General features: G+C 42.0%; 1 protein-coding gene across 10 annotated transcripts; it reads left to right on the top strand.

Moving 5' to 3' along the window:
- Positions 1-64,795: 64,795 nt before the first annotated feature.
- On the top strand, positions 64,796-143,476 carry LOC125739625 (thymocyte selection-associated high mobility group box protein TOX-like). Of its 10 annotated transcripts, XM_049009921.1 has the most exons (11): positions 64,796-64,874; positions 65,282-65,324; positions 112,883-112,942; positions 115,087-115,170; positions 123,852-124,097; positions 130,182-130,436; positions 131,507-131,737; positions 135,769-135,849; positions 136,676-137,059; positions 141,593-141,744; positions 142,327-143,476. In XM_049009921.1, the coding sequence occupies exons 1-11, from the start codon at positions 64,834-64,836 to the stop codon at positions 142,361-142,363; spliced, it is 1,614 nt and encodes a 537-aa protein (XP_048865878.1). In that variant the 5' UTR covers positions 64,796-64,833; the 3' UTR covers positions 142,364-143,476. The 10 variants fall into 10 exon arrangements, with proteins under 10 accessions (XP_048865878.1, XP_048865882.1, XP_048865881.1 ...); XM_049009920.1 differs by lacking the exons at positions 64,796-64,874; positions 65,282-65,324 and adding an exon at positions 76,641-77,109; XM_049009922.1 differs by lacking the exons at positions 64,796-64,874; positions 65,282-65,324 and adding an exon at positions 88,935-89,189.
- The last annotated feature ends 471 nt before the right edge of the window (positions 143,477-143,947 follow it).

Below are 143,947 nucleotides of genomic sequence, written 5' to 3'. Positions count from 1 at the left end.
CCCTGGATGTAAGTGTCCCAAATGCAGTAAGTGTCCCTGGCAGTAAGTGTCCCAAATGCGGTAAGTGTCCCTGGCTGTAAGTGTCCCAAATGCGGTAAGTGTCCCTGGATGTAAGTGTCCCAAATGCGGTAAGTGTCCTTGGCTGTAAGTGTCCCAAATGCGGTAAGTGTCCCTGGATGTAAGTGTCCCAAATGCAGTAAGTGTCCCTGGATGTAAGTGTCCCAAATGCGGTAAGTGTCCCTGGCTGTAAGTGTCCCATATGCGGTAAGTGTCCCTGGCTGTAAGTGTCCCAAATGCGGTAAGTATCCCTGGCTGTAAGTGTCCCAAATGCGGTAAGTGTCCCTGGCTGTAAGTGTCCCATATGCAGTAAGTGTCCCTGGCTGTAAATGTCCCAAATGCGGTGTGTCCCTGGCTGTAAGTGTCCCAAATGCGGTAAGTGTCCCTGGCTGTAAGTGTCCCAAATGCAGTAAGTGTCCCTGGCTGTAAGTGTCCCAAATGCGGTAAGTGTCTCTGGCTGTAAGTGTCCCAAATGCAGTAAGTGTTCCTGGCTGTAAGTGTCCCTGGCTGTAAGTGTCCCAAATGCGGTAAGTGTCCCTGGCTGTAAGTGTCCCAAATGCGATAAGTGTCCCTGGCTGTTCGGATACAGGGCAGGTCCAGGTGGAGCTGAACCCGTCTCTGGACAGTGACCCTGGTCTTTCATGGGGGCTTGATGTATCTCCAGTGTGCCTGGCTTGAACACGGTCATGGAAGTCAGGAACCTGACAGGAGAACAGGCAGGTTTGTGGTTTCCAAGTGGCTCACTCAAACAGTCACCCCAGGCAAGTAGTCAGTCAGTCGTAACTAGCTATCTGGATAGCAGAACACACTACTTCGGCATCTCCTAAATAGGGAATGCGTTTATTCAATATTTAGTGTAGTGACCGCTTTGCAGCCAACAGGGGGCGCTATGCAGATGCATGGTTTGAGTGGTAAACACTGCTCCTAAGGGACAGGGAGCAGGTGTAAATCAGCATGGCTTTCCCTCCTATCTCATCTAAAATACTTGCTGAGACTGCCATCAAAGAACTGCTAAAAGCCTAATTTATTAGCTGTCCGTGTCTCCCACATTCACGGCGGCCACCGTTCACCGTGGAGACACGGACACAGGAGTTCGTAAAAATTACCCATCCTTGGGATGACGTGCACACGCTCATGGAACTGTTTGTTTAGAAATAATTGAGCGTAAACCTCAGCTGTGAAGTCAGGGTGCCCCCAGTGGCAAGACAGGAAATGAGATATTAAAGGAAAACACACTCCACACAGTTCATTAAAGGCTAGACAATGAAACACCCAGAAAACAACTCGAATTTCCCATATTTTACACAACATATTGGTAGCTTAGTCCTGATGACAAACAGAAATAACTAATTCACATCGATGCAAAACCGTCCGTATATAATCTCTCAAGACAATTGAAAGAACTATATGTAATCATTTACTTTTAGTTTGATCAAATATCATTTGTGTTTCACTTACGCATATAAGCACGTTTTTTTCTTCTTCTTTTAATTCATTGCTGCAGATGAGGAATTAAATTCATAATGTGTGTAAAGGGGGTGTGGCTGTGCCAGGCCGGAATGCAGTCAGGTGACTTCACCAGGGCTGTGTTACTGGCTGCCGTATAAGACTGAGATGCCCTGTAAATGCACCTGATGCCTGATCAGGGCATAGTTTGTGTGTCTCTTCTCATGCACCCCTTTCATTTTTGATCCTCCTCCCATACCTAAGTAAAGTGTCCTGTCTACTTATAACATGATTCTGTCTGCCGTAATTTGTTTGCCCCTATAATAAAGCTCGATGGCTGAGCTAAGACACCAAGGGGGGACGTCTGGCTCGGTGGGTTATTCCTCTGTACTTGTGGTCAGATGGTTGTTGGTTTGAATCCCACCACTGGGGCTTTCTGAAATAGTCCCTAACAGCACATGTGAAAACAAAAGTATGCCAAGGGAAGCATTCCACTGGGAATCTGACCAATCGTTACATTATGCCATGTTGCAGAGGTAGAGGGCTTTGCACAATACAGACAGGTTACACACATGCACACCTACAGTACAGCCTGAAGTGTGTGTGCACCAATCACAGCAACTGCAGTGACAAGGTGTCAGCAGCTCAGGAAGAAGAGACTCTGTAAATTAGAGGACCGCAGTGACTCACATGCTGCCATCTTGGGCCTGTTGGTCGCTTCTCCCGAGCTCCCATTTGATCTCTCTTCTTTACAAGAGCATAATTGCCCAAGGAGCTTGATGAATATGTAAGAGAGGACTGGACAGCCTGGTATTACCCAGGAACAAAGACCACCAGCTTCCACAAGTTTTCTTTGGGGCCGTAATGCACTCCTTTTACATAATGGTGTGCTCCCCGTGATTGATATGTAAAACTGAGCCACTCGTTGCTATAGCGCAATAACATTAGCCACTGTTGTTTTTGCAGAAACTTGACCTGATAAGTATAAGAATGCACTGCTTGCAAGTCGTGAAACGGGACGCGCACCAACATAGGCTTTTGCGGCGGAAATCGGCTCGCTGTTCGATTTCAAGAAACGCTTTACGATCGTCTGGTTGAGCCCCCATGCTGTAAATGATGTGATTCGTGCTGAAAAGTCCCCAGAGCGATCGCCATTCCTGCTAGGCAGTAGACCATTATGGGGACAGATTGGAGTCGATACCCGATTGTGTGAAAGCAGGGACCCGGAAAATGTCCGGTTATTGAGATCCCGTCCGACGAGGACAATGTCCTATTCATTAGCTCCTGATAATGCAACCTTAGAATTCCGAAGCAAATTCCAAAGTCGAAATTCACTCAGCAGATCTCCTCCTGGCATCTTGTAGGTGTTTCGCGGCTTGGCGGACCACATCCGAGCCCTGCTTCCAGCTACCAGGTCATTGTTAACTAATCTTTCTTATTTATATCACGCACGTTTAAAGCTTCAGGCAAGGTGCGTGCCTTTAAGAACAAATGACTATCGCCACCCGCAGGCCACTAAAACATTAACAGGTGTCTGCTATGTGAAGTGGCAACTTTAGAACTACAGTCTTGTTTTCACTGAGATCAAATTTCCTGGTGTTTGAAAAGCCAGAGCAACAGTCTTTTAAAGGGGCCTGTGGTTTCCCGTTTGTAAAACAAGAAACAGGGGCATGTTTTCAGAGCCTAATACACTCGAGGGGCTGTTCGTTCCCAAAATAACATTCTGCATTGTAAAGTCGGAAAGGAAAACCTTCTAGTTTGTTTTGGGTACAAGACAACCTTCGAGGCTGGGATAACAAGACAGCCCACAGTAAGTCAATGTGGCTGCTTCATTAGCCAGCCAGTAACAAACACCCAAACGGGCCCAGATTTTCATACCTCTTGGAACCATAATGACTCCAGGCTATCATGGGTCTCTGGAATGCTGCTCAAGACAAGCACAGCAAAATTCCAGCTTGGAGTAGAAGGTATCTCAGGGTTTAAGGCCAGCAGGACAGTAGGCGATATGTGGCTCAGCAGGTTAGGATGCTGTGCTTGTGACTGGAAGGTTGTCAGGTCGAATCCCAGGCCTAATAGAGTGATTTCATTGTTGACTGTCTGACCCTGCTTTCTCAAAAAGAAAATGTCCCTTTGGACAAAGATGTCTGCACGATAAACCTAATGTTGAGACATGCTCAAGGTTCACCTATTGAAGCTCCTTGGGAAACCATCATGCTTCTAAAGACACATGGCAAACAAATGAGCTTATACATGTTTAATGCGTTACTGTAGGGCGGAAGTGATGCAGTTCCATCAAGGATCTTCAACCACTGCGCCATCTGCTGGCCAAAAGCTGTATAACCGTGTGCTTTGGGTAAATGTGTGAGAAAACAGAGGAGTCCATTTTGGAAGAGCTCGTCTGCCACCACAAGCCCAGGATGCACAAAAGGGTGACATAAGGGCACATCGAGGATTTGAACCTGGGACCTCACCTACCAAAAGAGAGAGAATCATTTAGAGAGGAGCTGAGGCATTGCAGTATCTGCCTGCACTGGAGATGCCCATAACAATAACAGCAACAACATTATAATAATGTTATATAACTGTAATTTCTTCAAAAATCCACATTTCACAAATGTTTTTTTTTATTAGCCTGTTTCATCCCTCCAAGTTCACGCTAAAAGTAACGGATACTGTGGACCATCAACAGCACCTCAATGATACAGCGACTCTGACTCTGCAAATAAATTCAGCACCTTTCCCAGGAGTGATTCTCAGATTTTTTAAGGTGGGGGCATAAGAGTGGCCATAATTCATTCAGAAGGGGGCAAAAACTATGTTTTGAATTATGAGTGTCAGGGGAGGGGGCACCCCGGGAGCCAGTGCCCTTGTAGCTCCACCCCTGACATAGCCTCATGAGTCTTTGTCAAATAGGATGTCAGGCAAATCTAGCTGGAAAGTTTAATGTACCATGTTAGTCAGATTTATTCCTCTCGGTAAACACGATGTAAGTCCCGTACAGTCAAATGTGTTTCTGTCGCATTTTAGGAGGAATGGGATCTAAGTTTGGGGGTGATGGAGTGGATGGGAAATCAGTTCTTTGCCAGATGTGCTCACATAGAACAATTGCATCCTATAAGTACATTAGACACAGAAAACAAAATATCTTGGGGGGGGGGAGGAGCCTGGAGCAGGCCTGGGGAGAACGATGACACAATTTACACTGTATTTATGTCTAAACATGCCCTCAGGACATCATACAATAGGCTGTTCCTTTAAGAAGGCAGGGTCATTTGGTGACTGGAGCAATCTGGCAGTTGGAGACCTTGTTCGAGAGCTCAATAAAGACGTTACTCTACTGAGATTTGAACCAGTGACCTTCTGATCAGAAGCACAAGACCCAAACCACTGCACCACAAACCACTCCCCCAAATTTGGAGTTGGAAATAATCGAAAGGATTCCAGAAGGTATAGGTATATAACGACGGCAGTCATCCAGAATTTGAATATGGGACCTCACCTACCAAAAGAGAGAGAATTATGCCCCAAGCCATACAGTCGCAATGCATGTCACAATCTAGACCCAGCTTCGTATCTTTAAACCAGTTTACATGTTGCTACTCGAATTTGCTGTAATACAGGCCATGGTGTTCTGTCCAGGGTGTCCCTCTGCCGTGTGCCCTACGGTTCCTGTGCCCCTGTGACCTTGTACCGGATGAGAGGTTAAAAGATGGCTGTATGGATGGCTAAACGGATGAGATTACCGCACATACGTAATGTGCTTCTACACTCCCCAGGGGGGATTTCACCATAATGTAGCACACGGTGACTCATGGGGAACTCCGGAACGTCCGTTTGAAAAGTCTGCGGAGATGTTCCATAGCCTGTCTCTTACAAATACCACAGCTGCACATGTCCAGAAGATATCCAGCAACACATGTGGTGGGTGTTGCTACTGTGATCTGCCAAGCAATCTTCAGAGCACATAATTCCTACTGTTCCTAGACATGTTGCTTGGTGATGGAAGAAAAAAATCATTCTCCAGAACTTTTCAGTACAAACGAACAGGATTGCTTTTTTTTTTTTTTTTTAAAAAAATATATTGCGGGGCTGCACTTTGTTGTTTTTAAAATTTAAATTAAAATGGATTTCTGGATACTTTAACTAGACTTCACTTTTTTCCCCTTAGAAAGATCAGTTGTCAGTGTGTGCTTGATCAGATCAAAGATACTCAACCAGAGAAGATCAAAGGCGCAGAAAAAATTAAGTTATTCAGAAACACTCTCAATGCAATCATTTTGTGCTACTTTGATAGCATCCGCTAATTATGACCGTCTTTATAGATCTGCCATATATGCATTTTATTATATAAAAATTAATCTTTTTATCCTACCAACCCGTGATATTTTATTTTTTGCATTTTTGACAAGACAGAATCTGCCGGGCTGTTACTGATAAAGTCAACCGGCAGCTCTCGGACTGATAATTCTTTAACATCGCGCTTTGCATCTTCCGAGAGACAATCAGAAAATGATATCGCCGGTACACTTTCGGCTATCTGCAAAACACATTCCACTCAGAAGCGTACCTCACATAAGCAGGAGCATATCTCTGCATTTGCAGAAAAGTAAATCACTTTATATGGCATCTCCTCTGCGCTTAGGTTTGACCTCTCGGCTTTTAAAGACATCCATGTAATGGACGAGTTTAAGCAGTGAGGTGACTGACACAAATATATTAAATAAGTAAATGTCATTGGAGTAGTTATTAAGCAGCCGGAAGCATCACTCTCCACGTTACATTTATTTGGCAGACGCACTTAACCAAAGCGATGCACGACTGTGAAAGCAGGGGTAGACAGTGTCTGGGGCAATAAGGGGTTAAGGGTCTTGATCAGGGGCTCAACAGCAAATTTACTCTGCAAATCCAGGATTTGGACCAGCAAAGGGACCTGAGAAATGACTCCTACACCACCCTCTGCTTAACAGAGGATACATGCTTCTTAATGTATCTGCACGGTTTTGCTATGATTCAGTAAACAGGTTGAGCTGAGCAACAGCTTTGCCAAAGGAATCTCATTTGTCCACATTTTGGTGTCTTTCGATAGTAATTCGCTCATAAGATTCCATTTAGTTGAGGAATTTCCCAAGGTTTGTCTCTTGGCAAGTCAATTACCATCTGAAGGCTGCTGAAGTGCAGTCCTTCTGGTAAAAATCATCTTCTCCTTGACTTGTAAAAGCAAATTAATTAGCATGCCTCTGTGCCACTCTGATGACAGAATGTCAAGTGGAGCCTTGACAATGTAGCTTATCTGCTGGGAGAATGCTACTCTATAGCTATTACTGCCTGATAACGCAAGAGGAAGGATAGCAAACGCCCAAAAACACGTGATTTCAAATCGAAGGACACTATAGAAATAGCCATTGCACTGCCATTTTACATTTATTTAGCAAACACTTGCATCCAAAGCAAAGCACATTTTTAAGAAAGTGGGGTCAGACGGTCCCCGGGGAAGTTGAGAAGGGTCTTGCTCCGGGGCCCAACAGTGACATCACTGTGCCAACCTTGCGATTTCACCCAACGACATTCCGATCACAGGCGTAGCATCTTAACCTGCTGAGCCACGCACCATCCAAACAGTGTTAAACTCGCACTCCTCTAAGTCAGATTCAAACTTGGCAGCTATGGATGCCCAACCCTATTCACCTTCAGCTTCCCACTCGGCCAAAAGAGCTATCGAAGGAGCTCAGGCTGGACCCTCTGTGGCATTGTTCCTGCGGCTGTGAGATCTGCTCACTCGCATTTCCTTTCGGTTCCTCAGACCAGACCAAAGGGGTTCGTGCATTTGAGTCTGTGGTCCCAAGATCATGGGTCAAGGTCTTTCAGTGTCTCTAAGATCTGCTCCATCAACTGACATTTAAAAAAGCAACTCAAAACATTTTAGTTTAAGCAGGCTTTTGGATAAAATGACAGTGGTTTTATGTTGCTTGGATTTCTGTGTTTTATAGTCATATATGCATGTTATTCAGCGCCTTCTGACCTTTATCTGTGAAAAGTGCTGTATAAATAAATGTACTTTCTGTTAATTGTTTGAATTGAGGGCAGAGTTTTAAGAAGAGTCACAGGACTCACTTTGCATCAAAATGAGCAGGATTAATGCTGCACAGCTGGGCCCTATTTGGAAACTATATTGACTGTTTTATAATTCATCTGCACAGAAAGGCACAATGGTGCCTGGGGATTTCAGTTTAGGTCTGATTTTCCAGCCTTTTCTGTTTGTAAAATATTAGAGTTATTTTTTTTAAGCTGTACAATAATTTGTATAATCTTCCCCCCCTCTACTCCCCCACCCCCTGTGTTCTCACAACACACCATGATTGAAATTAGACATTAAGCTTCACGACTGAATGCAGTTTCCTCGCAACATACCTCTCCTTTATACAAAGTTATACGTATATGGTGGCAGTGTGGGGCGAATTACTCGAACCGAAAGTAGAACTCCTGCCGTTCATTCCGTGTGAGAATGATAAGCACATTTCAGGAAGGCCGAGCTGGTCTTTATTTCTACTGAAGCTGCGAATGTCTTTGTACTGAAACAAGAGCACGTGGTTTGCTATTCACTGTACCTGAGCTCATTGTCCAATACTGGGCCTCAAACGTGAAGCTGCTCCATAACATCGGCCTTACTATCCATTTCCAGTTCCTCATTTAGCAGACACTCTTACACAAAGGCATGTTCAACCGAGAGAGCAGGGTCAGTCAGGCCCTGAGGCGATTGGGGTTAAGGGTCTCACTCAAGGGCCCCATGGTGACATCACTCTGCTGACCGTGAGATATGAACTAATAAACTTCCTATCATGGGCACAGAGCCCTAATCCACTGAGGCACACATCACTTCTAGCATCATCCTGCATGTGTAGCTCCAATTTGAATTTTTTTTTATCACTTTAAATAAATATTTTATGGAAAGCTGCAGCAAATAATACAATACTTTGAACCTTTATAACCACCTGCCTGTGGATTCTGATTTCTATTTTCATTTTGGGAATGTATTTACATTGGGAGGCATATATTTTTGGTTGTGGGTATGAAAGTTTAGCCTGAACTGGGCAAACAATAGCCATATATTCATGCCTATACATCATTTCATGGTGCATTTTACAGAATTTTATACATTATCCATCTATCTTATGTCTTGCTATTAGGAGTCCACCTATCCACTAGAGGGCAACGTTTTTTTTTTAGCAACAGTACTTTCTATAGTTTTTGCATGTCATTTATGGAAGGGCCCAATCTAAACAGAGGAATCATCTTTCTTATAGGCTTGGACTGAAATGTCGGTAGTTTTTTGAATCCTGAATATGACTTTGCTGACCACATGAGCTGCGCCCATGTGACTCTGCTCTTCACTCCCCGCTCTGTTCATGGGTCCTGACTCTCAGCCTTTCAGACAGGCACACTTTGGGCACCTATAGCTAAGTCCTGCCAGAATCAGGATGCATGAGTGTAAGCCAAACCAAGCTACCCAGTACCTAGAAACTGGAGGTACAGCTTTTAAAGCACTGTCCCACACATAACAAGAAGCGTTATTTCCATCTATATGTGTTTGTGTGTGTATGCGCGTGCACTTATATAAATAATATGTTATACAGGCCTCATTTTAAAATGATGGGTGTCCACCAAAAGCAGGCAGCTACCTCATCGGGCTGCTTTCCTTTCCATATATAAATCAACATTCTGAACATGAGCGATTCCATCCGAATGCATGATAGATGACCTTGAGAGCAGTAGTTAAATAAACATTTCTCGGAAAATAATATTCAGCGCCGCTTCAGGGTCATTTACATGGAAACAGTAATTACACACAAGTTTCGTCTTTCAAATCGAATCGTGTTGCCCATTGTTCGGGGAAAGTGCTGGGCCTGTGCCGCTATAATCACACGAAGAATACCTGGAGAAATAAAGGATAAATAAATGTTATTAAACTCTGCCATGTTATCCTCATCTCAGATTATTAACAAACTGTAAGAATCACCATGCATTTCTGGCCATTTTTTCCCCACAAAACAATCTCTCTCGAGGTTATTAGAACTTAATTTGAAATATGTTTCTGTGATAATTTTTCCTTATACTGCAGCAAATAATTTGTTCAAAATAATGTGCTTTAATAGAAAAACAAACAATTTTCTTCCTAATAGAATGGAACAGATGTAACACTCAGCGCTGGATCTGAAATTATCTCTGGACTAGGTATAAAAGACCATTAGAGGGAAATTGTTTTATTTTATGCCAAAAAGTAATGTCATGGTTTTTGGCTACAAAGTGCTACAGCTATTATGTTATTTGCTCTGACATCCACAAGGCTTGTCTGATCAGGAAAGTCACTACACTTTATCTTCTCTTTTAAAATTCATACATGCAGGACACACATGGAAATGTCTGGAACTGAAAACCGAAACAGTCATCATGGCATCTCGCACTTTTCCAGTAATTTCCACCTACTCATCTATGCATCATAATTTATACGATGATTGTGTGATCAAAATACAAGAGATGCCATGAATTGCTCAGAGAAAAGACATCGAATTAATTTACATGAATGCACAGCTGGTGTGGTGGCTCTATAACTTGGGATCTGTGCCAGCAATTGAAAGGTTGCTGGTTTGAATGCCAGGAGTGATCTTACTCTGTTGAGCCCTTGAACAAGGCCCTTGACCTGTAATTGCTTCATCCTGGGTATGATGTTAATGTACATCCAGCCCTATAAGGAGGTCCTCCAACTTACAGGAAAAACTTGGGGGTTGCTGGCAGTATTGGCACTCCAGCCACAAGAAAAAGCTCACACTATTGCATTCGGACTAATGTGGTTCTGAGGTATCAGCTGCACTCAGGATCGCATCCCTGAGGTGGTTCTTCATGTGGTGGATGCAGCAACCACTAACCACTTCTGCAGAGAGAGGGGAGAGGATAGCAGGGAGATTAAATAACCTTGAAAAGAAATGCAGGATCTTCATAAAGCAGCCAGAACTATGTAAGTCACAGGGGGACAACCGTATCAAAAGGCAAGTCTTATGGAATGACTATTTGAAAATTGTGGTTTGAAATGATCCCCACTATCATTTTTTGGTTTGTAGCAATTCACGATTGTGCCTCTCGGTCTGTAGGGCGCTCCTGTCAGTAACTCGTGTTAGCCGCCCTTCCTGAGCTTGTTTCAGAATCAGCTGGAATGAGGTGCATCTTTTTGGAAGGTATAAGAACCACGTGCTATGATTTTGGCAGGCTGTGCCTGTGCCTTCTGGGATTTAAGGTCTCTGAGAGTCAAAACTTTGGCTTGTGTGTTGATCAGGAACATTTTTCTTATTTATAATTAAAAAAATATATATCCTTGTTGTAATTAATTTTGATTCAAAAACAAATGGTTGAAATAAGTATGGATTGGCTTTCATGTGACCTGACTCACAGTGGATGGGTGGGTAGAAGTGTACCCTTATACATCTGGGGTTGTGGGTTTGAATCCCAGCCCAACCTTGTGTGTGAAGTTTGCGCTCTTTCTTTCTGGTGAGTGTATTTCCTCATGCAGCCCAAATACATGCACTTGGGTAAATGCCCTAAATGCTCCATCCCAATCCCTCTCTGTGCTTTGTACTGCCTGGGATAGGCTCTGGAACTTTGCTGGATAAGTGGCTGGGACACAGGATATTAGGTGACCTCTGACCCGAATCACAAAAACTCCTACTTCCAGAAAATAAGAACACTCACAGAAGATGATTTGATATCTCTCTCAATGCTGGCAAATACCATTTCAAATCATGTGTTGAAACATCCTTAATATTGGGTTTCACATTTATCAAATGACAATTATTACAAAACTTTGCAATTATGCATAATACTGTGCAATTATATACAATTTGCATGCATTCAAATTGTGGAAGTGAAGCTTTATGCTTTCGTCCCTGTTTTGTTTCACTTTGTGCATGTTTAAATGTACCCCCCCCCCCCCCCCCCCCAAAGAAAATGCCCATGTATATATTACGTTCTATATCTTCTACACTGAACCAAAAACATAGAAGAACCCTCATCCGATTATCTGCAGGCTTGTCACCAGTGTAACTATTTAGGGTGTCCGAGATAATGTTTCCCAAATGCTAATTCACATCGTCAGTTACCTTATGCGAAGGATGCGATGGCTAGTAAAGACCTTCATTGAGAAAGACGCAATGTCCTGATTTCCTTTCCAGCGGAATTCATTAATTAGACCTTGGGAAAGCACTGTATTTGTTTTCTTTATGCAATTTTCAAATGCAGTAAAAAGCATTCCAGACCATGAGACACTCATGTCTTTGGAACTGAAAGGACATAATTTGGGGAATGACTCAGACTCGCTAAAGCCAGATCTGTTCCAAATGTCTCTGTTTTGTATTTGTTGCGGAACAACCAGAAACATCAGCTTTTTCCAATTACTTTCTTTGCAGAAATATGTCTGACTCATGTTATACCGAAATACATTAATTCAGTTGTCAGTAAACATCACTCATGATTTACAACTCTCAAGTTTAATCTGGCCTCTTGACAGGTGTATTTATCCAAAAAGGCTAGCATATCATATTTTAAGTCCCCGTTATAGAGACATATAATTTAAGGAAATAACTCCAGTTAAGTGCTTTGGTCAATATCACAACAGGCCTAGGGCTACAGAACTAGGTCAGAATTCACCACTTGCAAACTATTGCTATAAATGCTGATCAGGTGACTCAGGTCACATGGTTTCCACTATTCAAGCAAATGCATCAGCTGCAATTTAAGCATATTTGCTTATAAATGGAGAAAAAAAATGTGTTGTATTTTTCTCTTTTATGACAGTGAAAATGCTAACGCATTGTAGACAGGAAAAAAAACAATAAAGGTTAAATAGCTGATTAAACAATCAAATAATAATTATCATTAAGTATTATTACGGTCAGAAACTGAGAGCTGTTAGAATGTTGCTGATTATAAACGGACAACAGGTTTAAATGTGAGTGGCTCAGGGGCCGCTATATTGCATTTGCGTTTTACTTTATTTAACAGACAGTTCTATCTTTAGTGATGCACATGTGAGGCAAGTTGCACATTACAGATGTTTGGCTGTCAAGGAATCCACTGCATAAATCAGTGTGCAGTGTCCAGTGAATGCCCAGTAACAAGTGTGAACAGTACTGGAACAAGAGCTGCACAACATTTTCCAAAAAAAAGCAAGAACCTAATAAGACAAAGTGTAGCACTGAGATCATACAGGGAAGGTGTAGTGGTGTGGTCTACTAGAGATGTTCCTGGAATCGGTGGATCTTGGGATGTTTTTTGATGGTGGGGAGAGAGTCTGATGATTGGATGTGAGGCAGCAGCTCATTTCATAGTCGGGGAACCTAACATAAGAAACACTTCTCAATGATGAAGGGAGCTCCAAGCAACGTTGGCTTGCTGACCAAAGAGGGCGGGAAGGAGGCTCTTGATTGGTGCCAGTCCATTTACTGTATGGCTCTGAGAGCCAGAACCATAGATTTGATCTTGATGTAAGTGTTAATAGGGAGTCAATGAAGAGAGTCAAGCAGAGATGTAATGTTAGAGTATATTAGGTAACCCTCCTGAACCACTCTAGGCTAGATGATTGTAGGGCAATAACTTTCTGCACATCACTGTTGTACTGAGTTGTTATTTTTGCATTTCTGGCCTTCTTGTCCTGTCCTGTCAGCTTTAACAAGCCGGTCATTCTCTTCTGACCTTTATCATTGGTACCGGTATTTTTCACAAGTCTGAAATACAATACTAAAAAGGTCTGACAACCCTGTGAATAATTAACTTTAATTTTCTGAACTGATTTTGATGCTTTTTACTTAAAATACCTACAGTCATCACCTGATTAGGTCCATTCTGAGAAACGAAGCAGGATGAGGTCAGGTTTTTACTTGGATATGAGACCCCCCCTGGCAATACCAGGTGCCAGACGTGCTTGGGGGCTGATGTGTGGTTTAGTGGGTTTGGATACTGTGTCTATGATTAGACAGTCATCTCTCCAAATCCCAGTGGATACAGTTCCTGCATATAGGGCAGCCGTGTGTCATTGGTCCTGTTCATTTTCATGCAAGGAGAATCCTGTGACTCTAGATAGCTCAAAACTCTATCCTGAATTTAAATAACTTAATAATTAATGAATTACCCTGGGAACGCCTCGGGATTTCCCCGGTGGAGCTGGCTGATGAGAGGGAAGTCTGGGGATCCCTGCTTAGACTGCTGCCGCCGCAACCCAGCCTCAGAGAAGTGACAGAAAATGGATGGATGGATAGAGTGATGATGGACGAATGGATGCATGGATGAATGGATAGAGGGATGATGGATGGAGGGATGGATGAATGGATGGGTGGATGGACTGGACCATTCCAGCCTCCTTCGATAGCCCAGTTTGTAGAAGAATGTTGACACATATGGGCATCCTTAGGTCACTGGTTTCAGTCCAGCATGATAGAGTGTGTCTTTTGCATTGTTCAGGGCGGTGTGTGGCAGGTAAGGATGCTGCTCATGTGATCAGAAGGTCGCCGGTTTGAATCCCGCGGTCAGCAGAGATATTTCACTGTGTGGCCATCGAGCAAGACACTTAATTCCAACTGATCCAACTGACCATACTTACTCAAGAAGGAACATTGGACAGAAGTGTTCATTAAAAAAATTCTGCGTAAAGGGGAGTTCCTCGTGTGCACTGCCAAATCTTTTACCAAATTGAGATGTAAGTATTTGAAACGACAGTTTGAGTATTACAGGTATGTCATTGCTAACTTCTAAAATCTGCATGAATGAATGAGTTCCATCATTTCACTCAATAAAGTCGGTTTCCCGCAGAGAACAAACAGAAGTAGTGTATAAGGCCTTGGTTTATCCCAAAGTAAATAGAGTTTGTTTTGGAGACGTACAGTAATCATCAGTTGCTGCTGCTACCAATGAATCATTCCCTTGACTCTCCCTCTGACCTTTTATCTAAGCAAATCGTACATCTTTGTAAATGTAAAATCCGTAAATGTGTTCGATTTGCACAATTAGTCTCCACCGAACAAGAGTGGGGAAGAAGCCGGCGTGAGGCTTGCTGGTGCCGCCTGGCCCGGCATTCCTGTCACCCGAGCCGGCATCATGCCGAGTCCTCGGTAGGCGCTGACAGGGAGCCGACAGTGACTCTGAAAAAGCCGGCGACAGAGATTCCTTAAAGAAAGAGAACGGGAAGGGGCAGGATTTTGGGATATGTTCATGTGCATCCTGTGGTTCCCCGATTGTGGAATGAGCTGAGGAACCACATCCATTCATCAGCCGCCCTCTCCACCTTCAAGGATGATTCAAGACCCATCTGTTCCAGAAACACCTCGACTAGCCCACACCACTGCATGTTCCCTGAATGCTCTTAAGGCTGCACCTTCTGCTGATTTGAACGACAGTCTTAGTAGGTTCTTGTTTTGTTAAAGCTTGTTCTGTAGTTCTTGCTCCAGTACCTGGACATTCACTGGAAGCTGCACTTATGCCCAGTTGACCCCTTGACAGCTGAATATTTCTAATGTGCTATTTGCCTCACATATACGTTGCTTTGGGGAAAAGAATCTGCTAAACAAAGTTCTGTAAATGTGATGTAAATGAATGCATTTTTGTTGTGGGAACAATCATTTCGATTCTGGGGAAGCCTGGATTTTCCATGGAACCTCAGGGAATTCTTGGATGGCTGGGTCTGGATTATGTATAGCAGTTCTTTTAAAAAGATTTTCTTTGCATTACTATTATGGGCTGGTGCATGGTCCCAAGCCGAGTTATTTTTAGCTCAGCTGCGGACAGTTAGGGTGGTGTTCTGAGTTTTACTGCTGTTTCATTTAGGTCTCAACTGGCTTGGAGCCCAGGCCTAAAGGGGTCCAATGGGGGCACCGTGACCCACACTGCCAGCTCACCATAAAATGCCACCTAGCTGGAGTCGCAGGATTGTGGAGGCCGAGTTACGGCGATTCCAACCTGTGTGGCATGTCCACTCGCCTCCACTCATTGTGTTGTTTCAGCAGCTCAACTTGAAAAGTCACCCACCCCCCCCCCATTACTATTTTTTATGATGTTTTTATACAGTTTCATGCTCTCCGGTCGCCCAGAGGAGGATGGGGTCTCCTTCCGAGTCTTGGTTCCTCTCAGGGTGTCTTCCTGCTAGAGGGAGTTTTTCCTTGCCACTGTCGCCTCAGACTTGCTTGGTGGAGGTTTGTGCTGGTTGTATGTAAAATGCCTTGTGACAATGTTTGTTAAAAGCGCTATATAAATAAAATAAATTTAATGAAATTGAAAATTTTATTTTATCCAAAGCAACTTACAGTAGAGTGAAGGGTCACAGTTTGTCTGTCCTGCCTGAAATTACAGCCATGACCTTTCAGTTGTTAGCAAAATGCTGTGTTACAGGATGCTTCAAAAGCTAAAATAAATAGCTAGCTAGCTGGTTAGCTGAACATGCAACACGAACATGTACTAAATAATGAACCCATTTATTTAATATGGAGTGTATTGACTGTTTGTGGCCAACAGGGGGCCTCACTCCAAACATGTGGTTGGGCAGTGGTGAACACCACAGTCGCTTGTGCCAGCAGGCCAGCAGAGCAGAGTGGTTCTTCCGGAGTCAGGTCCAGTACTATGAAAACATCAGGACTGAGTTCATATCTGATGGCGGGGGCTTCTTCAAACTGTCCCACCTGGCTCACCTTTGATGATGCCCTCTGAGGCTTCAAGCTGACATAAGCTCTGACCTCTACAGGTCTGTCCAGGTCACGGATAGCCAATGTGACCTCACCACACCCTGTCCTAAAAGCAAGACTGCACCATTCCAGATCTGCATTAACAAAATTTGATTTCTGCAATATTTTTGCAGATGTTGTTGACTATTGTACAAATGATGCCAAAAGACTAAGAACTGCATTAGGCATTTTGGTTGAAATAGAAAATTTTATAGCTCCAGATTTCCCCGCGATTTCTTCAGATTAATGGCTTCATTCATGTGACCAGAGTAATATAAACTGAGCCCTTGACAGAGGGAGTCCATCTGCTCTGATTCTTATTATGGCCCAAATTAATTGAATTTCTCTAATTACAAAAGCTTTAAGTTGATTTAGTCTTCATTCAAGCTTGCTGAAAGTTATTACTGTTCAGATAAAGTTACCAGTTTTAAGTTTGCAAAAACCACTACGGTTTAATGATGGTTATTGGCGAGTGATTTTTGTAAGGTTGTCAGACAACTGGAAGAGGAGGTAAGGAGCATGTGCTGATTACGGCGCGTTGCTGCACCCACCATACGAAAAACCACCTCAGGGATGAGAACCTGAATGCAGCCCTGCAGGGGGTGATCCCTCAGCACCGCACTGCAGCGAGCGATTCCTCAGCACCGCACTGCAGCGGGCGATCCCTCAGCACCGCACTGCAGCGGGCGATCGCTCAGCACCATACTGCAGCGGGCGATTGCTCAGCACCACACTGCAGCGGGTGACACTTCAGCACCGCATTGCAGCGGGCGATTCCTCAGCACCACACTGCAGAGGGTGATCCCTCAGCACCGCACTGCAGCGGGCGATCCCTCAGCACCACACTGCAGCGGGTGATTCCTCCGCACCACACTGCAGCGGGCGACCCCGCAGCACCACACTGCAGCGGGTGATTCCTCCGCACCACACTGCAGCGGGCGACCCCTCAGTACCACACTGCAGCGGGTGATTCCTCCGCACCACACTGCAGCGGGCGACCCCGCAGCACCACACTGCAGCGGGTGATTCCTCCGCACCACACTGCAGCGGGCGACCCCTCAGTACCACACCAGTCTGAATGATTCCTGGGGCAGATCCATAGCCTCAGAGCCACCAGTCCGCCCCGACTGCACCATTCCAGATCTGCATTAACAAAATTTGCTTTCTGCAATACTTTTTGCAGATGTTGACTATTGTATAAATGATGTCAAAAGTCAACTGGAACAACTGATATGACAGTTTTCTTGTACATAAGCAACCAAGAAAATTTTTCCACTCATTTGACGTTTAGGATTCAATATGGCAGGAAAAGCTAACAAAGCTAGCAGTCACCTGGCTAATCTTTCGCATGTTACGCCCATTTCATTGCAATAGACACAATGCATTCAATGCAAGTAAACAGATGTAATACATTCCATGTGTAAACATTCATCCATTTTGTATTATTACGCATAAACACATCTGAAGTTCTATATTACATCTTAGCTTTGAATGATATTCAGTGTGATCATGTCGGTGCATGAGGAAGTGTGGAGGCAGCCTATGTCTGTTTACATCTTCACTGTCATCGCTGAAATATTTCACGGCTGGTGAAAAAGAAATCCGGTATTTTTGTCTGTCTGACTAGCCGAGGAAGCTTGCAGCATAAATTTGGCCGTATGGACAGTTTGCTTTAGAACATTAAATGCACCATGTTGGGGCCATTTTCACTACAAAATCAATTTTTAGCCTGCTTTTGTAACTGTAGTGTGATTTACAGGCCCACTGATGTGCATTTTAAGGGAAGCATAACTACTTTTATTATGCAGGAAATGATATACGATTTGGTTTCATGGTGAGGTTTTGTGCTTGAATTCAGCCCAACAATGGAGATCAAATGAGTAACTTTCACCTTCTCATTTAATACGTCACCCAGACAGCAAACCTGTTATCAAAGGTAGAATATTAAACTGTACATTGTGCCAGAATGATTGATTTACATAATAATTTCAAAGAAGTGGAATTTCGACTGAAGCTAGTCTGCGTTTAATAGTAAATGGGAAGTCAGTCATTAGGCTTCAGAATTTCAGCTATACAAATATTTTATGATTTCGCCATCCAAATTCTTCAGCACACAGTGAGAAAGACTAAAGAAAAGAAAACGAGTTAATTTATTTTTTCTAAATGCTTTATAACTGTGCTGTTTAAAATAATAATAAAAATGTGCTGACTTCATGTTTTTTTAAAAGGTTCTTTGTTTTCCTAATATAGACATTTGTTGGAACAAATTAGGTAAAATGGCCAACTACAAGGTACAACTACAGTTCCCCTCCTGGGATTTGAAGGCCACAAAAAGTAGACCGTGAACATGAAACAGAGTGGCTCCCTGGTCAGATTCCTCTTGAAATAGAGATGAATGACAACATTTGTATAGTTATGATTTCAAGATTTTTTTTTTAACGTTTTGAGAAAACCGCATTATGGAATAATGACATTAATGGTGGAAACTTCTAGTACCCTAACATCTCACAAATGTCTTCCATGAAGAAATTCACAAGGCGTGCCCATTGAGCAGCTCATTTCCCCAATGTTTACTCATGGAAAACCAAGGATTATGACTGAAACCCGATGACTGTAATCAGGAGCCCTTGGCTTTGTCTTTTCTTCTTTCGTCCGTCTAGAGTAGAAGAGGAGCGTTAAGCAACGGATGTCTGCGGCAACCTGATGGCGATTGAGGGTGATGGTGACATCGCAATGGAATTAGAACTATGGACATGATTATATTTATTAACTGATCACCAGTTTTCCATAGACAGATAAGGAGCTGTGATACAGAATGAATGTCAATTACCTTCATCGCTAATGCGTCTGGTTCAGATATTTATTTTGATTTGGCAGATGCTTCTCTCAAAACCGACGTACAAGTGAGGCATGTAGCACATTACAAATACACGGATGTCCAGGTGTCAACTACACATAAGTGCAGCTAGACTGGGCTTCCAGTGAATGCCCAGGTACAAGCGTACGCAGTGCTCTAGCTACAGTGTCTTCCAAACAAAGCAAGAACCTAATAAGACAACTACTCAAGTCAACAGAGAAATGATACAGACATACGATATGCATACACAATGCTATATGGATACTGATTTTGATTCTCAGATGCAGCTGGATGGAAGTCTAGTACATTTATGTGATGACGACAGATGAACAAATTATAAGAATAACATCCAAATAGAAACAAACAATTACGATGCCTACAGGATCCAGGAACGTGGAAGGTTGACATCCTCAATGCCACAAGTTCTCAGATTCTTTAAACAGAGACAGTAAAGTTACTTTCCAGTTGACAGACCTTCAGAAAATATCTGCGGTAAGCAGAGAAACAGACTCTTCTGTTCACTGCAAAGGCATTTCCTGATGCAGGGTTATTACCAACAGTATCAGTTCCCTTTACAGTGTATTTTAATGACATCATGCGCTGTAACATGTTGCTTTTTAATTCAAGCATGATAACATCATTTGACCATTATTTATGCTCAGGTTCATATTAAATAAAGACCAATGGTTTGAGGTTGCCTTTGTTTTCCAGCAGGAATGGGATCATGACTGGAAGCTATTATTTCATTCAGTCTGCTGGGAAATGAGTATTTAATAAAAAATATTGTTTTAGTAAGATTGTACATTTTTGAGGTTTTTGGAAAAGTTGTATTATTACCAGAGCAATGCAACATTCAATATCAGTGAATATGATGAAAATAAATCTAGGTAAAGACAGTTAGTTAGGCACTAAATAAATTCAGTTACTGAGCAAACGTACCCTACTGTGTTACCAACAGATCTGCTAAAACCAGACTTGCTGACCTGTACCTTTACCTGCCTATTAGAAAAGCTACAGTTTACCAAGAAACAATATCTATACAGTATAAATGTGCCCTTGAGAGGTAAAGTGGGCTATCCCACATTTTTGACCCCTACCCCATTTTTATTGAATATTTTCAATTGGATAAGTTGTTATTATCTAAGTCATACTTGCATACAAGTCTGTGCTACCTGTGACATATATATATATGTATATATATATACATCACCAGCATGGTGGTGCAGTGGTTAGCACTGTTGCCTCGCACCTCTGAGACCCGGGTTCGAGTCTCTGCCTGGGTCACATGTGTGTGGAGTTTGCATATTCTCCCCATGTCGTCGTGGGGTTTCCTCCGGGTACTCCGGTTTCCCCCCCACAGTCCAAAAAACATGCTGAGGCTGATTGGAGTTGCTAAATTGCCCGTAGGTGTGCATGTGTGAGTGAATGGTGTGTGAGTGTGCCCTGTGATGGGCTGGCCCCCCATCCTGGGTTGTTCCCTGCCTCGTGCCCATTGCTTCCGGGATAGGCTCCGGACCCCCCGCAACCCAATAGGATAAGCGGTTTGGAAAATGGATGGATATATATATATATATATATATATATATATATATATATATATATATATATATATATATGAATTGTAGGGTATAGGCACACTGATTTTTTTGAAAAAATTCAGCTTTGGAGCTCATTTTCCCAAAACTTTTTGTGGGACAGCCCACTTTACCTCTCAAGGGCACAAAAGTAGCTTTGAAGTTCTATAATATATCTCACATTTCTCATCTACACATGTATGCACACGTGTAAATCCTTTTCATGACAGATGGCATTGCCAGCTGGTTAATAAGCTGATACAAATGATTAAATCACAAAAATCAGTATAATCTATTTATGGTTATATGCTGAAAACATACGAGGCATGGGAAGTTCCTGTCAGTTAACAGTTTAATAGTTCGGATGATTCGTTTTCACTATTCTGAGTTAAATTAAAGACTCGGATCATTTGGGGTTTTTCCTCGGAAAAAAGACTAGAAGTTAAGATGTGGGTTTTTTATTTCCATGGTAACATCGAGATTAACCAGCGTTTCTGAAGTGCGGACTGACACTTCATGCCTCTGTCAGCTGTCACACTGAATGTATCCTGCTTTCTCCATGTGACTAGAGTGTAAATATGAGATTCTATTGCCGATTAAGGTGTTACCCTTCCCATTCTAGCTGTTCAGAGAAGGTGCGCCATTTTGGAAAATATACACTGCCAGTCTGAAGATGTTACGTTGCACAGAAACGGCAGCTGCTTTCATACTGGATAAATCTGGTTGTCACTGAAGAGTCTCTGCAGTCACCTTGATGTCCATGCTTTTTTGCAAATGGCATTTCAAATGGATATACCCATTTTACCTTGCACCCCCCCCCCCCACCAGTCACAATGACTCTACCCCTGTTTCCTCATATTCACATTTTTTTGTACCTATTTATTTCACCCCTTTTCTCATCCCATGCAGGCACACTGTCTGGTGTTACAATTACGTGTAGAATGTCAGGTATACATCATTGTATAGCGTCTTGCTTGTTACATGTTATATCAGGATGCACTCACATACCGTACCAAGGACAAATGTTTAACATATTTGGCCAATAAAGATCTTCCTTATTCTGATTACCACACAATGCCTCATTGTTTTAAAGAACTGACTGAAGTTGTTGTGTTGTACATACTGTAGTCATTTCAATATTCCTTGCACTGAGATGCATTCTGGAACTTCTTGTACATTCCAGATATGCACATGCACAATGTATATGTATCATCTGTGACCATTATCTTGCCATAACTGTGTATGTATCTGCTGTATGTAATGTAATTGAGCTACTGGCAGCTGGAGACAAATTCTCTTTGTGTATGTGACTGCACTCAGCTAATAGGCTGGGTTAATGTTACCAGCATTTATCAAAAGGCACTGCACAGATCACTTTGGTTCTGACTAGTTAGTAAACAGATGAATTTCCTTCCTTCCTTCCTTCCTTCCTTCCTGCCTGCCTGCCTGTACTGTCACCCATTCAGTTATGTGGCTCACATTTCCGTGTAAGTTTTGATTGTGTGAACATTACTAATTAGCTGGGCCAACATTTCGACGAGCCGAAACACAGAACGTGTTCTGTCTGGCAAACAGAAATCATAATAGCTGCTCCCCTGAAACATGAAGAAGCACACGCACACACACACGCGCACAAACACCCACACAAGCTCACACAAACACGCACACACCTACACACACAACAGCCCTATGCTCTACCCAGCCCTAATCTTAACTATAAGTAACCAAACAAAATACAAGACTTTTGACATTTTTGAGTTTTTGCAGTCACAAATTTTTATAAAATTGGGTTTCCCCATGTGGGGACTGAAAAAATGGTCCCCACAATGTCTTATATACACACACACACACACACCCTAGAACACTCTGACACCCTTTGATTTTTGCACGTTTTCTAATTCAAGCTCAAAGACAGTAAGCTGGAATGACAGATGAGAGGGTTTCTAAATCCCCAGAATTAGAAACAGACAGCAAGAAGGATAACGGATCGTTTTTTTTTTTTTTTGGTTCACGGGAACGGACACCTCGCGGTTCCCCGTGCGGCACCGGGACAGGAAATGTGGAAATGACACGTCCGTCAGGATGGAGCGGCATTTGAGGGGCCCAACCACAGCTGGGCCAACCGCATCTGCTTAATGGAAGGAGCTGCCATTCGGAGTAGCTAGCTGGCCGTCATTCTCGCGTCTCCACCTCGCTCGTAACCTCAGTCATCGTACCACTCTCCCGGCGCAGGAAACCGCGCATGCCATAGGAGGAGAGGAAGAAATGCGGCCATCAGTATCGTTCAGCATCACTCGTCCGCCAGCTACAGAGGGCTCCAGCGGTGTCAGTCGCTTCTTGAAATAGGCCTGAGGACATGGTGAAGGGGTTCTTCTCGTAGACAGGTGACATGGAAGTCGGCATCTGAGCCTTCCCACACTGGCACATTCGGAGGCTTTTCCAGCGGGAATTCACGGGAGTCGCCCTGCCCTCCGAACATCCCGGAAAAATCTCACTGTGTTTGCTTGTTTGCACTATACCTACACGGCTTTGCACATTTACTTTGTCTTTCACTATTTTTATCTGTAATTTATAGACCTTGCTTCTGTATGCACCAGAATTCACCCCTGGGATCAATGAAGTATATCTCATCTTAAAACACACTAATAAATAAGTAAATTTAGTGGTTCAACCTGCCTTCAAAACATCACAAAATAATAAAATTTAGTTTGAACTATGCTTACTTGTTTGCATTGTGTCTTTGCTTTTCACTATATATTTGTACTATTTCTGTTCCTTGCAGCTGTATGCTCCAGAATGTCCCTCTGGAACCAATGAAATATGCCTTATCTTAAAGCAAACGGAAGAGTAAATACGATGCTTCACAAGAGTCACTTTGACCGCGGAACATTCTAGAAAAATTTGAACTCACTATGTTTGCATCTTTGCACTTTGTCTTAATTTTGCACTATATATTCGTACTATTTATGCACCTTGCTGCTGTGTGCATCAAAATAAACATATAAATAACAAAATACAATGCTATAGATAAAGGAACTGTTCTCAAATTTTATAGGATGATGATTGATTGGATAAATTATTTCCTCAAGTTGGGACGTTCAGATTAATCACCGGAGTGCTTTCTGTCAAGCATTTATTACGGCTTGTATCTTATTATTTTTGCAGTTTTATGCAAAGCAGAGAGAAAGCAGAGCCAGCCAGTCCCTGGAGCCATTGGGGGGGCTAAAGGCCTCGATTAAGGGTCCAACAGAAACATCAATCGATTTGAACCGGAATCTTCCTGATCACAAACAGAACATCCTAATCCATCAAGAACCACGTTTGGTTCTTCAACTGTGTCCCTTACAGTGCAGCTAAATTTGCTTCTTACCTTCAGACTCATTCAGAACTTCGATATGCAAAATAAGCAATGTGCATTTCACCCTCGGAGAATACCTTCGGCAGATTTCCGACAAATTCCGGATTGTTTCCTCTGGGAAATGTGTTAACGGAACACCAGGTGACCTATTTGTTCTTCTCGCACCAGTATGAAGATCTTTTGTAATGGAAAGATGTATAGCTGCAATTTCCAATGAGTGGTTTTATGAAAAGGCACAGAGGGCTGACTGTACCTCAGGTGAATGCGGCCCCTGTTTGCATCTCAACAGGGCCTCAAAGATGCCTTTGAATGATGGGGGGCTCTGTCTCTTTGGCGATTCTCCTAGAATTACAAAAAAAGCAGACGTGGATGAAGTCATCTGTTCATCCAAATGTAATTGCAGGACACAGTGAAGAAAAACCAGGCAGCTCTTAGACATTTTTGATCCAGTCCCAGCCGAGTTTAATTACAGACCCGAGAAGAGCCCAAATAGGCTTCTGGCAGCTGGGATCCTCATTTTGGCTCCCACAGGATTTTAAATCTATTTTGCCTATTACAACCTTTACCCCTCCAGAGTCTAAATTCATGACATATGCAGAGATGTGCAAAAAAAACATCATTTTAAACCAAACATCAATTTCAGAGATGGGAAAGTGAATGAAATAGATAATGTGTTCTGATATGCCTCTTTTCTTAGATGAAATTGAGATTTTTTATTTTTTTTTTGAGTTGAAATAAAAACACTTCCTTGTTTTTACAGATGTGGGTATCAGGAAACCAGCTGTTGTCACGTGACCTTAATGCAAACATGACTTCTATCAGCTCATTATTTAACAAGTGTGAGTGGAATTCTCCATTTCCATCTGTCAGCCATTTCATCTTCTGTTGCTTGCCTGCAAACGCTGTCAGGCCTCACCTATTTGCAACTTAAGGGGACCTTGGAGAGTCTGATTGGTTGTCAGGATGCCACTGGTTTGGGTGCTAGAAGCCTGGGCCCGCGGCTGGGATGGATTCCAGCGGCGCCCTTGCAATTCACGGCATCTCACTTGCATGCCTTCTCACTCCCATAATGCATCACTAGCTTCTATCTGGAGCAACACAGCATGGGGTCAGTTTTATGACAAGCAGGTTGGGCTAGGATGACAGCGACAAGAGCAAAGGCTGATGTTTCTGTGGTCTGCTGTGACTGTGGTCATTTATGACCCGGTACAAAAGAAACTAACAAGCAACGACTAACTAACAAACTAACAAGTTCAGCCTGGAGGTGGTGGGTTCCAATCTCAAGAGCCATAGACTTTGATCTGGATCTGTAACTTGATCTGTTTTCGGAAACTGTGGTAAAAATGCAGCATCGAGGAAAAAAGATTGGGATTCTGACTAATTCAGTGAAATCGCTCCCCACTGTATCTAAAGAGAAGCGTGAGGGTGACTCTGCAGAATGACATCTACATGCTACATAAACACCTTAGTCTTGTTCCTCTTCCTTTACTACAGGCCTACATTGTGATGTTTGCACTCAAGCCATGCTAAAACATTAATATTTACTCCAAATGTAAAAGCATATATATATACACATTTACCCCAGATGTATTAGTAGATGGGCAATTGCCCCAGATGCAAGAAGCAGATTTATATTTTCCCCAGTGTAAAATCAGTTTTATAATTGCCCTAGATGTAAAAGCAGATTTTTATATACCACTTATATAGCAGACGGGTAGCTGCCCCATATGTAAAGCAGGTGTATATTCACCCCAATGTAAAATCAGATGCATAACTACCCCAGATGTAAAAGCAGATGGCTAATTGCCCCTGATGTAAAATGTATGTACATAATTTCCTGTGACACCAAAGCAGATGTTTGCCCCAGATATCATCTGGAGACTTGATACCAGGATTTTAGTGTGTGTGCATAATTACCCCAAATGTATAGACGGATGTTTAATTCCCCCAAATGTAAAGACGGATGTTTAATTACGCCAAATGTAAAGACAGATGTTTAATTACCCCAAATGTAAAAACTCCTGAAACTGGCCCAGATGGGTTTTAATTGCCATGAAAATGCTCCCAGTATTAAAAGTATGTCTTTTAATTGCATTGATGTAGGAATGTAGGCATACTTTTCTTCAGATAAATAATGTATATAATTGTTGTTTTATTAAAATTTAGGAAATCAGTGTGATTATGACCAAATATTGGCCACAATATAATTAAAGCCAGTTTTTTTTATGTTGTGAGGACCATTTTTCAGGTCCCCACAAAGATCTGTGAATGCAATCCAAAAATGTCTCGTATTTTGTTTGATAACTTACGGTTAAGGTCAGGACTGGGTAGGGGTTAAGGTCGTCATGTTGGGATTAGGATTTTCCCTTTAAAAGTGAATGGAGAGTCCCCACAAAGATATAATTATAATCCCTTGTATGTCTCTCTCTCTCTCTCTCTCTGTATATATATATATATATATATATATATATATATATATATATATATATATATATATATATATTTAAAGAACATTTAAGAATGCTGGCAGATGTGCATAAGGTAAAGGGCGTTGAAGGAAACCACAGACAATTGACTGCAGGAGTATATATATTAGAAAGAACCCTCTCTTGTTACTTGAAACAACATGCTCTATTTTATTTAAAACAGGAAAAAATGTTGGACAAGCTACAGCAAGAAGTAAAACACCATCCTGTACATTTTAACCACCGCAATGGCTGTATACTTTGTGGTCAGACCCAACAAGTCACCCCAGCTCAGTTGCTCAGTATTTCCACTCAATATGAAGAAATATCGCAACCCCCCCCCAGCCCCCCCCCAGCCCCCCCCCCCACCCTAGTACCCTCTGAATGTCACTTTCCCTTTGCTGCACAACCTGAGATTCCAATTAAAAGAAGAAAACTGAATGTTTATTACCAGCTTTTCCTCTTTAAAATCTGCCCCCCTCACTTCCCTCTCAGTTGTCAATTCGCATTACAGTCAGATCCCGTTTCCGTGGCGATTTGAGACAAATGTGTTCCCTGGCAACGGTTGTCCTGTCTCCGCGTCCTGTCCCCGCAGAAGGGAATGCTTGAACAGACTGTCAATTAGTCCAGCTGCACGCCGATCCACATGAGCACCGTGACATCCCGCCTCATTGGAAATCTCACCTTCTTTTCCCCGGCGAAGAATACTGAAGTTTGAGAAGAGACTAACAAGCAGAACGCTAACAGAAAGGCATAGAAAACGCTCAAATGACAGCGCGTCCGTTAGCTGACATATTGAGTTGAATTTTAGCACCAGGCGTATTTACATTTGTTTCTTTTTTTTTTTTTTTGGAAAGCAAACGCGTTTCATCAGCACCTCCCTGTCAATTCTGATTAAGTCTAAGTAGCTCCTGTCCAGCAGAATCAGGAGCGACTTCCACGCCTGAGCTTATTCGTTTGTTTTGATCACTGTGCTGCTATAGCTATGACTAAAACACGTTAGCGCTAATGTATACGCAAGCCCTGAGCGACACGCTTGCCCATGTTCGCGAGGTTCCAGGCTGGATAAAGGAACTTGCTACTGTCTGTCATGTATCTAACCTCCTTGAAGGCATCTCCTCCTGCTTCAGAGATGGTGTTTTATGAACATGAATCTTTTATTCTACAAGAAAAATTCTCTGCTTCCAGGCGATGATTATGAATGAGGTTGTGGTTGACTGACAGAAAAAAAGTATGTTTCGATTTCAATAGGGGAAAGTTAGCCTCGTAATCCAACAATGAGTCTTACACCATTCTCCATATAAGCCACTCCAGTTCCATAGGCACGTAAACATATTTTTCTAATCCTTAACATGTGGCTGGACACCAAAGGACTCTCGACTCAGAGATTCTCGTCATTATAATTCCCGCTACAGATCTGGGCCCGTGGTTCTGTCACTCTTCGGTAGTCCGACGGCAGCACTTCGCCGAACGTGGGAACAAGAACGGGGTTTGATAAAAGGACAGAGAAGACAGAATTTGATGTTAGGCAAATTTCATATTTAAGGGACGATGGGCGTTGCTAACGGCAGTGTGAAAGGAGGAAGCGCGGTAGTATAACTTAGGCTATCACCTTCGTCATGTTCGGGTGTATGATGCATGTGTCTTGCACTGAGATGGAATTTCAGTCTCCTTGGTCATAGTGCAAAGAAACAGCAATAAACAGAATAGAATATAAATATAAAAGACATAAAAACATGACACATTTAGGCATGGACATAAGAGAGAAAAATACAGTTATAAAATACATTTAATAAATGCAGTTATACCAACTGGCAATGGAGTTGAATAAACAGGAATGGGTGATCAGTAGCTTTGTGTACTCATAATACTACTCATTAGCATTGTGTGTACTTACTGAGACAGGAGAGCTTTACAAATGCTCATCCTTATTCTTATGATTGCGCTCAACTATTCTTTAAACCGTTTTCCATGACTCTTCATAAGAGTCGAGCTATTCCCTCTCATTGGATGAAATATTTTCTTTCCTATGCTACTGCTGTTAATATCTGAGGGGTCCCACCACCAGCCAATCAAGCGTATTGCGACCATGGTCTTCTGGTGGAATAAGTCCATCTGCGTTTGCTAGGCACTCCCTCTGCCGCACGGCTTCGGTTACCTTCGATCCGGAGATCCAGCTGGAAATTCGAGAGTCAGATGGACGAACGCGTGCTAACTCCTGGTATCCTATTTTAACCACTCTGTTTGCTGAACTTGTCTTACAGTTTGTGTTTATAACTAAAATGAAAGGCAATAAAAAACAAGGGAAACTAGGAAACGTTTAAATCAACATCAAGCTGCATGCAGCTGGAATAGAACCTCGTAAAATGATCTTGAACTCCACTCAACTCATCTCTGTCCATACTTCACGTTGCCCCAGAATTCAACTGGTTAAGCTTGGTTGTATGAATCAAGGTCATGCAGTGGAAAGAGACCCAATTAAGGGTCAAAGGGACAGCTATGATGTATGACATCGTTACTCTTAGCATGAAAACATTTCATAATGTAATGGTATATTATTTCTAAGGTCATGTAAGTTCGGAAATTGCACGCATGATGACATTCAGCTGTATATCTGGTTGGATACAGACAAATTATGTTTTTTTCCAATTGTTGCATGTTGGTTAATTATGTTGTGTCTGCAAGGACGAACAACCATCCATCCATCCATTCATCCTCATTCCAATCACTTAAACATTGCAGGATTAGGGTTTTGAAAGAGGGGGTGTGGGGGTCCTTGATCACCTCCACACACCAAGGGGCAGTAATGGGATTCAACCCCACAGCCTTCAGTGCTACCCACTGAGCCACCATGCAATCCCACACACTGCTGGCTTTTTAACAGTATTGTGATCCCCCGCTATATCGGGGTTCAGCTATGGCGCCCCCGCTATATCTTGGATTATTCCTCGACACGTCACAGTTCTCTGCGTATCGCACACCTTGCTTGTGGTCCGATTATCTCCATTTTGTTTTAAGCCCTACGACGGCTCCCAGGCGTCCTGCATCTTCTAAGCCCTCTGATAGTAGTGAGCCTAAGTGCCAGAGGAAGACCTTCACCATTCAGGAGAAGGTAAACCTCCTGGATATGCTTCAGGAAGGAAAGTGTTACGCGGACGTCACTCGCCATTATGGCTTGAATGAATCGACGGTACGATACATCAAGAAGGATGAAAAGAATATAAGAGCCATATATGTTTTTATTTTTACATATGGCGGGATATCACTGTAGTGATTCAGCTCCTAGACTCTGTGTCCGTAACCACTGTACCACCTGCATCCCAGGAGGCTAAAAGCAGCCACATTTAAAACGAGGGAATTCTGGGTAAATGAAGCATGCCCTCCCATACCATAATGACTGTGTTGTGATCCACGAGTCATTTGGTAGAACAGCAAGGCTCTAATGGCAGAAGCTGTTCATGCTCATTTTGTGACTGAAAGCAGTGACTTTCTTTAGTCCTCTAAGTCTGGATCCTTTAAGGGCCAATTCTCCTCTAACGCCCATCCAGCATTCACTCATGCACTTTGACCACATCACGTGGCCCCATGTCGTTTATTTGCCTTGGCTCCCGTCGACAGTGAGCATCTTAGATAAAGGCGAGATGTAATAAAACAGTGAAGGCTACAGAAACCACTCAATATTTTAAAAGGGGAGAAAATTAAAAGGCCTACACACTGAAAAGCTATTTCATGGTTATACACACCATACCCATCAGAAGAAAAACAAATAGAGGCATTAAACATTTCCAGAATAAACCTTCCAGAAGTAATGAACCAGCCATTCGTGAACATCTCAAATCCAATTTTGTGGTCAACAGCTGAAGGAAAACTGGAAGATTGCCACATAAGATTGTTAAGATGACAAGCTTCACGAAAGCTGTTATTTCTAAACAGATTCATTCATGTGTTATTGATTACGCCGCTGATCATTTTTCCCTTTTTAAAACATTTATGTTAACATTGTGGCAACGCAGTGACTTAATGCTTTGCCGTTTGTTTCTTTTGGTGTGTTTTTTTTCCATCTCTTATGTTTTTATACTGAAAACTGTGTTTTTATGGTAAAAGATGAAATGGCTATTTATCTCAACATGAAAATATGCTTTAAGCTAAGAAAAAGAAGCAATATTGAGGACTATGTCAATGTTATTCACTATTTTGGGAGTGACTGACTTTGGCATGTAGAAATAAACACAAAACCAGTTAACCAAATCTGTTTCTAATTAGATTAGAGGAGAAAATGGGACATCATTACGCCAGCTCGAATACATTAAAAATACATACAGCTTGTTTGTGTTATTCATGAAAAGAAACATTTTTCAAAGTCAAAATAATCCATGGAAAATCTAGAGTGACCAGGGCAGTAAACAGTCCCGGCTGGCACCGGAGTCTAGACAAGCAGTCTAGTTTTCAGGTTATTTCTATGGTCATCTTCTGCTGATCATAGCTCAGATTTCTAGAGTGGCCAATCACGTGATTTTCTATGTTACTTCCAAAAAATACAGATCAACAGTGACCAGCGCAACTCCCTGGAGTCCATACTAGCCTAGGTTTTTAATTATTGAGGTGAACATTAATTATCATCTTTACCACTAGGGGGCACAATAGCAGCTCTCCTTGGGAGTGAACTAGTAATCTTTCATCCACGCTACAAAATTAGTAATTTTACAGTTTCTATAATGCATATAGGATTTTAAATTGGTGTCTGCATATTGTCAAGTTAAAGTCAAGTGAAGATATCTTTATTGTGCAAATGGGCAATTAATTGAATAGATAGGAAAGTGCAGTAATAGATTTTGGTGCAGTAATATAGAAAATTGTGTCCAAACTTAACTTTTTATAATTATGATGCTTCAGTGTTTAATCTGGTAACAAAGATGTGAGCATCTAAATCTAAAGGTAGATCATTTCTATTATATTTTCAATTCTATTCACATAGTGCATTTCACAAAGAATTTTATCACCAAGCTGAGGTTCCCAAAAGGTAAACCTGAGGTAACAGTTACAAGGACAAACTCCCCGAGAGAGAGAGGAAGAAACCTTGGGGGAGCCAGACTCAAGAGGAAGCCCCTCCTCCTCTGGGCAACCCCGAGGGCTACAAGTTTACATAATTAAATGATTGTTAATTTAGTGATTGTTAAAAGACTTTTTACACAGCTCATAAACCCGATGGGCACCAGGGAGTATTAAATCACAAATAATTCAGTGGAAAATCCAATTTTCTTCCTGAGAAATAGGGCACAACATTTTAACATCCAAGTACTAGCTAGATTCATGTGTCATGCAGCTGTGGAAAATGGATTGTAACTACTTTATATATATTGTAGTCATGGTATACATAGCATTTTATATGAATTGTGTTTATGTCCAACGAGCTCAGAGCCCACTATTGTTGAGCTATTAATAACGTAAGAGAAAATTTCCATCGAGCTACTATTTCATACCCTAAATGTATGATGTCCACAGAGAATCATGGTTTTTCCAGCTGAACATGCAACACTGTGGCTACACTTAAAACTAGGTGATCAGTGGTCATCGTTGACACCACAGCACACAACAAGGAAATGTGTCCTCGGCATTTAACCCATATGGGACATCGTGACATAGCAGGGGGCAGCTAATTCAGCACCTGGGGAGCAGGACCTCAGTGGAGTCTTGCTGGGTGGGGGTTCAAACCAATCTTTGAATTACAAGTGCGCTTCCCTAACCATTAAGACAGCACTGCCCACATCAGATATCAGATATGTAAAAGCTATCAGTGTTTGTGAATGCCGCGCTAATACAAATGTATCCCATGTATGGGGGCCTGTGATCGGAAGGTTGTCAGTTCAAATTCCAGGGTCAGCAGAATGATTTCATTGTCGGTCCCTTGTGCAAAGCCCGTGTCTCTGCTTTCTCAATTGCACGTCGCATTTAGATAAAAGTGCGCAGGATAAATAAAATGTAAATGTGTCGTGAGGATAATGCGAAGAGGAGTGGACATCTGAATGCGGTGGTGGGGGTTTGCATGGGTAGGAACGGGCGCAGAAAATATTCAGAACCAGCCCCCCACCGGCACCATCTTTTTGGCTGATATAACTGCAGACACTCCAGTGCAGCAAACACTTACATTTGGGTTGTTTTTGCCCCTGTGAGAGAAATAAAGAGCCCAACAGGGTTTTCTACCCAAGTAAATTGATTTATGTAAACTGGTTCCATTCCAAATCACATTGGCCCGGCGAAGCAGGGCTTTATGACGGCGTTACGTAACTGCAATCACTCCAAATCTGTCGTAATTCATCACTGTTTGCTCTTCTGTTCAGATGGAGCTCAGGAAACCAGCATTTAGAAAAATAATGACTCACTGACAATTTGGCCAGCAAAGTGAAGCGCAGTCCCCATAATATTTATTCAATAACTGTTATTGTTCTTACATGTAGAAAATCTGTAATGATTTTGGAAAGATAACATTCTTTCATGCTATAGAACATAATAATGCCATGTATGCAATAATGTTACAGCATGTGAAATAGTTTCTGTTACAGTATATGCAATATAATGAGCAAGACACTACATATTCTGAAAGATAAACAAAAAATTAACTTTTTTATGAAGTATGTTCAGTAAATGACTGTTGAACTATTCATTCAGCAACTCATTTTAAAGGTGTTTCCTGCTTTAGACGTATCTCTCAAATTTCCACATTTCCACAACTGAATCAAACCCAAAAAGAAACCCGTGACCACCTTTGTAAATATCATTTCTGTTTGCCAGGTTTTAGCTGCTAACCGCGTGCCTTCATTAAAATAAGATTCATTTAATTTATGCAAATGACATATTACATCCATCTTCTAACTGCATATTTTGTATGGATACTGGAACCTGGAACATATCCCAGAATGCACAGGGCTGGGGTACACCATGGGTGGGATGGAGGGAGCACACTACAGACAACATAGGGGTGCCAAGTAGCCGAACTGTATGTATGTAGACTGCAGGAGGAATACGACACAAGACGGAGAAACATGCAAACTCCACACATGCAGAGCCAAAGTAGAAGGTCAACACTATAACCCAACGCTCCAATATAAGTGACCTATAAACAGTTTCCTTAGGCATAATAGAAGCTTTCTGATTCCACACTCAGTGTGGTGGAATCTGCAGGTGGTGACTCAGCAAAATGCGGAATGCATTTTGTGATTCCACAGAATCAGTTTTGTCCATGAAATGACTGTATATCATTTACGAAATGCATTTCATCCACAAAATGACTTTCTACTCTTCATGAAATGCAAAGTGCTGATATCAATTCTGTGTACAAAATGAAACATTCCTTTTGATTTCTGCGCACGAAAGGGGGTGAAGTCCTTTTGCTTTTGTGGATGGAATGCAGCAAAGTATTTCTTGATTTCATCATCAAATAATGCTTTTTTGTGGCACAGAATGTATTTCGTACACGAAAATGAACGCTTGACACTTGGCGCCCCGTAAGTGCTGGTAATGCTGTCTAATGCGTCTATGAGGCGTCCTCTGTGTCTGGTGACCAGACCTGCCAGCTCCTTGCAAATCGAAACATTTACATACCGATCGCTGGTCTGCACATGTATCAAATTGCATCCAAATCAGACCATTAGTTCTGCGTGCTTAACTTTTTTTGTTACCGAGTGTATATTATACGTCATATCATGTGCATTATCATTCTTGTTATTCTTCCTATTAGTAATTAAGAAAACATATTCAGTGATTCCTAAAAAATATATGTCATGTTAACTTATGTTAGATTTACAGTATGTGATTTTTCAGATTTCTTACGTACAGGTTCAGCTCCAGATGTAAATGAGAACGATAGAATTCAAAGCGCCGCTTATTGTCACCTTCAGATATATGGTGCATGGAGTCATACACTGAACTAAAGTATCTTTCCTGTTAGCCGCAGTGCAAGTGAGAAGTAATGCATGAATTATAAATACTGAGACATGTAAACATAATATAAACATGGCATTTTAGTGCATTAAGACAAACAAACAGACACAACCATCTGATTGGTGGGGAGAGATTATGCTAATTTGGTATGAAAGACTGGCATGGAGCAGAATGTGTAATAAATAAATAGATTTAAATTTAGGGTTCAGAGTCCAGAATTATTAGTCCATTTAATGAACCCAGTATTAGGTTGGGAGGGCCCAGATTGTTCTGCACCCGAATAGTCTGAGGAAAAAAAGCTGTTTTTAAGCCTCAGTGTCCCGGCTTTGAGATTGCAGAGCCTCCCAGCAGACAGCAATGTGAGGTAATGTAGCGTACTGGGTTAAATATCTCCGAAATAAATACAAAACAATCTGAAAAACAAGATACATTTAGCATGCAGATGTAGCAGGTTTGTATCTGCTATACAAAACATGGTTTAAATAGCCTCATTAAAATATCATTTGTATGTCACTGTAGAAACCTTATTGCATAGAATGGCAAAACACTTCAATAGGAATGAAACAAACACTTAAAAATGATAGCTAAACATGACTGATGATGAGAATATGGAAAGAAACATCTGTCAACTAAGTTAATCATGTCAGGTTAGGTCAGGTTTGTGAGCTTGCGCTGATGCAGCGCATTGCTGCACCCACAATGCAGCGAAACTCCTTGGGATCCCGGCTGGCGACCCCCCCAGGCAGATACACAGTCCAGTCCCACCCTCTGGAAATGGCCACCCATCTGCCGCAGCCAGGTGTTACATGGGCATTTCCTTGGCCTGTTCCAGCCGCTTGGGTCCTCAGCAATGAGGATCCCGCAAGTCGGATCACCCTCAGGGAAACACGCCACATGGTCATAGTGCCGTAACTGCTGCTCCCTCACAATGCAGGTAATGTGCCTCATTCAGGACTCCTCTAGCAACCGCTCATTCGACACAAAATCAAACCAGTGGGACCCAAGGACTCTCTGAAGAGACACAGTACCGAAGGAGTCCAGTCTTCGTCTCAGCTGGATAGTGTCCATGTCTCACAGCCATGCAGCAAGACAGGGAGCACCAAGACTCTAACGACTTGGACGTCGAATATCGGGGACGCCACCCACCCCTTTCCAGCGACCTCATGACCCCCCATGTTCTTCCAATCCATCTACTGACTTCATAGGAAGAGTCGCCAGAGACATGAATATCGCTGCTGAGGTACGTAAATCTCTCGACAAGGTTGACATTCTCCCTGCAGACAGACGCACTACTGATGTCTGTGCCCAAGAAGTCATTAAATGCCTGGATCTCAGACTTGATCCCAGACACTCAGACTCCTCACTCAGTCTCTCGAGAGACCTCATCAGAGTCTCCATTGACTCCGCTAAGATCACAGGATTGTCGGCAAAGTCAAGATCAGTAAATCTTTCTTCTCCAACACACGCCCCACAGCTGCTGGACCCCATAACCCTGCCCAACACCCAGTCCATACAAGCATTGAACAGAGTAGGAGCAAGAAAACACCCCTGGCCAACTGCAGAATCAACTGGAAAGAACGCAGAGGTTCTCTTTCCACTCTGCACAGCACTCTCAGTATCAGTGTACAGGCTGGCCATGATGTCCAGCAATCTCAGGGGGATCCCGCAAAGTCTCAGGATGTCTCATAGGGCAACACGATAAACTGAGGTGAACACAATTATTTGTTGATGAAAATCAACAAAGGCTGCAATGAACCTTTGCCAATGTTCGTGTTTGCGCTCATTGAGAACCCTCAGTGCAAGGATACGGTCAATGGTAGACTTCTTAGGTGTAAAACCAGACAGCTCCAGTTGCTGACAGACAAGCAAGTGATCACGGATCCTGTTAAAGATGACCCTAGTAGTGTTATCCCTCTGTAGTTGCCACAATCCAGGCAATCACCCTTCCCACTCCAGATAAGGACCACAAATCCTGTTTTCCAGTCAGTTGGGATGATGCCTGACTCCCAAATGGAAGCAAAGATTGCCTGCAATACCAGGAGGACAGCCTCACCACCAGTCTGGAGAAGTCCACCCCGGATACCACAGATCCCTGCGGCCTTCCCTGCTCCCAGCTGATTCACCACCCATGCAATCTCGATGAGATTGGGTGGTTCACAGCTGATCGGAGGATCAGCTTCAAGAACCGTGGACCCAGAGATGTCCAACATCCTAGCTGGTGGGTCAGCTTTAAACAACTGCCCAAAGTAGCCGGCCCAGTGGGTCACAACTGCAGTGTCACCCGCCCTGACTGCAAGCCTCCGAGGAACAGATTCAGATGTGCGTAATGCTTAGATTCCTCTGTAAGCAGGACGTGGGTCACTAGGCTACAGATGGTGTGTCAGCTGCTAACAGATTTGTCTAACAAATGCCTCCTTATCAGTTCCCAGTACAGACTGGAGTTGCCACCAAGTCATGTGCTGTGACTCCTCTCAATAATATCCAGGATGCCCTGCGAGATGAAACACCTCCTTCTGGGAACACTGGCAACACCAACACAGCCCTCAGCAACCTTCAGGGTCTTACCAGGGAAGGTCTCCCACATCACATTAGAGTCAGCAGTCGCACCCAAGTTTGCAAGTTCTTCACATAAATTGTGCGCAGACTCAGAAAGAAACAAAGAAAAAGCCTGATCTTGGAGTCTGACCAAGTCCAACCTTGTTCTCCTACTAGGTGGCAGCCTACTGGATCTAAGCTGAATCTTCCTGAGTAGCAACAACAATTCTGTAGTCAGAATTTACAAACTGGGCATTTCTGTAGACCCTGCAGTTCTGCAGGAGCCTCCAGGGTCTGTCCACAAGGACGTGATCGATCTCCTTCGCTGCATCATCAGTATTGGAGTACCAAGTACAATGATGCGGCTTAGGGCGTAAGAACCAGGATCCAGCAACTCGCAGCCCCTGACCTTTTGCAGAGTCAGGGAACATGGAGCCACTTTCACCCGGGTCTCCAGAGCCATGGGGGCCGATACAATCCTCATGGACAGCCCTATCAGTGCCAGTGGTCGCATTGAAGTCACCCATGACCAGAGAAGTGTCACCTCATGGGCACCCTTCAACAATCGAGTGAAGTTGCGAGTAAAATGCCTCCCTGATCGATAGATCACTCACCGCGGTCGGAGCATAAACTGAGACAACAGACAAGACACCCAAGGAGTGTCTTAGCCTGAGTCTCATGATACGCTCATTGAAAAGAGTGACATCAGGCATCATTGGGAGGAGTCAATCCACCACAGCAACAACTACTCCCTGAGTATGGCAGCCATCAGATAGATCAAATGAATTGTAGATATACCCACCTACAGAGATCTGAACCCTCCGCGGTCTGCGTACCTCAGAGAGTGCAGAGTTTATGAAGCTCCCCCAACAGCAGAGGAAGATGGTCATCTTGCCAGAGAGACAAGACATTCCATGCGCCGACCCAGATAGGTCGCCTCAAACTGGCACCCAAGTTCCGCCATGTAGCAGGCGACACCTCAGCACCACAACAGCCCCGATCCCCAACAGGCCTGACTCTATTAGCTCTCCGATGGTTTTGACTCTTCCAGGGATGAGACTCTCGAAGGTTCTCCCCCATCCCCTTCATTGTGCACGCAGCCATCCTGTGTGCAGCTGCAGAAGAGCTTCTCCCACGGAGAGCAGAAGGGTATCGTGCCTGTTTGTATCGAGCAGTTGTGTGCTGTTTTAATGTTTTAAGGTGGCTGGAGTAACAATCCCGCCACCAACCCCCAAAAAATTGTTTCCCTGCAAGTTAGAGGAGCACTGGCAGAGCCGGATGCAGTTTAACATCATACCCAGAAAAATCAGAAAATGAAATGTTAAGGCCAGTATGTTCAGTCCTTTGAGCTGTTACTTCAGGTTATCATGTATTCTGGTACATCGCACTGGTGTCGTGGTGGCCTGTGTTTGACTGAATCCCCCACAAACTGAGAATAAGCTGCTACTAAAATCCAACCAAAGTAACCCAAGAACACACACACACAAGGAAAGGAGAACAATCAGATAAAACATAATGGATGCTTGCCCACATGGAGCGAGATAACAAGAAACAAAGAGTGCCTACTCTCAAGATCCACTAGAACACTGAACAAATTTCTGCATGGTTATGGAGGCGAAGTTACATAAACTGCAGGTGTTATGGTGTGCCCAGTAGCCTAAGTATCACAGTTTGACATCTATCGTGACAGAAGGAAAGCATTTTGAATGTTTCAATATAAAATAGCAAATACAGCAACCTTAATCCTAGGAAGAAATGGAGCAGAATCAGTTCTAAAGATTGCAGTATAGAATATATGAATTTCTATGTATCTGTGTGTGTGTGTGTGTGTGTGTGGGTGGGTGTGGGTGGGTGGGGGCGGGCTTCTTAGCTTGTGGGGGCATTTTTCAGGTTCATACAATATAAATCTTAATTTTTCTAAAAACAAATATTTCATTTGCTTACTTATGGTTATGGTTAGGGTTGGGTAGGGGTTAAGGTCATCATTACTGGGTTTTGGGTTTTCCCCACAGACATGAATGGAGAGTTCCCACTAAGATATTAATACAAATGTGTGTGTGTGTGTGTGTGTGTGTGTTTTCCTGTATCTTTCATATCGTAAACAAGAATGTATGCAAAACAAATAAGCTCCAGTATTTTGAATGTCATGATTATTTTATAAAAACCCAAATGTTTCCAAACATCATTTGAATCCCAGTCACCAAAAATGTTTGCATGATCCATGCATGGAAACTAAGTTTTGCATAAAAACATACATATTATCAGGCTTTTAAATACAGTATTTACAGGATGTCTGCATTTCGGTCAGCTGTGCCATCCTTCAGTTCAATAGTACAGGGCCATTCACAGTTTCCTATACATTGGAGGACATTCCTGATTGTTCTCTGACACCTGATAATTATAAACCCAGCATATAATAAACACAATAAACACAATCTTTACATTACCCTGGTTTTTATTAATTGGTCCAAATGTTAATCAGAAAATAAAGAAAAATGCGGATTGAAATTTAGCCAGGGGGGAATGGGGGTATTTGTCTTCTCTTCATATACCTGCTGAACGTCTTGGGTAAGGTGTCATACAGTAATTACACAGAAATTAACAGTTCATCTTAAGTGTCCCATTTCCTCTACGTTTTAGCCCCAAAGTGCACTTCTGTTTCGCACTAATGACCGCTGGCTCCAGAGTAACTCATTTTCTCCTGTGCGGGAAAAAAAAAACAGACAAATGAAATCTCCATGGAAACCGCTGTAGTTGATTCAAAGGGGTTGGCTGTTTGGAGATTCCCGCGTTAGCGTTCCTGTTAGCCCAACCTCTGAATTATGAATGTTTGGAGAAGGGGAATGAAAGTCACTGCGAGGCCCACTACTTCTGAGGGGAGGGGGGTACCTGATGATAAAACTGACAGTCCGTCTATGAATCGATTCAAACACCCAAGCAATTAGACAGGACGCAGATGTACATTTCCCTTTGAGGAACAGCCTAGACCTCCATTGTGCTGTCTATAGAGGTGACAGACCTGTAGTGCTCAGTGGCCACTGATACTCATCCCATTCATGGGGGGGACACCAAGCATCTGTTACGGACATGTGGAACCTCATTTGCTTAGTTTCATTTCTGGAAAAATGGCATTGGCTGTGTAGAATATTTATTCGACTTTGGAGTGGACAAGTGAAGGCAGCTGTTTGTCGCATAAAACCAATATCCCTGCATGTCAACATTGAGACCCTCTTATAATCTATCAGGAGAGAAAAACGGCAGAGAAACAAGAGCCATAAATGGAAACAATAACATCTATCACAGGAACAAAACTCCCTGACTTTCATTGTGGGCAGATGATAGTGACCAAGCTCCTATATTTAATTTTTTTATCACTCAAAAGATTCATAACGCAAGTGCGTCGCCGTTCTAATATCCACATTCTTTCATATTGAAACGGGACATATTTTCCATGCTGCTTACTGTTGCAGTCACGGATGGATGTTTTTATTATTTAACCAGCTAGCAAATATATACGTAATATATATCAAAATGCACTCGGAGCCCATGCAGTTGATTATTAAAAATATAAAGAAACAGCCAATAAAATATAGCACTCACTATTAAACGCTTAAAGTAATGAGTTCTTGGGGGGGGGGGGGGGGAGTACAGTATTGGAAATTACTTGCGTGTATATAACTCGACAGAGGTATTTGTGGTGCTGGCTCACAAAGCGGAGTACTGTATGTTTTAACACAATAATCTACTTTTCCTAGTAACAAACACCTACAGTCACATTGCTTGGCGAAAACCCACCAGACACTACTGGCCTGCTAGCACATTCACCGACGGTGTGTTCAGATTTCACCCCCCCTCCCCCCCCCCACAAAAAAAACAACTATGTACATGTGGTGAATTTCTATAAGCACAAGAGACACAAGAGAAATACAGCAAAGCAAGAAAATAAGTGTTTAACGCAAGTAATTCTGCCAAATAATACTAACTGTTCTACTCCCTGCATGCTTTTCTCTATCAGTAAGTTCCATATACATGCGGGCCTTGACAATATCGCTATAATATGTCTCACATGTTAATGCTGCCTTATTGCTGACAATATGAAATATATGTAGATGTAAGCTCAAATCAAACCGTTTGTGCTCATGTATGCTGTGAACAGGCTCCTTTGCCTCCAATCCCATGCGCTAATCAGCTATTGCCTTTAATGTGTAACTGACGTTATCCTCAATCACTAACTGTAGCTTTAAGCCCCCAGTGCAGCCTCTGAGATTTCCTTGCATATTTTCTCACCCGCATTTGATTTTATATGACTGCGACCAGCTCCTCCCCCAACCAGCATATATTTGCGTAATAGACAAAGGATCCTTTAAATTTCCCTGTTCAAATCATACCACTGTGCCTTCATCTTTGACAGTTCTGTTTATAAACCAAGAGGGGGTGATTGGGCTAAGGTGACTGCAAACAACCGTTTGTGGTTTTAAGCAGTAGCCGTGCTATAATACATAGAGAGAAGATCTTATTTTTTTTCTGTGTATTTATACAGTGCATCTGTATCTGCAGGGGATTTTACCTAAAGTGGCACACAACTGAAGAAGCAGGAACAGCCGGTCCCTGAAGCGATAGAGGTTGAGGGCTTTGTATAATGGCCCAACCCTGAAATGACTCTTCTGACCTTGGGATTCGACCTACTGCCCTTCTGATCACAGGTTCAGCATCCTAACCAGATAAGCCACATGCTACCACCCACCCTCCACTAAAACCTCATGCAGATGAACCTAAACGTAAACCGTCAAAGATTATTCCACACGCTGAACCTACACAGCAGACATAAATGTTATTGTTCTTCAAACGGTATAATCACAGCGCCGTTCATCGTCAGCCAGCCGTTTATATCATGCGACCGGGACAGCATCTGGATGCATGTGATGGAGGACTGACGCATGCACGCGAAACTATGACAATGTACGGATTTCTATATGCATGGGTACAAAAATACAGTGATATTTCGGAACTCGTTTAAAACAAAGGGAATATCGGGAATTCTTCCAGATGCACATGAGTGTTTTCCTTCAGCTCGGAATCCAGCGTCGGCTGCACTCCTGCTCTTTCTGTCGCTTGGTGGGACACGCGCATGCAAACACATGGAGAGCTTGTTATCATAACTCATCCCCCTGTTCCTGTTTGCTTTCTCTTTTAGTCGTAATAAAATTCAGTGCAGGCTGACAGGCTGCTTTTTCTGTCAGAGGCATTATTTGTGACTTTCCCTCAAAATGTTATTTTCCTCATTGATGGAAAACATTGTCGTCGTCCCCCCCCCCAGAATGATTAATATTTCTCATTGATTCATGCTCGCAGTGGGACCACACAGTACATTTTGTGCAAAACACTGAAAGCAATTATAATTTTATAGAAACATTCTCCGTGGCCTACTTTGCAGACAAACAATTACATTTCAGATTGAAGAGGTGAAATGATTAAGAATATTTTACTTTGTTGCCATGACAGCATGCATTTTTCATGCGCGGAGTGTAATTACTATAGTTTCAATGATGTAAAATCAAGAAAGATGATAGCAAACAGAAGGAGAAGGGAAATATTGCTATTGTGGCGGGCGTTTCCACGGCAACGGCGATAATAATCCCAGTGATGGATGTTTTCTCCTGCATTTTCCATTTTGTATGGCTATAACATTCAGAGGCAGTTTTTAGCATAGCTGTTTATAGTTTATTAGTCTGTCAGAATAGTTTATGAGATGTTTCTGCAAAATAGACGACCGTGCCCCCAGACCTCGGGGATGCCTCTTTAAGACATATAGAGACTCATTTAAAAAGGGATTTTTAATGCTAAGTGCTACGAAAACAATAGCTAGCTCACAGTCGCAAATTACGGTCATGAGATGCACATGTATAATGCGTATCGTCTTGCAGTACTTTGTACGATATCCTGACAAATACGAAAAACAGGCATCAAATTATGGTAACAAGCTCCATCTGTTTCATAGATAATAACCAAGTTTTTTTTTTTATTAAGCACAGGGTGTTTTTGACAGATTTAAACAGGTTGGGCTTTCATCATTGACGGCCTTCTTAAAAGCAAGAGACGTCGAAAGATCAGGAGTCTAACATAAGGTAAATAAATAGTTACACACCCCCTTTACATGATATAGGTTCCAAAATCCCCTTGGGGAGCCCTGGGGTTCTCGGTAATTCAGTCACTCTGCTTTAACAGTGAGCATTAGGGCCATGGATCCGCACGGGAGGGCTTCACGATGCTCAGGGAGCTGTTCTCAGCTGCTTCATTTAGCTACCCGAATGCAGGCATCCCCCGATTAGCAGCACCGCTGTTGCCTCTGTGTTCACCCACACCGCTAACAGCTGCGAGGAATGCCACAGAGGACGGAATTAGCTTAACGAGTAGAGTAATTAGTTCAATGGAGTGTTTAAATACTTAGGAGTAATGACCCCCATGCCCGGTGATGAAGTATGGCGGGCGGCTCTCGGCACAGCTACTGATAGTCTGATAGCGCTGTTAACTATCTGATGTTTTAAGAACGTTTTAACGACGTCAGAGGAGGTGGTAGATTAGCGAATTAGGGGTAGAAATTTTTCAGCCCAAGTCCAACGAATCGGTGAGTTGTTTGCGTTGTGTAATGGGCATATGGTTTAGACATCAGTAGTTCGATGTTGGAATATTCGCTTGTCACTAAGGAGGCCTGGGTTCGATTCCAAGTCAATGCAATAACTTCAATAATTTCCTTCTGGGATCAAATAAGTTCATCTCATGTGGTTTAGCCTCAAGATCCACCTTTGTTCTTATTGTTAAGACCCTATTTTGCTTTTCTGTACTTGACAAAAAGGTCAACATTAAAACAAAAACAAAAAATCTCTTTTTTTCTAACCATGCTACAACCCAATGAAAATGGTCTTGCACCTTTGGGTCATGGCCCTCCAGTTGAGAAACAGCAGGATACGTGACTGTGAGATTATGTAAGACACCTCATAAAAAAAACTGCTAAATGACCAACAATAAACATCTGCAGCAAGAATTAAAATGGATTTTAAAAGGAAACCGTGTTCACTGTCTATTGTCAACTAACATTTCAGTTCCTGCACAAAGCAGACACTTTCAATAACATCTTTTTTTGTTTCTATTCAGTGATTTCAATGGAAATGAGTAACTGTAATTATCACATGTCTGTTTTGTCATGATAAGCCCTTTTTGTCGAATTTAATTAGCAGCAATTTTGCACAAAGCGTTTTTCATAACAGTGCTTCTTCATAATGGCACTTTCCCCCCCCCGTAACATTCATTTCGCGTTCATTTCACGACATTTGCTTGCATACAAGTTCACGGTTGGACGTTTAATTTTTTTTTTTGTGTTTTACTTCCTACCATGTTTTCTGAGAAGTTTGTATTTGTTTTGGACGCGAAACAGGGCAAACAATCTCTTCCTGCACAATGACGTTAAATTGCACTTATTCACTTGTGAACATAATGTGCGACACGTCTGCCATTGGTGATAAAAGGAATTAAGCTTAACACCTCCTCCCCCTTCCCCAGTTTAATCGCCCCGCATGGGATTTTGGGTGCCTGTTTCTTTAAGTAGATAGAAATATGACAGCCCTTACCTCATTTAACATTCAAAAATGTAAGAGGAAAGGGGAGGGGAGCTTTAATTAATGCTCAGAATGAAGTTGACCATGAACAACGCAATTAGGGGGACATATTTTGAAAAGGGAAGCGTCATGTGATGCAGGGAAGGTTTTGCTATTATGGGATAGCTAGCTACTTTGGGCATAACCAGGTGATGAAACCTCACAAGTACAAGGCAGGTAGCCGGTCTGCTTGTGGTTGAGAAACAGGCCTTTCCCCATGGGGAGAGGGGGGATTGGAAGGCTGTTAGTTTGAGAGAGTAACCAAATCGATGTTGGATCCATCAGCAAGGCCCTTAACCCCCTTCAGGGGCGCCGGTTAAATGTCTGATCCTGCACTCAGACCCTAAAGCTTCATTTTAACGTCTATATGCGTTTCTCAAAATAAAATGAAGAGCAAAAGGAGATGTGTCATAAAAACACATTCTGATGCACCTGTACTTAAACTGAAGATTCACGTAAAATAAAGGGTAACACATCCCCCCAGAGGTTTCGGCAACTAAATAAATAGCTAGCGAGTAGAGTCAGGAGATCGTAGCTAGCTGGTTAGCAGAACATGCTGCTTCTGTACCTCCTAAATAAGGCGTGTGTTTATTTAATATTTAGCGTAGCGTAGACTCCAATGACCGAGGCCTCCGCCTAGCTCAGTTCTCCTTTAACTCCTAAAAGAATCTGGACGGGCTGCCATGACTACGCAAAGAGTGCTGGTGGATTTCCCCACTTCCAGTATCGCGGAGTAATTCACTGACAGACAAAGCAGCGATACGGTGCCATACTTCTCACATATTTAGGAAATCTGTGGTGATAATGTTTGGACAAGGTTCAAGGACAGCTGGGTCTCTGTGGAAGATTTGGGCTCTATTTCCTGAGGGAGGGGGGTCTCACTGCCTATCTTTGGACCAGGACAACACACCACACCAACACTGCAAAGGTTCATATAAGAGCATGCAAAAGTTGTAAACTACCCCAGCACTGTACTTCACTTTGGATGGAAGTCTGATAAATGAGTTAATATAATGAAACAATGTGGCTAGACTCTAAAGCTCCACAGTAAATTTTCTCGTTCTTAGATGGTTTGGCTCTTCTTCTCAGTGTGAGTAACATCAGCAGATGATGACAGCTGCCTCATTGGCTCATGCCCATGTTTCATCTTCCAGAGGCCGGTGCAAATTACACATTGCTGCAAAAACAATTCTCTTGTGCATATCTAGCTGCAGTGTTCAGTGAATACTGTACTTCACCTGTAGTAGTAGTCTTTAGCTTCGGGGCCGATTTTGAATTTTAACGTAAGAATTGGGATGTACTGGCATCCCGTCCAGGATATCCCCTGCCTCGTGCCCTGTGACGGACTGGCATCCCGTCCAGGGTGTCCCCTGCCTCATGGCCTGTGATGGACTGGCATCTCATCCAGGGTGTCCCCCTGCCTCGTGCCCTGTTATGGACTGGCATCTCATCCAGGGTGTCTCCTGCCTTGTGCCCTGTGATGGACTGGCATCCCGTCCAGGGTGTCCCCTGCCTCATGGCCTGTGATGGACTGGCATCTCATCCAGGGTGTCCCCCTGCTTCGTGCCCTGTTATGGACTGGCATCCCGTCCAGGGTGTCCCCTGCCTCGTGGCCTGTGATGGACTGGCATCCCGTCCAGGTTGTCCCCCTGCCTTGTGCCCTGTGATGGACTGGCATCCCGTCCAGGGTGTCCCCCTGCCTCGTGCCCTGTTATGGACTGGCATCCCGTCCAGGGTGTCCCCTGCCTTGTGCCATGTGATGGACTGGCATCCCGTCCAGGGTGTCCCCTGCCTCGTGGCCTGTGATGGACTGGCACCCCGTCCAGGGTGTCTCCCTGCCTCGTGCCCTGTGATGGACTGGCATCCCGTCCAGGGTGTCCCCCTGCCTCGTGCCCTGTTATGGACTGGCATCCCGTCCAGGGTGTCCCCTGCCTTGTGCCCTGTGATGGACTGGCATCCCGTCCAGGGTGTCTCTCTGCCTCGTACCCTATGCTGCGTGGAATAGGTTTCAGGATTAATGGTTAGAAGATGAGTTTTTTAGATTGGATCCTTTGGCAATATTTGAACCTCATTATAGACTTGCAGCCATTTCATATGAAACACCTCAGTCAAAATGCACGACATCCCTACAAGTACCTGCAGTCTTAACATCCATCTTCACCCGCAACACCTGCATAAAGATAAGCTGTGTTACTGCAACTATTGTTATTGTCTTGACAACCATCTTAGGTGAAGCACCTCAGTCAGAAAACACAATGATTCCCTGGTATTCTGACCACAGTTTTTTTTTTTCCAAAGGAATAGATCCTCACAACCACAGTGTTATTTATGCAGCACGTAAAGAATTAGGCAGTGTGCACTCAGCTAAAAATCTCAGGAGAAGTATTCTTAAAGGCTATTATTAAATCTACATTTCTAGAGTTAACATTCACTATTCATCAGATTAGCACTCTGGCATTGTGACAAGAGGGTATTATTGGATGGGGGAGGGTGTTCATCCATATGTTGACTTCCAGTGTTTTTCAAAAAGTGTTTTTCTGATCTTTAGGTCTATTTGATCTTCAGAGGATCAATTACACACATGACCTAAAGACCTAATAAAATTTAAGCCACCTCCTATGCTTTAATTAGCAATATAAATATGTCTTATGAATAAAGTACTGTAAGAAAAGTTCTTTGAGCTGGGTATATTTTTTAAGCTCCTTCGATAATGATCTATTTGAACTGTATTCAGGCAATTTAAGAGGACGCTCCCCAAAGCCTGCTTGGTAAATGTTAAATTTGCTCTCACACTTTGAAAATACATTTTCAAAAGGAATCTGTTTTAAAATATGTAATGCTGGGCAGGCTTGGCATAACCGACATCGAGAAAGAGTTACACTTCAGCTCTTCTGGATGCATTTATCAACATCCTCATATTGTCATTATTATTTTAAGCAGGCAAAACTAGGGATGCCTAAATTACTTCAAAAGGCAAATAGACTCTTCTGTGATTAAAACTAATGTCTGCTGTGGATAAGGTTAAATTACTCTGTTAAACATGAGGCCAGTTACTGATTCTCAGGTTACAGATAAAAGTCTGGCATTGTTTAAACTTAGTTTGAAACTTTTATGGACAGGAACAAAATGCAGGCAGTTTGAGGAAAACTGTCATTTTGGAATTCTGCCCAGTGGAAATGGGGAGGGGGGAGGGGGGTTGGGATGATGGTAAATTAATAAATCCTCTGTTTTTCATGTTCCTGACAATCTGATTAAACATTATGGAGCATAACTACCAGCAGCCGTTCCCTGTTTTATTTTTTAATGAAAGTGACAAATATAAAAATCACCGATAAGGATTTGAGGTTGAAAGGTAACCATTTACATGTAAATCAAGAAATGGTGTTTCAGCAAAAAAAAAATAAAAATCAAAAATCAAAGTACACTTACATCTTCATGCTTGTGAAGGACCATGAGAGTGAAATTAAAATTAATTTGACCACTATGGACTTTAAGCGTGATTAAAGAGACAGACATCTGATATGTGATAGGGTGAGAGATACAGGGAGGGAACAGAATTCTGGAGACATCAGATAAAAAAGGGCTTCAACTTTGAAGCAAACACATCACAATTACAAAGGAACTACAAAGGAGAGTCAAATGGAGTCAAATGCGGATTAGCACTATGTGTCAGGCATGGAAATGGAGTGATGATCAACAGTTTAAAAAAGGTAAAGATAGAAGAGTTACAAAGGGAACGGACCAACAGTGACTAAATCATGGGATCCTTGGCTAACATGATTAATGCCTTTATTGTCATTGTACAGGTAAGCAGAGAAATTAAATTTTCAAACATCCCATCTTGCTCTCCTATGAAATAGACACACACAAGATATACGGGTTAGAGAGAAGCTTGGGGTCTGAGTGTAAGGTCAGTCATTCACGCAGCACCACTTGGAGAAACTTTCCGAGTTATGGGCCTTTTCAAGTGGCCGACAGTGATATGATTACTCTGCTGGCCACAGGATTTGAACCGGTCACCTTCCAAACACAGACACAGGCTTCTGACCCACAGAGAAACACCACAATTCAAATTTCACTATTTCGGATAGACAGACTCTCGCTTGCAAAAAAAAAAAACTCAGAACTGAAACAATGTTTCTGTTCCAACCAAATCTTCACAAGAGCTTCACAAAAGCTGGCTATAAGACACAATATATTTATAACCATGAGCAGAACCAAGTTACATGGGAATGGGCAGGCAAGAAAAGGTTTACTGGGTTCCCTTGGAAAGGGATCAAGAAACTAACACAAACTGAATGCCATGCATCCATCCATCCATCTTCTGCATCCACTTGTCCTATTCAGGCTCACGGGGGTCCGGAGGCTACAGGGGCAAGGCAGGGAACAACCCAGGACGGGGCATCAACCCACTGCAGAGGCGAACTGTGCATATGCACACACAAAAAACAAGGTGACACACAGCAATGGAACAACGAACAACAGAAACAAATAAAAATAAAGTTCTCGCTCGCATTTGGGATTGCATAATGCTCCAGGTTTCTGGGAGTGTGGAAGAAAACCACAAGGGTCTGTAATTAACCCGCAGAGCCTCCATCCTGTAGTTTCCAGAGGTAAGAACCATAACCAAGACAGGTTTGCATTTGCACTGAGATCAAAGACGCCTTCAAAACACCATGTCTGCTGCCAGCCATTAAAAATGGTGGCTCTGTAATAGTAAGGTAGCCTCATGGGAGACATAAGACTGGAGGATTATTCAACATGGTTGTATAACAAGCCAGGAATCTGTTATATCCATTTTAAGACTTGGTGCACCCTGCAGTGTAAACTATTTTCTCATGATGTTCCCATACTTCAAGATGATAAAGCCCCCCCCCCACACACACACACACACAACGTAATCGAATGCTAGCCCAATGCTTCCAGCTTCCCACATCTAAACGTCATTGACCCTTCAAGGAAAGCTCTTCAGTGCACAAAGCAGACTTCCATCTCCATCAGCTTCCAGAGGACTTTAGGCTTCCTTTCCTGGAGAATATCCCACAATGCAGGTTTTCAGAGACGCATGAGAGCATCCAAGATGATTTTACGCTAGTCTGAAGGCAACAAGCCTCCACTCAGTGGCTGACACATCGTCCAGTTCCTGGCTGTTTGTGCATGGTGTTTGCATGTTTTCCCCATGTTCATGCTGGTTCCCGCATGCAGTCCAAAAACATGCAGTTGGTGTCCCTTAATTGCCAATAGTGTGTGAGTATGTAATTACACACTCACTGGCATCCCACCCAGGATGTTCCCTACCTGCTGCTTGGCATAGGCTCCAGGCTCAGTGTGACCCTGTACTGGGTAAGCACTTACAGTACTGTATCAAGGATGTATGGAGGAAAGCAATGCGCTTCTCCACTCCTTGTTCATTGGTGTTGCTAGGTGTTGCCACCATGTGATCCACCCTAAATCTACTTTTACATTAATGCATTCTTTCTCATTTTTGATGTTCTGAGCAAACATACTAGATTTATGACCCTTACTTGTTCCGTGAATAGTTCAGTAATCCTTGCCTTCAATGAAAGGTAAAGATTATCTGAATTCATCAGTCATCCGTGAGCAGAAATATTTCTGTCCTCACTCGTTCTTTCACTGATTTTTCTTTGGCCCCAATAAATCTCAGCGTTTCTGAAATGTTTGAGTTAGTCTCTGCATTCCCAAGGCAGATAACACACCTGGTTTAGTCTGGTGGGCCGCGAGCAGTGAGTAGGGCTTTTGTAAGGTCCCATTGCATCATTGTTGACAAGCCTGATCTTGTTGGTATTGCTACATCGGCAGACTAGCCATGCAGTCCCTGGAACGTGTCACAGATACTACAAAATTAGAATTTAAAGTTTAAAATTCAGATTTGGTTTTTATTTTTTGTCCTGGAAATGAAAATGGAGGACACATAGCATACATATAAATGAAATCATGGCGTGATTCTTTGCCAGGGTGTTGGCACTGAGATTTGAAATAGTAAAAATTCACATTTTATAGTAATATAAAAACATTACTATCACTATATGCAGTACTACTATTACGTCCTCTTCCAGGAGAGTAAGTCAAGTGGTTCTACAGGTTTACATATGTTTTACAGTATATATGAGTTGATTATATGAAATGTGACCAGACCCTCTGCATGCCATCTGACGCCCCTATTTGGATACTAGCTGTCCTTCACAAAAACAGCTGCCTTTGGTTCTGTTCCTCTCCATCTCTACTCTGGTCCAAAATAAAGTCCCTGTTCGTTTCACCCCTCATATCACGTAGATCTTTCGTACCCCGAGCGAGCATTACGATTATCTAATACAAATTCAGACTCTCAGGAACATTCTCTCAGGATAGTCATTGGCAATTGGAAATTTCAGGTCTAGAAAGTAAAAATCCAGACCAACATTTTGTTCCAACAAGCCAGTTGAGTACCTTGTAACTGTAACTCTTTATACTGGACTGGTTGGTTGAAACAAAATCATGGTCTGGATTTTTACTTTCTGGACCTGAAATTTCCACCTCTGGTCATTGGTTGCTCCAACGAGGGGGGTTACCCATGAGATGGAAGATGTAGAGTGAATGCTAAGAGGATGATAAGCTTATGTTTTCAACTAGTACTGAAGATCTTGATTGGCTATGTCAGACCTGCAGCTTTAAAAAAACAATTACTGAAATGGTAAATGAACATGGGAACATGAAGAATAGGCGTTTGGATAATGCAATGAAACTGAGTTTCAATAGAACACTATCACATTACGTTATAAACTGATTTGTTAGAATGTTTATTCAGTCACTGGTTTATATAAAGAAAATGAATGATAATAAACCTTTGGTTGGCATTTTTGCTTCATATTTTATGTTCTAGATGCTGAAAATGTAAACAGCCCAAGACATGAATCATCATTTTGTTTAAAAGGGAAAATCACTATGACTCAGACTTGAATAGCTCCGATTTGACATTCCTTAAATGAAGATATTTATGGTCCCTGAATACTGCAAAAATAGTGTTTTTAATACTGCTATATAAATGCAAGATGCATGATTAAAGATTCAAGATGTTTAATTGGCCTTTTGAAAAAGTTCACTGAAATATTTACTCACTCAGTCCAATCCAATACCAAGAATAACTGGCAGTAAATAAGTAATAAATACTTCAACACACAATACACAATAACCATTATAGCAATAGTGCAGTGATACAAGTAATGCTTCCACATGGCGTAATATGAAACAATATCTCAATGGAAGAGCCTATACTGAAATACATTCAGCCCATATCAGTGCTTTAAAAATGTTATAAAGGCAACTTAATTTGTAAAGTAAGTAAAAATAATCAACCCTTCATTCCTCATTTTGGAATATTTGACAGCTTTCTGTTTCTTACGTAATTTTAATAGTTCAGTGTGGAATTGAAAACTCTGTTTTTAAGTTTTTAAGCTGCAACATAAGAAACGTAGCTTGTGTTTAAAATGCACAGTAATTAGCTCTATTGAAATATGTCCTAAATAATTCCCGGTTGTCGATATTATTGCACTCATGTGGAGCAGTGAAGTGTCTGTCTGGTCACTGGATCAAACCAACGCAGTGCGGTGATATTTAACTAGCTCTGCAAACGCCAAATAGCATTCCTGTCATGCTCCTTGGTCCCCTCAGCACATCGACCATGTACGACAAGTGACAGGGTGCAGGTGACAAACTGAAAATCAAAAGCAAACATAATTCAGCTAGAAAGATGAAAAATAATCATTTTTTCCCCTTTTTTTCATGGAGGTCCCTGGTTGCCAAGGTGATGATTGAAGCAGAAAAACGGGCCAATCCGTAAAAATAAGACAGACTTTGATCCATGACTGATTCACTCTCCAGGATGCACTGAAGTGAATCATACTACCACAGGCACGCCTTTACAGTTAGCGAAATAAAAAATGTGCATTTTAAGAACAGAACCATTTCGTAACCATTTACTTCTATCCACAGTGGTCAAAGATGAAGGTTCGTGGTTGTCCTTTCCTGCATGCTTCTGGACTGACTTATCTTTTCTTTGATTTGTTAATTTTAATGATCTTCCATTGCAATACTGTCGATTACCTCAAATTTAGGTACTTGTCAGCAGGTTTGGTTTTAGTGCACAAACCTGGTAATAATTTATCAGAGATGAGTAAGGCAAGGAAAGGAAAGTTTGTGTGCAGTCATGAGTTTTGGCAGTGACACAAATTTTGTGTTTCGCAAGCTTTGCAGCTTCAGCATTTCACACATTTCTATAGCATACTGAAGAACAATTAGAAACATTTCATAAATTTCAAAGGGGTTTTTTGGCAAATACATCACATTTATTCAAGGAGTGAGTATTTACAGTGTTGACCCTTCTTCCTGACTTAAGCATTTCGCTCTGGCTTGCTGGATATCAGCTTCTGGGCCAATTCTGACTGATGGCGATCCATTCTTGCCTTGTTAGAGCTCATAGTTGACCACACTTTGTGGGTTTCTGCTTGTTCACCTACTTTTTGAGGAGTGACCACAGGTTCTCAAAGGGATTAAGATCTGGGGAGTTTCCTGGCCACAGATCCAAAATTCCAATATTATGATCTCTGAGCCATAACGTTGTCACATCTGCCTTGTGACATCATGATCCATCATGCTGGAAAATACACAGATCATTACCAAATTGCGCCTGGATCATTGGGAGAAGTTGCTCTTGCAGGACGTTTTGATACCATTCTTTATTCATGACGGTGTTTTGGGCAGAATTGTGAGTGAGCCCACTCCCTTGGATGAGAAGCAAACCCACATGTAGGTAGTCTCAGGATGCTTCACTGTTGGCATGATAAAGGACTCCTGGTAGCCTTCACCTTTTCTTCTCCAGACAGTCGATTTTCCAGATGTCCCAAATAGTTAGAAGGGGGCTTTGTCAGAGAAAATAACTTTGCACCAGTCTTCTGCTGTCCAATCTCTGTCCTGAGACCATCCACGTGTGGGGTTGCTTCTCATCCAAAGTGGGCTCACTCACAAGTTCTATCCAAAAACACTTGTTCCACAGACTGGGAGCACAGTGACTAATTTCCCAGCTTGGTCTTTGTTCTGGGACACTGAGTAAACCTTTCCCAGATGACCTCAGGGGCCTGGATGCGTCACAACTTCCAAGGAAATCATAAATGTGTTTAGGCCTGAGACCATTTAGTGCCTTGTACACAAGTAATATTTAATTATTAATCCTGTGATGCTCAGGAAGCCAGTGCAGTGATTAAGGACCTGTGTGATACGCTCTACTTCCTTGGTGTTAGTGAGGACTCTGGTGGCAGCATCCTGGATGAGCTGCAGCTGTCTGACTGATTTATTACCAAGACCTGCGAAGACACCATTACAATAGTCTAGCCTTTTGAAAACAAACACATGAACAAGCTTTTCTGTATCTTGTTCAAACAGAAATCCTTTAAGTCTTGCTCCGTTTTTAAGGTGATGGGAGGTTGATTTTGTAATTAGCTTTATATGACCAAACCTGCACCAAGATTTCTGGCTTGATTTGTAGATTTTGTCATCGATTCAAGTTGAGTGGTGATTTTCAATTTTTCCTTTTTTGCAGCCAAAAACAATTATTTCAGTCTTTTTTGGTTGGGAAAATTACAATCTTGGCATATGTACTCATTGATGTTATAATGTTCCATGATCTGAACAAGGGGGAGCATGTAGATGTTGAATAAAAGAGGCCCAAGAATGGACCCTTGCGGAACTCAATGTGTGATTTTTTTTTTTGTGATTTTTTGCACCTGTGTGAGAGGTAGAGTGATTTTTTATTAGGTCAGGTTCATACGGAGCCCCTAAGGGGGACAAAGGAGGAGAAAGAAAACGGCAGAAGAAAAAAAAAGTCATGTTTTGCGCTATAACCCAAAACCTTTGCATTATAACTCAAAACTTTTGCGATATAACACAAAACTGGAGCGTTTAATCGAATTTTACTTTGATCTTGGTCTACAATATAAGGACATTCAGTTTGTTCTCAGATCTAGGCCTGATGTTCACATGAGTATGTGGCAGATTAAGTGTCACGATCAGCACACGGGAGCAGGCGAGGCGAGCCGTGGATACGGACAGAGGACTTTATTGCGGACTAGTACACGGAACAACATGTAACGTTAATGACCGGACTGGGGAAACAAACTGAAATGCGGACTAAATACATAGAACTAATGACAGCAACAGGAAACAGCTGGTGAACATGGGGAATCCACACGGGGTAGATGAGGGGGCGTGGCACACGGGAGGATCGGAGGAACAGGGTATGACATTAAGAGGATTTTATGTGAAAGGGGATTATTCCAACAGAAAAACTACTCCGACTTGGGTGATGTAATTAAGTTTATTCGCGAGCAGCTTAAATAAATGGACTTCAGAATAAATGGACTTCATGTGAGAAAAAAGGAAGGAAAAAAGCGTTTGATTTTAAAAGAGCTTGACCCAGCAGGAGTGCTTCTGCTACTCCTCTTGACCTAACGAATGATTCTAGGTCCCCCTCCATGGCAATGTACAGCACTAACATTATAAACATGAAACAACAACAAAAAACAAATAATTCTTTAGGCTTAAATCAACCTCAACAGATTAGCATTAATTGGCAATGTTGCTGAAACTTTACCAAGGCTAACTTTACAAATTACTAATTATGAATTAAACAATCAAATCGTATCACACTGAACTCTAAAGTTTTTTTTTAACTGTTAAATTTGATTAATAAGCCAAGCGGGGATCAACCACATCATGCAAACAGCGGCTTTGGAAGTTGCACTTAAATGACCAAAAGTACGTTAATCACCTGATTTTATTGTTGCATTGCTACTAAACGTTTTGGGTTATATCGCACAAGTTGTGGGTCTTAACGCAAAGGTTTTGGGTTATAGCCTAAAGGTTTTGGGTTATAGCCTAAAGGTTTTGGGTTGTAGCCTAAAGGTTTTGGGTTATAGCCTAAAGGTTTAGGGTTATAGCCTAAAGGTTTTGGGTTATAGTCTAAAGGTTTTGGGTTATAGCCTAAAGGTTTTGGGTTATAGCCTAAAGGTTTTGGGTTATAACGCAAAACATGACTTTTTTTTCTGCCGTTTTTTTTCTCTCCTCCTTTGTCCCCTTACGGGCTCTGTAGGGTTCATAATTACTGTACTATAAAGGTGTAAAATACAATGTAACCATGTAACCTTTAGAGAATATAGCTCAAATATTACTGCACAATCTAGCCTCAGAGTTTCTGTATATGTATTTTATTTTAGCCCCGGTTGTATGAATGTGTGCCTCAATCTGCTCTGCAGCTTATCTGTGTTGAAGGCCCAGGAATATAATTGGCTGTAATATGTGGCCAGTTAAAACTTCCAAAGACTGTTACTCATTACTATAGAAACACCTGGATTCCCAGGGCACTTCTGGGCGTCTTGCCTGGGTCTTTATCACAGTGCCCTTGGCTGACTCTGGGTCTTCTGCCATGAGTATACAAAACATTGTGGAGGTTGTTTTGCTATGAATGTGCTTACGGGGAAAAAAAGACTGACAGCTCTATCAAAAGGGGGTGGGGTAGTAATTGGACCCCAAAGAAGACAGGCAATAATGGTAAGACACACAGGGGCAAGGACTACCTGAGCCTCAGAAAGGGAAGGATCATGATTGCAATTGGTCCAGACAGGATGATGTTTCGGACACCATTGTTATTTTATTTATGTATTTCATTTTTAACACATGCAAAATATTGCTGTGGCTGAGCTGGTCGAGGAGGAGAGACAGATTAGGAGGAGGAAGAAAAAGAAAGAAAGGAAAAGAACAAAAAAGAAAAAGAAAAGAAGGAATAAGTGAGAAAGATTAGTCAAGAACGGTAAAGTAAAAACCACAATCTCCAGTTGCTGCATCTGTAAAGGAGAGGAAAGAAATAAAAAGGCAAAAGACCGACAGCATCTGAAAGAAGTAAACACACATAAACACAAACAAAAATAAAGAAACGAACATGCAAAATCTTAGTGTATGTACATGCGTGCTCAATTGTGTAGGCGAGATGTGCGGGCTTGTGTGCGTGTGTTGTGTGCGTGCGTTGTGTGCGTGCGTTGTGTGTGTGTGTGTTGTGTGCTGTGTTCTTAATATGGAAGGGTGGGAGGCCAATAATAGTGAGGGTGGGAGGCCACAACTACACCCCACAAGAGCCAGAGGTCGCCGGAGACAGGTCCAGGTGGCCCAGGACATCCGCAGCCCACGAAGAGCACAGAAGAGCTGGGGCCCCCACGTCCCAATGACATGGGGCCAGGGGAGGAGGGAGGTCCCAGACACAGCCCCTTCACCCAAAAAGGGCATGAGCCCCAGAGAACCAGAAGCATTATGCAGCCGACCCCATGAGGAGGCAGCTGCTCCTGCATGAGCCAAGGCTAGGGCCCCTAGGACCCCAGGCGGCCGGGGGTCGACCAGCCCCCGGTAGAGAGCCCCACCCGGGCCACCACCCCAAGGAAAGGGGCCAGCAACCATGCCCAGGAGGCCAACCGCGGCCAGGACAGAGCAGCAAGCCCCGGACCCAGGCCCCCACCATCTACACAGACACCCCGCAAACACACCTCTCATCCATGCACATACACCATACACACATCCCTCTACATACACAGACACCCACACACAGAGACACAAAGACATAGGCCCATCCACTCCGGACTGCCCTCCGACATGCGGGAGAACGGATGCAACCCCCAGCGCCAGCCGCCACCCCAGGGCGCTGCCCGCCAAGCTACCACTCAAGCGCTCCCCCCACCATCTCTGGCAGGAAGCAGGGGTGTAGGAAGACCTTCCCACTCTCCTCCCCCATGCACCTGTGTGAGAGGTAGAGTGTTGGATGCGTGTGGAGATGTATGAGACTGTATGTAGTGCAAGGGGTGAGTATGACTGTGGAGAAACTAAGATGAATTTAAAATAGACGGGGGAAGCATGGAGGAGCGCTGCTTGTGAACAGCTCTCCTCCACATCACTCCCCCATCAAGACCCTCAATGTATATGGTGTGAATAAAATTGAGGGGCAGCAGCAGCACAGAGGTGAGTGATACCACCAGCCTCTGAGTAGTGCCCCCGGCCCCCAAGGCTCTGTGTGTATACTGGTATGTGATGACTAAAGTGCAATTAAAACAGGGGGAGGCAGAAGGCTGCACAGCACAGTGAATAAGGCCACGTAAATGGCCCTCCCCACCGTAGCATGCATGGCATACACCCACCCGAGGTCCTACATGTGTGCGTGGCATGTTGTTGAATGAGGGGGGAGAGCGGCTGGGATTCATAAGACCAGGGGGCAGATTATTCACCCTATGGCAAAAGAGAGCCAGCTAACCAGCTGGCTCTGTAGGCACCCCTGCCCCCCACTACCGTGCAGAAAGATTGCCCATAGATCGAGGGCCCAACCCTACCACCCGCCAGGATCCCGAGGAGATGAGACCACAGCCGACCACCCCCTCTATATAACGGAATTGGTTAGTATGGACCACAGAGAATCCAATTCACCTAATTGATTTTTTCGGAAGGGAGCAGATATTTTGTCCAGACTTATGTGATCTAAAAGTACATTTCTATACTCAGGAATACATAAATTATTTTTGATTTCCAGTTCATGAAGATCTAATTCACTTGCATCTCCTAAAATACACAGTGTGGGTGAGGTGGGGTTGTAACAATTACCATATTAATAGATCTTCACATATCCTCTGCCAGAACTTCTGAACCGGTGTGCAAGACCATATTGCATGCATGTAGTTCTCCACAAAGTTAGCAGTGGGTACATAAGCTTGAGTGTATAAGGCCCATTTGGAACATTCTATGTCCTGTGTAGTGTATTCTATGGAGAGTTTTGTATTGTACAAGTTCTAAGTTGAGACTTTTACTCATTTTGAAGGTGTTCAAACATATTTGATTCCAAAAGTTTTGCTCTGGATCAATGGATAGATCTTGCTCCCATTTTGAGGTTGGGAGGGAGATTGAGTCATCTATTTTTGACAATAACTTATACAATTTTGATAATAATTTGGGGCAAGAGAGATTTAAAAATTCAAGTACCCATGGAGGTATTTCTAAATTAAGCTGACTAGGATTGGATAGGAAAAAAAGCTAGGTTTGATATAGACCTATAGTTCCTTATTACTGAGGCATCTGGGTTGGACTGTTTTGAAAGAGGTTTGATAACTGCAGTCTTCAGGGCCCTTGGAAAAAGGTCTGACTGAAGAGAACTATTGACTGTCTGTAGCACATATGATGCTATACAATTATAAACATCTTTAAAGGAGCTTACAGGCAGAGTGTCAAGGACTGAGGTGTTGAACAGGTTCTGTCAAGGTCTGTCATAGTCTAGGGCAGGGATGTAAAACTGCAGTCCTGGGGGGCCGGAGGCCTCAAGAGCTGTGTGGTAATTATCACAAGGAGTTGAATCAGGTGTGTTAAATGAGGGGAAACCCAAAAATGTGCAGGGCTCCGGCCCCCCAGGACTGGAGTTTGACACCCCTGGTCTAGGGGGTGAAAATGTGCCAAGTTAACGTACATAATCCTAAGCGGAGACACAGGTGACACAGACATTGTGCCCGAGATGGAATCACAGACACTTTGTCTCATCCTCAGAATTTTATCTGTGCAAAAAGATGAAGTCATTGCATTGTTTGGTTTGTTGCCCCCTGTGCTCTGCCTTTCTAAATGTTTTGGGTTTCTTTCTGTTTTCTTACCTAAGACAACATTGATGTTCACGGGGGCAGTGGCATCAATAATGTTCATAAGCACAGGATGCAATAACTTACCGAGTTGGGGATAAACAATGTCTTTATGGTTCTAGTGCAGGTCAAAGCAGCTGGTTAGCAGACTATTATCCGAAGAGGCTTCCTCAGTTTATAGCTATCTTCATCATCATCATCATCATCATCATCATCGTCATCATCAATATTAACATCATCATCATCATTGTCATCATCATCATCAACATTAACATCATCATCATCATCATCAACATTAACATCATCATCATCATCGTCATCATCAACATCATCATCATCATTTTCTGCTTTTCCTAGTCAGGGCCTGAGCAGACCGTACCTTTTCAAAAGCTCATGGGTTCTAGCAGTTCTGGGGGATCCTCGGACGATCCAAAACCAGCTAGGGAGATATAATCCCTCCAACATGCTGTGGGATTTCCCTAAGGCTCTCATCCAATGAGACAAGCCTGGAACAGGTTCAAGTTGGCACCCAAATAAGATACCCAAACCACCTTAGCTGACTCAATCTGTTGGAGCAGAGGCTCTCTTTCAAAGTCTCTCTTGGTCTCTGAACTCCTAACCCAGAGCCATCCATAAATGCTACGGAGAAACCTCATCTGGACCATTTAAAATCAATTCTTTGATCTTCAGGCGATTAATCACATCTTTAGGACTCACTATCTGCAAGATTAGAGGTGGAAGGTGCCATTTGGACAACAATCAATAAAAACACCACGTGCATTTGTTAAAAAAGTAAAGAAAAAAATCTTTCATACTTCATTTTGACACATTTGAATGTTTACTTGTACTTCTCAAGCAATTTTAAAAGTTTGGTGTTGAACTGAAATGACACAAGAAACTGTGTTTTCTTATTTTTTTTTAAGTTGCAACCCTTACAAAAGCGGCCTGTTTCTCAGGGGATCGATGAAGATTACATGAGGGGTTTGTTGTGATGTACGCGTTCCCACAGAACATCCCAAATCAGCCCAGCACAATTGTCACCAACGCCGCGAATATCTTTTGCACCAGGCCTGCTGAATTTGTTTACATCCTTCGCAGGAATGTTCTTCTCCAACTGGCAATAAAAAGCCGAAATCTATAGAACGTGACAGATGCTCGAAAGAACACAACAGAGGTGCAGAGTGGGGTGACAATTCGCTTATAATAATCTGACAATGAATGACAGATAATGCCGGCTGTGAGGAATTTAATTGGCACCCTCATCCTTACACATAAACATGTGAGTCGTCTGTATACTGTGATGTCTGAAACGGCATAATATTACCTAAAAATACAATAAGAATACAGTACTTACAGTTCATTATTATATGCCCAGTACCATCTGGGCTTGTGATGGGAAATCAAAGGACCCAAGCTATGAAATGAAGACATTCGTGTCCAGGTTTTGCTCGATATCTGAAAGAATTTCAGCATTTCAAGCTGCCCACCCAATGCTGAGCAAACTGCTGCGCCATGTGACTGCACTGCGCTACTTCTCCTAAAGGCACCATGTTCTGAGCGGACATCGAACAGACATTTGCACAACGGCCATTATCATCTTATCCTTTCTGGTCTGTTTTAAAATGTGATTCTTTTATTATGTCTGAGTACGTGTCGTAGCTTGACACGATGGAGTCTTTAAAGTGTATCTATAGCGTATGTTCTGTATCCTTCAAACTATCCTGTGGACGTTACACACTGGAATAGAAATGTAGCGTTCAATTGGAAGTGGGAAGAGACGCAGTGATTTGGTTATGCTTTACGGCATTCTACATAAAATAGTTAATCATTTGAAATACGTAGGTACAAATATAACATCTGAACAACATAACATGAAAGCTAAGTACTGCACGCAACACTAGTCCAATTAATAATAATAATAATAATAATAATAATAATAATAATAATAATAATGATGTTTATTATTGAGTGACTCTACAGCCCTGTACTAGGTAAGTGGCTTTGGAGAATAGATGGATTTCTGAGTTACAATCAGCTTTTTGTCTGGATTTCTTCCAATACTATAAAGCACAGAGAATATGTGTGTGAGAGTATAACATGACAAATATATAAAGTTAATAAGATTATTCTTAAATAGCGTTAACATTATTACTATAAAATCTGACTTTCTTATAAGAATCTAATAAGATCTGTCTTATTGTTACACAAATCATTTTCATTAGTCAAAGAATGGTAATTAAGTCCACTATTAATGTCACTCTATAAGAATACATCTCTGCCTGTATTGTGTCCGTATGATTTGAATCATTTTTCATAATCTTTCCTCTTCTATAAAAAGAATTACAATTGTACTATTATAATAGCCAGGCAGTTTCATAGACCAGTAGCCTCACCAGTAGGGTGATACAAGAATACAGGAATAATAATAATAATAATAATAATAATAATAATAATAATAATAATAATGATGATGATGATAGAAAAATGGAAATCCAACTGTATTGTACTAATTTTATTTGCGAGTTCTGTTTCCTTTGTCACAGTAAACACAAGAATAAGAAGCACAATGCAGAGTGTTACTTCGCATAGTAAATGAGAAACATTATATTTCACTGGCTACCCTGCAGGACAGAGCAGTACAGAAGAGGGTCCTACACATCTTTGGGGATTCTGGCTGATCAATAGCATGTAAATGTATTCACCACTTCAGTGGAATTCATATTGTGATACATATGTGATACATTAATAAATAGCCACACATTAAATAATAATGAGTCGGGGAAAAAAAAAAATCTTGCATGATGCATGGGATCTTGCCAAAAGAGGGAAATGCATTCAAATGCATTCGCCGCAATTGATATTCATGAATAGCATGGCGAGGCTGTCAGTCCTTTATGATAACAGGGGTCAGGGCAGCAGAAAATGGTGGTTAAGACCAGACTGAGTTCTGGAGGCAAAGCCACGAGGAAATTTAAATCACTGTTATAATCATATCAAAGGGCACCGCGAGGCGCTCAGGACTCACCCAGCACAGAGAAACATGAGAACGCATTTATTCAACGAAATGCTCACTCTCTATTCTTAAAGATGGCTACGTTTCTGCAGGGTGCCCCCCCCACATGAAACCTGTCATTCTCTCCTACTGGTTGGCGGGTCTCTCTGCTTATGCTACAAAAAACATTGCATGATATTTTCTGGCTGGGGGGGGGGTGGTGATGCTATTTTTGGAACTCGATACAGATTAGATCAGTACTTATACTATAATATTATCTTTAGTACCTGACGTTTATAAGTCTAATGAAAATACTCATTGAAGAATAATGTGACATTAACATGGCTGTTGCACTGTCATTGTGACGCTGTTATGCAGAGATTTGGCTTAGATGTCGTTTATGTTATCTGCTCTGCTGAGAGAAGTATTTTAGGTATGAAAAGAAAGATGAGATCTGCTGGCTGGATTAGCAGTCACCGAACTTCTGCTTGTAATGTCCATGAAACTGATTGTGAGTGGAAATGGTGTAAGTTTTAGTGTGAAACTGGCTCTAGAGAGGTAGATAGGTATGTATTGTAGGGAGATACAGTTCACTGGGCCTAGAATGGTAGGTAGGTGGACAGGTAGGTCGGTAGCATTGACTGAACTCTATCGTCTGTCAAGATAGAAAGACAGATAGACAGACAGATCATTGTACAGTCTACTGCTTGAAGGTAGGAACAATGGATTCGAAGACCACAGAAATGTTTGCATTTGCTCCACAGTAGGCTTGAAAGCATGTGACCTGTTTAGCCTATCAGAGTTGACATTGAATTGGAAGCCCCTGGATGCATTCATTAAATAGTTCAGTGCTTTCATCTCGTGCACAATGGTGTTTCTTTATAACCCGCAGACAGAATCATTACAGAAAGGAAATGGACAAAAGTAACAAAGTAACGGCAGATGGCCAAACATCATTTGGACGTCTGCTCCTGTTTTAACTCAACTCAGATCAGCCAAAGTTACTTTACACCCTGAATCAGAAAAGACACTTTGCCCAAACAATGTTTTTTTTTTTTCGCATATATAAAACGAAAATCACCAAATAAAAACAAAAAGTTATTGCTTACATAATTTAAAATGCATCACTTTTCATATCTAAATTATATCCCAATAAAGCAATTATCTGTCATGGTCAGTGCCTGTCACTCCCTGTCCTATGTGTTTGATCACTGTTTGGCCAGCAGGTGTCGCTGTCCATCCTGTTCCCTCTGTTATTGTACCAGCCAGTAGTGTGTTGCTCTTCTTCCCTGGGTTGCTGCATAGCTCAGTGGGTTTTGTGTGTAGTACCAAGGTTGTAACCCTACACTAGCTTTACTTGTTTAATGGGTTTCTGTTCTCTATTGTTTAGGTTTTTTTTATTCTAATTGTGTCCAGCTTAATTCTGTCAAAATTAGTCTCTCCTAGTGTTACCCCAGTTGTGTGTCAAAATCCCTAGTGTTTATTTCCTGGTATGCAGTTAACGTTTCCATAGTTTTGGTATTTCTTAAAGTTCCCTAGTTTTCTTTGCTTGTTAATTGTTGGTTAAGTTTCTCCACCTGCCGCCTGTTTCCCTGCACTGTGTTCATTGGTTAATTGTCTTGATGAGTCACACCTGCCTTTTGATGGTCCTCATTTGTGTATCTAAATGGCTGCCTTCGTCCTGCTCTTCAGCCTGGCATTTTGAATTTAGCCGTGTGTTGCTGCTCCATTTCTGTTTCTGCTCCATTTCTGTTTCTGCTCCATTTCTGTTTCTGCTCCATTTCTGTTTCTGCTCCATTTCTGTTTCTGCTCCCTGTCTTACCCGGTTCACAGTCTTTCCTTGTTCCTTAGTTGTGTTTAGTTTCTTGGGTTTTAGTTAATTCACTAATGTTCCTTGTTTTCTGTCCCCTCATGCTCCTTTTGTTTTGTTTTTTTACTCTGTGTGCTCAGTTATAAATCCCTATTTGTCTTAGAGAAACTAGTGGATCGTCACCTTTTTCTCTCCTACAATGCTGTGCTGGAATTATCATGCCCTGAATAGGCATTCCATATGGCCTATATACATTATAAATAAAACACAGTATAAAACACAATAATACCACAGAAAGACACCTATACACTATGTAATAGAGATAATGTAATTTATACATTATCACACTTTAGCTGCCTGTGTGGGCACTTAACGAGCAGAAAGTAGGAATAATAATAATAATAGGTTCCACACATAATAAATTTAGAAAAATAGTTGCGTTTGCCAGCACCATACACTAATTAGGATGTCACACATTGGCACCTCAACTTTATATGTGATGAAACCGAACCAAGTTTGCGGGGCGGTCAGATGGCGGAACGTATGTTTGGCTGCGACTTGACGGCGAACATGTTGTCGCGGAGAGAGGCGCCCGCAGGGAGCTGTTATGCCGATGCGCGATCCCGGTGCGCGGCTCTCCGTGAGACACCGGAGCTGCGGGGGCGGACGGCACGCGCCAAGGCGCGCTGCCGACATTCGGATGCCGCGATGCCGTTACCTCTTTCCAGAGAAACCAAAAAGGTGACGAATATATTATTATTATTATTATTATTATTATTATTATTATCAGTAGTAGTAGTAGTAAAATTCATTTTACACAAATCTTAGAAAAGGACAAACAAGAAGAGATCACGATTAAGCATCAGTACTTACAATAGGCCTACTATGATCAGTAATAATTTTAAGGTTTTATGAAAAATACGCCTCATGTGATTTACTTTGTGTGATTTCAGTACGGCTGTTTTTGTAATTCAGTTATACCGAGATTTGGGTTAGTTCTCCTTTACTTTTTTTCCAGAATTTTTAAGTATTTTAGGTATGAAAAAAAAGAACTGGATCAGTAATCACCGAATTTCTGCTTGTAATGTCCGTGAAATGAGAAAAGGTGTAAGCGTTAGTGTGAAACTGGGCCCGGCTTTCGTAAACAGGGACACGTGGTACGGCGGCGGCTGCAGAGGATGCGAATCCCCGGTGAGCCATCACTGCTGTGCCGTAATGTCTTCTTCATTATTTCTGTATACTTGAGGTCGAGCAGATGGTTCTGTAGAGAAATCGATTTTCCTGGGTAAGTACGTCTGATAAGCTGGTAGAGAGGTAGTATTTTATGAAATCCTCTTCGGTATGGTTTCAGAACCGGGGGGTGTGGGGGATCACAAAGACGACATAAATAAATACCTTCTACGAAGTGAAAGTGTGAAGGTTACGTGAAATTATAGTAGAATGTCTTATTATTACTCTCTGGGGCTTAGGAAGCAAGTAAAGCCCTGTGTAATTTTAAATAATTGTGAAATAGGTCATATTTATTTAGGGCATGGTGTTTTATGGCTTATATTTATTTTGCACTTATTGGAGGAGTAGGTCTAGTGTAATTTATTTGCCCAGAATTAAACAACATACTCCCTGAAACTGCCGAAGCCTAATATATTACACAGCAGGTCCCATACTCTGCTGAGCCTTGGCCTTTACATAAATATAAATATGTGTGTGTGCATTTATATGCACACACACACAGACACACACACACACACACACACACACACATTTATTATTAGTTATATTTTGCAGCTGTACTGCAGTGTAGGACATTGCACATTAGTGCTGCAGTGAGTTATACTGTGCAGTGTTGTCCTTAGTGATGCAGTGCCCTATTGTACCTTTTATACTGTGTTTTGTATGCAGTATTGTGTTGCCTCTATGAACTTTTCCACCCTTTGTAAAAATTAATACCAGTAAAATATAATAAGAGAATAAATGTAAAGAATATTTATATGCTACACTGTAGCTTGTAGCACCTGTTGACATTCTGGTTTGTGTTGCCATTTCCTATATTCATTCATACTGTACCATGAGCCTTGCACAGTTTGTAACAGAAACATATTTTCTTGCGATGCAAGTTGCTCCCTGTTTTATATACATGCTCTAAATCATGACATCAATTAATATTGTTCTGTTAGATTGTTTAGTTTTCAGTTTTGAAAGGTCATATGTAGGCCTTGAATGGAAGTGTAATGTTTTTAAAAGAGCTACCAGTGCCAGTTTGGTTATTACAAGGAATTACTGTTAAAAAAAACAAAAAAAAACATTTTACATGAATTAGGGGATTAAGGGCCATGAGCAAGGACCCAAAGCTGATGATGGGATTTGAACCAATGGACTTCTGATCATGGGTGCAGCATCTTAACCTGACGAGTCACACAACACCCCATTTTAAATACCCAGAATTATCCCCCCCGCTCAACTTTCCACATTAGTAGTGATTATTGTTAGTTTAATCTGCGACAGGGAATCTTACTTTGACTGCTGCAGACTGGAGGTTGGCAGAATTTTCTGACTTTTGTTCACACCCTGCAGTGGGATTAGGGGGCTCCGGTTATGCACTGACTTGGCAGAGAGCGACCAGCAGCGTCACCACTCCCTGCGTTGGCAGCCAGCCTACATTTTGCAGTGCTCGTATTCGAGCGTTCAGCTACAGGATTCTCCTCCTCCGCCACATTTCCGTCAAACTACCTGGCCTTTAAGCACCAGCCCTCAGAAACACTAAACACTGTACTACACACACTGGATGCTCACGCTTCTGTTTGACTTATGCCGGTTATTAATAACGGAGTGATTTTTTTTTAACAACGTGTGTGATTCATCCCGTTTAACGAGCGTGTTGTAAAACAGCACCCTGTTTTACCTAGTGTCCCTGTAGATTTTAATTTATATGTAAATGTGTGGAATTCAGTCATCCTCGCTTGGACCAGGTTATGTGGGTGTCCGCGATAAATAAAAAGCTGATTTTTAAAAATAATATTAGAAACTATTGCAAGACTTGCACAATATTATGGGATAAGAAATATGTGCAATACTAGAAAGTGTCTATCTGAAAAGGTAACTACATGTGTTCGGACATCTGTAGTAGTTGAGGGATATGAAATAATCTTGAAGGAAAAAAACATATTAGTATAAACACAAGCCACATTGAATAACAGTGCCTCACAGTTGTTTTCAGGCTAATAAAATTAAAGTTAACAACTGCTATTAATTAAGACTCTTTTGGGCCACCAGATGCCAGCTTCCAAGAATATTCTCCATATTTGGGAAAACATGGAAAATTTGTAATCACTTCTTATTGCAAAAAGGATCTTGATGAGAAACCAGTATTAATATACTCATTCATTTAATTTACGATCAGTCCCGCCGGCTGTGTGGTCTTAGTGCCTGAATCTTTAAATGGAATAAAAGATGAATCACTGTGTTATCCACTTGCAAATATAAAATGTTCATTGTACAGTAGCAATGTTAAGTCAAACGACATTCTTTAATATTCTTTAATAATTAAGTGACAATGCCTGACACTTGGCCTAATAAAAAGGAAATATGTAAAAACATTGTTTTATGTTATTGCCAGGTGCTACAGACACAGAGGTGTCATTTTAATAAGAGGGTAGGGAGAATTACAAGGTAGTTATTAGGATGAATGTAAGTCTGGGATTATTCAGGGCCAAAAGATCCATAAAAGATTGGTGTGGTATTATTCTGTTGCTTCCGGGCACTTATTTCATTATAATAAAAGAGAGAGATGGAGAAACAGAGAGAGGGAAGCTCCTTGAGATGAATCTCTATAATTGTGCCACACAGGGATGTCAGACATTCACCGCCCTGTCAGAAATTTCATGTCGTTAGTGATACTGAACAGGGCACTGGGAAAACCACAAGAAAACGGTGCCTTTCCCAGAAGAGGAGTAACTCCAGTCGAGCTGAAAAGGGCACCGGCACATTTTCATATAACTTAAAGAGTCAGTAATCAGATCTCTTAAGCTCGGAACATGTTCGCAGGAACATTCTGGAACAGTAATGAAGTGAACTCCTCCGTCTAACAACAGAGGGATAAATCTGTTTGTTCTATATCACAACCTACCCGGGTAATTAAATTACGGACTCTAAATCAAATCCGCCCCTCGGCAAAGCTTTGTGTTGGGATAAGTCACAGAAAACACGGCTAAGGGTGTGTGTTTGTGTCCTCATCCCGTGGGAATAAGACGATTCGAGGAGGAGTTGCGAGTGAACTCTGAACCTAATGAGCGCACGGGATTGCCCCCCTCCCCCCCTCGGGGGAGTGGTTCGGTATGAAATACCACGTCCTCCGCACGACTTGCTCTTCATTTCTTTAGCTACCCAGTTACCTGTTTTCCGGAGCGGTTATTTTATCATGCTGACATAAAGGCCCAGCTCCTGGGGGGCTGGAGCCACATCCTTCATTGCATCTGAGAGGAATGTCTCCTTCGAACACGGAAAAATGGGGGGAGAGTGTGGTTTATTTTTTCTCACGCAACCCCTTTCCACTCATTGCCGTGGCTGACGTGTAATTATTTTGAGAGGGTCAGAGAAAAAAATAAATGTAATCCTGTAATATATCAGAATATGATAATATAATGTGATGTGGAATCATTATGAACTAAACCGTGTGTACCCCAGCCTTGTACCCTGTGCTTCCTGGGATAGGCTCCAACTCCCCCCCCTCGCCCTCACCCGCAACCCTGACCAGGCTAAGTAGACAGCAGTCTTTATATCGTACACTCACATCCCATGTGCCCAGTGCATCATGGGATAGGTCCCGGCGATAGGTACGTCACCAAGGTAAGTGGTTAGTGGATGGATGGATGGATTACTAGCTAAAGGCTTAGGGAGTCTTTAATAAGCATTTTTATTTCACATTTAATTATGTCAGTTCTTTGACTTTTCCCCTATGACAGTGTAGCTATATCGAGACGTGTGACGGTGTAAACCCTTCAGCCATTGGAGATGTCAGGGGTATATAAGGATTCACAGCCCCCTGCACCTCAGAACGGGCTGTCAGGGACAGGGTTCACACTGAGCCTCTTCTGCTCTTAATTACGTTAACAATAATTAACAGATGATGATAATTATCACGTATAATTACTCCGCAAACGATTATCCTAAATGAGAAATCAAGCTGCCTCGTGGCAGTCATACCACACAGGAATGCTTAACTGGATAGTTCTTAATGAATTGGACCATATTTGGGAGCATAGCAGTCTAGGTTGGCACTTGTTTTCTACAGGAATTGATAAAATATGTACACACAATAAAAAACACTCGGACCGCTCTCCTTTTTCTGTAGGCCGGTTGATCCTGTCCCAGGAATCTTGTCAATCATCTTAACCCCATTTAGTAAGTGCGGATTCCAGAATGCGCAAATCCCGCAAACCGATAACGGCGCCTGAGTCTGAGCGCGCAACAAATGAGGGCTGCAGTGAACGTGCTAACCAGCCGTATTACAGAAAAATCAGGTTTTCATAATTTAACAAGGATGATTTTCCTACTTGGTGGCCTATCGTGGGAAAACCTGCTGGGCGAACAGCAGAAATATGACAGGATGGTTTTACAGGCCGTAAGGTATGGCTACCAGCTCTCAGCGTCTGGGCTGAGCCTTGCTAAGGGACATAATAATCGATATGTTCATAATAACCCTATGAGCTTGATAGTAAGGTATTCAGCATGCATGTAATATGCTAATTAACATCAAAAATTATATATTAGCTAACTAAACGTGGTATTATAATGCTGCACTCACTTGATCAAGTGCTTAGTCATTTTTAGGGGTGATAAAGGCAGGTTTCATAAATAGCACAATCGTATGGCATGGTTAACGTTGCTATACATTACTAATGAATATTTATAAAAAATAAATATTACTATCATAGTTTTTCAGTACATTAAAATTACATGTTAAAGAAGACGTTGTAAATATTATATTATAAGGTTGATTTAAACCACGACAGCTGGGCAAATCTGTCTATGATGTACATGTGACTCTGCATAAACATTTAATAACAGAATTGCGGTGGGAATAAGAAATAAATACAAAGAAAAAAATGTAAACGAATTCAATGCAACGGATAGGTCTAAATTGAAGCATTTTTCCATAATAATCTGGATGAAACATGGAAGGAGAAGCAGTGATGAGAGATGACACCTCTCTGCTAGGCCGGGACCTATTACAGCTTCGGTGAAAATAATCAGTCCTGACAGCCCTGCGTTTATTTCTACTCTGTAAGAACAGGATCCAGCAAGCGATGCATAACCCTAAACATCTGCCTTTATTTTTTCATCGATCCCGAGTATATTTCCTGATGATTCCCACTTTTTAGTGTAGGTCTGTGGACTGCTTACATGTGTGAGGTGGTTTGAAATGGAAAACTAGATATTGAACGAGTTTATGGATTACGCGTACAGTGGTGTTTCCCTATTCGGTTCTCGGGGGCCCACAGACAGTCTGTTTTTTGGGGAGTTGGTAGGGAGTAAAAATGTGGACTGTCTGGCAGGGAGCTCGGAGGGAACCTCAACTTGGCCTGATTGTGGGTGCCCATGGACATCGGGGAACACTGGATTACTGGGTTAGATTCAGGAGCGGTGGATGTAGGTAAAGCTTCTTGTTCTGGTGTCAAAGCTGACAGGAGGTTAGTTGAATCAGACATTAGCTGTCAAAGATGTTACATGTCAGATATGAGAACATTTAACTAATGTTCTTAAAAAAAAGTACATTTACAAAATATCACTATTCTAGCCCAATTTAGTTTTTAAACATATATACACATAAATGTAATGGTATGTATTTTTGTGTGCATGTGTACACAGTACTGTGCAAAAGCCTTAGGCTGCTGAAGAAAATAATGTTTGAATTATCTTTATGCTGGTGTAAAGCTATGATTTCATGTCCGTCAAAGTGTGTCTGATTAGCCATTTCAAAACCTCTCCTACAGTACATCACCCCAGTATTTGCAGTAACCGCCCAATATGCCCACGTATTTTTTGACTAGGTCGTTAAGGAAATTGGTGGATAAGCGAGGAGCCCCTCCCTTAATGATATTTCAAGCATACTGGTATTTGGTTTGTGTAAACCATCTTTAAATATTGTTTTAATGTGACCTTTGTCAGGGTTAGCGCCTGTTGTCCTACTCTGTAGTGTTTCCCCTGCTACCTGTCGGCCGCATGGCTATCTGTGAATTCCTCTGTTGTGTGTTTGAATCCTGCCTCCTATGTTTTTGTATTTTGTTCCCTAGTGTTTCATTGTATGAGTTTTTCTAGTTCCTGTGTCTTCTGATTTGCATTTGGTTTTGGTTAAATTCTTTGTGCTCATGATCGTGTTTCTACATGTCTGTTACTCCCCAGTGTTTCTGTTTCACTGTTGCTTTGGTTAGTTCTTAGTTTCCCTGTTCAGTTCCCTGAGTTAATTAGTTCCACCTGTTGCCCGTTCTTGTGCCTGCCATTGTGTGCTTCCTGATTGCTCATTGTCCTGCACCCTCCCCTATTGGTTAATTACCTGTTTCACTCCTGCTTGTCATCACCCTGTTCAGTTTTTGTATTTAAGTTCCTGCCTGAGTTTAGTCCCTAGTGGTTCGTTGTTTGTGATGGCTTGTGATAGTTGTATTGTCAGTGAAGTTTTGAACATTCTGTTTGTAGTCTGCCTGTCTCGGCCCTTTCTGTTCTGTTTTTGACCCCTCATTGTCCTTTTGGTTTTTCTTGTAGTGTTCTTAATGCTTTCTGTTTTGTTTAATAAAATCCCCGTTTGTCCACTGAGCCACCAGTGGGTCGTCCACATCCTCTGTTCCCTGCCTGCACGATGCCACGCCCTCGTGCCCGAACTACCCAAGTTCATGACAACCTTTGCACCATTTATAACATTTTTAGTATATTTATAAATGTTTATACAGTAATGTAATGCATACTGTAATATACAGTGTATGTGCATGACATCAACTCTAATATACATTACTTAGGTTTGCATACTGTAAATATAGGCAATAATTTTTACTTATTCTGAGATGCTGTGCTGCAGTTTGCACAACCAGACTTCTTGTACAGCATACAATACCGACTGGTTGGGGAGCTGGTCGTAAGTCCGGGTGGTCGTCAATATAGCAGGTAGGTCTTTAAGTGAGGAGTGTCTGTGCATGGAGTGGCTGGGGTGCCCCTGAAGAGAGGTTTAGCATCATTACAGCTACAAATCTCTACATCTGCATGACTTTATCCCATTTATCTTTGTAGTTTTGCTCAAATTCCCCATGTTTGGGAACCACTATTGACTGTAGTATTCAGTGTTTCTGCAGAAGCATTCAGGTCTCTCAAGAACCCCTCGTGCTCGATGGCCATCCTGCTGACTAAGGCTTAGCTAGCTTAGTTAGCTAGCTAAATGCTAGCTAAGTGTTGTTACCAGACCCTTTCACTACCTCTCTTTACTGTGGACTCCACACGGGCTTTGTGATGGTATGTTTGTACCCGTGGCCTCCTCTTGTATAGATTCATTTATTTGGCTATTTGGCTGTTGAATGTACTCTCCAGGGGCGGCATGGTGGTGCAGTAGTTAGCACTGTTGCCTCACACCTCTGAGACCCGGGTTCGAGTCTCCGCCTGGGTCACATGTGTGTGGAGTTTGCATGTTCTCCCCATGTCATCGTGGGGTTTCCTCCGGGTACTCCGGTTTCCCCCCACAGTCCAAAAACATGCTGAGGCTAATTGGACTTGCTAAATTGCCCGTAGGAATGCATGTGAGAGTGCATGGTGTGTGTGTGTGCCCTGCGATGGGCTGGCCCCCCATCCTGGGTTGTTCCCTGCCTCGTGCCCATTGCTTCCGGGATAGGCTCTGGATCCCCCGATACCCAGTAGGACAAGCGGTTTGGAAAATGGATGGATGGATGTACTCTCCAACCTTCTGTGCTACTGACCCACATGCCATGATGGCAAATTCTTATTGGTCTCCATAGTGACCAGTTACCTCCTTCCTCCATGTTGGAATGTATTTGTGCCAATTCCAATTGAGATGCATTAAGTGGTATCCCAAATTCCATTCATTAAGGAATCTTGTATAAATGAGAGCATTGCATTTTATTAAACGATACGAGCATATACAGGGATGGGGTGACAGGAACACTGGCCCCAGCTAAAAGCTGATTGGCTACCTTAGTGGCCCAATCCCTGTCACTCGCCAATCCGAAACATTTCATTGGCTAATGATAAGGTTGGCCCCTCTATAAATTATAGCCCCTCTTGTGCTGCTAAATCCGAGAAATGTCCCTCATATGAAACAATTAGTATAAATGTTAGAAATAAGTAATATAACAAACGTCTGGATATTGAGTTAGGGACCCTATAATCTGTGCCTGTCCCAGAATGTATAGGGATAATCAGGGATAATCCTTTCAGGGTACATGCTCGCTAGGGACTCTTCATAAGAAACACTCTGAGGGCATGAAAACTTCACACACAGAGATGGGCCTGCATTCAAACCAAGACTTCTGGAGCTGTGGGTCAGGGGTCATGCGGTCACAAGGTCACAAGGTTACCCTCCATTGTCATGCGGAACAATGAGGCTCCTAGAAGTACCACGAGAGCAGTTTTTTAATCGTTTAGTGGGTCTCTGTAGCATAATTACTCTCACCGTCAGCATGAAAATTAGCTAAATTTACAAAATTACTTCCTTATTCTGATTGACGGGTCTGCTTGCTCGGCAGATTTCAATCAATAACAACGACAAAACAAAAAATGGAAACCATCATTAAAGGGAAAACATTAAGGGAAAATCCAAGTGCTAATGTGAATCTTTTTGACAGAGATTTTGGATCAGACCGGTTATTGCACCCATATGGCTCGTTAATGATACTATGGGAATAAAGTACAGTGACACTGTAAATGTGAAACACCAGATGTGCAGATTTAATGCTGTGGGATGCAAAGAAGTTAGCTACACTTTTGTAGGTGTAGGTGCTACATTAGGGTGTTGAGTAGGTGGGAGAGTCATTGTCTATAGAGCGTTCCTTAAACTTTTAAGGGGGGGGGGGCGTAAACTAGCAGACTCCAGTTCGGGATGCTTATCATGCATCTCGACGGAGAATCCTGGAAGTATTTTGTGCAGCAGGAGTCCCAATAGATGACAGGAATGCTGTCAGCAGCAGCGGTGTGTGGTTCACTGGGTTAAGCCTGTGACTGGAAGGTTGTCGGTTCTAATCCCATGTTCAGCAGAGGAGCCATATATCCATTGGATCCTTGAACAAGATCTTTAACACCTCAGAAAATGCTCCAGGAGCACTATTTGAGCAGCCGCCCATGTACCATATGCCTCTCTCTCACCTCTGTATGTGTGCGTATATCCTAAAAAATAGGAGGGCAGGATGGGATATGCAGGAAATAACACATTTGATGTATCTGCTCTCATACTTGTACAAAGAGCAAAGGAAGCATCTTTTCATTAAACAAAGGACTGGATTGAGGCGTTACTCACACAGCGTTCTTCCGTAACTCGCCATCTGAAAGCCAGTTATCAGGAGACACATCTTGGTAAAAATGCAAAATAATTTTTGTATAAATTTTGCAATATATTGTCTTATCTCCTTATTTTACTATTGTTCAGAATATGCTGTTTAAGATTTAAATATAATTTTGCGTACTTGAATTAGGCGATTCAGTTAGACAAAAGCGGTTAATCAGGAAGTGGGAAGGTTTGGTTAGCTGGTATAATGCTGAATAAATGGATGAGGGATGAATCTACCTCTGAACATTCCGAATTATTTGGGAGACGCTCCATCTACTTTTAGGTGATCCCACGACTTACAAAAAACGTTTCTGGTTTAAAAACTGATTGGAGGAACATAAATGGAGGTGTGTGACTTAGTGGGACTCTAAGCCTGTGACCGAAAGGTTTCTGGTTTAAATCCCATGGGGTCAGCAGCAACCCCCAATTACTCCAAGAGCCGTCTGACCATACTATCTCAATGACGTACATCACTTTGGATAAAATCCTCTGCTACATGAATGTAAAATGCCAGTTTAATATTTTACGTGCAAATATTCAGAAACTTAGCACTGAAATGGAAACTTTGCCAGGAAAGGGAAAGACAGTAGGATTACTGTCCAGATCGTTAATATGTTAGCTGCTGTGTGGCATAGAACAGGATGGAAATGAAAGATGGCCGATATCACAGGATATTGGTCTCAAAGATGAGGCAGAAATTCCACACCTGAGTGAAGGACGTTTAATGAACTGTAATCAACGAAATGCAAGCATGGTGCTTCAGCTTGAGTTACCCGAAGACATCTAGGCAAATAGGCCAAAATATCGACAGCAAAACAGTAAACCTAGACATTGTACAACCTTTACTTGTATTTCTGCCCTATAGGGGGCGCTGTGGCGCCGACACACTTGGATTTGAGCTACTCAGCCATGGTCACTCATCACCGTGTCTCTGGCACATATGCATGACAGAAAGACGGGCTCGGGATCCAGTGACATTCATTCATCAGAGTGGAATGTCTGAACGCTGTTATTAATGTGGTGTTAAAATCTACACCGAGTTTATATAGCAGCTGGAGGCCGTTAATTTGTTTGCTCATTTATTTATGGTGCTACGTATATGTGGCATTATTTATTGCTGGCAATATTGCTGTTTTCTTTTATTTTTTTATTGCGGTTGGTATAAACCTACCAAAAATGAAAGTATAGGAGAAGCTCAAAAATATCGCTTAGCCATACAGGCATACCTTTCCCCACATAAGTGAATGTGAGCGGGTATACCTTACCTTATGGGGACGCAATGTCCCCACAACGTGATGAATACCCGTTTTTTTTTAACTCAATTTAATAACAATCTGTTCTATTTTGTTTGGTTACTTATGGTTATGGTTAGGGCTGGGTAGGAGTTAAGGTTGTCGTAGTTAGCGTTAGCGTTTTTCCCATAGAAATTAATGAGCGGTCCCCATAAAGATATGTTTACCCGACATGTGTGCGTGTGTGTGTGTGAGAGAGATTTTGTTAAAAGTCACCTAAAACATATTTAAAACTAACTTGTCATCGAGCAATACAGTTTAGCACTTTCTTTCGTATTAGGCTACTTGATCTAATACCATTATTATATAATAACAATATTTCATAGTATTCCGCGGTTAAAGTAAAGATTAACGATTTATAAACTTGCTGCTCTCAAGTTATTTTAATGGTCATTTTAATTAATTTAATTAAAATGGTTACTTTAATAGTAATGACAGGGAATTCATAATAATCAGACCGTAGTTAGCGAACGTTTAGTTGGGTCATAGGAGCTGGCTGTTTATTTACAGTCTTTATGAGATAGGCTATGTTGTCATCTTAATGCATCATGTGCAATCGGCCAGCAGAGCGCTGATAAAGAGCCGGGCAGTCCATGAGAAGGATGTCTAGGTAGCGCCCCCTATGTGAAATTCGGCGATACGTGGACTTTCGTGTGCAGCCTTTTGTGTGCAATGTTGAGAGCGTATAAGCAAATAGGACACTGGCTCGCTAAGTGAACGGGCCAGTCACTGCCAGTACATCTCATACCGTCAAAGAAAAACAACTTCGCGACTGCACTGCCCGCGATCGCTTTCTAAAAGCCTAAAAAAAGCAAAAGCCAACAATTGGGTATACATTCATTTTCAGAAACCTTGTGGTACTGGTTCATCTTAAGTCATTTTTTTCTTCTCAAAACCGCGAACGGATGTGAGGCAGAGACAATTTTCAGCACTACTAATACCTCGGTTTTAAGTTGCGCGCCGATTTCTCACTCTTTTTGTGTCGACTCCTCTTGCAAGAAAAGAAGAGAAACTGAATAGGAGGTGATTGATTGATGTTTCTTCTGAAATGGACGTAAGGTTTTATCCTCCTCCACCTCAGCCTCCATCAGCCGCAGATCCGTCTTGTTTGGGACCCTCGCATCGCTTGGACCCTTACTATTGCAATAAGGTGATGAACGTCTCTTTTCCTACTCTGCATCTCAGTAAGAAAAATAACTAAAAAGTTAGTCCTGAATTTCCTCATAGTGGAGTCTGATGACACTTTTCAGCCAGAGTAATGCACTTCTGCTGGATGGTTTGAATTAAAGTGGCAGCCAATATGTTTAAAACGAGCAAAAGCACGTAAAGTTATGCATGCAAACTTCTCTATAGATTAAAATGATTGAGGTGCATGACAACGCAATCTAAAACAGGCTGAAGTGGTTCATTTATGAGCTGGATGACGCGTCCACGAATTGGAATTTGAATCACATTTCTTAGTTGCAGTTGTAGTTTGTAAAAAAAATCACTTACACTGGCACCCTACTACAGGCACTAATACTTATATTCAAATCGGTTTCCAGTGCATACATTCTGGTAGCGTGCGCTTTATAGCCTCGAACAGCACACTCGTATGCACATCTCAGTCCAGCCCTGCTTTTGACAACTACTTTACGTTTAACTGAAAGCATCGATGCATTGTAACTCATAATAAGGCAGCCTACAATACTACAAGAGTGTGACGGATTGCTTTGTGTGAATACGCTTTGCGGTGAACTGTGAAGTTAGGAGGATGATTTATTTTCTTGATCACATAATGTCAGTAAGAATATTTTTTGCCAAGAGTTGCCACAGATGGAGCTGCAGCGTCGCACATCACGCACGTTTTTGGTATTTTTCTTTAGTAGAAACTAAGTGGCCATGAGTATCAAACACATGACAAATGCACCTGCGGGGGTTTAAATATACGTTTATAAAACAGTCTTGATTTTAAATTATGCACTGTATATAGGAGTATATAGGAGGTGTCTTGGGTTATGAACTGATGATATTCCTTGTGAAATAATGCCGGTCTTGTTCTGTAAGGTTAGTCCTTGTATGTTTAAGGGGGATGGGGATGTTTAAGGGGGGAGGGGGATCCTGGGCGGGGGTTGGGTATCACAGTGTCCCCCCCACCACACACACGCTTAGACAGTTTGCTGTTTCGTTACAGTAATTTCGTGTATTTGTAAGTGATCTGCGGAGAAAAAGGCACACATTCGACCGCCACGTCCACTTCTGTCCATACCTACATCCAGCACTGATTCATGTTTTACAAAACGCTGTTTGACGGCAAGACTCGTTTCTTAAACGTCACATTTTTAAGTAACGGTTTAAGTAATGTTCTTTTCCATTTGAAGTAACGTATGGCTTATTTATTAACAGATTTGCAGTATTAAGAGCGGTTTTGATTAAAACATCGTGATATTAATTATTAATTAGATTAATCACAAGATTCGCGAGTAAATGGTCAGCTTTTAACTACTGAAACCACATTTTTGATTAAATATGAGTTTATTACCCATGCATCCTTCTTGTAATTATTAACTTTCCCACTGTCGTGGATGTCTCTGTATGTTTTATCTGACCCCGATCGTCTCCTGCCACTCACTTTTTATAAGGTGAATCTTTCACGGCTTCTGCTGGGTTTTCATACTTTGTAGGTCACAGCTGTGAGATTCTGGGTTGATAAGACTTCTGTGAAAACGGGGGCGGCCGCACAAACAGCAAATTGGCTGAAATGGATGCTGCCCCGATATGTGGCCAGAACATCTCGGCACTGGATTATAGTCCTGAGATCGCTACTCAAGGGGTATATTTTCGGTACCATAAAAGCAAGGTTGTGATGGTTCGTTATTTTTACGCGCGTTTTCCAAAACGGGTCACAGACAGCACAGAAAAAAGCCTATGAGTTTACCTGTGAAAATGACCTAGATAATAATGTATTTCTGTTTGCTTGCCAAAACAAAGGCTTAGGTTGAGATAAAAAAGCTGGGAATTCTTGTTGTAGAAGCCATACAAGTTGTAGAAATTCCGTTAGGCCATTTATTAAAACCTATGGCATACTTGGATAGTGTCCTAAGTGTAATTTATAGTGCATGTGATAATTAAACAATTAATTAATTTACCAATCGTCACCAGTAGTACGTAAAACGGAAGGGCTTACATTAATTAATTGCATAATGACAACTTACTGACAACTCAGATGTATTTTTATTTTTATTATAGTTTGCCATTCACTGTTTAAAAAGCTGTTTTTTACTCTAGGCCCAGGTAAAACAACAATTAGTAAATTTGACATAGCAACAACAATTGTTATTTCCTAGGTATATATTCTAAGTTTTGAATAAACAAAACCCAAGTCAAAACTATGTTCTTGTCACCTTACTTTGGCTGAAATATATTAAAGATAAAATCAAAAGTTCATGGTATGCTTTATTACTTGATAATAATTATTCCAAGCCGTAAAAATTACGACTTGGAATAACACCATGCTCCATTTAGGGTTTAATCGGAATCATTTTGTAATATTTTGTAATATAATAATTATTTTTTTACTGTAGAAAATATTCAACATTTTATTTTAAAGAATAAGATTGTTTCAGGAAGGTATATTCTTTTCAAACTGGTATCCCATCTCTCCGCTTGAAACCGGCCAATGCGTGGTCAGTGCAATCAAAGGACAGACACTGAAAGGACCTCTTAAAATTCCGAGCTGTCATCTGTTCCTGTCTTCTGGCTTCACCTCCTCACGTTACCATGGAAACCAGAACTTTTCCAAGCCAACGTGTTCTAATCAGGAGGGAGGACGTTATGTTTTAGGCAAATTAGCCAATTAAAAAAAACATATTAATTATTTTTGCGTCTTATAATTTTTACAATATATATTTTAATGAACCCGAAACCTACTTAATACTTTAAATTAGGGCTTGATTTTATCAATTAAAAGTTTTTACACAATTAAAAACTTTATTAGCAACGTGTTATATTTGGGAATAAATCAAGACAGTGAACCTCTGTGCCATAACATTCCCATAATGCTTTGTAATTTTTGGTTGTGAAGCTTACCAAATATCAGTCTCCAGTGTTTCAAATGGGCCGCTTATACAGTTCTCAGTACGAATGTCCAGTTTTTAAATGCACACCCGCCGCGACTGTCCCGAAAGATTTATAGAAACAAAGTCATCAGAACACACAGAGAGGTTTCAAGGGAAATGTGACAGAGACCGTAAGCGTTTAGCTAATCGTCTAAAGGGAACATTTTACTGAAGGTGTAGGTGGTTGAGTCAGATTATTCAGTGGTCCGCTTGCAGCGTGACATTTTGAGACCTTGCTTGTTCATTTGTTACTGACCCCCATTCGGTACGTGGTAATTAGGGGATTCAAACTGTTCGTTTTATCAGCACTCAGTACTGTTATTAATAAGAAATTGGTTTTCGTCTTCCTTCTTACAGCTGGGAACAGAAACGTTTTCAGATAAGTAGGTGTTTGTTTTAAAGTGATACTCCTGTGAGTCAGCGGTAAACCAGAAGCCTGCATATTATCAGTTGTCCGTTGTCTTCTAAGAAGAAACGGCTTTTCCATTCAATAAATCGGAGTAGCCTATTTTGTGTTTGGTTTTTAATCTCTCCAGTTTTGATTCCTGAAAGGCCTGGAAATATTAGCTTTTGGCCCGCAGTTGTCACCACTAATTTAACGTCATTGTAAGGAAGGACATCTTGCATTAATTAAAATGCAATTTACTTCGCTGTTACTGTGAATATTTTGTCATGAACACTCATGTTGTTTACTTATAAATTTAGATTACATTGCCCAAGTTATTCATGTTATCAAGGAAAATTTACTTCACTTTCACGTTTTGCATTTTGTGTTTTAAGTGTTTGGCAGACATATGATTGCATCCATGCAGCTAAAATGGACGTTATGTTCTGTAATACAAAAGGCCACATTAGAATGAGATTCTATGACTCATTAATTTGTTACAATCGCTATACCGTGACTAATTTGAATACCAAGCAAGAGGACATACATATAGGTACAAGGAAATTCGACAGATGCACGCCTTAACCGAATAGTTAATATTTAACTCAGAAGAAGCTTGTACATCTGGTTATGATCAATAAACTGCTTTTTTTTTTTTTTTTTTTTTAAAAAAAGCTCTAATTTTGAAAAAATAGGGGGCAGGGTGTGTTGTGCCAGCGGTAAAAATGTCAGCCGATTCTTCCAACTGATTTGGTTTTGAACGTCTGGATAGGAGAAGCGGAGAAACTACCTTTGAGAAATTAACCGAGAGGGTTTGTTTGATCGCCTGCTATTAATCTGCAAAAAATGTTTACAGCGGAGTGTTAATATAAAAACTAATGATTTATTTCAGACTAATGACTTCTGCACAACATGGCCGTCTCGATGGAGTGCAGAGGCTTATTAAAGTTATTAAAGTTAATGGGATAATATTCCAGTCATCGGGGCCAAGCCGAACTTCGTGGTTGTTGCAATCAGCAGGTTGTAGTTGCCAATTTTTTTCTTCAAGGTCCAAATGATGTCATAATTGATAATAGAGACTTGTGTCCACTTAGTAGCTGTGTGTTACTGATTATGAAGATATGCTGTGTGGAAAACCAACACACAATGAACAGGGAACACTACTGAACCAAACACGGCAGATACCTTCCACGGAATGATGTGGAAGGTGTCGGCCTTATCAGGTGGCCTTGCCTTACCATTAGCTACAACTTAGCTTCACTTCTTCGCAGAAGGTGGTCCCGCATCGTTTGCCTTGAATAAAAACATCTGGCTTGTTTTCTTTATGGTTTTCAACATCATAACAACCTTGTTTTCCAGTGTTTTCTCTCCCCTCCCCGCTACCCACCCTTCAGATAATTTTTAGGGTGCTTTTCCACTGCAACAGGTAGCGTACTTTTGGTACTTTCCCTTTTCCACTGACTTCCAGTCAATTACCAGTACCACAAGTGCCAGTACCTAAAGTGCCAAACCAGCTGGGTACATTTTGGGGTGGGACTTGCAAATGCTTTCGCACATCATGCAGCCCTCTAATACGCTGCAGCCATTTTTCAGATTCAGTGCAATATATCCCGCCTCGCGTTATGATGTTATTTAGTGCCGGTAGCAGTTTTTCCATCAGTGGGAAACCAAAACTTCGAAGTACCATACTTTTGGTACTTTCTTGAAGTTTCAAAAGTATGGTACCTGGTGTGGTAAAAAAAGTGCCTTAAAAGGCTGTTTGCATCCAGAATGTAGCACAGCTAGACAGCATGCTGCAGAAGTAAAACCCTGTCACCCCCTATCCATATGGAAGAAGTCTGAATAAGAGTGATCTGGAGTACACTTTGGAAAGTTAACAACATCCCGTCAACCGTCACCCTGGGAGGGCATTATTGCTTATTATTATTATTATTATTAGTGGTAGTATTATCTGTGTGCCTGTAATCAGAAGGTTGCTGGTTCAAACCAAGCCTCAGCACATCTGCAGGTCTTTGAATAAGGCCCTTATCCCCCAGCCACTATGGGTGGCTGCCCTGAGCGGACAGCTTACTCTACAAAAGAGCAAGTTGAAGGAGGGGTTAAGACAATTTCCCCATGGGGATCAATAAAGTATCGATGATTATTATGATTGTGATTATTGTGATTATTGCTTGGAGGGCAGCAACCAGCCTGGCAGACACCACCCACTGAATTGCTTAAAGGACAAGAATGTAAATTGAATTAGGTTACCGTAATGTCTTGGTAACTCACCTACCATATTGAAGGACACATTTAAACTCTGCAAACAAAAAGCGGGGGGGGGGGGGGGGGGGGGTCATTTGTGGCTCTTTGGCCCAGATCTCTGTGCCTGTGGTTGCAAGGTCACCAGTTCACATCCCAGTGCCAGCAGAGTGACCATCACCACCGAGCTACTGATTTCTCTTAATTCCCAATTGCTCCAGAGTCTGACTTTCTCAATTGTATATCATTTTGGATGGAAGCATCTGCTAAATTAATAAATGTAATAACTACAATTTACAACAGGCCTGCAGTACACTTTATATAATCTACTCACTTAACATGTTCATATCTAATTCAATTGACTGAAAAAGCAAGCTAGCTGTTGCCAGCAGTAATTTTATTGAAATGATTTAATTTCCAGTTATAGAGTCTAAGCTAATATTTTTATTTGTGCTATTGAACACGGGCAGTATTGTTGGCCTAAGATGTTTCCTGTATGGGAATGTGTTTCCTTATTGAGGTGTGGTTTGGATGTATTTGCTGGTCTTTTTATTGCAGAGCAGAAGCACGCCTGGGGGATTAATCAGCATCATTCTGAATCAGATGATTGTCTGAGCACTGGCCAGCTTTCTTTACAGAGGGTTAAGAACGATAGCAGTCACAGAGCAAGCTTTTTTAAAGCAAACATTTTCCTGTGCTGAGGGAGTCGTCAAACGTGAGGAAGGTTTAGGCCTCCGTATAGTTGCTGGCTATTTCGTAAATAAAATGGGCACGTAGCGAAAAGTTGACATTTTAAAGGGACACATGTCAGGGCAGCCGTCATTTGACTTAACCCCGGCTGAGCTAAAGAGGAATTCTGCTCGAGTCAGATATCATGTCTTCATAATTGCATTCCATACACCCTAATGAAAATTTCATCACATTCACATGGGACCCAGAGCTGGCCCTTGGCTTTTTTTGCCACTGACAACAAAAACCGCTACTTCGATGCCTGCTTGTCTGTGTCAATTAGTGTGTCCTGTAATTTATGGGTCGAGGGCAACCTTCCCCCCAGTCATTTCCATGTTGTATAATCACTGGTTCCTCATGAATCATTTAGCGCCACGAAAAGATAACATTACACAACATTAAATAACGGCAAAGTACTAACTGGCCATAATTAGGTGTCCCTCACAATCCACAAAACAAAATATAAAAATGCTTATTGTATTATTTATAAAATCAGATTTGCAATCAAGTTCAAACTCAGATGGCTTTTGCTTTCTTTTTTTTTTAATTAATAATGCACCATGAGTGTGATTTTCAGTCTAATTTTTGTTAAAATGATTGTGCTTGTATTGACAAACCTATGCTGTATGTTAGTCTCTAATCGTCTGAGATGGTAGAGTGCAATATTTTAAAAAACCTCTTTAGGACTTACAGAGGAAAGTGATAATTGGTGTCAATTCTAATAACAGTTTGGAAATGCAGTTTTTTTTGCTAGATTTCCCCTTCAAAGGAAAGATGAGAATTTAGTGGGATTTTTTTCCACAGGCAAAAATCTCAATCTGTGGTGGAAAAAACCCTCTAAAAGTGATAACATCAACCTGTGGACAGCATCTTCTACTTCGACAGCTTTTGGAGGCGATCTTTCAGTCTAAAGCGGGCAGCTCTGTTTCTCATTCAGTAATGGTTTCTGTTGAGAAAAGCAAGGCCTTTGTTTTCATTTAAATAATCCTCGGCGGGTGAAATGTTATTCTCTCACTGACATCTTGTTTTGTCTTTCTGTGGTGTTCCAGGATCTATTATCAGTCATAGAAAAGTTATTTATTCTTTCCCCTTTCTTCAAGTAAGGTGCGGCAAAGACAAAAACCTCCAAAAGCATTTTTATAAGTTATATGACTTGTGTGATATATGTACTTTGATACTGAATTATACCTTCAGGTTCTTGCATCAAAGTGCTCTGCTGGAGTAAAAGAATCGGCGTCCCAGTTGACAGGCCTTCCAGACATCACGGCTTGCTGGACTTTCCCGACTCCTTTTTATATTACGAACCAAAGTGCACTTTAAACGAGACAGGAAACCGCGTCTTTTAGTTTGTTTTCATGCCGACAAGGCGATATGTGTGGCATGTGTCTAAGCCAGAGATGTGTTTAATTATATGAGAATGGCAGGTTAGGGTGGCCCTCTGAGACTGGGGTTAGGGTTCGAAAAGGTGACCCTGTCATCATGTCACAAGTGTTTACATCCATAAGAATGTCCCAGATCTCCCTCCTGAGTATTTATATAACCCCATACTGATATTCCAGATGTCCTGTCAATAAGACTTAATGACAGAATTTTGCAGAGGATTTGCGCACCCTGATACTGAGCATATTTTTCTGCGAGTTTATGCCGTTTTGATAACCTACATTGATGCCGAGTCAAGTTAAGCAGGATGTAATAGACAAGCAGATTCAAGCAGAATTCAGATGAAATTCTGTTTGCCATGAATCACAGAACAACTGGGATTTGCTACAATGTAATTCATCAAATCACCTAACACATCTAAGAGTACATTTTAGGGTAGACAACAATGCGCTTAGTTTCTCTTCAGATCTTTAGATCCCAATCAGCGTCTTGCCAGACAGAACATCATAAGTCAAAATGAAAGGTCTGTTGCTAAATGCTGTATGTGTTGCTTCTTACACTCCAGATGTCTGTAGCCTTTATGAAATGCTAGCTGTTTATCTCTGAGTCACTTGGAGTCAGTATTTCAACCCAATGGCTGGAGAGTCAGAAGCGGTCATCAGCCAGAAATGGCACCCCCAAGAACGGCATGATCTTTGAAAACTTCGCATGTGTGGAATTCATGTATACGTCTTGAAGCAGTGGGGAAACAATGTAATTAAGGTGACCTTTATACTCAGCGTTTGGAGTAATTAGTGCATTTTAAACCTAAACAATTGGTCCGGCCAATGACTCCTGAATTTATCAGGGTTTAATTGCAGTGTAGAGGGACGTGGTGGAAATGTCAAGTAGATGTTCATATGAATGGTGGCCGATTCAGATAGGCATTGCCACTGCTGGAAACATTTTGGGGTTTTGAGGTTTCGGTACTGGCAGTGCGTTATTTCATGAATGTTGATGTCCATCAATAAAACAGTTGGTGAGATTATACATCCACACACACAGTCAAAATATTGAATATTGTGATTTATTATAAATTTGGGTTTGGTCAAATTCCACTTAGTAGTATGAAAAGCAATTGTGCATCACATTTCTGGGGGAAAATGACTGTTCTTTGGGCTGGCACCTTTTTCAGATGTTTGAATGCTGGATTTTCTCACGTGTCAGATGACAATATCACAGATTGTGGATCTGCGATGTTTCTGACTGGCTTGTATTACTGCATATAGTACATCCCAATGTCAGGTCCACCCTGACATACATGGGCTTTGTGCTATTCGGATGTCACTTTTTTTGTGAGTCTCAACTCTGAAACAGCTAAAAAAAATGCCGTCTTGTAGTTGTCTTGAAGGTGTAGCGCTTCTCCATGTACGCATTATACTGCGCCCGTGCTCTAGCTAATTAATATAACTGTGGTTTTGTTAATTACACCATGTCATCAGGTAGCTGCGCGTCAATTTTACCCAAACGTTATACATGGTTAAGGGTACCTTTAGAGAAAATTCACCAGAAACCTCAGCTTGAGAACCAAGTCATTAAACTACAGTACATGGATTTGAAAGCCTGAAATTACAGCAGCTGAGATTTTATTTCAATATAGGGGTGGGAACTTATTCTAAGAAAATTATAGGGAGTTAAAAATTTGTAGGGTGCCAATTAATCATCCTCTTAGCATTTTGCCGATTTAAACACCATCTTATCCAACGAGATAAGATACAAGTTGTTCATCCACCCGTACATCATTTATCCAGTACAGGATTCTGGGGAGCTTGGCACCTATCCCAGGATGCAATGGGCATAAATCAGGTGTACCATCATGCATGTTATCATATACGGCTTACTGCAGCAATCCAGTCTAAATAACTCTCAAAAATATAAGACCAGAGCTCCTCCTGAGAGCACAATTGGACACCTCTTTGCACTCTTAGGTCAAGGTGGTTAACCATCACACTACCTACTAGCTAAAAATAGGATGTTTTAAGGCAAAGTGAATTCACAGTCCTCTGCAGCCTATTAGTTGCTGAGATCATTAGCTCCCCCTTCAGGCCATTTTAGAAGCACACCCTGACTTACACACATCCCCTGGGAGACCTTCCACCATCGATTTAGCACGTTACTCAACGTTGCACGCCAGTAAGATAACGTTTGTTTTTCTTTTGTGATTGGAAGCCACTGTGACACGTTATTTTTAGGTGTGTGGGTCTCTGGAGCATGGAAGTAAATTGCGGAGCAGATGAATTCCTTTAGCTTAATTTTCATGCAGTGAATTTCCATGTTCTTGGAGGCATGGGTTGGTGACTTCTCCTTTCTCAACATTTTACCTGCAGAAAAGGCGAAAGCCGTACAGATCTAAAGTAACAGCATAGGGTTAAAGCCAGCAGCCTCAGAAAATCACTCTGGATTCCAATCGCAGAGAATCAGCTCCTTTCGAAGTCTTTCCCTACCTGGGAATGGGTGCACTCAGATTCTTATAGGCTTTATGCTTATTAAGCACAGGGATAAATGTAGCTTATGTTGGAAAGATTTTGACAACAGCTGCTTTTGTTAGCTCGATAAATTAAAATCTGGCACATGACCGCAGCCCTGGCTGATCTAGAATGAGATTATATCCACTATATAACTAACTCTCTATCTTTGCCTGTCAGCTCATCTTGTCTGGGAGAATTTAAGCCAAAGATCAACTCATTAAGTAGCTCAGCATAATGATTATGAAATCTGTACATGTGTTTTTGCCATTTTGGCTTGTGGGACGAAGCGGTTCCCCCTCTCTGATAGTTTACAGAAGCTGGCCCGAGTTTGTGATTGGGACCCATTCAAGGAATCTCAGTATGCTATGCACTTGCAGTGATGATCCAAACATGACTGTCTGATTAATCTCCGTTTTCAGGCAGAAACACAGACACATCCAAACAGATGGCGAAGGAAATTCAACATGCCTTAATTGTTTGGTTTAATCTCAGTACAAACATATTGAAATCATTTTCACATAAAGGTCTTTTAAGAAGGCAGGAGGTAATTTATGTGGTATATGTTTGGGCTAAGAGTAAACTACCTATTATCGACTGCACCATGGTGTGTCTTCAAGTAAGCAGGATTCTAATGTATCTTTCGTGCCTGAATGCAAATGATTGTAAAGGGTAAGTGGACTGGATCCTGGTTCAGAGGTCTGTAAACACTTTGGTTTGAAAACGTACTTATTTGGCCAATGCTTCTGTCCGGTACTGGAGCCCACGGCGAGCATCAGTACTGGTGCCCATGTCCAAGGCAAAGTGAAATTAGGTGGCAAGTCAGTGCCCCCTCAGAAGTCAGCACTCTCGGCGATCGTCAAAATGAGGTACGAGTGAGGATCAGAGAGCAAAGTCAGCCTGTCACTGGAGCAACTGGGGGGTCAAGGACCTTGCTGAAGGGCCCAGCTGTAACATCACTCTACCAGTCTTGGGGTTCAAACCAACAACCTTCCGATCACAGGCACACACATACCATCCCCATCTCTCTCACACCGCTTCTTCTGCAGGATTAGCCTTCATCAGTAGCCTGTGGCTCATTCTTTTATCTGCTAGCTAAAGATGAAGTGACACCTACCAGGTCTTATAGTTTCCAGATCCTTCTGGTGGTGTCAAGTTTATGGTGAGGAACCGTGCAACAGCAGGCTTTTTGTGCACCTGACAGATCAGGCAGAGGGGCTCCTTCTAGAAGTTTTTCATGTGAATCTGATTCAGTTGTGGCACTGAAAAAAAACACTTTTACTAATTGATGGCTGAAACCAAAAACCTGACACGTAATTGCGTTTCACCCACACGGAGGTGATGGGTAATAGGTGATTTCTCTGCACCTAGATCTGCAGGAGAGATCACGTATAGAACATAAACATAAAGCAGGACAAATCTCGCCTGTTTTTTTTTTTTTTTTGTCCGACTTAAAATGTTTTTGTGATGTTCGAGCGTTTGATCGGGAATGAACATCATAAACTAGTTATTACGATGAAGTTTCATAAGCGGCTCTTATCTGACACACAGCAGAGCTAATAGACGGTTTTACAGCCTTTACCCGCGAATCGCCCCCTAAACACCCCGCCCGCGAAATGTGCCCCGCCCGCTCGATGCGCGATTGTTATTTCAGGAAGGAAAACCACATCTACCCTGCACATCATTGTTTGCTGTAGATTTGCTTCGTTTCGTCTTTTCTTGGTGCTTTTTCTTTTCTTTTTTTGTCACCCTGCATACCATCAGTCCAAAATCTTTTTTTTTTGTTTTGTTTTTTAATGCAGTCACAGAAACTAATATTAAGCCATAGACTTTGGCCATGTTCCAAAAGCCGCCTCATAAACGGACAGATACTAGTGTTGATAAGTTCCGGTTGGTAAGAAGTTTTTTTTTCTTCTTGTTTTTCAAAGTGAATGTAAATTGCGAATTTGTGATATATTTACAACATAAAAGTTTCTTATATAGGTGCATTGTTAAGTTTTTCCGTATTCCCCAATATGTCTCTTTGAAGATGCTTGTATATGATAAAACAGCTCAAACAGCTGTCACTATTATTATTATTATTATTATTATTATTATTATTATTATTATTATTATTATTATTATTATTATTATCTACAGTGAGTTAGTGCCCCATCCTGGGTTGTTCCATGCCTTGCTCTATTAGCTTCTGGGATAGGCTCTAGGACCCCCTGACCCTGCATAGGACAAGCAGGTATAGAAAATGGATGGATGGATTATTATTTTGCACTCACTTTAACTACAGCTTTATGATCCTGACCAAGGTAAGTGATTTGAAAATGGAAAGATGGATTTGACTTAAGTATAAACCCAATGAACTTCTGCATACGCAGAATTTGATTTCAGCTTGTAATGTCTGGTTTGTTTAAGACTTAATTTTCTATCTGTTCAGGTGATCTTACCGCCCAGCCCAAGGCTGATAGAGCATTATGCCTGAACAGATTCCAGATTAGTCTGTGGTAATGGATCCGTTGGTGTTTGTACACTTTGCCCCGAGTAAACAGGAGACTAAATAACTGGAGAGGTATAAATACAGGGAGCAAACCAGGGACAGCTGCAGGGGCACCATTATCTGCAAACAAGTCAAACAAAAGGGACTCGCCCTTGAGCCCCATGTCCCAATAAATGTTGTTTGTTTTGTGCCGCTCTGATGTAATCGTCAGTTAAATATGATACGTAGTTATTCTGAGCAAATACAGGTTAAATGCTGTAAGGGTTCACTGCCGTAGATTACAAAGGGGCAGATCTTTCAGTGGGTGAAATCAGCTTGACGAAGGCTGCGTATCAACAGTCGCCCCGCCTGTTAATGAAGTCGACGTTGTCAGACAGGAAGCTTAGCATTTCGTGCTGTTTTTATTCGCCGACTAAGGGAGTGTGTGAATTCGGTCTGAACACTGGCTCATTATTACTGAATTTTCAGCATGAAAGTCTAAGGCCAGTTCTTTGTGGTTTTGTCTTGCAGGAGTAAAAAGAACTTGAGATATACACTAATCAGCCATAACATTAAAACCACTGACAGGTGAAACGAATAAGACTGATTATCTTGTTAAAATGGCACCTGTCATAGTATATATATTATAGTAAGTGAACAGCCAGTATTTGAAGCTGATGTGTAGGAAGAGGGAAAAATAGGCAAATGTAAGGATCTGAGTGACTTTGACAAGAGTCACGTTAGGATGGCTAGATAACTGGGTCGGAGGATCTCCAAAACAGCAGGTCTTTTGGGGTGCCCCTGGCATGCAGTGGTGAGGCCCTACCAAAAGTGATCCAAGGAAGCCAACCAGTGAATCGGCGGCGGGTTATGAGTACCCAAAGCTCACTGATGCCTGTGGGTCTGGTCTGATGCCACAGAAAAGCTGCCGTACTGCTGTCTGATAGAAAGGTGTCAGAACACCACAGCTTGTCGTGTATGTGGCTGCGTAGCCACAGACTGGTCCGAGTGCCCATGCTGACCCCTGTCCACCACTGAAAGCACCTACAGTGGGCATGTGAGCATCAGAACTGGACCATGGAACAATGGAAGAAGGTGGCCCGGTCTGATGAGTCGCGTTTTCTGTTACGTCATGTGGACGGCCGTTTTCGTTTGCATGGTTAAGAGATGGCACCAGGATGTTCTGTGGGAAGGAGACAATCCAGCACAGGTAGGGTGATGCTCTGGGAAATGTCCTGCTGGGAATCCTTCGGTCCTGACATTCATGTGGATGTGACTCTGACATTTGCCGCCAACATAAACAGTGTTGCAGACCAGGTACACCCCTTCATGGAAACTGTATTCTGCAATGGCAGTGGCCTCTTTCAGCAGTATAATGCACCCTGCCACACTGTGAAAGTTGTTCAGGAATGGATTGAGGAACATGAGATAGAGCTCAAAGTATTGACTTGGCCTGAAATCTGTGGGATGTACTGGACAAACAAGTCCGAACCACGGATGCCCCACCTCACGACTTACACGACTTAGAGGATCTGCTGCTAACATCTTGGTGCCAGATACCACAGGACACCTTCAGAGGTCTTGTGGAGTCCATGCTGTTTTGGTGGCATGAGAGGAACCAACACAATATTAGGCAGGTGGTTTAAATGTTAATAATAATAATTGATACTTCATTGATTCCCGTGGGGAAATTCTCTTTATGCCTCCCTCAGCTTGCTCTTTGTAGGCAAGAGTAAGCTTGATGCAAAGGCCTGCGACCAGTTGTGGTGCCCAGGGAGCTGGGGGTCAAGGGCCTTGCTCAAGGACCCGCACACGCACCGAAGCAATGTTTGAACCGGCAACCCTCTGATCACAGGCACACAGGCTTAGGCTACTGAACGGTATAGTTTTGCATAACAGACACTACATTATACATGTACAGCACTGTGCAAAAATCTCAGGCAGCTGTAGGAAATTGTGTTTAAATCGTCTTTATGTCGCTCTGAAGCTGTGATTTTTTTCTCTGTCAAAATGTGTCATCTTAGCTATTTCAAAACCTCCCTTGAATTCACTCCAGTATTTGCAGTAACCATCCAATATGCCCATGTATTTATTGGCCACTAACTTAGCCTGTTTGACTAACCAATAACTGATTAAGTTAATTAATTGAGCTGGAGGTGAAATTTAACAAATACATGGAATGACTGAGGTGCCCCTGAGGAGTGGTTTGGAAACTGAAGCGGTGTTCATCTAGCCATCCAACTAGATATCAGTAACTTTTCGGAGAATGGAAGAAACTCTTCTTTTTATTTGCATATATAATAGTGTTAAGTTGTACCTTTTTTAAAGCACCACTTACTAAGCACTCCTCAGATAAGCAGCTTTATCTGCCTTTGACTGCCTGGGACTTTTGCACAGTGCTCGACAACTTGGTATTTCTGGATCGTGGGGTTCTGCTATGCTGAATGCCAGATGTTAAACTGAATAGTCTGAATCCCTATTATAGTCTGATGGTGACTCTCAATCAAATTTATTCTTTAAAACAACATAGTCCTAAAAACTTCCTCATTACGTTCGGCATCAATTCTGAGTCATACTTTTCATTTCGGGCATCGTTATACAGCTACGCATGTTTGCCTTTACTGAATGTTATTCTGCGAGATTAAATATGGCCGGGCCATAAACGGCCGTTTGTAGGAGAAATAATTACAAAGCACTGCGGTTCCCTTTAGCTAGTGAGTCAGCCCCCTTGGAGGGGCCCCGTCTCTGGAATACTAGGCATGTAACTTGATCTAAATTACCATTAAAATGGCCTTTTTATTTTACTTTATTTATACTGTGGCCTTTGTTTTTCTTAGAAAAGGAGACTACTGAGTCTGAAACATTTAGTGGGGGACTGTATGTACACAGTTCATTTTATCTGTTCTCCCAAAGTGTCCCCAGCGTGTATTCAGATATAATAATATACCATTAACATCAAATGGAGTGAGCCTGACAGACTGCATTTGTGCAAAGGGCCGCAGAATTAACATCGCTGCTCCCTTCCTGCAGCACACTGGGTTTTTTACACTCCTCCCTCTGCATTTAAAGCAACTGTCCGATTTGAGCTTTATTCGCCCTTTGATCAATTACACTGGAAAGTGTTAGTTTTCCCTCGTATCCCATCATGCTCTTCTTTTTAAGACATCCACACGTGTAGAGGTCCTGCAAGAACCCAAAGGAGATGTAGCAACTCTGCCAAGTGTGAGATTTAAACTAGCAACCTTCTGATCACGGGCATATGGTACCCTAGCTCACAGAGACGCACATCAGCCTGGGAAAAGGTAGGATTCTGCTCCCAAATGCGAAAGGCTGACACAATCACTGAGACTCGAGAAGGTGCAGATCCACTTGGAGGTAGAGGGCTAGAAACATCACACCAGAATGGCGTTATTATTATCCTTGTTACGCAACCTTGAAGAATAATGCAACACACTCACAAAGAGAAAGAAAAAATGACTTTGAATTGGTTGTACAAGCACTGGGGTGAATCATTCTCAAGTTTCAGTGCACCGTAAGGGGGGTGCTGAATATTTTAGGAGCCGGAAAGTGAGATTCATTCCGCAGGATTGTGTCAGTACAAACAGCAGCTGGATAAAGCGAGAGGTCATTTTTCAAGCTGTTTTGCTTTTTTATTTTTTTATTTTTTGCTAGGTCACCATACTCAACATAATGAAAGGAAAACAAAACGCTGAAACAAAGCTTGAGCTGAAAGATTAATGTTACAGCTTCTGCTGGAGGGGAAGTGGCCAGTAGCGTAATTGGGGAGTTTTTCGGTAGCAGGTGCGCTATAATGATTTTAGGATTTTCGCTTTGGACCCTCGAACAAGATTTGCAGTAGAGTTGCTCTGACATTTGGCCTCCATTAATGGCATTTTCTCCATTATGAATGGCAATTTCTGTGAGATTGTATTTTCTGTTTTCTGGACAATAATTGAAAGTGAAAACATGGCAGTGTATGATTCAGTGAGTTCATCTCCCCGGGTCTGCAGCACGATTTCCCAGTTGGGCCCTTGAGCGAGGCCCTTAATCCCCTCCAATTGTTCTAGGGATGGTCTGATCCTGCTTTTTCAATTGTATGTTACTTTGGACCACAATGTCTGCTGAGTATGTCAGTGTAAAAATGGTCCAGCCCTCAGTATGGGTTTCCGTAAAGTTACTCCAAAGGTCTAGTCGGTTAATTTGGTGAGTGGCAAATTGATGTTCTAACAGTAGAACAGATGGCTCACACACCAAAGTGTGTATTACTGAAGGCAGTCAATGATGGGAGTCTCTTACTTTGCATATTGAACTCCTGTAGCTGTTCGTTTTTCTGCAGAACCGAGAGGACTTTGGACAGTATATATGAGACATATTCTGTGTTCATTCTCTCAGGGTTAGGAACATGGAAACCCTAGCATTCACTTTACTCCCTCACTGTAGTCCTGTACACTGACCTGTGCCAACAAAATGGGTCATCAAACATGACCATTCCAAGCCCCTTGGATGCTACAAATACATATAAATTGATCACCCAAAACATTTTGATCACACCCAAATAAAGCGAATAACGTCAACTTTGAGTTACCATAGTGTTTGTATAGTATATAATATATTCCAGACCTTAACGTGCACCATTTGCGGGAGATGGCCAACATTGATCGGGCTGGTCATAAGGGTGTGTCAGTTGTCCAGACAGTGGTTCTGCCTGGGTTTTAGGACTTCGGGAAGTCACCGTGGCAAGTCTCACAACTTCAGTACAAAGGTTAGCGCACAATTTTGTGACCTGTATTCCTGTCCATGCTAATGCTATTTCTGCTCTTATGTTTCCTGGCCTATTCCTCACTTCTAGCATAGGATTTAGATTGTACGCCTCATAGCTGTATGTCATAAGCCCGTCTCTGTGTTTAATTTGGCCTGGCCTATGGGAATTCTGTTTTCAGACTGAACTTAGCAAATGTGGGAGGTCTCTTGTTTTACTTTTTTGGATAACTAGGAACCTTCTGAGAGACCTCGCAAACTCCGATGCCCAACTTGGCTTGAATGTCAGTCTCTTTCGAATTTTTCCATTTACAGAAACTCCGACTGACACTCTAGATCTGTCCACATCTGGGGTTTCTCATCATTATCTTCCCGCTCCATCATTCCATTTATCACTTGATATTTTAATGGATCGAACCTGAACGTCTCCCGCTAGCAGAGCCCTCGGAGGCCATGTTAAAACATTCATGTTATAAAAAGCACCCCCCCCCCCCCCCACACACACACACACACACACACACACACACACTCAGTAGCTGATGCGATTAGGTTGAGTTTCTGCCCCTGGGACAATAGGCACACATCCCAAAACTGTTATTCTCTATAAGGCTCCCATTTGAAAGTCTCAAATATCCCGATAATGTAACAAAAACCTGTTATTTCGATGTTGTGGAGACCACTTTTTTTGGACCCCACAAGGGGAAATTCAATTTTATAAGAATCTCTGACAGCAATAAAAAATATATAAAGTCTTGTATTTTGTTTGGTTACTTAAGGTTAGGGTTGGGTAGGGGTTACGGTCGTCATTGCTAGAATTTCCTATTGGTTTTACCCATAGAAAGGATTGGATGGTCCCCACAAATTTATGAATACAAACCTGTGAGTGTGTGTATATGCACGTGTGAGTGTGTGCTAGTGTGTGTGTCCGAAGGAGAGCCTGATGGGATATGTGAGAAGAAGCCTTCCAATGTATTTGTGCAAATGGAAAATAAAGCATCATTTCAAATAAAGGCACAGTAACGTTCTTCTGTAGCCAAAAGTGTCCAACTTAGCCGCATTTTAAAATATGGTCAAACTTAACACACTTTTATATTTACCTTGAATCCATGAGCCGAAGCCTTCCTAGACCCATAATGCACTCTAATCTTGACTGAAAGCTTTCAAATGAAATGTAGTACAGTTACCTAGCAACTACTTGCAAATTTAACATCAATAGGATTTCAGTTTTTCTTCCCTGCTCCAGTAACACTTTATAAAATAAGAACACAAGGCTTTTTAAAGTGGCATATATATCACACTACAGCTGGTTCAGGCTTGCGAGGAAGACATTTTCATTTTTCTTATGATGAATGATCAAAGAATGTGGGAGAAAAGGCAGACATACCTATAAAATGACATGCAAAAGACTATTTACTATTTATGTCTGTGGCACCGTTAAGATTATAGGGTAGTGATGTTGGTCAGGCTGGTGTGTGTGAAGTTCAGAAAGGGGAGGTTTAGGAAAAGGCATGTTTATTTTTGTGACCACAGTAGACCACATTTCTGTCCTCCACCCCCCATTGGATATTAGCAATAGCAAATGGGATATTCAGCCGTCTTAGTGATGCATGGTGCATGCATGGCGATCCTGCAAGTGCCATCCAGTAACACTCTTAAGGTCCTATTGTTCAGTATCTCAAATTCTCAACAGGGATAGTGTGCCAAACAACAGGTCCGGGAAGGATCCATTTAGAGGACCAGCATCGTTTGTCTACTGTGACCGTCACGTACTGATTATTTGGTGCTGAGCATTGCAGACTGCATCGCTCTTTTTAGAAGAGTAGGTGGTGGAATCCGTCAGATTTCCTGTAAAAGTTGTCGGTACGCCTAATGTTTCCTCTCTAGATGTTTGATATCAGTATCTGGCAGGAGAGCTTGAGTGTTATGGACCAACATCAACGTGATAGCTAATCTGTAGTGTCATTTACGGTTGAATGGACAACTATGTTAAATTGCTAGCTTAATATTAATATCGTCATGGGTGAAGTTCGGCGATGCATCATGCATTTCTGTGTTTGAAAATCAGACCTCCCCTCCCGCAGACATTTCTGAGGTATAATGTGAAGTTTCGAAGGCTCTCATATCATTACTGATCATTACTGATCTGATGATTCACCGTATTTCTGTGTGATGATTGATATGCTCAACTTCTTAAAAAAGAATTTTCACAGCAGGGTCAGGTTCTATCTAACTTTTCCTGTTTACTCAACTATTTTATTTTAGTGCTCAGTGACACTCGTATGAAACCGCAGACTACTTGCTGTAATCGAAATCCCAGCAAATGGAATGGAAAACACTGAGCTACTCAGTATCGATTCCTGTGTTACAGAACAAATAAAAAGCACATGTGACATTTTGACGGAAATCCCCTCTAATCACTTTTCATTTTCACCATTCAGTTTAGTAACGATATAAATAGGCCTCTTGGTTTCAGCATTCGATTTGTCATGGGGAGGAAATCACGGCCACAGAGGACATGTGAGGTTTTGTTTTTGCTTTGTTATTTGGAGGAGACATACTGATTCACATCATCAAAAAAATTACTGAGTTACAGAGTGTCATGGCCTAGGCCCTTATTGTATAACGCAGCGTTTCTCAACCTAGTCTTCAGGGAACCCCAGACTCCAGCACACCTGAACCAAACAATCAAGAACAAAACAAACAAACAAGAATGAACCAAACAAATGTAAAGCAGAAATGTGGACTGTCTGGGGATCCCTGAGGGCTGGGTTCAGAAACACTGGTATATGGAATTCCAGCAGGAATCCTATAACTGATATCAGCCTAGTCGAGTTTCGGGGGGCCTGTACCATGAGCAGAGGTGTTTGTGTAAGAAAAGCCTTCAGCGTGGGCTGTGTGTTTCTGTTGCAGATTACAGGATGCCTAATGAGCAAACCCCCCCCCCCCCCCCCCCCCCCGAAATCATTTGTCAAACAGGCCAGCTTGCTCTGGGGTATCCTTAAAAAAATCTTCTTTTGCATTCATTGGAGCAGCAGGCTTTAATAATTGACGTAGATGGCTTCATTACCATTCATCGTTTAATTAAATGCAGAGTGTGGATAATCTTGTGTCAATATCACTTAATATTGATAGATTCCACCCACATTTTAAGGAGAAACACACACACACACACACACACACACTATGGAATGGCAGAGCTTTGCACAAACGTGAAAACTTATGGTGCCACTCTGCGGTTTGAACAGATGGTGCCATGCCCTCCTGATTATAGGGTTCATTAAGGTTCCGTTTGATGTATCAGAATTATAAAAATACCGCGATAATTACGCTCAAACACTGTGAGTTAGCTCCATTTTTTCGGCAATCAGGAGCAGAGGCAAGCCTTGTGAGGCAAATTGGCCCTAATTGAAAGAAGCCTGATTAATATTTAAATAAGGCCTTGTATGGGGGCTTGCAGCATGCGGAAAATAAGCCCAACGTCTGAATTAATTGCGTCGCAGGTTAAATTAAATTTCCCATAATGGGAGCTGGCACAGGGCTTTAGGATTGAGTACAAAGCCAACTCCTCCGCCTCCTCTGGATGGCTGCCATTCAGCTGCGTTGGTTCCACCTCTCTGCCGTGTCCTTTTCAGGCAAAACAAAGGTTCTAGCAGAAGAATGCATCCACATTTTCAGAAATGTTAATCCTTTTTTTTGGGGGGAGATCGCAGCTGCTGACATTCTCTGCAACATCTCCTGCTTTTTGCACCAATGTTTTGGCGTTCATGAGTGCATCCATTTCCGGTGTGAAGACAGCGGAAGCTTCTGCAAAGGTTCTTTCGGCTTTCCACAGCTTCAGGGCTATTTTTAAGGTGGGGACATGACAGAGGTCATAATTGATACTGAGGGGCTGACATTTTCATTAGCCAATGATATGCTTCAAATCAGTGAGTGACAGAGGAAAGGGCACTTTGGGGGCCAATTACCTTTCAGTTGGAGCCAGTGCCCCTGTGGCCCCACCCCTGTATATGCCCCATTTTCAGTGCACAGAGAAGTTGTCCAAGGTTACCGGGCATCTGGAGGGCTCTTGTTTAGAAACTCATAAACAATATTAATTACTCCTGAGCCGTGGAAGGTCATTTGAACTATCTGGTTGCTCAGGAAACCAAGAACATTGTAAAAGGAGTATGGAGTGTCCTGACAGCGAGTGAAATGAGCGAGGAACACCCTCGCACTTGTCAAACTGAAGGGTCTGCTCCCAGTTACAGGGTTTTTACCATGGGAAAGAGTTACTCTTAGATTTACAAAACGAAAAGATGCTATGTGAGTTTCTTATGGGTGTTGTGTGGCTCAGCGGGTGGTGCCACTATGTCTGTGACCGGAAGGTCGTTGGTTCAAATTCTGTTCTCAGTAGGGTCCTGATTCCTGTTGCTCCAGGGACCGGTAGGCCCTGCTTCCACAAAATATTATTTGTCTCTTTGGATAAAAGTATCTGCTAGAAATGTAAACATGCCCAGGGGCGTCGTGTGCTTTGAGCCCATGACCTGTGGAGGCCATCGATTTAAATCCCAGTTGAACCCTTTAGCAAAGCCCTTTACAAATTGCTCCAAGGACTGGTTGACACTGCTCTCTCAATTGTGTCAGTTTGGATAAAAGCAACTGCTCAATCACTTAATGGATTTCAGTCAGATAATGTCCTGGTACAGCCCCCCCCCCCCCCAAAAATTCACAACTTCCTGCCTCGCCACCAAACATCCACCTTAATTCACCATCTTCTCTGGGGTTCAGCAGCTTCACCATGACAACCCAACAGATCCACCTGACCCATTAGTCCAAGAGGCTTATTTCTGATGAAGGTCGGTGACACAGTGAACCAACAATTCTGTTGCGGGTGTTAAATGCCCCCCCCCCTCCCGCCCCCCTGAAGAAATCTTGTGGAAACCTAGAAAACAAAGTAACTCAGCGAGAGTGTGCATCAGGGGGTAACCTTCTGGATTTCACTACAGACAAAGGGTAGGGGTGTGATATGATGGTTTGCAACAATTGATTAATGACACATGAGACCAACGCTCAACGCTTCATTGTTGGGAAACGTGGATTAGCCTCTTCTACCATTTTGTTGTTCAGCATACAGCCTACAGCATATTGATCTTTTTATAATCATGGTCACTGTTTTGGGACTTTTAGTCTGCATTTTTAAATATCTCTTTCAGTTTTCAATCGGCCCTTTCCTACTGGCAATAATGACAACTAGATTCAACCCAATCATGGTTTTGGCTTAAACCTGACCCCCAGATCTATGAAGTGAGGTTGTGAGAGTGTGTGGCCCAGCAGGATAGGAAAATGGAGGTCACTGGTTTGGATTCCACCCTTAGCCAAAAAGTCACATCTCTGTTGGACCCTTGAGTCCTTAACACCCTGAAATATTGTGGGGGGGGCAAAGATATAACACTGGGAGCTCACATTCAACTCACTGTGCCCTTAACTGCACGTAATTGCGTATGCCTCAAAGTAAAGATAGGGTACGTGAAAATAAGTATTCAATTATACTCAACTGAAAAGGAATAAAGCCTAATTTTCAAGTTCAGACTTTGTAAAATCTGAATGTTGGTGGCCAGTGGGCGTCAGACGTTTTGGGGGATTGTGTCAGTGAAGCCGTCATCCAGGATGTGGAGAGAGACTGAGAACAATGTGACCTTTCTGTAGTTTAAGGCGAATGGTGCTGGGGGTAGTTTTAGGGGGTGCGGAGTAGGCCACAGGACGTGGTGTGTTCATGAGGTGTCACACGCACGAAGAGCCCCTCTCTGGCCTGGTAAGTCAGAAAAAGAGGCGGATCCAGGTCTGACCAATGGTAAGATGCACATTAACGTTTTAGCAGAAGCTTTTATCGAAAGCGGCATGCATTTTTGCGAAAGTGATAACCAGCACAGCACCCTAACCTACTGAGCCAATTCCACCCAAATTCCTCCCGGCTGATGCCTCAGCCCTGCAAGCCCCGACACTTCATTTGCAGCCATGTTGATGAATAAAAGTTAGTTTGGTAAAAGGTTTATAATTTAAAGTCTTGGTGAATGTGATGCAGTGTACAAAGCAGTATGTGTGAGTGATGCATCATCGAGGAGGATAAGAGGTGTGTCCGTGTTTGTCTAAAAACAGAATCCTACTTGAGCAGAGGCTGTGGAGACTGGCCCGTAGCCAGAAATAGATTCTGGTCGGTTTCATGAATGGGAGGGGCAGGGAGCGAATTTCGCAAACTAGGGGTGTCCCCTACGGTAAATCTTACCGACCAGGCCGCAGAAGGAAATGTCAAGGGGGGTTCAAACTCCTAATTTCAGAAACTGACTATGAGCCTTATGGGTAGCAAAATAATTGGGGAGGGGATTCATACCTGTTATTTTACTACTTGGCTGCATGCCTGCGTGGAGAGCACATCTGGTACACTAACAGCCTGCAGCCAGCAGACGAGGCGATGGAGCAATGGCACTTGTCAGCATCCAAACCAGGTGCAATAGTACAGAATAGAAACCCTCACTCACCACTTAAAAGGCTTAAATGAAACACTCAACTCGACCTGTCATGATAAAAATAAACCTGACCTATCTCTCACTCTCTACTTTCTGGTTGCATGTTTAAAGAGTCTTATAGATGTTCCCCCCTCGCCCAATCCTCTTCTGAAGGTGCGACCTGTGCAGACAGACCCTCTCTACAGCATCTCCAGACACTGAAGCTTATCAAACGGAAATCTGGAGAATGGCATAAAGACATATGATGGCACTTTGGGCATTTTTGCAGGCAGATCATGCAGCTTTCTCAGAAACTTTATTGTTCATTTTATGTTTAAGAATCGTTCTATTTCCTATTGAACACCCCCTAGAGCGTCTTCCAAAGGTTAAACACTTTAAATTAAATTACTCATGTAGTCCAGAGCTTAAAATTATACTGTTAAGTGATACAATAAGTGTCTGACATTGTTATGCAAGTTATGCAGCATATTACTCAAGAAAGGTCACCAAATTTTGGCTTTTAGCTCTTTGAAACAAGCCTATTGTGTTTGAATAACTTTATATTCACATTATGCTGTTGTAGCATATATTTACCTATGTCTGGCCCTTGCAAACTCACACAGTCACTGCCCTGTTGTGTCTCTCAGCAGATGAACACTTTACAAGCCTCTGTGTGATGTCCCCAATGAAACCTTTCAGCCAAGTGGAGTTCCAGGGATGGCAATAATGGGGGTGTGTGGGGGGGGGATATTCAGGAAGACTCAGTGCTTATATTATATCTTTATTATCAGTGTGCATTTACATTGAAATGCTGTATCTTTAAATGACTGTGGGGCTTCAATTCGTCTCACTTCCCAAGCACAGTCGTTCTCGCACGTTTAGAATAAGTTCATAAATGCTTTGCAAGTATATTTGAAACAATTAGAGCTGATAATAGTGTTGTAGCAATTAAGTTTGCACAATCTGCAGAGCGTGCGTGGAAACTGAAGGCGCTCCCTAATTGCCCGTGTGAAGGAGACATTACGAGAAGCACTTCGTGGTTGAATGTGACCTCGTTTCCTGATGTTCTTTCAGGGTGACTGTGCGCTTCAGGCACGTCAAATGCTGTCCTAAGGACTATGTTTTTAACCAGATTCATTTTAAAAGCAGAGCGGTTATATTTTAAGGAGCGTTTATGAGTCCTATAAGGGTTCTCGTACTTCTAATAGTAGCTCTTGATAAGAAACGACCTCTAGCTGCTGATTGGCTCACCTCCGAAACATTAAAAAGTATTGGGGAGCATTTGTTCTTACCGGGTTGGCATTCATTTAGCTTTGGGTGGCAGAGGCACGAAAGGATGATGAGAACGCAGAAGGATTATGGGAAAACAGGGGATGAAAAACACCAGGAATCAATAGACAAACTACATTGACACCATATGACAGACCAACATATGGATGCCTGAGAGGAGCATTAATATATCGAGTACGTGTCTGAACTGTCGTTTGATAAATGAAGACTGATGCTTGATGCAAGGAGCAGTCAGATGAAGTGACCCAAACTAGTTAGGAGCTGGTGAGGTTGCTGACTAGAACAGTTAAAGGTAGTAGCATGGACATTAGGCCCCATAGGGGGGTTATCTATCATCAGATTATCTTGCTGTTTTTAAGGGAACTGTTACCAGGGTGCCTACATGGGATTGTCACCTTAATGCTGTATGGCACTACACATTTTCGTAACATTGTGTGTTTGAGTTAAAGCTTGATTTTGAATTGATCACGAATGTTTACTGTTATCGATATCATCACCTGCGTCATGCAAGGTAGAATTGCAGTGAATGTACGTATTTCCATTTATGCCTTCATAATCCTATCTCAGAGAATATTACATGATATGATATGAAATGGATTCCCGTTGGAAGACTTGGAACTTATTGGCAGGCCCTCATTGAATGTGGGACCCGCTTGATTGGACGAGAGGGGGCCATTTCACCGACAGGCTTGGAATACAATATACATTGTCTACCGAATCATGCGAGATTATTGACACAAGATTAAAAGATCTGTCATTTATTATAATGATTTTGTTGCAATTACGGCTCATGCTCGTTATAATCTGATGCCTGTAGGGGGCCTCGTTGGTTTAAAAATGGCAGGCCACTGTAACTGTAACAGTAATATACTTCCTCTGTAGTGGTACTGCGGGGTCTAGGGGCAGATCCCTGAGTCATCTCCAAGAGTCTGGTGTGCACACGACCACCTGAGCACTGTTAAAGTCACTAATTCCCTTTATCATCTATTAGTACACGGGCACTGAATGAATTAATTTCATGAATTAATGCTTTTAATAACCCATTCTCCAGCTGAAGACACATTCATGCATCAAAGTGGGAACAAAACAGATAGACATTGATTTATACATCATAGAGATCACCTCCTAATCATCATCAGCTTGGCAGAAATGTCAAAAAGAAGTTTGATATTTAAATGTCACCATGCGATCATACCACCATAAAACGGAATTCTCTGTACCACTCCCTGAAATCTCTTTAAAGCTGTTTAGCAGCTTTTGAAAGAGTTATCCTCAAAGCTCGAGGATACTGGTTTGAGAAGAAACACCCACCACCAGCCTGCCCCCCCTGACCAGAGCCCCAGGTTAAAATGGGGTTTTATTGTTAGACATGAAAGTCATATTTCCGTTCAGTAATAAATTTGACTTGGAGCATCAGCCAGTGGGCCAATTTGGCCATGCGGGGATTTTGGAAAATGACGATTCTGAAATAAAATATGATTTTGGCGGGAAACTGGGGTGTGGCCAGCGATCAGAGGAACGACGTGGAGTGGAGGGATGAGTTGATGTCAATTGTTTTGGCCGAGGGGATAAGCGCCATTATATTCCTGGCAACCCTGACCTACTTTGGTAGGCTGTGTATTATCCGAGCTGAAGTATACGTCTAAAAAATTATTTGTAACTTAGACCTTTGTGTTCCCATAAGTATTGGCGCGAGAACCCCCCATGGCACTAAGACTGGTTCCCACCCCAGAACATTAGGTATTTCCAGTAATCACCACTCTTCTCATTGAGTCATATTTAATAGGAAAATGGGACCGTACCACATTTGGGGGTGGCTGTTAATTATTACTTGGGACCCACTTCATTGTGGGCTAACGTCTCAACCGGGGGCCTCCGGAAACCGCTGTTGACATTTAGCTCTTGGCAGAATTTAGCCCTAATGAAGCCCTAATGAAGTGCCGATGTCTGCCGATCTGCTGTTTAATAACATTATTCAGACACCGTTACACGCCGAAGTTTTGGTCTCCCAGACTACTCTGTTATGTCTGAGCACCAGGAGCCATCGGATGAGGGTCACAAAGCAGAAGAACATTAATTACTCTCAAGGGCAGGTTTAATTTAACAGGTTTCTTGGAAAAGCAGTCTATGTGAAACCCCCTGGTCGGGAGAGGAAAATCCCATGTTGGCTTTGCAGGTTTTGGCCTTCTGGTGTTGGGGCAGGTTCCATTTCACAGAACAAAACCAATATCACTTCTTCAGCACTCTTTACATGGACGTTCTCCATACTGATCTATAATCTCCATACTCGATCTTATATACAGGATTGGCTTTCCAATGAATACATCAGGTAAAAAAATGAATTTACAGAACATCACACTAGATCGCTTCATTTTTCATGATGCTTGATGCGATGGATTCTCCTGGTTTTTTAAATTCTTATGCCTGAACTTGGAACCGTTTGGATGGCAAATGGCAGAATCAGTACTAATAACACTTGTTATTGTTCTGGAAATATCCTTGCAGTTGATAACGCCATTTGCTACACAATGTACAGGCGAGGATCGAAACCACAGGCGTAAATGTGTCACTCGCTATATAAAAAAGAGCAATAGCTTGATAAATTACACAACATGACAGATCTGCTGCTTTGTGGGGATTTTTGAAGGTTAATCATTTAGTGAGAATTATCTGTGTCGGACGTTTTGTGCAAAACAACAGGTATGAAAAAGGTGTCAAACACGGCTTGAGACTGATTAGCAGCAAATAATAGCTAATTCGTCAGGCTGGGCTGATTTCTGTTTAGCTACACTCCACAATCTTGCATGGGAAACAAATTACCAAACGTCCCCTGCAATGTAATAAAAATATGTTTTTTTTAACATTGTGGGGACCATTTTCCAGGTCCCCCCGAAAAAATCTGTGAACGCAATCATTAAACAAAACAATGCCAAAAGTCTTGTATTTTGTTTTGGTCAAGGGTAGGGCTGGGTAGGGGTTGAGGTCGTCATGTTGTGATTAGAATTTTCCCTGTAGAAATGAATGGAGAGTCCCCACAAAGAAATACTTACAAACCTGTGTGTGTGTGTGTGTGTGGATGTTATTCTATCCATTTCCAGGGGACATATTGTAACCCCCCCTCACACATACACACATACTTGCAATAACCTAATAGGCAGGGGTGATTCCAGCATACAGCATAAGATTGGCCATAATTCATACAGCAAGGCCAACCTTATCATTAGCCAGTGATATGTTTTGAATCAGTGAGTGACAAGGGAGGGGACACTCCACGGGCCAATCAGCATTCTGCTAGGGCTGGTGCCCCTATGGCCCTGCCCCTGTATATGCCCCTTGAAAATTTGTGATAGCTACATAAATGCCAGTGGGAATAATCAGTGAGAGAGGTTGCACTCCAGTTACCGGGAGCTCAGGTGTGCAATAAGGACCAGGAATCCTAGTGTTTGATGACAGATGGCTGCTATGGGATCGTCTCTTGGACGGAAAATCGGAACAATAAAACAAATTCAGGTTCATATTACAAAGCAGTCAGGCAAGGTATAAATCTCTCATAAACAGAACAAATGAGTCGTATTAAAAACGTTTCCTTTTGGAGGGAGAGGTGAATTTTAAAATACCCTGGGAACCAATGCTGAGGAGGGCTAATGGCTATTTCACACAGCACAACATCATCACACTCACATTTTTAATCACCTAACTGTGTGCTGTGGGGTAGCAATGCCAGGAATGATGTTATATAAATATTCTGTAATATTAAATTAAATTACCCGTGATCTTCATTTTATAACACCTGGCGTTAATAGAAAAATCGCACAATTTCAGCAACTGTAATTCCGGGCTTCTTTTCCTGAATGTGAAATGACGACATTAATGGGTAACAGCAGACACCAGGTAAAACCTTTATGTAGAAAAATGATCATGTGAAAATATTTCTGTTATCAGTGTGTCATAGTATTGAGCCAGGTGTAATAATCACATGAAGTAAGGAGAGGTTGAATAGCGTGGTGGACAGAGTATTATAAGCACTGATGAGAACTGGTCAGTCAGATGGCTTCATCTTTATTTGATTATGTTGCCTTCGCAGTGGAGCCTATTACAATGTCAGCGTGGACCTTCCTTAGCTGAAAACGGCCCGTCTCCAATGCTCAAAAAGACCGATGTCACTTTGCACAAACCAGCGTCACATATATTGATTGACAGTAGCGATTAAGGTCCCTCTTTAGATGCCGAATTGTTTCGTTTATAGAATACGTCCCGCATTTTCGTCTGCCATGGTGGAGGGTCGCTATTATGAAGTACCTCGGGTTTCTCCTTGGTAAAAGCAGGGGATGGGGATCTTTTTTGTATTTCAGCAAGAGGAGATCGGAATGCTAATACTGGCTCAGCTTCGCAGTCCTACCAGGTATCATTTCATGGATATATTCAGCGACATCATATAGGCTGTTATGTAGGGTGGCAACTCTGTGGCAGATCCAGCAGACTTAAAGTCATGTGGTTTTGTGCATTATCACAGGAAGAAGAACAGGGACGTGATATGACGAAACCAAGATTAAACAAAGGCGATAAAAATAATAATTATTATTATAAGAGTAATGTGGGTATTATTCTTATTTGCCAGAAGTTTGGTGTATGGCGCAGAGAGTTATGCGCACAGAATAGGAAGGTTGCTGGTTTGCATCTCGTGTTCGACAGCCTGATTCCACCTTTTAGATAAAAGTGTCTGTTAAATTAATGTAATGTTTACTGGTAGGATGTGTCCAGAAGGAATTCTGAGAATGTGACTCTGGTCCACAGTGGGCCTTAGAGGCCACTCTAGGGACTCTGGGAGCCTTAGGCACAAAAACTACTTGGAGCCCCCCAACTTGCCCTCCCCCAACATGGTAACATTTAGTTGCCCAACTTGTGCATTGGGGAAAGTATTAACTGAATGAACCAACATCAGTAAGATTAAGTCAGTAGGAAGTTTTCATTTTCAGTTTTGATATATTTTCAGTAAATTGTCCAGCCTATAATCTTCTTGACTGCAGTAAAGTTTAAGAAGAGCATTGTCGGTGTTGAAGTTTCCACCCATTTAAGGGGGTCCAGGGGGTTGTATTGGCTGGTTTTCATTATTGGGGGGGGGGGGGGTAAAACCCCCACCCCCCATAATTTATGCCCATGGCTATAGTATTGTTACAGTCACCATATTGTTAATATCTATGCCTATTGAAGAAAACATGCAGTAATGAGCTTCACTCAGGCCCAGCCTGATTTAATCTAGGCCCACCCATCAGCCACTTTCCATGTCCGCTGCCGGTGCCGGCCCCCTTCTCCATATGTGAATTTCCAGCTTGTGTCCTGGTCTCGCTCCTTTTTAAATGTGTGCATAAGTGCCAGTGCTACACAAGATAAGTTCTTTGCTCCAAGAGGCGGCCGATTCGCAGCCAGCTGTCTGTCTATCGCCATAATGGCTCTGAATGAGCAATGCATCTGACATTTTATAGAGATCGTCCCGTTAATAATAATAATAATAATAATAATTGATACTTTATTGATCCCTCTGTGGGGGAGCTAGGATCCTAACTGGAGCTAGGATGAAGTGGTGGCATTCGCTGCATATTTCCTACAAGCCATAATGTTGGATTTATTTTAAAAAAGGGTTTCTTTAGCAGCAGATTTTGTTGCCGGAAGGCGTGGGACAGTGGTACTGAGTTCACTCTGCGGTTGGGTTTTTCCTCTCCAGACCAGGGGGTTTCACATGGAGGCAGGAAAGCAGCTTGGGGTCTTTTTTTGGCTTTTGCCATCCACCATGACATTTTCACAATGTAGATAGAAACAAATACAACAATATCAGACACTCCCGCTTGCATCTCATGTAACTGACCATATGTGGACAAAGACACGGCCCTAATCCAGAGAGACACAGCCCCCCAGTCCAGTTAGACACCCCCCAATCCAGAGAGACACACCCCCATAATCCAGGGAGACACTCCCCTAATCCAGAAAGACACACTCCCATAATCCAGGGAGACACTCCCCTAATCCAGAAAGACACACCCCCAAATCCAGAGAGACACAGCCCCATAATCCAGTTAGACACCCCCCAATCCAGAGAGACACACCCCCATAATCCAGGGAGACACTCCCCTAATCCAGAGAGACACACCCCCATAATCCAGGGAGACACTCCCCTAATCCAGAAAGACACACTCCCATAATCCAGGGAGACACTCCCCTAATCCAGAAAGACACACCCCCCAATCCAGAGAGACACAGCCCCATAATCCAGGGAGACACCCCCCAATCCAGAGGGACACACCCTCATAATCCAGGGAGACACTCCCCTAATCCAGAAAGACACACTCCCATAATCCAGGGAGACACCCCCCAATCCAGAGGGACACACCCTCATAATCCTGCATAAGCATGCACTGACCTAGTGGCTTGCAGGATAATTATGATTAAGGCAGCCCTGTGGGACCAGCCCCCCCTCTTCATACCCTCCCTGATGCTCTGGAGTGGCTCTCCATAGACCGGATATGAGGCTGCATTCCAGACAACTCAGAACTCGAAAATGTTCCACCTTCTCCTTGAAAAAGTTTTATGGAATGGCTGTTGAGGTCAGAGGTCAAAGGTCGCTGTGTGTGTATTTTGCACAGAAAAAAACACAATCTAACATTACAACATTCATCCATGCATTATCCAAACCACTTAGTCCCCACTGGGGTCACGGGGGTCCCGGAGCCTATCTAGGGAGCATCGGGCGCAGGCGGGAACCAACCCTGGGTGGGCGACATTACAACATATTCTAATTAAGAAGAACACATTAAGAAGTACTGTGATGGATTAGTGCCCCATCCTGGGTTGTTCTTTGCCTTGCACCCGTAACCTCTGGGGTAGACTCTGGACCACCCGTGACTCTGAATAGGATTAGTGATTTCGGAATATGGATGGATGGACATTAAGTCAGGTCAGGTTGTGGAGTATGCACTGATGCAGCGCGTTGCCACACCCACCTCACAGCGAAACTCCTCAGGATCCCGGCCAGCGATTCCCCAGGCAGGTACAAGGCCCAGCCTCACCCTCCGGACATTAAGTATAGTAATAAGAATTCCTTTGTTCTCCTAAAAGTCACTGCTATCTTGCTGGATGGTTAGATGAACACAGCTTTGCTTCCCAAACATCTCCTCAGGGGCACCCCAGACAATTCAAGTATTCATAAAATTTTACCCCTAGCTTACTTAATTAATTAACTTAATTAGTTAAATACATTAATGAGGTATTGATTATCGAGAATCCTGCTAGAGTTCGAGTCCAAAAATACTTGGGTGTATTGGATGGTTACTGCAAATACTGGGCTGACTTTAGGAGAGGTTTCGAAATGGCCAAGTTGACATTTCTGACTGACATAATATCAAAGTCGCAGACAAACATTAACACCATTTAACCATCATTTCCTTAGATTGCCCATGACGTTTACACAGTGGTGTATATCTCAGGAAGCACTGGGCACACGGGAACAGATAGGAAATGCCTGTTCATCTCAGGTCACTACGAAGTACCAAAAGCAAATGACAGAAAAAAATATATTATCTTTAATACTGTTAATATTAAATTAACATCAGTGATTTAATATCCTTGCTAATTAAAAGCATGGTTAAACACTGATTCGTGTGTAAGAGAGCATTAGCTTGTGTGGTGGAAGTTTTGTTCCTCTTCACCGGTTCAAGCAGCTGCTAGAGATCTAGATATATTTTAAAGCTATTTAGGCGCAATGGAGGTATGTATGACCCAGAACTGCAGGCATGTCACGGTTTAGAGTCTGCTGCTCACTCACACCAAGCTCAGAGTTGTGTCAACCACACAAGTTATGAGTCACAACCCTTTCACTGAGCAACATTGTCATCGAAGTAAGGGTGAAACGAATTAAGGTGTGTAACTAAGAGATCTCCACAGTTCAGTACCATAAACTACAGCATTGCAACTTTCCGTGATTTATACATAAACGTTGAAAAGCTAAAAAGCGTACAAAGTTCAGTCTACTTTTTAATTGATATGCATACAAGAAAACAAGAAAAGCTCGTGAAATCTGCAAGCTTGAAATCTAGAATTTTTGATCCACATTCTCCTTTTAAAGTTTATTTTCTTGACAAGGACAGTTTCCAGTAGAGTTCAGCTACGAGGTTCTGTTGCAGATTATTAAACCTGGTGATGAGCTATCAGGCATTGCTACGCCTCGAGACCCCGAGCAGGAAACACTCTTTGATGTCATGCCTGTCAGAGGCGACAACCCCAGTTCAAGAATGAAATAATGCTTGTCTGTTACGAACTGCGTGTAGAAGGTTAAAATATCAAAGTACTCAACGGCTGTCATAACTAATAAAATGGTTGGTTTCCTGCAGTGAGTATTGGCATCTTTATTTTTGAAATTACCAGATGTTCCTTGTAAGTGAGCTCATTCCCCAAGGCCATGCAGAAGACCAAGTAGGACTTGGACGGGGGGGTTGATCGGAGACTTGGTTGAGTATGTAAATTGTGTTTGTTAAACCAATACAAACATTAATACAAACACTGTTTGTTGACTTAGGAAATTCCACCAGATAGAATTGTGGGCTGCCTGACTATTAGTTCAAGATTCAAGACTCTGCTGCTTTGGTGATATTGAGATTTGTTTCTGCACAGTGCAAAGAGAGGCCAGGAGTGCAAACACTATGACATTGGGAGGCTCACATTAAACCCACAAATCAAAAAAGGAAAATAAATGCAATAGTGCATAAAGGGCAAGTAGATTTAGGCAAATTGGTGACCTTAAAAATGAGAAGAATTCAAAGAAATCTGGTAAAAAAACTAAACTGCAAGAGAAAGACTGTTTGTGTGTGTGTGTGTGGGGGGGGGGGGGGGGGGTTGCGTTCATTGGACAGAAGTAATCCATTTAAGAGTAAAATATTCAAACTATATTACCCTGCTATCATAAGTAACCACAGGTCAGCATGTGTCAGTAACAGCATATTAAGTGATTTGGAAATAGATTTATAAAACCATAGACGGTAATGCTTTTAAGATGTCTAGCCATAATTAATCCAAATTAAATTAAACTATGTGTACTGTGATGGGCTGACATCCTATCCAGGGTGTGTCCTGCCTTGTGCCCAGTGATGGACTGGCTTGCCTTCCAGATTCTATCCCAGCCTTGTGCCCCATGCATTCTGGGATAGGCTCCAGGTCACCTGGACCAAGATAAGCAGTTAGCAGTTGGATACAATTCAACTACAAATACAGTAAGCAAGTTGTACCAAAAATATCCATCTTTTAACAGCTCAGTTGTCAGTTTTCTGGGATGTGACAGAACATCTGTTCTCAGTGCCATCTTTGGGGGTTAAAAGATCAAGGTGTTTCATTTTTTTCAGAAAATTATGTTATGGTCTGATAATGCGAGTTCACACGTCACTGAATCAAGCACATGTTTAGCTTGTGACAGCATTCATCCCAGAGTTTTGTAGCTACATTCTTGTGGCTTTTCATACTGATAATGGACCTGGAATTCTTTTTTTCCAAAGGTCCAATCAGAGACTGACAGGTTTCTAATGGGAGTCTGGTATCCCAGGCCTCATGTGGCATTGAAATCGTTACTGATTTCGTCTTTGATATTAATCAGTCATCTTTCATTGCTTTAAATGGCAAATCTTTGAGAACCACCTCACAAGAAAGCGACTTGCCATTTTGAAGAAATTGGATTTTTCTTTTATCGCCGGGCTGAATGTCTCACCTTCGTTGGTGAGCCGAGGGGAGGCCCGCTTTTAATTTCCCAGGTGTGGGACGTGGCTGGACCATTGCCCTGTCGAACCCAGAGATCAGACATCTTGTCCTAACATAAGACTGTGGGAATCAAACTCAGGTGCAGATCGATTGAGTTTGAAACATTTATGAAAGTGACATCTGATTGCAGGCCTATAACTACAGTCACATCTGATTATTCTGGCAATGAGATTTGCCTTAACTGAGTACGGAAAAAAGGACAGGCAACATCAGCAGGCAGCCCTCGGGTCTTTTCGAATGCAGACTTGTGAAGGGAATCAAGTCGAAAGGAGTTTGGTAATCTATTGTGCAAGGCAAGGGTAGCAGGCACTTTGTCGGACAGCCCTCAGGACGCTGCCACAGAGCATGTTTACCTTTAGTCAAGGTTTGTTGTGGCTGCCGTTTTCTGATTGGGCCCAGAGGCAGGAACCTAAGATTTCTGTTCTGCACCTTTGCCCACTTCCTGTGCACCTGTGGGGAACCACTGGAGGTTGGTGCCATCACTCGGTGAGCTTCTTGCGTAGGATACCACATGGGTTACAGTCTTGTTCCATTTCATCTGTACTCAATGGTGTGCTAATTACCCTAAAAACACCAGTGTTAGGACCAATAAGGACAGGAATGGACAAGTAAAGACAATAAAAATGAAAACACGTTTGGATGAAAAACACCAACAATGTCCAATTGTTTAGATTCTCTCTATCTCTCTCTCTCTCTCTCTCTCTCTCTCTCTCTCTCCCTCTCCTCTCTCTCTCCACTGTTTGTCAGGATGTTCTGATCTGCTCAAACATCTCGTCTCTCTTCTGTTTACAGTTTGAAGACATGTACATGAGCACATCAGAATCGAGCCAGGACTTCCCGTCATCGGGCCAGGTGGGTTAATTAATCTTCACTACCTCCGTCTCAAGTTGTAATTAAACAAATTTGAAAGGATGCATCACAAATTAGTGGCACTATCAGAGGCTGCCATGATCGGGAGTAATTATGAAGGGCAAACAAAGCCTTCAAGCCCAGGCTTTCAGCTAATGAGATGAATGAGATAAAGTGTCATGCTTTGCAGGTTAGTGGAAGACTATCTTTAGTGTTTTTATAGTTTGCATTCACAAAAAGTCATTTACCCATAAAAAATACTGGTTTACAACAAAATATCAGCAGAATATTACTATATTATATATCTGTATAGAAAATATAGAACTCTGTAGACTATGTTTTTATTAATTCTTATTTTACCAAAATTTCCATATTTTACATACTACATTACCAAGCTACTCATAACACTTCAAAAATCTCTGGAATTAAATTAACTTGAGCGAAATGCTCATGCAATAATATTTTACCCATCAATCGAGCCTGCTCTCAACCACATGCCTGTCTGTGGTCGTTTACATAAAAATAACGCTTTTCATCTGAGTGCGCTTCGGTCCTTACAAGTGCAATAAGACTGAAGTATGATACAAAGACCAATCATATCAAAACTTGGGAGCCTGTTTGATCCTTGTAGAAGTTAAGAGATCCCCATCGCAATTTGAGCGTGGCTGACTGTAAACTGCCGAGCCCGATCTCCGCCAGAGTATTGCTGGCCCGTGCAAGCATTCGATCTTAATATTTGCTCGTGGGAAAATGAGATGGCGAACTTACATGTGTTACAAAGCACCCGGCTGGCAGCAAAGGTGCAGTGACACATGCGTAAGGTGCTAACGCGCAGCTCCTTGGACATTTACACCTTCGGAGTGCTAATAAAATGTGTTACATGCGATACCCAACAAGTGCCACGTGCGCCTCCTTCGGCTCACGACTAACGGACACCTGGGTTCTGCCATGTGGTTGTGTGTTCACATGCCATGTGCCTCAAACGCTGGCACCTTAGATCCTTTAATTAGTCAATCAGTGATACAGGAGACTTTATTTGTAACAGCCTGCATTCAGAGTCATCTGTCTGATGTGTGGCTGAGCAGGTTAGGGCTCTGCGTCTGAGGTCAAGCTGTGTCTGAGGTCAAATCCTGTGATGGGCAGGGTGGGTCACCGATGGCCCCTTGTGCAAGGCTCATTAAGCCCCCTGGTCGCTCCAGGGACTGTGTGACCCAGCTTTTTTTTAATCGTATGTCGCTTTGGATAAAAGTACCTGCTATGTAAACTCCTTGAGTGGGACTTTGTTATGATGGTTGATCAAGCTTCAGTGTTTGTTTTTGGAACCAGCAGATAAGGACAGGGAAGATGCTGGGGGAGTTACTAGGAGGCGATCGCTGGTGCAGCAGCATTTAAATCATTAGTACCTCTCTCCTGTGCCAACCGCACCGCATACAGTACTGTGCAAGTCTTAGGTAGCTAGAGGTAATTGTTTAGATGATCTGCATGTTAGCAAGTGTAAAACTACAATATTATGTCAATCAGTGTGTCAGTGTAGCCAGTTCAAAACCTGTAATATCACTCCAGTATTTACAGCAACAACCCAATACACCCAAGTATGTCATTTGTCGACTCGACCACTAGCATGTTACGCTTGGCTAATAAATACCTTTTTGAGTTATTTAACGGTGTTCATCTAACCATCCAACAAGGTATCAGTGACTTTTTGGAGAATGGAAGAAATTCTTGCACTGTTTATTTGTATATATACGATGGTCAAGGTGTAAAACACTCTGACACAGACTGGAAGCCGAGACGCTTTTCTCCACATGAGATCAGTGTTCATACCTCATCTTGCCACAGAGCTCTTCCATTGCACAATATACACTTCCTGCGCCGATAAATGGCTTTAAACATCATTTCCTTTGGTTTGCTAACACAATATATGGTCATAAATCCCAAAGCAGACAGAAAGTGGCAACTTTCATCATCCGTTTCAGTCATGTGACATCTATCTGATACGGGTGACGTCGGCCGTATGGCCCACGCAGTGATGCTCAGTCCAATATCTTACATTGATGGCTTTCTTAGGAAACTGCCTGCTCCCCATGTGTCAGGTGCAAGTCCAAAACACAGTGAAATTGACCCCCACCCCCTGCGTCTCACTTCAGGAGAGTGCCATCCAGCGACAGCCAAACACGAAACTGACGGGAGCCACCTGGAAACAGGACATGGACTGTCCCCGGCCTCCATGGGTAAATAACCTCACATGACCTACCACTATGCCCCCTGTTGGTCACTACACTTGGCGGGGGGGGGGGGGGGGGTTAGGGGGGGGCAGGAGGCCCCAAATTGACTTATTGAATGGGGCTCCAGGAACAACCCCAGTTTATGACTGATTCCCAGAAGTAGGCACAAGGAGGTTAGAGACATGACACCCTCAAATTCTACCATCATTGGGCATGTAACAGGATGGGGGGGCAACCTTTATGGTCGGGAGGCTATTTTTCCCCTTGGAGCAGCGATGCGATGAGTTACATCTCATCCATTGGCTGCAGCTCATTCAGATGGCACACCATAATACATACGTGTCGATCAGACAGGGGCTGCCCCTCGCCTGATTGGCTCCGGTACCCCAGCTTTCCTGTCGATCAGACAGGGGCTGCCCCTCGCCTGATTGGCTCCGGTACCCCAGCTTTCCTGTCGATCAGACAGGGGCTGCCCCTCGCCTAATTGGCTCCGGTACCCCAGCTTTCATGGCTCTGGCAGGTAGCCTTGGGGTCTCGGAGAGTCAAGGTTTAATTGCATTTATTTGAATCAGTGAACATGGAGGTTGAATCAGTTTCCACGCTATCCGGAAGGCAGCGATTGCATCTGTGGGAAATGGACTCGCCTGACAGTGGGCTCTGAGTACAGACTTGTATTTGCCTAATATGATGAATATTTGCATTTCTTAGTTTTTAATCGTGCCATTTCTGATGTAGGCATAAAGCTCTATGTATTAATTATTTTTTACACCAGTCAATTCTTAAATCAGCAGTCAAACTACTAGGGAAGATGGAGAAATTGCTGCAATATTTGATACCAAAAACATGACTTGTGCAGTAACTTAAAAATGTATGAATGAAACTGTACATTTTATCAGTTAAAAACATTGATCAGTGATATTGTAGACATAGGGAAACTGCCCCTATAAATTCCCATATGTGTCTTGTGCTGAAGTAGGGCAAAGGACAGGCTTCCCTTTGGCTTTTGAGTATAATGATTACCGCCGGAGGAAGTTAGACCTTACAGAGCCATTGATTCTGTAATCCAAGGCAATTACAGTGCTGCACCCAATGGGAATTATATTAGAATTATTATAATTATTCAGAACTGTGGGCCGAATAATCACTTTGAGGCAAATATATATGGACATGGGACCCCAAGGGTAATGTGGACGGGGGAGGGGGGTGGGAATTTGTAGGCCATTAAATTTTTGGAGAAAGTCATGCAGACCCAGGCAGTCACCGTGATATGGTGTGCTTAAGCAAAACAATTAATGCAGATTCAGGGTAAGTAAAATTCAGTGCATGCACTTCTGCCCCCTACAGGGTGAGCTGCATAACGACGGGACAGTGAGACAAACCTTGTATGGCTTTAACCCCTCACAGAGCTCGAGTTTTTGTGCTGAAACGCTTGACCACCGGGTTCTCTGTCTTTGACCTGAAGCTAGAGTGGAAGTCTAATCATTTTCACAGAAACGTCTTTGCGCTGGAAGAACTTTTGTTTCCTCTCTAGCTTCTGTTGTGGCGGTTTGTAGATAAAGTAACACATAAACACCACCCAAACCACACACACCCAGGCACACACGCAGCAGGAAGCCAGCCACTGCCTTCAGAGAAGTTAATCTACCTGCAAAATGTATTTTATTAGTCATGTTCAGAAACTGGAAGAGGAAAAAGGAATGTAATCTGAACCGGTGGCTCTTATTCTGTACAAATGCACCCTGCAGGTATAATGAGGAAGTCTTCCTTTTATTATGACATCAATGCACATTTTCAGAGCTTAAAGACACAGCTAAGTAAGAGCATATGGTCGGCTTGGGCCTTGCAAATAATATTTTGAGGGTGTAGCATTGCCTACTAGCTGATTATGATATTATAACTCTCAGTGAAGCTTCTTTTGTACAGTATGTTTATAGGAGCTGTTGTGCAGCTTTGTAAGTTTACTGAGTGCCCTTACTCACAGGTATCTTTAAATTGATTTTTCACTTTAGTTTCCGTTACAGTATGCTGCTTTTTTCCTGCCGTCGCTGTGCTCTGTTATCATCAGGCGAGGTCTGAACCGACGTGACTTATGGTGAAATCGCTAGCAGCCTTTTGTTGTGTAACATCAGCGACCACGTGACCTCGTCCCTCAGCTGAAGTGGCAAGGCATCCGCGATAGAACTGGGACGACAACGCGTTCGCGGCTGGTGTGAAAGTGCAAAGTGTGATGGTACTTTAACCAGGGGCTGTGCACCTTTACTTTTGTAAAATGGACCCCCCCCGCCCCCTTTTAAACAAGGGCCTGCTGCTGGGTGGTGCTTCGTCGTGGGAGGGCTTTCCACCCACCCAATTTGACCCTCTGCCTGACCAATCCCAGATTCCGGTAACTACCAGGGTACCAGAGCACCAATCACGATCTAGCTATGTAGTGATACAACTGAAGAGCATATTCTCAAAACTCGCTCAGTCAACGTGATATGTTTTTAAAATGTAAGTAATGTACGGTCCTTCTTGAGGATTTAGTGAGTATTGGTTCTCAATACTGCAACATGGGCGAGGAAGACTGAATTTAGCTCATTGGTGATACCATTTCAAAAATAACAAAAAAAATGGACTGAGTGAGATTTGTTCATAGCATCACCATCTAGTCCCAATATATGACCACCGGCATGTCCAGAACACTTCCTTTTCTGAATCTTTGGAATAGGCCTCGAACTTTCAGTCTCAATTTCAGTGGCTGGTGAAACTGGCCACATATTCAGAAAGAAACCTTCAGTCTAGCAATCAGTCCTTGCTGGAACAGTTAGAATAAACCTCTCAGATATACAAGTCATGTAAGAAACATAAGTATTTATCCCTGGTACATTAAAAGGTAAAAGATAGAAGTTAGGGTAAAATAAGTAAGAGCTGTTGATCCAGAACAATCATATAAATGATGAAAAAGATCTTTGATGGAGTTTACAGCAAGTGTGTTAACTAGTACAGGAAAAAGGTCGTATCAATCCTGTCAGAGAAACCATCAGGTCCAGCTTATCACAGTTTCCACTTAATCCTTTCAGGTACATGTAACCTTATATTGTACACAATACCTGCCTCTGTTCTGATTTGCACTGAAACCTGCACTGGAAAAAAATTAAAGTATTTAAAAAAAAAAATGACACCCCCACCAAGCTGAGCTCTCTATGCAAAAACACTGTGAGACACATATTTGCTGTGCTTGGTGATGATGAAATGTCTGTCTTTGATGTTTTCTGGATTCCCTCTACTTTCTGTAGCTGCTTACATGGCATCCAGAGCCTCTCCCAGAAGCTACAGGTGCAAGACAGGGAACGACCCAGGATGGGGCACCAACCGACTGCAGAACATACCATTCACTCACACATATCTCCCTGGAGGTGATTTCAGTAACACCAAATCATCTTAGCACATTTTAAGACATGCGATCTTTTCTCTCTTACTTACACACACACTCCAGAGACTTGAACCCTGGTCACAGAGGTGTCTGGCTGCAGTACTAAATACTGTGCCACCATGCCTTTCCCTTTCTGGAGTCGAGATATCAATATGCATATTTTTCTTTGTAGAGTAGCCCTTGCATGTTCTCACAGATGACATTTGGGGTTTTGGGGGTTATGGTCTAGTTTGCATGTGGAATCTTTGCGTTGATCAGTCGGGACTCCCCCTGCTGGGTCCTCGGTCTGGCCCCCGAGGGACCTCCTCAAACCGGTTCTCGTGACGCCTGCCCCGTTGGCGGTGTCTCTTCACCCACATGTCCTCAGAGCCTCTGACACGAAAGATGCAAATAACATACGTGTCCCAAGGTTATGTGTCATTTTTTCGTTTTTTACATGCCAGGCCCGTAACATCCCTTCCTCGTAGCCGATCTCATAAACCCAAACCTCGGTTGTCATTTTTTTATTCTCAGCAACATTCAATAAACACAATGGCAATAGCAGATGCTCTCCATATATAATTCAACGCAAAATGACAGATTTATTATTGATAGTTACGTAATCTAATAGCACAACCTGCTGTAACTATCATTAGACCATGTCGTTTAAATGATATGGCTGGTGTTGTGCCCAAACATGCCATTTACATTTTTTTGAGATATGAGTTGTGCTCCAACAAAATGATGCTTGGATAAAACATATAAACTTCTAAATTAAATGTGCAGCTATGTGATTAATTCACTGTGAGGTGCGTCTGTAGGCCTCATTTAACATTCGCAGCTAAAATAAATCAAAATAAAAATGTCTGTCTGCTCAAATAAAAATCCCTCACACCACAATTTTGTCCATTTTTTTTTTTTTTTATTAAAACAAAAGCTGGCAACTGAAAAAGTCCTAACTAGTTCTGGGGGGATGCTTGTAACGTGACAGTCAAATGAAAACTATTCACAGTCCCTGCGGTATTCATTACAGGCAAGATTGCTCTTGTATCTCCCTGCAAGGCCTGATGGGAAATGAAAAGTACTTTGGGAAATTGGGCCTCCTAATTAAGTTACACACCTCAGCTTTCACTCCGCATCTTCATTACTCAGAATTAACAATGCACTTTGTTGTTGTGTGGTGGTTATCCTTCATTGCATTTTTTTTTTGTTTTAATGATTTTTTTTTTTGTTTTAATGATTTTTTTTATTATTATTTTCCAGCAATTCTCATACAAATCATCCAGAGCAGTCTAGGACAGTGACAGTGTTTTTCTTTCCCGAACATGCCTGGTTTCCCCCTGAATTACTGTTGATATTGGTTACCAGTCGACGAACTGTAACGTAATCAAACCTCTGTAACCACACTGATAGAAAAAAAAGAAACAGATTTTTTATAGTGTCCAGTAAGGTCAATGCTGACTTTTTATTTCAGTGGTTTCTTTAGCTATTTTTAATGTTCTTCAAAGAAACTAAAGTCGAATAAATGGAAAATATGTGCAGCCTAAAATAATGGTGATGTATTTGTTTACTTTGAACCAGTAATAGGCTGCTGGAGTAGTGATATCGTATCCCCTTATTGAGTCAGTAACTTGAGAGTGTCCTCATCGGATATTCTGCAATGTAAATTTACGCAGCATATTATTATTTTATTATTATATTATCGTGTAAAATAATAATCTTAATGAGCACCTCCCCCTCCAGATGTACTTTGAAGACAAGGTCCCCTCTGCTGATGGATAAACAGTGTCATTGTATTGTTTCCCAGACTCTTCTTCTGTTAACCCTTAGTATTGTGGTTGGCGAATGCAGAGCTAATGCAAAGCCGGCTTTTTTCCATTTATTTATTAAGCATAAGCTATCAAAATTATTTAAACGTAAATCAACGTCCCTGGAAGTGTTTTCAGGAGGCTCGACCATCCACTGGATCTTGAACTAGCAACTGTTTGTTTACACAGCTGCGTCCTAATAAACCCCTGGGACACTCGTTATTAATGCTGCTAGCTTGATACGTGTTAAAATATAAGAATGTAAGTTGATGTAAGTTACCAGCATAGCTAATGTGTTTAGGACCCTGCTCCTTTCCCGCTTTGACTCCTTTTCAGCAACGTGTGTGTTTTTGATCGATCACTGGCCTTGGTCTCTCACAGATGCATTGTTTTTAATTGTCTTCCGAGGACGGCAAGGTGTTGCCGTGGTTATTTACATCCGGCCTCCGATGCAGCTGGTTCATTCTAACAGTCATATTCATGCATTTCCTGTTATCTCCGCAATACCCTAGTGAGAGTTTTTGGCCGTTTGTCATTGAGGGAGATGAGAGTGATTACAGTCGAATTGTTTTGTACCGTATGGTTTATATATTCATTTCTCCATTCTATCTCAGCTGTTATTGCTTCTTTTCGCATGCTTTTTTTAATAATATATTAATAAAGCCTTTTTGAGGTCAACAGTGGACCTACTTTGACATGAGATGCAGCGTTGGAAAAAATTGTTTCACTGAGTAAAATGGGGTTTTGTTACAATCAGTTTTGAACTTTAATGCCAAAATATGTGACATGGCACAACATGGTTGCAAATCACACTCGCAGTCTGTCATTGGAATCCTATAGATAACATGAAGAACTGATTAAAGCACAATTTTTTTTATTTAAATAGATGTTTAATTCCCATTTATAAAATGTTCATCAAAGATCAACTATATTACCTCCTAAAGTAAGTATTAAGTGCTGCTGAAAGATAAAGTTAAAACATGTATTAAGAGTGAGGTATTAATGTCATGCTGCGATAACCCTGTAAATTTGACACCAGACGTGATACAGTGAGCTACGCTAATCCATTATGGTCATATTTTCAGGTTGTGGAGGAGCCTTTGTCAGCACCTAAAATAAAGGCATCGCATGCAAGCTTTTTTCAGGCAGCTAAACAGTCTGTTTGTGTGACTTCATGCTCCAAGATGGAGGGCAGAATATAGAAAGTTTCAGGTTTGCGAAACACGGAATTCTCTGTTTAGCTTAGCAGTAGCTGTTTCAAAACTATGGCTATTTATATGCAATATGTGTTTGTAGAATCACGAATGATGCCAGTGTTCCATCCTTAATAACAGACAAGGAAATTAATAATGAGATTTGTTTGTGGTTAAAAAAAAAGAATAAATTAATATGAGATCTATTGGAGTCTGTGGAGGAAACAGTTGGGCTACGGTTTTGGATGGAATTTTTTTTGATAATTGCTTAACTGGCCGTCTTACAGATTTTTTTTCCTCCTGATTAAAAAGTTATGTAGGAGGTGTCAAAGCAGTAATTAATTTCTATACGACGTACGTCTGTACCATCCAAATGTATTTCAGCCGATTTCATGAATTTGTTTTCAGTTGGATTATTTCAAAAGCTAAAAGAATTTATAATTTGATCCCTTCTAACAAGTCACTGGCTGTTACCTTGAGTTAAAGTGATTTAGCTCTGTTTAAAGGAGCTATGTTTATCTTCCTGGCTTATAACTATAAGTAGCCTTTGTTAGTAAAATAAAGCGATGTTTCATGCACAGATGGTGATGCCGATAATTTAATGCCCTGTTTTGAAATTCGAATTCATCTTGCCAGTGAATAAAACTTTATTGGAATCATTTTTAAATCCAGGGCATTAAAAATAGGTTCATAATTAATTAATTGTGCACATATTGTATCACTGAGTTCTCTTCTATGTCTGTGTTTCTATTTTGCTATAATCGTGGTCTGACCTTGTGTAGTACAGCCTGCTAGGTTATCCAGGTTGGACTTATTGTGTATATTGTTGTATAAACGACTGTATAATATGAGATATTTTGATTTTTTTTTCCCTAGATATACACTACAATGTTTGCATGAATTATCAGTATATCAGTACAGCAAAGTCCATGACATACACTAAATAGACAAAAGTTTTGGGACACTGGCCATTACACGTACAGGAAATTGTATGACATCCCATTCTACAGTAAATCCATAGGCATCAATATGGAGTTGGTTCCAGCTTTGCGGCTATAACAGCTGCTACTCTTCTGGGAAGGCTGTCTGCAAGATTCTAGAGTATGTCTGTGGGAATTTTTTACTCATTCATCCAGAAGAGTATTTGTAAGGTCTGGCTCACAAATGGCTCAGGTCTGAAAGCCTGGCTCACAAACTCTATTCTAGTTCATCCCACGAGTGTTTGATGGGGTTGAGGTCGGAGCCAGTCAAGTTCTTCCACAGCAAACTCACCCAACCATGTCTTTATGGACCTTGCTTTGTGCACTGGGTCACTATCATGCTGGGACAGAAAAGGGCCTTTTCCAAACTGTTCCCATAAAGGTAGAAGCATAGAATTGTCCAAAATGTTTTTGTATACTGACGCATTAAGAGTTTCCTTCACTGGAACTAAGGGGCCTAACCCAGCCCCTGAAAAACAAGTCCACACCCTTATCCCTCCTTCACCAAACTATAGAGCTGGCACAATGCAGTCAGGGAGGTGATGTTCTCCTGGCATCTGCCAAACCCAGACTCATCCATTAGACTTTCAGACAAGATAAGCGTGATTCGTCACTCCACAGAACATGTTCCCATTGCTCCAGAGTCCAGTGGCAACGTGCTTTACACCACTCCATTCAATGCTTGGCATTGCGATCGGTGATGCGAGGCTTGCATGCAGCTTCTCGGCCAAGGAAGCTCATTCCATGAAGCACTCGGCACACAGTTTTTGTGCTGGGATTAATGCCAGAGGAAGTTTGAGTCAACACAGCGTTGGCGACTTTCACGCACTACGCGCCTCAACACTCTGCTTCCACTTTGGAATAATGCCACTTACAGTTGACTGTAAAATATCTAGCAGGGAGGAAATTTCACAAACTGACTTATTGCAAAGGTGGCATCCTGTGACAGAACCATGCTTGAATTCAGTGAGCTCTTCAGAACGACCCATACTTTCACAAATGTTTATTAACCCGAGTGCTTGGCTGGGTGCTTGATTTTATACACCTGGGGTAATGGATCTGAATGAAACACCTGAATTCATTGATTAAGAGGTGTGTCCCAATACTTTTGTCTATATAGTATATTTTCCAGGAGGTGGGTTTTTTCAGGTGCAGGTCATTTAGTTTTCTTTTTGATATGTAAAATCTTTTTTCGCTTGTTGAACATCATGTACAGGAGAAGTGATTAATTCATCAAATGCATTGAGGGGCATTGGGGCTGGGATGTGTCTGTCTGTATGGTGAACTTTATTCTCATTTGTTTTGTCCCAAACAGTGTTATCCTGTACCAAGCCTCGGCGACGATGACTTCAATATCCCCCCCATCACCCCTCCAACCCTGCCAGAGCACGCTTTAGTCCACATGCCAGAGTCGGAGCCCGGAGGCTACCACCTCCTGTGCCCCCCTGTTTCTCAAAATGGACTCAACCCCTTCCACCCTCAGAACATGGACCTTCCCGCAATCACCGTGTCCAACATGCTGAGCCAGGATGGGCCCCTGCTTTCCAATTCCTTATCAATGGTAGGTCTTTCCCACTCTTTGCATTTGTAACCTCTCTAGGCTGTTTCTAGATGGGGGGGCCATAATTCATATGGAGAGGCTAATCTCATTATTAACCAATGATATGTTTTGAATCAATGCATGACAGGGGAGGGGGCACTCTGGGAGCCAATCAGTTTTTGACTGGGGTTCCTGTGACCCCCCCCCATTCATGTCCCTGGGAGATCTCCATTTTTATCATTTAAAGTTATAAAAAACGTTCGTGGAACAAACATGGAGGAACTGTCTAATGGTTGTGGTAATTAAGAATGAAGACTGACTTTCTTAACCCTCTACATATATATATTGTTTTTGGCATAATTTAATTATGTTGCTTGTCTGTTTTCCTTTTTTTTAAAAAAAATTAAAAAAAACATTACAAGTGGGTAGTGGAGCATCTACGAATTTGTAACTGGGTGCACAGTCGGAGCCTTTAGATGGAGGCTGATATTTGATTAAATAAATGCCACAACCTAACCCAAACACAGGCAGTCATCTATAGAAAAAGCAACATTTAAAACAATGCTATCTCATATAGAGTGACCAATATGTAGACGCTTAATGGAAATAATCCTATACCACAGACACCATTAAAAAGGCATTGGCAGATTCTGAAAGAATGGTTTTTGTTGATCCAAATACATAGATGAGACATCTGACATTATGTTATGCCAGGTCTGAAATTTTTTTTCAAACCATCATTTGCCATCATTTTATCGTTGTTGAAGCTTTGAGTGAAGCACTTTAGCTAAGTGGCCTTGGTTTGTGGTGGTGGTGGAGGTGGGGGGGGGGGGTTGATAAACAAAGTGGAAAATATCAGCTCTGTAATTTCCATTGCATAAAAGCTCTCTGCTAACAGAGTAACAAATGAATTTTTGTCAGTATTTAAATTTCATTTTTCATTCTGGAGTTTAAAAGAAAAAGATAACACCCAGGTCTTCTTGGGGGAATACTTCTTAGAACAGTTCAGTTGTTCCAACTGGAAATATAATGGTTTGTGGCTTCATAACTGATCTGAGAACAGAGAAATGAAACCTAAGTTTTGGGTGAGGATGGCTCATCGCTGTGTTGATCGCTTGCACATAGCGCTGCTGAATGGCACTCTGAGTAATTGTGGCTAACCAGGCATCTTGAATGGGTCTGTGACAGATTCACACATAAACCTAGTTATAACATTTTACCATGACTAAGTGTCTTTCACGTGAACTTTGGTTTCGAAACATCACTCACACAAGTGAGTGCTAGACTTAATCTGTAGCATGATGGGCCTGAAATTGAATTATCACTTTGGGTATTAATATTAATATATTACAATATGTAGCTCAGCTCAATTGCTAATTAGCCCGTGGCAACAACAGTCTAAAGAATTATGTAATTATGAAGTAACAGCTTAATGATATGAGTCAGTTGTAATTTTGTGGCCAATTTGCAAATCCTGTGTTCCTCCGTGTTCACCTAGCATCAACGCAGTGGGCCGTCAATCCTAATCGCATTTTTTGCATGGTCTGAGAACGTCTGCGAATCCCTAGCACCACAGACGACTGTGGAAATTAAAAACTAGCATTGCAAAATTGTTGCGGGGTCGTGTCAGAAGAATAAATGCATAAATAAATAGAAACACACACACACACACAAACACACACACACAATAGAATTCATGCATAATGAAAGATCTCGAGAATCACCCAAGGCATTTATTCTTTTTACCTTAATGTTCTCAGTGCTGGAAGGATATCCATTAGGAGCACCTATGAATTATGGTTGCCAGGCAACAGAGGAGAGCTCAAGCTTCAGCATAGAATGAAATAGCTATTTGATAGAATGAAATTTTCTCCAAGCATTAGGCTGTTGAAACGGCCTTTTCTTGTGGAACATAAAGTGCTTTTATTTGTCTCATGCATTTTTTAGTAGAAAATTATTTCAGTTCCAGGGCCTTGAATTGCTTCGCCACAGAAAGATATTTGATTTTAATGTGTTTTGCTAAAATATATTGGAGAGAAAGGGGAAAGGAGTAGACTCATTGAACTGTGATTTGTGGGCTTTATTTAAGGAGAAGTATAAGCTTGTTCAATGCACGTTAGGATTTTAGATTGTAGATCCCAAAAGAATACATTAGGCGAGCCAAACGTGGGTTTTGTTCATATGAACCGAAAGGTTCTGTGAGAACGATTCAGATGAAGAGCTCGCCGTTGACCACATTCTGTCCAATCATGCATGCATTTCGCTTGAAAGACAATTTTGCCGTTCCTCTGAGGCTGAGGGTTAAGGATGTGTGTGCGTGTATCCTTTGCATGTGTTTATTTGTTTGGCTCACGTACAGAAAGGAGAAAGGTGAAAAGAAATGCAGAGGTCTGCCTTCATGGCAACACCTCCAATACCTTGAGATGTGAAAAAGCAGAGCATGCTGGGATACAAAGTGTCCGTTGGATGAGTTCACACAATGAGGCCTAGAAATCGCCGTTTGCATAAATTAAAAGACTGTTATAGTGAAAGAGACAAACCAAATTATTCACCATAACCCTGCTGTGGGAATTCTGGTGTTTGCTGAGTAATCTTATAGCTAAAATTATTTCAGTTGGCTAAAATGAAAAGGAAAAACATATAGAAGCTGAAATAAGCAGAAAAGCTGCAGACGCTCAGAATAAAACACATAACACGTTAAAACTTTAGGGGTGAAATTTTTGTATTAGAGAACCTGGAAAAAGTTCTGAGACATTTTCCGTCAAAATCAGCCAAAAAAAATGAGTAATTCTGTGAGTCACTTTTTGGTAATTAATATTAAACAGAAATGTGTATAGTTTCCCACAAAATCAGTGTGGGCTGCTTTGTTACTCACTATGTATCCATTGCAGTTCGTATTTTAGCTGTGTAGTAAATTTTTATACTAGCATATCTACTAAGCACTATATATATATATATATATATATATATATATATATATATATATATATATATATATGTAGTTACTGCACATAATGCAATTTTATATATATATATATATATATATATATATATATATATATATATATATAACGTGTCTGAATTGGAATGGGCACATGAATACGCAATTATGCATACATAATCAGATTAGTCATATGTGCTTGATATATATGAAATTGGGTAAACCCCTTATATATATATATATATATATATATATATATATTGCATATGCAATTTTCTTATTATTCATCATCTGTACTAAAGATTTCAAGATTTATCTATCTATCTATCTATCTATCTATCTATCTATCTATCTATCTATCTATCTATTGTTTATCATAGTCGTGGCCTATTAAGAATTTGAGGGATAACATTTATTTTACGGTATAAAATTAGTATATTATCCTTAATTTAGGGAACGAAAGCTGCAGTAGTATGTATAAACTGCAGATTAGAGCATCTTCCCTGTAATGCTGCAGATAGATATAGTGGGTCAGCCGGGATTATTGTTAAATTTGTGAACTTTAAATTAGGCTGGTGCTTCTTAACCAGCTACATTCAGGACACCCAGATTATTGGATATTGCCTGCAGCAAAAAAGAGATCGACCCTGAGATGTTAAAGAGAAACACCTACACATGTTCTGCATTTCACAGACTGTTTTCAGGTGAATTCATTTGCAGAATTTACCATGGTCATTAATTTTTATGGGGAACGCATTTGTTCAAGTTAAAGCTTGCTGTACGCAGACCGGACGAATCACCAGCAACCAGAAGCTGATTTGAATAATCAGTTTTTTACATTTATTATAGAAGCTAACAGGTTTTTTTTACTGTGGGTTTAATAGCTCCTTCCAATAAAGATCTAAATTATTCAGACTCAGATTAGCTGTGGGATTTTATTGGGTGCCCTGTAAATTAGCCAGCTGCCGCGGCAAATTCAACACTTTTCCCAAAAGAATAAAATTAGAGTTGTGTTATTACAGAATAACACCTTTTATATACAGATACACACTGTGATAGAAACCCGGTTCTTTGAACTTGGCGATACAAGTCAGAGCTGTACTTTTAAAATGATGCCAGTAAACGAAAAAAAGGTAAATACACAGTTTAGAATCAAACTGTCCCCCTAATGGAGCTGCTCATGCTCTCCAGAGGAGCCGCGTTTTTTCGTTCTGTTCGCCGCTGCTGTTTTCTGGCTCATGTAAAGCAGCTGTTCTGAGGGACACTCTGGGGAAAGACTCATTAATCCATTAAATCTCTGAGTGCTTCACCTCATTCTGTTTGTTTACCTGACTTTTATCCAAAGTACATTTTTTTTTCCGAGAGAACAGGGCCGGGCAATTGCGGGTTAAGAGCCCTGCTCAGGGGTTCTACTGTGGAATCTCTCTGTCGGCCATGGGCTTTGAACCAATGACCTTCTGTATGTGTTGAAGTCATATGTGTTAAAATGAAACATGGCTTGTCTTCGGAATCCTATTGACATCATGATAAGGACAGAATAGTAATATTCGGCACATGCTCCGATTGCAGCGAGGACGACCAGGACCCTGGCACAGTGACAGCTGTGTATGCCCAATTCCTGATGGGACCCCTTTCATAGAGTGACCCCGTATAATTAAAAAAAATGATATGCATATTATCTAAGCAATAAAGGTCACCCATTTTAAAAGAGCTGATGTTGTATGTAAACAGTGTGTCAGTCAGTCAAGGACACCCCAAAAAGCCATGCTGCGTATAGTTTTAATTGACATTCATTTACTTGTGCATACAGAAATATCAGATTATGTATTTATTTATTTATTATGGATTTCTTTTGTTAAACGACTTACATAGCCACTAGTTTTACACATTTCTAAGAAAAAAAAAAGTATGGTCAGTGTGATCTTTTGACCAAGTTGAGATTCCTGAAATATGCCAGCAAGTATAGTCACATGCTTGTCAAGCTTGTATATAGCAAGATGCCAAGGCCCGGGCCCAGTGCTGGGGACAGTTCACTTTAGTGGGAGATTAAAACGTAAGAACAGAAGCTATTTCTGTTTCCTCTGAGGAGCAAATGAACGCAAATGAAGTATCTCACCAGGAAAATACACTATTTCGATTGTTTATTATGTTATAGTACAGTATGTCTCTCCTTCCATGGAAATGGCTTTAAACATTTGCCTCTCTTAGTATCAACGCATTTTATATACGTGCATCTTAATAACATTGACACCTTAAATCAAAACTGAAATTCTCTGTCTTGGTGCAGTTGTGACTTACGTACGACTCATATTGTAGGTATCTGTGTAAACTGAGCAAGCCTGAAACCATGAATGCAGCTGCCGTGCGTGCAGAACCGTGCAAGACCAAGTGCAAAACGATAGCTGTGCGACACCAGCCAGCAGAGTTTGAGAAGACCTGCATTCCAAAAAGGATGTTATGCCTCGGTAGAGATAGGACTGAGGCGTGCTAATCGAGGCCTGTCCCGTTTCTGCCGTTCAGAAACTCTTCAGATCGTGATCCTCTCAGCTTCGCAGAGACGTGTGAACTTTTCTGGTGATTTTTTATGTAAACAGACAATCCAGGTCTTAATTATCCCCATGAGGTTTCACATGCCTCAAATATAACCCTTTTTTGTTATTTAGCCTTTTTTATATGGTTATTTCTTGTTCTGTGGCCCATGCACGTGTGTTGCCATGGTAGCCTGCAACAGGCCTTCCTACTGACTGCAACACACGTAGAGACAGGATTCCAGCAGTGGGCCAGCAAATGACGTGCTGGGTGTCAGATAACAGGGGGCGGGGTTAAGAGGGAAGGGGTCGGAGGGTGTCTCTTGCCTCGCGTTCCTTGGTGGTGGTTCTCTGGCCTGAATCCAGATCCCGCTGCTTATGCTAAGTGCCAGCTGAAGGGAGCAGGCTTTAAGACCTAGGGGACCACCTGCATTTCTGACCTCACAGCAATCCCATGACTGGCTCTCTGCTGAAACAGTTGGAGTTCCCAAAAATATTCCTCCCTGCTCAAAGAAAATGGGGGTGTATCTCTATAACTCGGGTTTTGTTGTATTTATTCTTGTCAATGATGTATGTGGGATTTAATTAGTAAAAGTAAATCCTGGTGAAATTGAGCATGTCTTATCTCTCACGAAGATGCAGGAAATGGCAAACTCAGACTCGCCCCGATACAACAGTCATGCGCAGATGGAAACCCCCAGACCCAGGATCCAATCAGTTGTGATGCAACATGGTCAGCTGTCCACGATCAACCAGTCACAGCTCAGCGCACAGCTCGGCTTGAGTGGGAACAACATTACCCACAATTCCCCATCACCCCCTGGAAGCAAGTCGGCGACCCCTTCACCATCTAGTTCAGTACATGAAGATGAAACCGATGAGTCATTAAAGGTATATCCTTCACACATTTATTATTATTATTGTTTTAATTTTTTGGGAAACTTGTTAAAGGTGATGTTCTTATGTTTTCTTCCACGAGCAGTTCTGGGAACGATCCTCAATTTTGTTTTCATGGGAATAGCTGAGAATAATTGTGAATTTTTTTAGCTTACATTTTTCAGTAATTTCAACCTCTACAAAATTTACTAATTACTAAATTTTACTGTTAAATGTTACACTAGCATAACCCTACCCAAGGGTAAAACACAGTATGACGTGTTCATAGTTCTGAGTCATTTTTGACCTTTTGGGTATTTATCAAATCACTGTTATTTCCAAAAAGCCAGCTAACCGGCCACTACTATGCTATTTTGAGGTTCATTTTAATACTTATTTTCAGCATTAAAAACGTAATACAGATATGAGGACAGAAATAAGCAATAATTTGTACAACAGTTTCTGCCTCAAGTCCTGTTATTAGAATGTTAGAAAGATAGATAGAAAGAAAGAAAGAAAGAAGGTAAAGTTTCCGGAAGCTACGAAATGAAGTTTTGCATTAGTGCAACTTTCAGTGGTGTGTTCCTGGTGTGTGGAGATTAGATCCACTGCAACATATAACCTCGTCTGATACGTCACATATATATATATATTTTTGCAATTTAAAGTTTCTTGGTAAACATAGCCATGCAGCTAAAATGGCAGCAGGCATCTGTGAATTATTTATTTAAGAACTGTAGTATTTACATGATTTATGTTTGGTACATGCCAGTATACACTTAAAGTATTTTACATGTGGCTGGAGGTGTTTACCTATGTCTGTGTGACCTTTCTTACATGTTTTATATATGATTGCTGTGTGTGTACAGTATGTATTTCCTCAGTATACCTCATATATGTACATAGACCTCTAACAAATTTACGACGTTAAGTCATAAACCTTAGCCAAGGTTCTCTTGCGGTGAGGTCAAATTACCCATAATCCCACATTCGTTTTTTGGAAATTCTGGGGCATCCGAATGACGGCCATCGTCCCATCCCAGTTGCGTCAGACTTAACTGATATTGGGTGCGGTGTGTTTTTAGAGCAACGGCGCAGAGAAGAGGCCTGCGGTGGATATGGGGAAGAAGCCGAAGACGCCCAAGAAGAAGAAGAAGAAGGACCCCAATGAGCCGCAGAAGCCGGTCTCCGCCTACGCTCTGTTCTTCCGCGACACGCAGGCGGCCATCAAAGGCCAGAACCCTAACGCCACCTTCGGCGAAGTTTCCAAGATTGTGGCCTCTATGTGGGATGGTCTGGGTGAAGAGCAGAAGCAGGTACTTTCCGCCACCCCCCCCCCTCCCCCCAATCACAGGTAGTGGTGAGGCTCATTCTCCAGCTACATGCAGGAAATCCGTCGCACCCCAACAAGTACTTAATTGTAATGCACATGCAAAGGTGTCTGACTATTATAGCAGCATGCGAGTTACAAATTGAAGTTCTTTTAGACAAATAAGGTGATGATTATGTAGACAAGAACCTTTAAAACGTTGATAAATCTGCATGTCGCGCTCTACCGCTCGGCCTGAAATCTCAGATAGGCCGGCGGCTGGCTCGGCCTCCTCTCTTGGACGGAGGACGGCTACATTGTCACTCTTCGACTGAGCTTCATAGTGACCCCTTTTCACACTCCCTGCCAACATCCAGAAGAGAAATAAAATCCATAATGGACTGAGTAATGGGGTTATGAACCACTGCCTGGCATTCCCTCAGCCTTATTTACAGTGCCAAGCCCGTCACACACGTACTGTCTAATAATACTCTCACACATATTCTCATGCATATTCTCATACTCTCATACATAATCTTACACCTACTCTCACACATGCATAATACTTTGACAAACATACTGTCATACTCATACATATGCATATTTTTAGGCGTACTCTCACACATATTCTGTCATACACCCACACATTCTCACATTGTCATGTATTCTCACACACACTCATACTTTCTAATTCACCGTCTAATACTGTCACACACATACTCTCCCATACTCGTGCACACTCATACTTCTACACATATTCCTACACATACAGTCACACATACTCACACATATTCTCTCATACTCTGTCATACTATCACCCATGTCTGATACTCTCACATGTGCTGTCTAATACTCTCTCCCTGGAGTCAAACACCTCCTCAGACAAAAGGAGGCCAAAAAAAGGCCTGACACAAGCTGTAAATCAGCGAGATACAATCTCATCAAACACGGTCGCAAATATACACCCCTCAGCACTGCTGCCCAGGGATATCGAAAGGGACCAGATAGAAACATCACACAGTAAGCTACAAAGAATAGAAGATAGCAAGATGGGACCCTTGGCAGAGTAACTCGTAAGTCCGCTGTGTTTTCAACTCAATCCGTGTGCTTTTCCACAAACCAAACGTTGTTTACTCAGATTCACAAATTGTTTAAACATGCATAAATCCTTTAAGTGTGTGGGTCGCCTTTCCTCCTCCCCAGCAGAACTGGCACTTTAAACTATCTGAAAAGTCCCATGGAGCCATGACTTTGTTCTGTTATGTAATATCGCAGAAGAGTGCAGTCGCTGTGAGCGGAAAAAGCACTGCCCGTCATTTTTGGAGATGATAGCTCGCAGAGAAGGCCAGCGATACGACCCTGCAGTCAGTGCTTAAAGAGGTCCTCATTTACACAGGCCCAGAGAAGAGTGTTTGGGTGTGTCCAGCATATGGGGCTGTCCCGGGGGGGGGGACGGACGGACGGGCCAGAATTCGCACGCCGATGTGAGAATTACGGAGCTGCCTCACACACACGTTCCAGGCCAAAACTGCCACAGTTTGCCAGGATTTCATTATTTTTTTTTTTATTTTGCTACAAATTAGCATCTGAATTCTCTTCATTGAAATACACAGTTTTATGATTGTTTTTGCCGATGTCAGGGGTAGGGAAAAAATAAAAGAAATATGCACAAATGTGTTTATCTGTCCTACTGCTGTGTAATTAACATCGCAAAATGATATTTTTCACCGCTCACAGATTTAATTTGCTGCAATTTTGAGCCTGCCCCCCTGAATGAAAAAAATCTGGGAGACAATGAGGCCAAATCAAGCTTCCGAAGTGGCCTCCCCCCCCCCCCCCCCCCCCCCAACACTGCCTTGTCAGGGTCCAGACTGATCCCATTAATTATGTTCTCTGTCGAGTCCATCAAATCACATCTCTCCTCTCTCCCCATCAGCCAGAGCTGTGTTCTTCCTAAATGCCGGAAATGTACCAGCACAAATAAGACCAAATAGCTATTTCATATCCAGTGTTGCCTTCTGGATCCCCTGGGAATTTTAAGCTGGTCCTCTACTGTGTGGAATAGTGAGTTATGGAGTTTTATATTTTCCGCCATGATCCCTTGTAGCTACTGTTTAACTGAATGATGACACCTGACTACCATGATGTCATCAGCCATGACGGTGTTTAATAATTAAATGGCCAATAGCAAGTGAGGAAACTTAATTCGGAACAACTTCTTTGAGAAAAGACATAATAATAATAATAATAATAATAATTCATTACATAAGAATATGTCCTGATGACACAGCGTCTCATCATCAGTAGGGATTGAGTGTCTGAACTGTCATTATGATGTAACATACCTGTCAACTAATTTCAACTGGAAATTATTACTTTAAGTCATAAAGCATAAATCGTATGTACAAAAAATACAAATCTCATTAATGTGTTTCTTCGATGGACAAATTTGACTTGTGGAGAAAAATTTGTCATGACAGTATGATATTGAAACATTCAATGGTGAAAACAGTTGCGGTGTTGGGGACCACATCACAATGTGAGAAAAAACATTTTGCCATTTGGACAGTTTCTTCAGCCATGTTGGAATTAGAGTTTTTCCCATAGAAATGAATAGATGGTCCCCACAAAAATATGAATTTGTGTTTGTGTGTGTGTGTGTGCGCGTGCACGTGCGTGCGTGTGCGCGTGCGTGTGCGCGTGCATGTGCTTGTGTGTGTGCGTGTGTGTGCGTGTGTGCTCGCATGCATCTCGTTTAATATGCTGTCCTAATTAAGTCTTTGAAAAGCATGTTTTCAAATGACAAAATGACAAGATAATAATCATCCATGCAAAATAAATAAATAAATAAATAATAGTAGATCTGTCTGCTTGAAAGAACAAAGAGAAATTTAATCACACCAGAAAGGCAATATTTAATAATATTCTCCATTGTCTGTCACATATAAAACATTTAAAAAGTCATACCCCTATGCCAGTCAGAGGGACATTTCAATTTTATTTTATTAAAAATTCCATATCAGCTCATTGGTATGAGTACAGTTTAGGAAAATGGCCGTCGTTTTTAGAAAAGACCCACCATTGTGTTTGTATATAAACAGCTACCTGTTTAGCATAAGGCTAACGCTTTATGGGGTCACCAAAATGTTACCGATCTGAGCAGGGCAGTAGCCCATTTTTTTGGGTGATAAAGCCATCATTGGTATCATTAATCAGAGTCACACGCTTCTTTATTAAATGCGTGATAAATCACGATGTGCCATTTCCCTGTACTGGTTGTGTCTTGGCCAACTGTAAATCCATTTCTGGCTTTTTTTGACAAAGCTTCACTGTATTTATTCCTTCCCGTTATGCTGCTGCTGTTGCTTCTCTATCGAGTTTTCTGTTGAGTTTAATTGTGACTTGTTACAATGACAATAAAGGCACTCTTATTGTTCACATACACGCCACACATTGCATGTATATACACCCTGGTATCCGGCCTCCCTATTTCACACTTTGCTGTGTTTTGCACATTAAGTGCTGTGCAAACCCCACCCCACCCCCCATCACTGGTTGTCTGTTTGTTACACTGTAGCCCTGTGGAATGTTATTTGGTGCTGCTGCATACCTACACATGGATCAGATGGAGAGAGTCTCCATTGTCATCTTCTACCGTACAATGCATGGTCATACGTATGCCGAGATGAAACTGCAAACCCTTAGTGCAAGAAAACAGTGAAAAATAGAAAATAGATATGAATATGAAAGACATTTAAACACTGACGGTTTGACAAATTATACACAACGTGCTGCAATATGGACATAATACATAGAAAGAAAATTCAGTTTAAAATGAAAGGATGGTTTACAATAGAGCCCACTTGATTATTACTATTATTGTTATTATTTTTCTTGTGTATTATTATCATTATCATCATCATCACTGTTGCTTGGAGTCTGGATGTCATCTGTGCTTCGTGCCACTGCATAACTGTATTTGGATGATATGACAATTAAAGTCGACTCGGCTTGACTTGACTTGTCCGTTGTCGGCAGCTGTACAAGAAGAAGACCGAGGCGGCTAAGAAGGAGTACCTGAAGCAGCTGGCGGCGTACAGAGCGAGCTTGGTGTCCAAGGTGAGGCTTGGCGTAGCCATCCGACGCTACGTGGAAATCTGCATGTAGATGTGACCCTACTGGACCGTGAAGGACGTGCAGCTGGGGCAGTGTGTGTGTATTATGAGTGTGTGTGTGTGTGTTTGATTAATGGATCCTTAAGTTTCCATGGTTGAATGCAGCACCCCGCACCGTAAGCGCTAGCCAGCCCCGCTGTGTGGTCTAATAGCGTGCGTATTGTTAATGCACACATGCTTGAATATTCATCTAGCATTTTACTCTTAAAGAAAGGCCGGGTTTGGTTCATTAATCCCGTGCCAAAGCATGTCGCTGTAAAAAGAGTCATTAACTGGCTCTGATTCGCAGTCTTGTTGATTATAATTTTATTGTCCCCCTGGCACATGTGTGAAAAGGGGTGTTTTAAGCTGTAGAAGGGAGTATTGTAAGATGTAGATGCTGAAGATTTCATAAGGTGCCCAGCACAACCAAAGTCTGCTTTGTGCTTTGGACCTGGGATGGATTTGTCTTGACATGGCAGAGGTCATCTCAAAAGTTCATGCTAAATATTAGGTTCAGAAACATCTCAGAACTGCAACACATATCAGTAAGATGACATATTATCACTTTTCAAAGAAATAGTCAAGTACTGGTAATGTGAACCAGTTTTTCTGTTGCATTTGAAGGTTTTGGGGAAAACTGGCCAGTCAGTTTCCGTTACATGTTGATTCATCTCTGCACTCTAATCACGATGAGGTTCGACTCTCTGCTAAGCAGCAGCGAGCGTTTGAGTCACATGACAAATCACATGATGTGCTGACATGGTTTGCTTTCCTTGAACCTCTGGCAGAGTTACAGTGAACCTGGGGAGGTGAAGACGTCCCAGGCATCACAGATGCTGGGCCCCAAGCCTCCACTCTTCCCAGGAGCCCCCCCCGTCCACTCAGGGCTTTACTTGGGCCCCCCGTACCACCCGCAAGCCACCATGAACCCCTCCCACCTGCCAGGTCTGCACCCAGGCCTGCCCCGCAGCATTGCCCCCAAGGCCAGCGCCCCCATGCCTGTATCCATGGCCAGGATGCCGGCGTCGCCACCCCCGCAGCTCCAGATCAGCCCCCCCCTACACCAGCACCTGGGCCTCCCTCCAACACACCAGTCTATTGCCATGCAGCAGCAACAGCAGCCGCAGCTGACCGGCCACCAGATGGCGCTGCACTCTCCATCTATGCCACAGGTTGGTGTGCCCCCCCCCGGCCCCCCCCGCATTATGGTTAGCTCCCAACAAAGCATGACGTTCCACATTATATTCAATTGTGTGTATTTACATTCTTTCGACAATGAGCAAATAAACAGCAGGGTGGTCCCTGGAGCATTTCGGTTGTTAACAGTCAAACCTGTCTGCCAACCCTGGGATTTGAGCCATCAACCTTCCGGTCACAGCACTGCATCCTAACCCGCGATCACACACACTGTTTGCCAGTGAAGCGAAACAAAACATCTTGCAGTTTTACATTTTGGTCATATCACCTAGAAATGTGGGTGTCTCCCTTAAATGTGCCCTGGGATTCAAACAGCATCTTAGTGCTTCAAATGCTCATGACTATTACAGCTACACTATCTCCTGTGGGTGGCTTTCCGATTTCCCTCAAAACCAGGTGCGTTTCAGCTATATTCCTTGACTCAACGCCATGAATTCGTCATGGATTTAAGGGGTGGTTTGAGGTTGGCCTTTTCCAAAACGTGGATGACGGAGGGAGAGATGAGCAACAGGTGGAATATTAGAAGTAGCCACGAGGCAGATCGCCAGTCACAGGCTTCAGCATCGGCTGCGTTTACTGATGAATGAGGTTTGGAAGCACAACCTTCCGAAGCTCGAAACTCTTAGTGGTGTCACTCTGCATTGACCATCATGCAACCATGTCAGATCCCATGTCAGGCTAATTTCCGGCTCTGAAGAAGTTATGTTCTCGCCTTGTTTGGAGGACGTTGTGTATCTCTTGCTCCAGTACTGCTTACACTTGTACCCTGGCCTTCAGTTGACTGTCTGACAGCCGCATGTCTTTGATGTGCCGTTCGCCTCACTTGTAGGTCATTGTGGACAAAAGCATCCGCTAAATAAAGTTAAATGTAAATGTATAAATAGGTAATAGCGATACAACTCGACGAGAAAGTGCAGCACATTTATAGCAAAAAAGGTCATATTGATTCATTTATTTCGGCAAGACGTGGATTGTGTTCTAACCTCCTTCTATCCATGACATAACAGCTTGCTTTTTGTATAACATGTGCGTTTGCTTATCGGTGGTCAGTGGATGTAATCCCACAGAGATCACAACCTGCCCACACGAACAGATTGCTTTCAGTGTGAAGAGGCTGTTTATGCCCCGTCTGTCATCTCTATTCTTTCTTTCTTTCCTTCTTTCTTTCTTTCTTTTTCTTTTCATCATTTCCAGCTTTCCATCCTGTGCCCCATCATATGAAAGCAGTCAAAAATAAAGCATTAATATCTGTCATATTGCTTCATAACCCCATGCTTCGCGTCTGTGGCACAGACTGATTTTCAATCTTCCCTGGTAATAAACAGATGCATTAGGGTTTGGATGTAATTTAAGGTTGCAAAAAAATGGAAGGGGAAAAAAAAACAACAACAACATTGAGATTGATGAATACATCAGTTGCGGAGACAAAAATATCTCGGTATCTGATGAAAATCCCTCTCCACGCAGACAGGAAATGAAATTAGTTCCCAAGTAAATCTCAGAGATGGTGATGGCAGTTTACCTGGCTACCGGCCTTTACGGCTGGATGCTGTGTTCTACAGGAGCCGATAAGGCTGCAGAAATCTAATTAAGGAACAAATGACCCCTTCGACATCAAATTAATCTTTATCAGTGCTTTCCAGCGTACAGATATTACCTTGCCAGCCTCACCTCAAAAGAACCTGCAGCTTTCACCCAAGGCTCATGTAGAAACCAATGAGGTTATTATAAGGTTCAGATTAGATGTTTATGCTCCTAGTACTCAAAGCTTAATTTGTTCCTTAATAATGGCCACCAGATCCAGATGTTTTGGATATAGTTAATTTGTTAAGATTTGTGTAGCCTGTGATTTTACTGGACGTTTCAGAATTGCTGTAAATGACTCACATGTACGACAGCTAGCTACAGTATTTGATGGCATGTGCTTAATCCGGCACGGAGGGAAGCACTCTGGGAGTTTCAGAAGATCCAGTGTTACTTCTTTCATCCATTCGTTCTTGAATTCTGTGGATTAGCTGTAAAATACAACCCAAGCATCAGCTTTCTAGTGTTACTGCTAATGGCAAAGTTGTCTCTGTTTTCTTGTACTCAGAAGGCGACAGATTGTCAAACAATAGTCAATTTTCTGATGAAAAGTACCTGATTGTGCTACAGATTCTGATTATCCCCCCTTTTCAAAATGATTATTTAATGTATTTTGGCTGTTCCATAAATAACATTTCCCCTGACAGAATGATTGAGGCTAAATCAACCGGACTAGGCATTCAGGCTAATTTGAACATGCATACAGTCTTTTTGTTTTTGCTGCATGTTTTTCATTCACATATCATTATATGAATTATACTGGCCTACATATTGGTGCAAAAACAACAGCTAATTAACTGGGTAAATCATAAATCAATAACTGAAAGCTAACTGTGGTGCTTGCATGTCACACTGGTACAGCAAGAAATCTTGCTGTAAATCATCCCAAGATTTACTTGTCATCACAATTTATTTTTATATATATATATAATAAAGCATGTTTTTCATGAAACTACTTTAACTGCTACTACTACTAATAATAATAATAATAGATGGTTATGAAGTGAATATGACATTTCAATTACGGCCCGAAATGATTTCATTATCTGATTGTTGGAGTTTTTTAACGCAGTGGAGATTTGGAAAAAAGAAAAAACAAATACACTCAATGTAAATCACTTCGGAAAAGTTAAACGTCCCTCATTTGCATGTGAAAGGCTTTATTGTATGAGGCAGGGCCGTGGGGATTTGACAGAACACTGTATTCATACTCAGAGTAGCTACCTGAATGAACCAAACTCTAATTTATCACTCCTCGGAATACAAATGAGAGCCGGAGTGCCTGTCTTCGTAATCACACGGATTAGGGGCTGAAATTGTCTGAAGGCCAATTTTAGATTAGCCTGTTACTCCTTGTATGGGTGAGTTAGTCTTTATAAAGAGGAAATACTTAAGCTATACTTTTCTTATTCCGCTGAGGAGTCATAAGCTTCATCCCTTTAGATCTCTCCTTTATATGGGTTATAAACCTCGCCAGCATAATAATCCTCTCGCGTTTTGCATATTTGTGAAGCACAAATAAAAAAGGGGGGGGGGGCATGTGGTTCAACTTTGGTTTGCTGTAGCAATGGGGCGGGGGGGCTGTACAAAAAGACAGATGGTCCTTTTGTGATCGAGTGAAGGAGAAGTATTTGGGGGGGGGGGACAAAGAGTGAATAGGTGGAGTCGGGGGAGGGGCTGGGAACATGGGAGCCACCTGCTGTCCCAGCTTTTCAGGACGCCGTTCTTGCGCACCTCCAGGATTTACTTCCTTTCCACGATCCTTTTCTTTGGATGAGTGCAGGAAAAAGGTCCCAAGATTGAAAGATCCGCTCCACTCCAGTAATCACATCGCCATAATTATAAAGTATTTATAATGACACCGCATCTCGCTCTATTCATTTATGTGTCGACAGCAGTTCATAAGTCATATGTGTTTTTTTTTTTTTTTTTTTTTTTATAACTTGTTTGTCGCATTCCTTAAACCACCTGTTGTATCAGTAGGTGAGGGGGTGGGGGTGATGGGGGGGGGGTGGGGGTGATGCAGTGACCACTCAGCCTTGTGACGTGACAAGCTAGCTTGTAGAATGGATGCACATTTATTTCCTCACCAGCTGAGAAAATTGCTAACAACTTTCTCTCGCCTATCGCTAACAATTTCTTGTGGCTGTCATGTCACTCGTTAAAAAAGATCTATAGCTGATGAAAAGGGAGGCAAGTCTACACATGAATGTTACACTTAGTCTGTGGGGGTCACACACCCCCCTGATGGGGAGGACAGAACTTAAATGAATAGGGACCACATAAGACTTGTGGGTTGGTCTGTTTAACCAAGACTGTGACACTCCAGACGACCCCTAACATCTCATGGTTGATGATAATGGTCAATTCTCACCTTTAGCTGACAATGGATCTGACCGCTTTACCACATCCTGTATTCTCCCCTTATCGCCCTGAAGGAGGCGATCTCTGCTGCCGTAAATGATTGCAGATGAGTCGGGGGGGGGACTTCTATTACCGCAGTGATCTGGTTAATTAATTATGATTTGATATTTGTTAACAAAATAGGCTGATTAGATTCATAATTATTTGAGCCTGTTGTCATGAACTAACATAACTGTAAGCAAAAAGCATAGGAAAGCAACCCAGCGATGTGCTGAAAATTTGCACGTACGCAGCAAACCTGGCTTACTACGATAATAAAGTGAATTTACACCAAAGGGTGACGCAAACAAACTTTGAGCGGCAGATCTGGCATAAACATGTTTACATGCACGCTGCAAACGTAGTTTTACCACAGTAGGAGTGATAAACAAGCTGTTTTTGCATGAGCGACATGCCGAAACTTCGTTGCCTCGTATTGATTTCCCCTGTGTCTTTCTTCAAACCACTGGCTGTTGTTTGTTCCTGTAGTAACTGTGATTTTTCTTTGCACTTTTCCAAAGCAGGGATTTTCCCTACAGGGAGAGTTCCAGAACATCCTGGGCTGCAACTCTCCCGGTGGCCAGGCGGCGTCCCCGGTGATGGATTACATGCGGAATTGTAGGAACCCCCCTGCACAGAGTGTGGAGTGGAGCAGCGAGTACTGCAGTAACGGGTCAGTGACCTGCCCTGGGCACTCATTAGCATGCTACACCCCCCCCCCCCAATTAACTGCTGAACTTTATAAAATGGAGACATTATGGTCTGTTTCCCTTGATATTGCATCAACACCCAGACCATTTACTGGTTCGGACGCTGTGCCTGTGAGCAGAGTGATTTCTCTGTTGGGCCCCAGTGCAAAGCCCTTAATCCAGTGGTTCTCAAACTCGGTCCTCGGACCCCACTGCCCTTCTTGTCTTCCTGCTATCTCTGCCCCACACACAAGTCCCAGCTGGCTTTCAGCTTCTGATTGACTGAACACACCTGATCCAGGTAATCAGCAATGTGTAGGGCAGGGATAGCTGGAAAACAAGCAGGGCAGTGGGTCCCGAGGACCGGGTTTGACAACCACCGGCTTAACCCCAATTTCTCCTCTGCATTCTCAATTTTACATCACTTTGGATTAATGCCTCTGCTAAATAAAGATGGGGAATTTATTTATTAGAAAAATGCAGAGTCAAAACTAGCTGGAGAATTTTATTGGCAATTCTGACCATTTCAAATGGTTGAACAAGTTCTTGTTTCCATCCTTTTCCAGAAACCTGCCGAGAGACAAAGCCCTGTATCTCACTTGATCAGGAGATGGGAGTTTCCACGGAAATCCCCCATCACCTTCTCACGTTGGAAGCAGACCTTCATTTTTGCAGAAAATCCAGTCACTGAGCACTTACGACTTCATATCTTACACTTGAGATTTTTCCAGGTCAGCCACGAACGGAATTCAAAAAACAAAATGCAAGGACTTTCTTTTTCTGGAAAAAATCTAAACGAAAACAATTTGATTGCACGAAACAGGGACAGGAAGGGAAATTTGGAAGAAAATGCTCACTTCTGACGGTTATTGCTATGGAGTTTCCCTAGCAAATGGGCTTAGAATCTGTAGTTTTTTTTTTTCAGGAAAGAAATTGTAGTTTTCTGTTATTCTTTTAAAAGTCAGGGTTGAAAGTGATCTCTGAAGACTTTTAACAGCTTTTTATAGCCAACATAGCATCTCTGTAAATATATTTGACCTTACACTCTTTTAGAGTATAAAAAACATTTAAGTATGGTGCGATTTAATCAAGACAAGCTTGCATACGTCTTTAACAGGGGCGTTAAATTAAAAATATTTTTTGCCTAATTTTAAGAAGTATTCCAACTGAGAAATGATTATATTTTACAAACAAAAAAAAATGTAACCTGGTTCTCAAAAATGATTATAAAAATCTGTTGACCCACAAAGTAGCATGAGTTATCTGAAGAGGCAGGAAAAGGAGAAGGAATCAAAAGGAAAGAAAGTTTATTTTGTACTACATAGAAAAGCCTTTTTGTATCAATTGTTGTGTGTTAATTAGTAAGTGTCCCTCAAACTCTGTGTGGAACAACCAATGGCTTCTGTGATGTTAAATAGACACAGTGACAGACTGAAAACTACTAAATTATAAATCGGGCACATCTGTGTATTATTATTATTATTATTATTATTTTTATTTCTTGATAATAAGGCTATATTTAATCTTTTTTTAAGGAACCGTTTTTTCGCTTGTTTACGATATAATGAAATATAGGTGGTTGTAAGTAACTATGTTAGCACCAAAAGGACATTTTTTCTGTTTATTTTTGGACAAGTGGATCCAGGCAAACTATGTGAATATTATTATTTAGTTTTTATTGTGTTTCCAAAAAAATAAATAAATAAGTAAAACCTGCATTTTGTGCAGTAATCTAACTCTGTCTGGCTGCTTACATTTGTCCCACAGGATGTTTGATGTAACTAAACAGGATGGGCTTTTGTTGGGAGAGGTTGCCCCCCCACCCCCCCCCCCAACTCTTCTGCATCTCCCCCCCCCCCACCCACCCAAATTCTCAGGCCCAGAGTCTCCCGCCCCCATTCCTATTTACACGGAACGCACATTGTGTTTTGTGTTTACACCTACCCTGCCCTACAATTTGTCTACATCCTTTACTCACTACCCTTCAAACCCTACGACAGGATATCACCACCTCCAGTAGCCATTACGCGAAAACCCCATGAATCCTGTTAGCTGAAGTCCTGTTCGCACATTAATAACCCTTCCCTATACAATAGGTAATTAATACCCATATTCAAGCTCAAGTCATGTGGGGATAATTACATGCGAACTACCTACTGTACAGCAGTAATTATACACAGAATTCTT

This window comes from Brienomyrus brachyistius, chromosome 4 (assembly GCF_023856365.1).
Source record: "Brienomyrus brachyistius isolate T26 chromosome 4, BBRACH_0.4, whole genome shotgun sequence".
NCBI classification, from domain to species: Eukaryota; Metazoa; Chordata; class Actinopteri; order Osteoglossiformes; family Mormyridae; genus Brienomyrus; species Brienomyrus brachyistius.
The sequence above is the reverse complement of the archived record's forward strand: the minus strand, read 5'-3'. Positions and strand labels throughout refer to the sequence as shown.

Bases quoted from the DNA above. Each gene is read 5' to 3' on its own strand.
- LOC125739625 (XM_049009918.1), top strand. From the start codon at position 112,436: ATGTTTACCTTTAGTCAAGGTTTGTTGTGGCTGCCGTTTTCTGATTGG. The intron at 124,098-130,181 runs GTAGGTCTTTCC...TCTCTCACGAAG, and splicing joins TTTCCAATTCCTTATCAATG to ATGCAGGAAATGGCAAACTC. The intron at 131,738-135,768 runs GTACTTTCCGCC...CGTTGTCGGCAG, and splicing joins TGGGTGAAGAGCAGAAGCAG to CTGTACAAGAAGAAGACCGA.